This window comes from Nymphaea colorata, chromosome 11 (genome assembly GCF_008831285.2).
Source record: "Nymphaea colorata isolate Beijing-Zhang1983 chromosome 11, ASM883128v2, whole genome shotgun sequence".
Taxonomy (NCBI): domain Eukaryota; kingdom Viridiplantae; phylum Streptophyta; class Magnoliopsida; order Nymphaeales; family Nymphaeaceae; genus Nymphaea; species Nymphaea colorata.
In genome coordinates, this window is record NC_045148.1 from 22,366,349 (window position 1) to 22,510,527 (window position 144,179).

General features: G+C 38.4%; 6 protein-coding genes and 1 pseudogene across 12 annotated transcripts; all 7 read left to right on the plus strand.

Moving 5' to 3' along the window:
• Positions 1-9,626: 9,626 nt before the first annotated feature.
• LOC116263686 (cysteine-rich receptor-like protein kinase 10) lies at positions 9,627-17,519 on the plus strand. Its single transcript, XM_031643421.1, has 4 exons — positions 9,627-9,906; positions 16,494-16,731; positions 17,108-17,258; positions 17,343-17,519. The coding sequence occupies exons 1-4, from the start codon at positions 9,627-9,629 to the stop codon at positions 17,517-17,519; spliced, it is 846 nt and encodes a 281-aa protein (XP_031499281.1).
• Positions 17,520-38,978: 21,459 nt separating this feature from the next.
• Positions 38,979-42,034, plus strand: LOC116264218 (cysteine-rich repeat secretory protein 38-like). Of its 3 annotated transcripts, XM_031644316.2 has the most exons (5): positions 38,979-39,099; positions 39,183-39,334; positions 39,482-39,540; positions 40,352-41,410; positions 41,560-42,034. In XM_031644316.2, exons 4-5 carry the CDS (start codon positions 40,495-40,497, stop codon positions 41,676-41,678), a joined length of 1,035 nt encoding a protein of 344 aa, XP_031500176.1. In that variant the 5' UTR covers positions 38,979-39,099; positions 39,183-39,334; positions 39,482-39,540; positions 40,352-40,494; the 3' UTR covers positions 41,679-42,034. The 3 variants fall into 3 exon arrangements, with proteins under 3 accessions (XP_031500176.1, XP_049936398.1, XP_031500175.1); XM_050080441.1 differs by lacking the exons at positions 39,183-39,334; positions 39,482-39,540 and having other exon boundaries at positions 39,005-39,099; XM_031644315.2 differs by lacking the exons at positions 38,979-39,099; positions 39,183-39,334; positions 39,482-39,540 and having other exon boundaries at positions 40,239-41,410.
• Positions 42,035-43,213: 1,179 nt separating this feature from the next.
• Positions 43,214-113,728, plus strand: LOC116264215 (cysteine-rich receptor-like protein kinase 10). 3 transcript variants are annotated; one of them, XR_007574623.1, is made up of 6 exons: positions 43,214-44,521; positions 45,461-45,582; positions 45,724-45,934; positions 52,580-52,820; positions 53,674-53,844; positions 113,675-113,728. XR_007574623.1 is itself a non-coding variant. In XM_031644308.2 (6 exons), exons 1-6 carry the CDS (start codon positions 43,453-43,455, stop codon positions 54,468-54,470), a joined length of 2,208 nt encoding a protein of 735 aa, XP_031500168.1. In that variant the 5' UTR covers positions 43,216-43,452; the 3' UTR covers positions 54,471-54,550. The 3 variants fall into 3 exon arrangements, 1 of the variants encoding a protein (XP_031500168.1); XR_004174810.2 differs by lacking the exon at positions 113,675-113,728 and adding an exon at positions 54,057-54,196 and having other exon boundaries at positions 43,215-44,521; XM_031644308.2 differs by lacking the exon at positions 113,675-113,728 and adding an exon at positions 54,057-54,550 and having other exon boundaries at positions 43,216-44,521; positions 53,694-53,844.
• LOC116264217 (cysteine-rich receptor-like protein kinase 14) lies at positions 58,430-64,866 on the plus strand. Of its 3 annotated transcripts, XM_050080440.1 has the most exons (8): positions 58,430-58,645; positions 58,735-59,558; positions 59,626-59,823; positions 61,061-61,216; positions 62,813-63,053; positions 63,639-63,686; positions 63,870-64,040; positions 64,250-64,866. In XM_050080440.1, the coding sequence occupies exons 2-7, from the start codon at positions 58,778-58,780 to the stop codon at positions 63,934-63,936; spliced, it is 1,491 nt and encodes a 496-aa protein (XP_049936397.1). In that variant the 5' UTR covers positions 58,430-58,645; positions 58,735-58,777; the 3' UTR covers positions 63,937-64,040; positions 64,250-64,866. The 3 variants fall into 3 exon arrangements, with proteins under 3 accessions (XP_049936397.1, XP_031500169.1, XP_031500172.1); XM_031644309.2 differs by having other exon boundaries at positions 58,430-59,558; XM_031644312.2 differs by lacking the exon at positions 61,061-61,216 and having other exon boundaries at positions 58,430-59,558.
• On the plus strand, positions 68,590-69,093 carry LOC116263687 (cysteine-rich repeat secretory protein 38-like). Its single transcript, XM_031643422.1, has one exon. The coding sequence runs from the start codon at positions 68,590-68,592 to the stop codon at positions 69,091-69,093; it is 504 nt and encodes a 167-aa protein (XP_031499282.1).
• LOC116264455 (cysteine-rich repeat secretory protein 38-like) lies at positions 91,860-92,481 on the plus strand. Its single transcript, XM_031644692.1, has one exon. It carries the CDS (start codon positions 91,912-91,914, stop codon positions 92,476-92,478), a length of 567 nt encoding a protein of 188 aa, XP_031500552.1. The 5' UTR covers positions 91,860-91,911; the 3' UTR covers positions 92,479-92,481.
• On the plus strand, positions 92,479-105,871 carry LOC116263688 (cysteine-rich receptor-like protein kinase 10; annotated as a pseudogene).
• Positions 113,729-144,179: the final 30,451 nt, after the last annotated feature.

Below are 144,179 nucleotides of genomic sequence, written 5' to 3' on the forward strand. Positions count from 1 at the left end.
TGAATCCGATCCGAATTCGTTTTTTAGTTATACTTGAATCTGAATCCGATCCGAATTTCAAGTTATATCCTAATCCGATCCGAATTTTAAGTTATATTCGAATCTGATTCGAATTTTAAGTTATATCCAAATCTGATCCGAATCCGAACTTAAAGCATGAGTTAGTGTCTCACGTTTTGAAGTTGTGACCTATGAATGGTTGGCAAAAGGCCTAGCCAAATGCATCAACTTAAAATTATGATATAAGAATAATATAAATTGTATATAAAAGGGTATAATCTGATTAAGAAGTAATGACTTTTTTGAAGTTGTATATAATAATAGTTAAATAATTATCATATTACCATTTAACTTAAAGAATTTAAAATCATATCACATAAAACTAATTAATAATTCATATTGTATTTTAATTAAATGTTTTTGTGTAAACAAGGAAACTATTATAGTTAAGACATCAACTAAACATTATATCTTAAATAATGTATTTATTTAATTAACATTAATGAAAAAAACTTGTATCAAGAAATTTCAATAAAATGAGTATTTTTAAAATATGAAAATTAATCACAAAAAAATATATTTAATGTGAAATAGCTGTTGGTAAGTTTATCGTATATAAAAAAAAAATTAAAAATTATGTTTTGGCTTCACTTAAAATTTTAAAACTATAGTTTGGATCTTGCAACAAAACAACTCCTAAGTTTATCGTATATAAAAAAAAATGAAAAACTATGTTTTGGCTTCACTTAAAATTTTAAAGAAATGGAATTAAGTGTGTCATCTAAACAACTCGTAATTCTTTTTTTTTACTAGTACATTTGACTTTCATACTTTCTTTGTAATAATTGTTAAATCAGGTGACCCATATTATTTTTCATTAAAAAGACATTATTTAATGATTTTTTTTATTTCATTGAGTTAAATGAAATAATTTATGCCACATTCATAAAAAGAATGTTCAATGATCTATGTGATAATTTATTAGTCCTCTTACCTTTATTACAATAGTTTTTGTTACATAAAATTGTATAATTACTTCGATGATATAAAAAATAGTTTATTAAATCAAACAATTTGTTGTTTACCTATTAAGTTAAAGGCTTTTGTTTTCAAGTTCGTGAATTATGTGTTATATATAAAATATCTAAGACTTTTGAATGAATTATATGATTATATAAAATGATTTATTAGATTGATTAAATAAGTAAAATAATAATTTGATAGATTTTTTTTTTTATGTGTTTAGCAGCTTTTTTGTATTATACATATTTACTTGAAACAGTGAAGATGCTTTCAACTTAAAACGAATATCATAATGCATTTGAGATTTCTATTTATTATAAAACATATTTTTTATATGATTTCTATATATTTTCCACAAGTTGTTCATATGATTTGTTTTTCATAAGTTATTCATATGGCATTTCATACTTTTTTCATATCAATTGTGCATATTGAACATTGATTTGATTATTTTTAAATATTAACATATTTTGATGGAGTAAACTATTATTTGATGATATCACTTATTTATAAATTATTAAAACAAGTGACTTACATTATTTTTCATTTAAGAAAGACATTATTTAATGTTTTTTTCTAATTCCATTGAGTTAATTAAAAGACTTTTGCTTTATGTATGTAAAAATAGTTTTTCAATGATGTCAAACTTTCATTCTTCAACATCCTCACTAACTTTTTGGGTTAGCCCTCTTAGCTTTATTGCAATAAGTGTTCTTTTTCATAAATTTGTATTATATTTAAAAAAATCATATAATTTATTAAATCAAACAATTTATTGTTTTTCTATTAGTTAAACGTTTTTGTTTTTAAATTTGTGAATTATGTATTGTATATCAAATCCTAAGACTTGTAGACATATTATATGATTATATAAAATAATTTACTTAATTAATTAAATAAATAATTGATAATTTGATAAATAAAACTTTTAAATACTTTAAGTTAAATTGTGTATATGGTAATTGTTTGGCTATTATTATATGCAACTTCATGGAAGTCATTACCTCTTAATCAGATTATACATTCATATAAAATTCATATTCTTATTCAATCAGATGTTAAGTTGGGGGGTTTGGTTAGTCCTTTTGCCCAACCATTCATAGGTCTGGGACACCAACTCAATGTTCGGATTCGGATTTCAGCGTTTCATATATCAACTCACGGTTAGGATTTGGATTTTGGATCCGGATATCAACTCACGGTTCGGATTCGGATATCAACTCATGGTTTGGATTCAGATATCAAACTGTAATTCAGATTCAGATATCAACTCACGATTCAGATATACGGTTAAGTATCCGATCAGATATTTACTTAACACCGAATCTGAATCCGTATCCGATCGGATTAGATGGTTGAGTATCCGATCGGATATTTACTTAAAACTGAATCTGAATCCGATCGGACGTTATTTCTTAAATCTGAATCCGATCCGATTTTTTTATTCGGATGTTAAATTGCTTACCATATCCGATTTTTTAAAGGCATTTTGAACGGATATCCAATCCGTTGACATCCCTAATTGGGTTCAATTAAGTTAACAAGCTTCACTGAAGCTTATTGAAACGAGCTTCAAATGAACTCGACAAATCAAACCAAAGTTAACATAAAAAAATAGATTACCTAATTTTAGTGGCTGGTGCCAAGATCGTGTTGGCCCAGTTCAAGCTCTACTCGACTCATGTCTAGGCATAGGTTCAGCCCACTTACTTGATGGTTATAAGTGAAACGAAATAATGCTTTAGTAATTTTATTAATACAAAATGAGATCAGTGTATATAACATTAGCAAACGATAAGTTGGCAAATTAGAGCAACTGGATGACTGAAAAGACAGGTGCAATTCACATGATAGGTCTAGCCACTATGTCAAATATGTCAATCTCATATTCTATGGCTCAGTGAGTTGACGGACAAATCGGAAGGGCGTCATGCTGCAATATTATATTCCATAAATAGTGTTAGAGGGCATCAGCGCCGACAACTGGTAGAAGCGTTTCCTAGGAAGCAAATGGGATATAAAAAGCAAACAAAGAAGACCTGTCGAGGCTTTAAATTAAATTTTTCAGATTCTGAATTGTCACGTGCTTGTGGCTGTGGACAGAAACAGCTCCAAGGAGTTATTAAAATATTTTGTTAAGACATAATAATAATCATGTAGGGCTCTGCTCATTTATTATGTCGTTTGACGTTAGGTACCCTTTTACGTTAAAATGCACCACGGGAACTTGACATTGGGATGAAGAACAATCAATTTGGAACGAGCCTTGAAACACTTAAATAAAATCATTTCTTTCACCGATGCATTTCAGAGATACAAAAATGCGTGCAGTAAATTGGCTCGATTAATTTGAACATGCTCAACTCTTCTTACGTGCTGCATAACTTGTTAAGTTGGTTGTTTTAAAACTGGCAAATTTGGTGGTTAATTTAATATTCATTGCCCAGCTAGTTTGCGTCTGCGTTCATTCTTTTATTATTTATATTATCCTAATTATTATATTCTTGACTCGATTATTCAGGTCATGGTTTATGCTTTAAAGCTTTAGCTTCAGGAAAAAAATCAAGATGAAGCAATGTCCTAAAAATCAGTCGTGAATATCATGTACACCAAATCAAATCCCTAACAAAGGAACCAGATTTGGAACGTGATCCTTATTAGTCAATGGATATTAACTTCTCTTTTCCTTTCGGATAGTTCCCACACATAGGCCAGTTCACCCATCATATGATTTCCATCTAACTTCTTCCTTAAACCTCCAGTTATATTTGATAAGCAAATACATATCCTTAATATTCTTATTTACTGACCTCAATATGTGAACATAAAAAGATATCCTATTCAAATCCTATCACTTGACTGTAAGGTATATGATTAGGACCTTAGATCGAGTTTTGTACGTCGCCCCTATGTGTATAACGAGTGTACATTGGATGTAAGCCATGTTACCAATATGCATATTTACTTTTGTACTCAAATATTGCATATGCTTGTATGTGAGATAACAAAATATGTATATGATGTAATGAGATAACGGGTGGATATATGAGACAATACTAAACATAAGTATGAGATAATGTTTATGAGATAATAAGATAACATTATAAGCAAGGCAACAAAAATGAAGACGTTTTTTTCACCATCTAGAAGGCTATATTGGTTGTAACGATATGCATCTACAGACTGATAAGTTTTACTTTTATCGAATCTCCAAATCTTTTTTTTGAGGTTTTCTTTTTTTTCTTCCGAAAAGTTTTTTTTTTGTAATCATCATGAGTATTTTTTGTCATTATTAAAATGACACATGAAAATTCATACACAAGAGGAGCTTATATAACTGACCTCTAGATTAAGTTGCATGCATATATCCATATACATCAATGAATATGACGTCCACGGTAGGTGATTTTGGTAGGGGCCTCCTCAAGATGCTTTTAGAGCTTTTTCTTAAACACGCCAAGCTCCCCAAGACATTTCCTTCCACTAGCCAAGGAAGTGAGCGATTCTGTAATGGGGCTCATTAGGTTGAAGATTGGCTTCTCCCTTTTCCTTCTCCTCCTTTCCCTCCATGTCAACCATGCGATCAGCAGCACCAATGACTACATCGACCACCGCTGCTCCACAACTGGTAATTACACAGCTGGGAGCGTGTAAGAGATGAACATGGAGGCCGTCTTCTCCACCTTCAACAAAGATGCTCTTCTCATTGGTTTTTCCAACGTCACAGCGGGCCAAGGATCGGAGACAGTCTATGGCCTGGTTCAAAGCAGGGGCGATGTTGATCAACAGGATTGCAAGGTGTGCATCTACAATTCCACCGTACAACTCGTTAAATACTGCCCCAACACAATGTTTGCCATCATATGGTATCAAAAATGCCAGCTGCGCTACTCCTGTTGATGTATGGAAGTTGATCCATACTGGACACTCATTTTGTACAAATGCGGGTTTGCCCTAATCCTTATGTTTTGCGGATGGCCGCCGCTTGAGAGTGTCTATTCTGTGTGTTCATAGAAGAGAGAGAATACAAGAGATCTGTGCGATCGTGGATGTAGGAGATTATTGCTCTGAACCACGTAAATCGTTGTCTTCTTCCTTGTTGCTTCTAACCCCCTCTTGAGAGTGCGAAAGGAGAGTTTATTGTGTGTTGTTCCTAACAACTGGTATCAGAGCTCGGTTCGTTCGAGGTAGGAACAATGACGCTGGAAGAAGGAAAGGTCAGAATCGAGAAGTTCAACGGTAAAGACTTCGGATTCTGGAAGATGCAGATCGAGGACTACTTGTATCAGAAGAAACTGCATGAACCGCTCATGGGAGCGAAACCCGCAACAATGGCCGATGCAGATTGGCAGTTGCTGGATAGACAAGCCCTTGGAGTCGTCCGGTTGACGCTGGCCAGAAACGTCGCCTTCAACATTGTTAACGAGAAGACAACAAGTCTGATGAAGACGCTAACAGATATGTACGAAAAACCCTCTGCTTCGAATAAGGTATATCTGATGCGTCGATTATTTAATTTGAAAATGGCTGAAGGTGCCTCTGTTACGGATCACATAAATGAGTTCAATGTTATTACTTCTCAATTATGTTCTATGGATATTAAGTTTGATGATGAGGTTCAAGCTTTAATTTTACTGTCATCTCTATCGGAGAGTTGGAGTGCTACTGTGACCGCCGTGAGTAGTTCATCGGGGTCAAGCAAATTGAAGTTCAGTGGTGTTTGAGATTTAATACTTAGTGAGGACATTCGCAGAAGAGAGGCAGGAGAACCCCTCGGTTCTGCCCTAAATTTTCAAAATAGGGGCAGAACTAATCAACGCTACCAAGAGCGTGGAAGGTCCAAATCTAAGGGAAGGAGTCAATCCAAACCTCGAAGTGATGGCTGTTGGAACTGTGGTAAGCCAAGACACCGGAAAAGAGATTGCAGGTTGTTGAAGAAGAAGAACCCAAATCGTGAAGATGATTAAGCAAATGCAGCAATAGAAGATATAGCTGATGCACTTGCATTGAGTGTACACAGCTCTATAGAGTCTTGGATTTTAGACTCTGGTGCATCTTTCCATTCAACGTATTCTAATGAAAGTATGCATAACTATGTTGCAGGAAAATTTGGCAGAGTATACCTTGCAGATGATGAACCTCTGGATATTGTAGGGAAATGTGAGATTCACATTAAAATGCAGAATGGACATGTATGGAAGTTAAAAGATGTCAGACGTGTCCCAGGGTTGAAGAGGAATCTCATCTCGGTCGGACAGTTAGATAACGAAGGTTATGTTACTACCTTTGTTGGCGGATCTTGGAAGATAACCAAAGGTGCTATGTTTATAGCACGGGGTCACAAACTTGGCACTTTGTACATGACTGCAGATGTGAAAGACACAGTGGATGTGGTGAAATGTAAGAATAAATCATTGTTGTGGCATTACCGGCTTGGGCATATGAGTGAGAAGGGAATGAAGATCATGACAACAAATAACAAGTTGCATGACTTGAAATCTGTAGACATTGGGCTATGTGAAGACTGTGTTTTCGGGAAACAGAAAATGGTCACTTTCTCCAAAGTTGGACGGCCTCCAAAGAAGGAAAAGCTAGAGTTGGTGCACACTGATGTTTGGGGACCAGCTCCAGTTCGTTCTCTTGGAGGATCCCTATACTATGTCACATTCATTGATGATTGTACAAGGAAGGTATGAGTTTACTTTCTCAAACATAAATCTGACGTGTTTATTGTTTTCAAAAGGTGGAAAGCAGAAGTAGAAAATCAGACCGGAAAGAAGATTAAATGCCTGCGGTCTGATAATGGAGGTGAGTATGACAGCAAAGAGTTTAAAAAATTTTGTGCAGATCATGGGATTCGAACACAAAGAACGGTCCCTAAAAAGCCACGACAAAATGGGGTTGCTGAAAGAATGAACAGAACCCTTTGTGAAAGAGCAAGAAGCATGAGACTGCATTCAGGCTTACCAAAGATGTTTTGGGCGGATGCAATCAGTACAGCTGCATATTTGATAAATCGTGGGCCTTCTGTTCCTTTGGACTATGGAACACCTGAAGAAGCCTGGACCGGCAAGGAGGTAAATCTTGCACACTTAAGAGTCTTCGGTTGTGTTTCTTACATACATATAGACTCGGATAAAAGGGATAAATTAGATCATAAGTCCAGGAAATGTTATTTCATTGGTTATGGAAATGATGAGTTTGGGTATCGCTTTTGGGATGATAAAGCGAAGAAAATTATTAGACATAATGATGGAGTGTTTAATGAGATGGCTCTTTACGAAGATAAGGATAGTCTTATGTCTGAGAAGAATGGACATCATGATACAAGTGAAGACATTGTAGAACTTCAAGATGTCTCTAAAGATGATGTTGCAATTAAGAGTCAAGATGGAAACAGTCACATGGAACAAGAAGCAAGCACATCCCAACCTCCATTGAGGAGATCAAGTAGAAGGCCAAAACCAAATCGAATGTATTCTCCTTACTTACATTACTTGTTGTTAACTGATGCTGGAGAACCCGAGTGTTTTGATGAAGCAATGCAGGTTACAGATTCTGTTAAGTGGGAGTTAGATATGAAAGAGGAGATGGACTCTCTACGTGCTAACAGAACGTGAACATTAACTGAGCTTCCTTGTGGGAAGAAGGCATTGCAAAACAAATGGGTATACAGGATTAAAGAAGAAGCAGATGGAAGAAAAAGGTATAAAGCAAGGTTAGTAGTGAAAGGTTTTCAACAGAAAGAAGGTATAGATTATACAGAAATTTTCTCTCCTGTTGTAAAACTAACTACTATAAGATTGGTATTGAGTTTAGTTGCAGCTGAAAATTTATATTTAGAGCAACTAGATGTAAAGACTGCATTCCTTCATGGGGATTTGGAGGAAGATATTTATATGGTGCAACCTGAAGGCTTTCAAGTATTAGGAAAAGAAAGTCTTGTATGCAAGTTAGAGAAGAGTCTCTATGGTTTAAAGCAGGCACCGAGACAGTGGTACAAAAAGTTTGATAACTTCATGGGGAGAAATGCTTTTAAGAAGTGTGATATGGATCACTGTTGCTATTTTAAGAACCTTGATAGTTGTTATATCATTTTACTATTATATGTGGATGATATGCTTATTGCAGGCTCAAATTTGCAAGAGATTAATTCTCTGAAAGAACAACTATCAAAGGAGTTTGAAATGAAAGATCTAGGCGCTGCGAAACAAATCATTGGGATGAGAATTAGTAGGGACAGTAAGACAGGTACGTTAAATTTGTCTCAACAAAATTATATTGAGAAGATCTTGTGCAGATTTAAGATGCAATATGCTAAACCTGTTAGTACGCCTCTTGCTAGTCATTTCAAACTGTCCAAGGATTTGTCACCCAAGACACATGAAGAACATGAAGAAATGTCAAAGATTCCATATGCTTCAACAGTGGGTAGCTTGATGTATGCTATGGTATGCACTAGACCAGACATAGCACAAGCAGTGGGAGCAGTGAGCAGATACATGGCTGAGCCTGGAAAGAAACATTGGGAGGCTGTGAAGTAGATATTACGTTATTTGAAAGGAACTTCAGGTATGAGTCTTTGTTTTAAGAAAAACAAATTACTTTTGCATGGCTTTGTGGATGCAGATTTGGGTGGTGATCTTGACAGTAGGAGAAGTACTACCGGGTACATTTATACCCTAGGAGGAACCTGTGTCAGTTGGGTTTCACAGCTTCAAAAGGTTGTTACGCTATCTACCACAGAAGCTGAATATATTGCAGTTATAGAAACCAGCAAAGAGATGATTTGGCTAAAGACTATTCTAAAAGAATTGCATGTAAAGGAAGATAAGAGTGTTCTTTCTTGTGACAGTCAAAGTGCAATTCATTTAGCCAAGAATCCAGTGTTCCATGCTAGAACAAAGCATATTGAATTGAAGTATCATTTCATTAGAGATTTGTTGGAAGAGAAGATATTATCTCTTGAAAAGATTCGTGGAACAGAGAATCATGCAAACATGTTGACAATTCCAGTGACTGCTGAGAAGTTGAGGTTATGTTTAAACTCAGTTGGTCTCCAAGGTTGATTGATGAGGAGACGTTGCACAGGTTGAGTATGTGATGTACAAGCACTTGGATGGATCAAATTCCAAGTGGGAGATTGTTGATGTATGGAAGTTGATCCATACTGGACACTCATTTGCAATACCATGGATCCAACTGTATGCCACAAATTTTTCTTTATGTAAGGGCATATATGTCATTTTGTACAAATGCGGGTTTGCCTTAATCCTTATGTTTTGAGGATGGCCGCCGCTTGAGAGTGTCTGTTCTGTGTTTTCATAGAAGAGAGAGGATACAAGAGTTCTGTGCGACCGTGGACGTAGGAGATTATTGCTCCGAACCACGTAAATCGTTATCTTCTTCCTTGTTGCTTCTAACCCCCTCTTGAGAGTGCGAGAGGAGAGTTTATTGTGTGTTGTTCCTAACAACTCCAACACCGATTTCTTTAAACATGGATGATTCTGGTAGATGGTATTGGAACATAAATAAAGTGACGAACATTAAAGGGTTCAATGAGAAGTTGGGCCAACTGCTAAACAGAGCCAGCTGCAAAGTTAATGCTTGCCACGGGCAACATCCCATACACCGATCTGCAGACGATATATGGGCTGGTGCAGTGCACCGGAGATATCATCCTTGCTGATTGTAAGCAGTGTTTGGATACCATCAGGTCCCAGATCCCAACGACCTGCGACACTGCACACGGCTGTGAAATTGCCACGGGAAGTTGTCAGGTGGTCTACGATACAGAGCTCTTTTACGACACCACAACAGCACCATGCCTACCTCCTCAATCCAGCTCACCACCTCCACCAAATTCAAGCCCTCCATCAAATGGTGAATCCGACACTATGCCATGCTAGTCTCTCTCTCTCTGGCATAACAAGAGCTGTTTATACTTGCAAGAGGGCAGCGGAACAAGGAAAGAAAGCTTATGTTTGTCATAATCGTCATCTCTGTTTTGATTGCGGTTCTTATTACTTGCGTGCTTTTTGTCTTTTACTGGGGGAGGAGAGAGTTTTGTTGCATTGGGAGAAAGAAGTTGAAGCCTAACGGATTGCAGAGGAAGGAAGAAGAGGACCTATTAAAGCTACCAAGCCTAACTATTTTTAAAAGACAGATGGCAGCCAGATACCACATGTTGGATGAACATTAAAATGGAAAGTATTTTTAACTAGTGACCAAATACAGTATTGAAATAGGAGACATCATAGAGAGACAAAGCACCATTAGCTATCAGACTTCATTCTTTGAACATTTGAACTTTGAGAGCTTGCTACTGAAAGGCTGTAAAAAAAGGAATCTATGTGATCCAAGAGTTCACTTGTACAATCGGCTTGCCCGCCAAGCCAAATTATTATATTATGTCCTCCTAGTAGATGTAGTAGGTGATTTTTTATGAAAAATGCCCAAATTTATGCCTATACATTATTCCGTACTGAGGAATTACCTGATCCAAGAGTTCACTTGTACAATAGGCTTGCCTGCCAAGCCAAATTATTATATTATGTCCTCCTAGTAGATGTAGCAGGTGATTTTTTATGAAAAATGCCCGAATTTATGCCTATACATTATTCCGTACTGGGGAATTCGCGGTTCACATCGCCATGGCTTTAGTTGTCTTGATTAATTATGAAGGAAAATATTAATAAGTCACAATAGGTTCCAATATGCTTTTTGGTTTACAAGGAAATAAGCAACAACTGACTGATTTAGTCAACCCTGTTGAATCAACCCTGTTGCCTTGATTCAGTTCGGATGCAACCCTGTTGGAGGTCGCGCATCGTACGTTTATCAACAAATAATGAGATTGTACAGTCAAATCATCTGATGTTTTTTAAGCTCAAGGCAACACGCAATAGGTGCCAAGAAACAGAGCATCTTCCAGTTGCAAGATTTGATTTCACTGTTTGGTCTCACAGGGAAAGTGAACGAAACAATCAGCTTACACATGCCCTCGCTCTTGATTGATTCAGCTTGACTGCGAGTTTTCACCAAAAAGATATCCACCTCATGCTGTTGACCGATCCCAGCCATATGGTTTTGTTATAAATGCAACTAAATTCTGCTCTCCAAAACTTATTAATTTGTTCAGCTTTTGTAGTGCCTTGGTTGGATTTGTGACGTTTGAATCGTGTTTTTAGAAGTAACGGCATAGGATAGCTGGTAAAGGAAATGCTTCCATCATGGCCTAATATTTGCACACCAATCTGGTTACAATCAGAACCGATAGACAAAAGCGCATTGAACATTTTTTCGTTCTGTTAATGAGTACATCAAGGACAAATGCTGCTATTGACTACAGATAGAAGACATCAATGAAAATTTTCTGTTACAAGCTTTCAAGATTTTCTTGAGATGACATCTGTGCATAGCAGGTGTCGATGTTATTAAGCATGTAGGCAAGCAAATGTCATGTTAGTATTGGCTTCTCGAGTGTATCATATCTAGCATCGCAGCAAGCTGTTCTAACTGTAACTTTATATATGGTAAATCTTAGCAAGTGATCTTCAGTAGCTGTGTATTCATACTACTTTTAGACACTCTTATTGCATCTGTCATACTGAAGAAAACGTTATCTTTTTCATAGGTATCCACCTCATCATCGGCTTCATGAATAAACCCCAACTCTGCCCCATGAAATCAGTCTTTGAACCATAGAGCACCTAAGACTCATTTTACTTCAAAAAGTGCATATAAGATGTCTCTGCTGCTCGGGCTTTCACCATGGATCAATTTACCTAGTCGCCATAACTTCTCAAAGATGTGTCCATTCCCAATCTAATAGGTTTATCTATTTCTCTTTCTTGATCTCACCACATATACTTGGATTACCAACACAGGTACTAGCCACTACGCGTCGTATCTTCATGATCAATTAGTTGACCCAATTAATCGTCCGTCTTTAATTTCAATCAAGCTACATAAAGGCCACAATTCATGCTTCGTATTAATTTTTTATAATTCGTGTGTTTTTAGAACCTGTTGATCAAGAAGTCAATTTATTTGTGATTAATGATGCTACTTGTCACTTGAAAAAAGCAAATATTTAAGGTTTGGTACTCAACAACTCCAGCTGATTGCTCCTGTTTCAAAAAGTTTGTACTCAACAAACCCCAAAATATTGCAGTAAAGCAGAGAAGGAAGTAAGGGCGTCAGTTTACCTTGGAGGCTTGATGGCAGAGCAAGATCTCCATGAGAGGATTGGTTATGCCTTTCTGGGTTCTCAACAAGATCTCCATGGGAGATAGCGTCAGTGCCTTATTGGAGAAAGCATCTGCACAGTTGGTATTTGCCCTATTGGCTGCGGCAATTATAGTACAAATTGAGATCGATGTTTCAAATCTTGCAAATTAACATCTTCATGGGATGTTGTCTATTTTTTTGATATTGTAGAGTACTTGCATTGTAAGGGCAAGGTTTCCACTCTTTAGTCCAGGGAAATGCTGCGATGGATATAGGGCCTAAAGGCTGGAGGAAGAAGGAGATTCCTAGTTACAGATTTGAGACACCAAATCAGACAGAAAAACCCAAGATCATGATGATGATACTCTTTTTCTTTTGCGTAATGCATTGAATGGACCGTCCAAATTTCGCCCCTGCTCAGAAGAAGAAAGAGGGGTGGGCGCCCAACTCTCGGTTCTTTCCTCAACTCTTCTTCTTCTTCTTCTTCTTATCTGTCTGCTCCCCTACTCTGTCTCTTCTCTCTGCGTCATCTTGACCATCTCTATCTCTACCTCTTCCTCTCTCTGACTGCGTCTGCAGCAGCTAGCAGAGTTGGGTACTGCCTCGGCAACTAACACAATGCCTATCGATGGTCCATTCCTGCATCGATGTGTCATCCCCATGCTACAGACCATTTTTGGTCCCAAATCTGGCCTAAATCAACTGCAGTCTTCAAAAATCATTGGCTTACTTTGCCATAGCCAATACAAATTGTCTGTGGAAGACATGATGTAGCAGATGAAAACCTGTGTTCTCCATGAGAGAAATACATTCAAACCAAAAAAAGAAAAAATTGTGCCGTCTATGCCCGACGGACAGCAGCCATGTTGAAACATGGAGGCACTGCAACTCTGCTAGAAGCAACTTCTCCCACCGAGAGAGAGGGGGGAGAACTAAGAGAGAGAACGAATTAGATATTCTTCCTTTATTGGGGAAAAGTGACCTTGATGTTATTTTGAGTCTGAACCCGGTTCAACAGAATTAGTCATGTAAGAGTTTTGGATCGTTGAGTAGGATCTCGAGCCCAAAGAAGATTATGAGAAAACCAGTTGACCTCGAGAAGTTGAAGCAAGCTATATGCATGATGTATAAAGAAACGCTCTTCGCCATCTCTAGCCCATGAAGAAAAATGCTTTATGAAATCCGTCTTCGAATTGCACTTAATGAAGTTAGATATCCAAAACTTCATCAAATTAGATACTCTTCATTTATTGGGGAAAGAAGAGAGACTATGCAAATTGTATTGTGTCGCAAGGCCATCGCACAAATTGAATTGGAGTCTTCGATGAATGCCCACCACTTTAAAATAAGAGAAATATTTTTCTTCCCGACATCTGGGATTCCTAAACCTCCACCAGCAAAAGGCTGAGTAACATATTCCCAAGCCACAAGTTGTTTTTTTCTCTCCAAGTTTGTACCACACCACAAAAATTACTTGAGAATACGATTGATCTCTTTCTACCTTGACAGGTAGGGTGAGCATCGATATAAAATAAGAAGGCAGAGAGGAGATGACATGGTTGATCATGGTTATCCGGCCAGATAAGGACAAATATCTCGACTTCCAAGAGGCCAGTCTATTATTAATATTATATATGATTGGAAGTTGAAAGGGAAGGCCCAAGTACTCGATAAGAAGATCCACAATTCGGCATTGAAAAATGTGAGAAGCCACAAACTAAGTGTATGCATCAACATGGAAAAGGTAATAGACGTTTTACCTTCACTAATGTTAAGACCAGATGTCATAGTTGCTTCTCCAAAAAGGATCAAGTCATCCGCATACTGAATAATATTAGATGAGAAGTCATCCACAATATTACAGAGAGGGCAGAACGAAGGACTGTGCATCCACCCCTCTTTAGTCTTCCCGTGTTTTAGCAAGGGCAAAACAGATAAATGAAAAACAATAATTATACCATTTGTTTGGATGGTTCAATCAATGCAAATCTGACGGTTTAAATGGTCTCATTATAATCTGAAAACTAGCACTTCTACTTTTTGTCCCTGACCTAGTGGTTTGGGGCCAACCTAAGAATTGATACTGCAACCATGCCTTTCCAATTGTTAGACTCGACCTGCCAACGGGTTTACTGGTCGAATTTACCATCCAAGTTTGACAATTTTACCAAATTATTGTTTTAGGACAACTCGATACCTACGGAAAATTTTGGTCGTATATATATATATATATACAACAAATGGAAATCTGTCATATGGCCAACAATTTAAAAACGATGCATAAAAAAGACACTACGGTGCATTAAAAAGACAAACTGCCGTTAACTATTATAAACTGTCATTATATTTATAAATTATTAAGGGTGAAGCTAGATATTTTTTATGGTAGGGATCAATTAAAGTTTTTAAATTTTAACTTAGGTCAAAATATAATTTAAAATTTTTATATAAGATAAATATAATTTTTCAAAAATTATATATAAATTTTAAAAAAAAAATTGATCCCACAAATCTGCAGCTTGCACCCAAAAACTACATGATGGTCAACATTAACATACAATATATTTTTTAATTGATGACATAGTACACAACAGTATTCAAGCATTGGACATCTTGCGTAGCATAATACATTGTTCCGTATAGGACTTCACTCTCAGAACACATGCATTTTGAGATCTCGAACGAAGGTGAAAACAATAATTGATCCTGGCTTTTTTTGTCAAGCCAAATTACTACATTCTGTCTTCCTTATAGTTGATATTTTATGAAAGTGCCCGACTTTATGCCTATATATGATTTCTTGTTGTGGAATTCAAGGTTCAGATCATCATGGATTTAGTTATTCAATTTGCTAAGCAAATCTGTTAATAAGTCCTAAGATATCCCAATTTTGTGTCTGGTTTATAGGTAAAGTAGGCAACTGCTCATTGCTATATTTGACATTCAGTTTCGACGCAAACCTGCTGGAGGGTGGGGCTTCCTTCCTATATCAAGAAATGATGAGACTGTGCAGTTGAATGAGCTGCTGTTTCCAAGGTTAAAGGTCGCACGCAATCGGTGCCAAGAACAGAGCATGTTCCCATTGCACAATTTGATTTCGGAGTTTGGTCTCACGAGAAGACAGAAAGAAACCATCAGCTCAGAGATGCCCTCAATCTTGACTGGTTTAGCTGCACCAGGAGCTATCGCAAGAAAGAGATGCAATGCATGCAGATCCTTAACTACGTCGATTTTGTTTCGAATGCAATTTAATTCTGCTCTGTCCAAACTTAGTCCTGTTCGGCTGAGTGCTTGGTTGGATTTGTGAAGTTTGTTTGAATCGTGCTTTCAGAAATAAAGGAATAGTGTAACATACAAAGGCAATTATTCCATCTTGGCCTAATATTTGCACACTAATCAGAACCAAGCAGAACCGATAGAAGAAAATTGCTTTTGTTTTTTCTCATTTAATTTATGAGCCGAAGCTCCATCAAGGTTACACGCGCTATGGACATCAGCCTAACATTTCTTTTTAACTTTTTGTGGGTTGATCAGTACCCTAGCAGAGTCCTAGCGTACGATCCTGTCAACGCTTTTTGATCTTGAGAAGGCTTTGTATTGGATGGGCAATTCATGCGGTTTTTATCGTAGCTAAGGGATCTCGCGACAACTAGAACCCAAGGGCAAGAGGAAAGAGGAGATCCCAAGTCATATATTTTGTTGCATGCAACTTTAGTAGAACAGTCAAGATTCTTAGGGATGATATATAAACTCCTTTGTTTCTGACCTTTCCTTCTGGGTATTTTCAAAATCTTGGCTTTTTTAGCGCCTTGCATTGAATTAGCACTTCTATGCATAGGTTTTCAAGATAGAGGTTTGTAGATATTATTTGATGATTTGGAGAGCAAAAATGTCCAACATTGAGATGACAGTCAAGGAAAGGTTTCTCCCCATTGAGCCAGTTTTAAACTTTTAAGAATAAAACTTGCAATAGACTAAAATATCACATTAGATTTTCGTACATTAATTGAATCACGGGTTCAAACAAATACCATCAAATTTTATAATCGAAACTTTTGATCAGAATATTGGACTTGGATGCTTTTTCCATAAATATCCAAACCAAATGCTTTCTTTCTCTCTGTGAAACTAACAAAAGCAATTCCATTGGTCAACAACTTAAATGTGTTTAAAAGCTAGTCGAAACATTGAAGTTTATTACATTGAACATGGTTTTATTTATGGTTGATTCTATGCAGATCCAGTTAGAAAAATGCATTTGGACTGGCAGATCCGGAGCAAAATAATATCTGGTGTAGCCAGAGGACTTCTCTATCTTCATGAAGATTCTCAACTTAAAATCATCCACAGGGACCTCAAGGCCAGTAACATACTTCTAGATCAGAACATGACCGCTAAGATCTCAGACTTTGGCATGGCAAAGCTTGTTGGAGTGGAAGAAACACAAGGCAAGACGAGTAAAGTTGCTGGCACATAGTAAGTTCTGCATCCTAACCTCCATGTCCAACACTGAACCTGTACATTGAAAAACAGTGATCAGTAGAACAGTGTGAGTATCTTATCGTCGCATTCAAGGACCTTCGCATATACTATCTTTTATTTTAATAGCAACACGAAAGCTTTTAATACTACGTAAGCTTCTGCCAATTCAATGTTTTCTCGTTGTAGAAAGCTCCCTGACTGACCTCCGCTGCTTAAAATGCCACTAAATTACAAACAACAAGATCCCTTTAACACCATAAGGACTTCAGCCGATTCATTCTTTTCCCCATATAGAAACCTCTCTGACTGACCTGTAGTGTTTGGAATGCCACAAATTACAAAAATTGAGCTCACTTTGTTGTCTTGTCAGTGGCTACATGGCACCAGAATATGTTATGCAAGGCCAATTTTCTGTCAAGTCAGACGTGTTCAGGTTTGGAGTCTTGATTCTAGGGACTATTAGTGGACTGAAGAACTCTTCATTCCCTCGTTCACAATATGGTCCAAGCCTGCTTGACTATGTAAGCATTTTGTTGTAACAACAGATTAATTTCGTATGCGCATATGCTACTTCAGATTTCTAAGTTTATGTGGAAATGACACAGGCGTGGAGGCTGTGGAGGGAAAACAGGGCAACTGAACTATTAGACGAATCACTCACTCATTCAAGCGACGGAAGTGAAGTGGCAAGGTGCATCCATATTGGGTTGCTATGCGTTCTGGAGGATGCAACACGAAGGCCAACAATGTCATCTATTGTTCTCATGCTCAATAGCAGGTGACCCTTCGTGCGCCTTCGGCTCCTGCTTTCATTTTGGGGAGAAGTAGAGTGTACTCAGACACCTCAATCACTGGCTCATCTGCGGCAAGAACGGAGTCAGACACGTCACGGAGTGGTTTAGTCCCAAAATCTGAAAATGATATTACCATTTCCGAGGTTGAAGGTAATAACAAATGCTACTTAAAGTCGTTTTTTTATTTGGAATTCTTGTGGAAAACGGATTGGCCTAGGGTGATAACCCAGTCCTTGTATTTTGATTGGCACAAATTTTATGATCTGACATTTACAATTTCTTCTGGGGTTTTGCACGTTAGTATAGAGAATTAAGGGAATTATATGAAGTTTGAATTTTAAACACTCTGGGATAACTAGAAAATGGGTGCACGGTGTCGTTATGGTAGAAGAGACAACGAAGTAGTGCTAGTATTACTATTTATATATATATGTGTGTGTGTGTGTGTTATATTATTGTGAAATATTTTCTCTAATCAATTCTTCATTTTTCTAAACAATTATCATAAACTTTCTTTGTTGATTAAATAATTAAAACTTTTGCATAGCATTATCTGATTACACAATAGATTTGTTCAATTAATTCCACAATAGTTTCTATAATAAATAATTATTTTATAGTTTTTGTTCTTTTTTATATGCAATCGGCATCTTCAATGCTAATTTTTATATTTTCTGAACAATAACAAATTTAGCTTAGTGAATACATTTTTTATGATCAACTATATTATTTCGTATTGAGATTTCTTATTAAGTTGATGCATATTATTTCATATTAAACAAGTAGATTATTGAAGGGAAACTTGCTCATATGATTAAGTTAATTAAAATAATTTGCTTTATTACTTAAACTATTCATTCAGTCAAGTCAAATATCAGAACTGATTAGACAAAGCAACTTTCCATAAATTAAAGCTTTTGTTCTCAAATCAGCAAATTGTGTATTAATGAAAATTTTAAGTCCCCTATTTAAGTCATGCCAATATTTTTACTGTTTGATTGTACAAAAGTAACTTACTTTACATTTTTCATATTTTAAATTTTAACAAGGAAAATATATCTTCAATGATTTTAAGTCTGAAATAGTTTTTGGCTACTATGAGGCCATATATTACTGTTATTGAAATTATTTCTGTGATAATAAGTCATATTAGGTTAGTAAATATTAGCTCGCACTAAGCTAGTACCTTTAATTCTTTGATCAATTGATTAATTTTGGTGATTTATGTTTTTTTTTATATTAAACTTACATGTTATTGTTAATTTTATATTTCTAAAAATTAGTAAAGCTTAAAGAGATTTTTACTGATTAAAGCATCATATATTTCCTATTAGATGAGTACGTTATAGAAGATGACTTGCTTAGTTCATCGAGTTAATTAATTGTATGATTACATAAACTTGTTTAATTATTCACAATATCTAATAAATGATTTGAAAAAAATAATTTTATATTAATTAAAAATATTTGTTGTTGTCTAAGAAAATTTAAGACTAATAAATGGTATTGATGATGTCAACATTGTTTATTAATTGATTAAACAGAATATCTTGCTTTATACTTGAATCCGGCAAGGCAAAAACCCGAGTTATAATGATTTTGAATCTAAAATAGTATTTGTGGTAATTACGCTGCTTTTGAGTATTATTAAAATTGTTTATATGATACAACCTTTGCAATATGCTCATGAAAATTGACCGGTTTTCATATTTTGATATGAATATCAAGCTTTATATTTTTAATTCTTAGTCTCTAGCATGACAATTGTTTCCAAACTTAATTTAACCCATTGAACGTTACTAAATATTATTAACTAATGGTAAGTGTTAATGATTTCAAAGCTTAATTTGGATTAACAAAAAAGGGCGTGAAGTTTAATGACACCTGAAGCTCTACAATATTGAACAAAATCCTGTTGTTTTTTTTGACAAAGCCAAGCTCACTAAATCCCTGGAACGCGAAGACCCTCTAATATTCCGCATCTCTACACACCCATAGGTTTCGAAGCTAAATTCACCCACACCGGTTGGCTGTCCTCTTGCAATGCATCTGGTCTAGGGACATTATAAAAGTATTACATTAATCTACCTCACAATTAGATGTAAATTAATGGGACATTTGTTTTAAAATGTAGTACAATTTTGAGACAAATTCATGAAACTCTAAGCCTCCACACCTATTCTTAGGGATGTGCAGATCTATACCTATAGCCATCTTCTGTTCACAAGACATCATCTGACTTGTACAACTCTTGGCGGTCCACATAACCCCTTTTCCTCGTGCCCGCTAGACCTTATCTTTTCTTATCATTAAAGGTCACCCCTGCCTTTAAAGCCACTCTCAATAGTTGATTATGGAATTATGGACTCCTTCTTGAATCAAAATTCTTAAATTGTGATTCTATCTTACGAAGTGGAATTGTGATTTTAGAATTAATTTTTTTTTTCTTTTGGGGTACATGTGTCATGATAGTTTTAATTAATCAATTGTGTAATTCTATTTCTTGTTTTCCATAACACATCATTTTCAATTCTAGAATCAAAATTCTATAGAAATTGAAAATATACATTCAATTCAACAGAAATTCTTGTTGACAGTACACTTTGTTCATAGCAACAGGATTTGAGAAGATGGATGGTTGATTGGCTGCTATAATATTTTCCCCAGATAAATTGGTTGTACTAGTTTATTTTTGTGATATTGCGTGTCTAATAGCGTGAAACTCTTCTAAGGTAGTGAGAAACTCTTTGATCACGTGCTAATTATTCTTTGCAGTACTTAACAGAGGCGGCATTAACCTAAATTAAATTTCAATCACAGGGGTAGAGGTAACAAATGCTCATCAATGTAGCCTTCGATAAAACACGTCTCCAGTTACCAACACAACATTGATTTATACGTTGATATATCTTTGTGTGTGTATATATATATATATATATACTTTACACAAATCTGCTGGCTGCCAAATATTGTCCGATGGATTTTGTTTGTGGTTTTTTGTAGCTCAAAAAAATCCCAATAAGTGCATTTGTGACGGTTTTTGTTTGATCAAGGTTTTTCAGGTGCATTAACAGAGTTTTTGGGATTTTTTGTGGTGTAAGATAGAAAAACCATCAGGCAATACTTAGTAACCCTTGGTCTTATTTGCTGCAAGTGTTGAATTATATGAATCTTAGTAGACGATATATCTCTTGGATCAAAGACAAATCAGAGGCATCTCTGGTTATCAATAGACGTCGAGGGCCCTCCTTCATATCGCAATGCTGAGTTTGGCAAGGCTGCCCTTTATTTTACTTTAACTCAAAAAAAAAAAATTCAAAAACTTTGATTCTGCATTCGTGTAACAAAAATTATTAACTCCACCCCAAATAGACATGTTAGAGTTGCACCAGCTAAGCCAAGTCAAACTGGACCAAGGTAACGAGCCCAGTGTATACAATCTCACAGTCAAGTGAGACAAAAACAGAGGACTGGCGCCAATTTCTTTGAGTTACCAGGTCTGTGGAGAACATGATCGCGTCGGCGTCATAAAAAAAAGTGAATGGTGCTTAAGTCTAACCATTGGCAGGCAGGATTACCCACATGCCTCTCCAATGAACAGTCCCACTCTAAAAGCGGTGATCAACTTCAGAAAACTAATCTTAGTTATTTTCAAAGCCAAAAGTGATCATTGTCCTTTATCACATTAAATCCGAGATTGCAGCCAACTAGGACCCAATTGCCAGGTTATCAGATCCACAAAATGGAGATTTGGTGGGACCGGTTTAGGATTTGATATGACTCGGGTTGGGTTCAAATCGATCCACATGGGTTTGGTCCGTTCATCCTACAAACTTAATTGCCCCATACGGTTTAACTGATAGGGGTGTAAATGGGTCGGTTCTAAAATGGGTTTCCCACTATATTTAGATTATTTGCTTACCTACAACTTCTAAAAAGTTTGATGGCTTTGACACAGGACCACAGCTCAAGAATGATTGGTTCTTTTCAGATTGGCACAGGGCTATGGTGTCCCTTTTGGGCGGTACAAAAATAACCACTCATCCTGATGGCACGTTAAAAGATTAATATCCATCCAAAACCATTTTGAAAGTTCGTCGGCCAGAAGTATCAGCAGGACCCAGCTGGACTTGGATTATAAATTAGAATGAGATTAACCCCAAATCCAACATAAGGTTCAAATCCAAAAGGTTTGGGTCTGTATCCGACCCAAATAAAAAGCCCATAAGGTCCTTAGAATTTGAGATCCATGAAAGTAGGGTTGGGATCATATTATTGAATGGGAAATGTAAAATGAGACTTTCATGTGCGAATCTTAAATCAGTCATAAACTTCTTAAAGTGATGAAGTTTTGCTTAATATTTTTATCCCCTCGATGAAGACGTAAAACATGAATTTAAAGTTTTAAAAACAATCAAACACCTTAAGAAAGTGACTAAATCAGGGTCAGTGGATTATAAAAAGAGGCACATACAAGACGGATAATTTTGTCATTTTAGAATAAGGGAGTACGGAACGTCCCCAGTGGTCATTCTTCTCGCGCCAACTATTTACATGTGAAGTGATGATTATGCCCTTCTGCGCGCTTTATAATTTATACTTCACTGCTACGAGGGTCCTTTCGTAACCAAAAACTGACGCTTCTTTGGTAATACTATTCAATGAATCTATATACAAAGTAAGTGCTGTCTTCTTTTATTTTTTTTAGGAGAGTCATACAACATGATAACATAATGCCAAAGAGCACCTTAGGTTAATTTTTTTTTTTTTTGTAAAAAAAAGGAAGTGCCAAGCAGCCCTTATTTAGGCCTAGGTGTCGAGTCGGGCCCCCGGCATCCGGCTGGCCATGCCTAGCCCGATGGGGCCCGGGCTTGGGCCGGGAAAAACTTGGCCTTGATCCAGTCAGCTCGGCCTGGTCCGTTTAGATTAAAAAATAAGTTTTTTTAATTTTTTTTAATAATATATATTTATTATTAATAAATATATTTTATATTTAAAAATTTATTTTATAATTAAAAAATTATTTCTTAATTTTAAATGGGTCCACCCTTACCCTTATCCCTTTTGAGGATGGGAGGCAACGTCTCGACAGGTTGTATTAGTCTGACTTGTGGTATTACCACAATAAAAACCTCTTGTCAAAAGTGTTGATTGTTTTTCAATTAATAGATGCAGCGTTAACGCTAAATTTCAATATTGGGGAAATAGAACTTGAAAATATGGTGAAAACCCTTATCTTCCAGCCCTTGAGGAAAGGTATATCGGTTGCATTCTGGGCCACTGGATATCTATAAAATAGAGATGAGCAAGTCAGCTACTAAAAAGAAAATTTACAATAAAATATGCATGAAGAAGAAATCTCAAGCGAGTCCCAACTTCCCTACTGAAATGGGGAGAATAAGTCCCCAGAGAGGCTTTCACTGAAGTCCCAACTTCCATATTAAATAACCATGCTCAAGGTAGTTCAAAGAATTTGAATGCCCTTCATAAGTCTGCCAGTAAGCCCGCCAAGATAACAACAGCCATCTTTTAGGCGAGGGTCTTTTGAGATGCATGGTTTCAAATTTTTCCCCTTTTGTAAATGAAGAGGCCAGAACTCCCAAGTGTCCTCCCCCAGTACCTGGCTAGCAAGGAGACGAAGGTAGAGATGGTTTACTCTGTAATGGGGCTAATCAGGTTGAAGATTGGCTTCCTTCTCCTTCTCCACCATTCCCTCCATATCCACCGTGCAATGAGCAGCAATAACCATATCAGTAGCCTCCGCTTAGGAGCCAATTACACCACCCAAGACGAGTTCGAATCAAACGTGCAGCGTCTTTAATGACTTAATAAATGGTGCTCATCCCCCTGGTTTTGCCAAGGCTACCGCAGGTGAAAGATCGGAAATGGTTTACGGCCTGGTTCAGTGCAGAGGCGACGTTGATCAGGATACCTGCAGCGCGTGCATCTCTGCTTCCACCGACCAAATCGTCCATCCATACTGCGGCACCTCATTGGATGCGATCATATGGTATGAAAAGTGCCAGCTCCGCTACTCCAACACCGATTCTTTGGTCGCCTAAACGTCGAATTCTGGTAATTCATCTACCGGTCCCAAAGCGGATGATCCTAAAGCCTTGTATGACAAGTTGGCAAGCCTGCTGAAGAGTAACCTCACTTCTGAAGCGACAAGAAAGCCTTCAGGGCTGATGTTTGCTACGGGAGAGATGCCGTATACAAACCTAAAGATGCCATAGGGGCTGGTGCAGTGCACCAGGGACACCAGCCTCAATGTTTGAATAGCATCATCTCCCAGATTGAATCGACTTGCAACGGTGCGGAATGATGAAATATTGGAAGCCTGTGTACTCCATATATCTTAATAAAGAGGAAAAAGTACTTAATATATGATAGCAAAATACAAAGAACACTAGAATAGCCCACAATTCTGATCTGGGGTATGTAATTAATTCTAGCCTTATAAGTACTCCCCCAAATCAAATGATCGTATGAGCATGAATGGTTTTCCAATTTCCAGTAAAGAAAAACAGGAGGCTACAGGTTGATGTTAAAAGCATCCCGGGAACTGCTTTTGCAAGAAGCACTTCAAGCTCTAGAGTCGGGAGTAACACTCGGTGTGATCACAGCATCAAAGAGAACACAATACTATAATAGTAAACCGGAGAACTAAATTTTCCAAGCACAGAATGAGATTGTTGGGTGGTCAAATTGCAGGACTGCAGCCAGAAGGTCCTCGGTTTTAATCTCACAGGGATGCCTAACAGCTTCAATGAGAAAAATAAGGATAAAAGGCCACTATAATAAGGTGCTATTCACATTTAGTTATTCGCCTCCAACTCAAAGAGAACCTGGAGTAGGCTAGTATATAGATTGACAGCGTAAGGAAAGGAAAAGGTCAATTTTTTAATCCTAGCCAGAATAACCTTGCAAAAGACAATGCTTTTCTATGAAGTACACGGTGGCAAAATGATGCATCACAACCCCATAAGAAAAATAAACAGGACTGACAAAGAAGCACTGAAGCAGATGGCATCTCACGGAACACGCTGAAATTGTCACGGGAAGTGATTAACATTGTTTTTGTGCCTCTACTCTTTTGTAGGCACATTTTGTCTATTATTGGTATTCTTGTTTAAATTGCATGAACATACAGATGTAATTTTGGATTGGCTTTCTTTGTTGATCTTCTGCAACCAATGAAGCTCTCCGCCATATAGGTAAAACTGTTCTCTATTCCCAGTAAATAATCCAAACATTGTTGTTTTGGTCTAGGTATGGAGACTTTAGGGGGAAAACAAGGCTCTGCAAGTTGTTGATCAAATGTTGGAAGGAACATGTGACAACGATGAGATATTAAGATGCATCCATATTGGCCTACTATGTGTTCAAGAAGATACATCAAGTAGGCCCAAAATGTCCAAGGTTGTTGCGATGCTTGAACACAGCTCCTTCATCCTTCCATCCATTTTGCCTCCTGCCCCCCTTACCTGGAAAATCAGAAACCTTTCTTTGGGAGCACAAACGAGCTCAACTATATCAGGGACGGACTGGTTCGGAGTTTGGTTCATCTCCTTACTGAAGCTTTGAACTACTCATATGAGGTGGAAGTAGAGTTTGTAATTTGTTCCCTACCTTTCAATGTATCATTTGAATTGTTCCTTTGGTGTATAAGCTTTGAACTTCTTGGTTAGTTTGTCTCTGATGTGTTTTTTGTTTGTAATAGTTGTCAGGTTGTGGAGATGCCTCCGTATCTACATGAATTGTAATTTAATGTTGTGCAGTACAATTTCTAACCTCATATTCCTCTGATGAGGAGATCAATGTATACCTTCTCATTCTCATAGGGAGTTTTGATCTTCTCAAGGTAATCTAGTGTCACCCTATAGACTCCAGTATTCCAGAAAGACGTATATTTATGTTTCAGTTCAATGAAATGAGTACTTCCCTACCCAATCTTTTTTCAATATTTACCACTGAGATGGGAAGCGAGTTTCTCACTTGACGGGAATTGGGTTCCTATGCATTTGCCACAAGCTTGCATGTTTATGAATTCCATGTGAAAGTACATTGGGCCGATATGTCAAAGGAAGATGTCATTTGGGAACGACAACTCCATCCCAAGCAGGAAAGCTAAGCAACACTTAATTAGTCAAGCCATCCAAGTCCATTGTAAATAGTAGTTAATTAGTTTTACATATTTTGTTTGTTATGTGTCAGTATGACAAGAACATTGGAAATTTACTCTTATTGTGGTAAACGAGTGAAAAGGGGACCGTTATGTTTCATATTCCTACTTGATGATGTTACCGTTATACTCTGAAATGTATAAGCAAGTTACAAGTCTCTTCTCACTCCTTGGAGGAGGAGGGGGTGACAGTTTACCTGTATATTAATCCTTGTTCTGCTAGCCAGCTAACCATGGTAAAGTAAAGAAAACTATTGCTCTTAAATTTTGTATTGGAACTTGTTGTTTCTCAAGTGCAATAGCTGACTTCTTGTCATCTTGTAAAGAAATTCGCAGACATCGTTTTAAGTAGAGATTGGACGTTGAAATGGTGACGGGTTGGACCTTTTTTAATTACCATTTTGTTGGATTTTATGTTATGAATTTAGAATGCATTTTTTAAGGGCATGTTTTATTCATCATTTGAAATCAACAAAGATTAATTACTCGAGTTTGCCCTAATTTTCTTGTGAATTCTTGCTTTTTTTTCCTTCCTTTTATTTCTTTCCACTTGTTTTCTGTCTTGTTCAATCTTGTTCTTTTGTTTACATACTTTTATACTGTCGAATTTATATGAGCTTGTTTAGTTTTAGTTGGATCTTTTTAAGTATTTTTTTTTGTTTGGTCTATGAAATAAAATGTTGAATATCGTCTCCTATTTCACTCGCCGATTCAATTGAACCGTCAAATCGGCCAATACTCCTAAAAATTGATTTTTACAGTATTACTTTTCCAATAAAGGCGGGTACTTGTGGAGATGGGTGCTGCAAAGCAGTATGGTGGGGCACATTAGTTACCCGTACACTAACTTGACGTGCAGCCAAACCTGGGGCTTCAGCTTAGGATGCCAATAGGTCCAATTTATATACAACATAAGATCGAACCACATAAAGAAAATAGGATAACAAAAAATTTTAACATCAGATTGAATTGGAACATAAGAAATGACATCCCTTCGGATCGAGTTCAGATTTATGTAAATATTGATCAGATTTGGATTCAAATCAGACATCATTTTAAATAAATATTCTATACTCAAGGTTTATAATATGGTACGAATTCAGTTTAAAAATCAGATATGGATTCAGATGTTAGACCTGGATCCCGAGAACCGAGGAAAATTTCAGTAATTTCAGTACCCCAACGCATGAAAGGAAAAACCAATTTGACCTCACATGGACCTGCGGCAGCGTTACGCAATATGCCTATTTACCTTGTTTATTTATGGAATTCGTTTCAGCTTTGAGGAGATCAGTTGCGATAAATGGTGCAACACTCGATTTGGCTATCGTCAGAGCTGCCACCAATGATTTTGCACCAAAAATAAGCTTGGACAAGGAGGATTCAGTGCGGTTTACAGGGTATATATATATACAGTAGTCGTTTATACTCAATTTCTCGGCTCTGATTAAAAATTTATAACACCAGTTGGGAAAACGAGAGAAAACTGCTATTGAATATGAGTTACTACGCTTGTTAATTTCCTTCACTAACCATCGCTTTATCAGGGCCAACTACTCGATCGTCAAGAAATAGCAGTAAAGAGGCTGTTGCGCACTACAGGGCATGGTCCGAAGCAATTCGACAATGAGGTGAAGATACTCGCTAAACTTCAACACAGAAATCTGTTGGGTTGGGTCCAGCCTCAATGGGACCCGATCCAGCCCGTCACTTAAGTGACGGGCGGAGAAAACAAAAGGGGGCACGCGAGGTGCCCCCTCTCCCTCAATCCCTCTTACGTCTCTCTCTCTCTCTCTCTCTCTCTCTCTCTCTCTCTCTCTCTCTCTCTCTCTCTAGGGTTCCGTTTTGGGGAAAAAGAGAGGGGGAGCTCTCTTGGTGGCTGCACAGCAAGAGGAGAGAAGGAGAAGAAGATTGGAGAGAAGGAGAAGAGGAAAGGAGAGAAGGAGAAGAGGAAGAGAATGTTGCGAGCATTTGGTTAGAGCAAGTTTCGATTCCAACGAGGAGGCGGAAAGCATCTCCTCCCAATCCACGTTTTGGGCATTCAATCGGTGATATTTTCCTTGTATTTCTCATATAGTTTTGATGAGATATTATTGTTTGAGGGTTGGCTTTGTGTAGCCCCTCGTGGGTAAACTTATATCATTGATTATAGTGGATTGAGTTTTGGGTCGTAGTACCCCGTGGTTTTTACCCTTATTGTTTAGAGGGGTTTTCCACGTAAAAATCTTCTTGTGCATTTGTGATTTCTTGGTCGTTGATCCGTTGCTTATTGCTTGATCGGTTTGGGCTATACTTCGTTGTTGAATCCTTTTTAGTAGATTTGTGCATATCCGCATTTTATCCCAACAAAGTGATATCAGAGCCAATATGGTGGATAACAAAATTGATTTTGATACTAATCGTATGATTAGTCTAAATGGGACTAATTATAGTCTATGGAAAAATAAGATGAAAGATCTATTATATGTGAAGGCTATGCACCTCCCAGTTTTTGCCAAAGAAAAGCCCGATTCTAAGTCTGATGAAGAATGGGAATTTGAACACGAACAAGTTTGTGGTTTCATTCGACAATTTATTGATGAAAATGTTTATAACCATATCCAAGATGAAAATCATGCATGTAGTTTGTGGGCAAAATTAGAAAATCTTTATGCCTCCAAGACAGGAAGTAGTAAATTATTTCTTCTGAAAAGATTGATGAATTTAAGATTTAGGGAGGGCAGTTCAGTGTCAGATTTTCTGAATGATTTTCAGGGGGTCATTAGTCAGTTATCCAGTATGGGCGTTCAATTTGAAGATGAGATTTTAGGATTATTATTGCTTGCTACTTTGCCTGATTCGTGGGAGACATTTAGATTCTCGCTTACTAAGTCTGCAGCTAATGGGGTTGTTTCTTTAGAGACTGTTAAGTCAGGTATTCTCAATGAGGAGATGAGAAGAAAATCTCAGGCTTGCTCTTCTCAGACAGAGGTTCTTTTCACAGAGAACAGGGGGAGGAGTAAATTCAAGAGTGACAGAGGCAGAGATAAAAGCAGAAGCAAGTCCAAATCGAGATATAAGAATTTGGAATGTCACCACTGTGGAAAGAAATGACACATAAAGAAGTACTGCTTTCAGCTGAAGAAGGAGAATAAATTTGGGGAGAAACAGGAGAAGAAAAATGACCAAGATGACAATGTCGCAGCTGCTGCACAACATGAAATGTTTGTTGTTTGTGATGCTAACATGGTTAATGTTGCCAGAGACGATACTTGTTGGCTTGTTGATAGTGGTTCAGCTCTTCATGTTATTTCCCATAAGGATTTTTTCTCTTCATATATTTCTAATGATTTTGGTACTTTGAGAATGGGTAATGGTTCTTTGTCTCACGTTGTAGGCAAAGGCGACGTCATTCTGAAGAATGCGAATGGAGCTCTATTGAAGCTGACAGATGTAAGGCATGCACCTGACATACATCTGAACCTTATCTCTGCAGGAAGACTCGACGAAGAAGGGTATCACAACACGTTTGGTGACGGCCAGTGGAAGCTTACCAGAGGTTCCTTGATTATTGCTCGAGGCAAGAGATGCAACAATAATCTTTATACTATGCAGACATCGATTTCCAGAGACATGGTACATGTGACACAAGATGAGAAATCTATAGAGTTGTGGCACAGGAGGCTAGGACATATGAGTGATAAGGGACTGCAATTTTTGATCAAGAAGAATCTTCTACAAGATGTAAAGAAAGATAAACTTGACAAATGCAGTCATTATTTTGCAGGGAAGCAGACACGGGTCTCTTTCAAGAGTCATCCACCTTCCAGAAAGTCAGAAGCACTTGAGTTGGTTCATACAGATGTATGCGGTCCTATGAAAGTAAGTTCACATGGTGGTGCACTTTATTTTGTCACGTTTATTGATGATTTTTTCAGGAAATTTTGGGTCTATTCTTTGAAAAGGAAAAACCAAGTTCTTGGTGTTTTCAAGGACTTTCATGCACTGGTTGAAAGACAGTCTGAAAAGAAGCTGAAGTGTGTTCGCAGCGATAATGGGGGAGAGTATATTGGTCCATTTGATGAGTATTGTAGATCTCATGGCATCAGGCACCAGAAGACTCCACTTAAGACTCCTCCATTGAATGGCGTGGCAGAAAGGATGAACAGGACACTCATGGAGAGAGTTAGATGTCTCCTATCTGAAGCTAAGTTATCTGATTTTTTTTTGTGTGAAGCTCTACATACTGTTGTTTATGTGATTAACTTGTCTCCACATGTTCCTTTGGATGGTGATGTTCCTAACAGAGTTTGGTATGGGAAGGATGTATCCTATGAGCACTTACGTGGATTTGGATGCAGGGCATTTGTGCATATACCAAAGGATGAGAGATCGAAGTTGGAATCAAAAAGCAGGCAGTGCGTGTTTTTGGGTTATAGCCATGATGAATTTGGTTATAGATTGTATGATCCAGTTGAGAAGAAGCTTGTCAGAAGCAGGGATGTTGTATTTGTTGAAGATCAGAATATTGAGGATATTCAGAAAGCAGTAAAGGATTCTTCTCATAGCAGCTATTTGCCAGTTGATGTGGATCCTATTCCCTTGCAGAATACTTCAAGAGCAGTGCCAGATGATGTTGTTGGGCAGATACATGATAGAGAAGGACAAATAGACGTGCCATATATTCCTAATTCAGATGACGAATGTAACGATCATAATTTGGAGGGTTCTTCCTCAGATGTAGATCGGCAGCGAAGATCCACGAGGGAGCGGCGTCCCTCAACTAGATATCCCGCACATGACTATATTTTGTTGACTGACAGTGGTGAGCCTGAATGTTATGAAGAAGCTATGCATGATGTGCACAAGGAAAAGTGGATGGAAGCCATGAAAGATGAGATGCAGTCACTTTACGACAACCACACCTTCGAGCTTGTGGAGTTGCCCCAAGACAAGAGGGCATTGAGAAACAAATGAGTTTTTAGAGTGAAACATGATGAAAACTCTCTAAACCCAAGATACAAAGCTAGGTTGGTTGTGAAGGGGTTCAATCAGAGGAAAGGAGTTGACTTCGATGAGATATTCTCACCGGTGGTCAAGATGTCATCTATCAGAGTTGTTCTTAGTTTGGCAGCTAGTCTTGATTTGGAGATCGAGCAGATGGATGTGAAAACAGCTTTTCTTCATGGTGATCTTGATGAAGAAATTTACATGACGCATCCAGAAGGTTTTCTTGTGAAAGGTAAAGAAAACCATGTTTGCAGATTAAAGAAAAGCTTGTATGGTCTGAAGCAGACACCTAGGCAGTGGTACAAGAAGTTCGAGTCAATTATGGGGGAGTATGGCTACACCAAGACTACTTCAGATCACTGTGTTTTTGTGAAGAAATTCTCAGGTAATGATTTTGTCATTTTGTTGATTTATGTTGATGACATGCTTTTTGTTGGCAATAATATCTCGAGAATTTCAAGCTTGAAAAAAGAGTTGAGCAAGTCTTTTGCTATGAAAGACTTGAGACCTGCTAGTCAGATTTTGGGTATGAAGATCACGCGAGATAGGACGTCGAAGAAGCTATGGCTATCTCAAGAAAAGTACACTGAGAAGGTACTTCAAAGATTTCACATGGACAAGGCAAAGCCTGTTAGCACCCCTCTTGCAGCGCATTTCAAGTTGTACACCAAGCAGAGTCCAATGACAGATTCAGAAAAGGAAGATATGGAGAAGATTCCCTATGCCTCAGTCACATGTAGTCTGATGTATGCTATGGTATGTACTAGACCTGATATTGCTCATTCAGTTGGAGTTGTTAGTCGGTTTGTCTCAAATCCAGGAAATAAACACTGGGAAGCAGTTAAATGGATTTTGAGATACCTTCGTGGGATTAGCAGTTTTTCACTTTGTTTTGGGGCAGAAAAACCTATTCTTGTTGGCTATATAGATTCAGACATGGCAGGAGACATTGATGAGAGAAGATCTACATCTGGTTTTTTATAGACATATGCAGGTGGTGCAGTTTCTTGGCAATCCAGACTTCAGAAATGTGTAGCATTATCTACTACTGAAGCAGAGTTTATTGCAGCTACAGAGGCAAGCAAGGAGCTCCTATGGATGAAGAGGTTCATGCAGGAACTTCAGTTTAGTCAAGACGAGTACGTGCTTTACTGTGACAGTCAGAGCGCTATTCACCTTGGAAAGAATTCTACTTTTCATGCAAGGTCAAAGCATATAGACGTGAGGTATCATTGGATACGTGATGTTCTAGAGTCGAAGCAGCTTGTTCTTGATAAGATCCATACAGATGATAATCCTGCAGATATGATGACGAAGTCTCTATCTAAAGAGAAACATGATATTTGTAGAGACTTAGTTGGGATGACTGCCTTTAAGGCAGTATATTAATTTTGTTCATTTTTGCAGGAATGTTCCCTCACTTGAGGCTGGAGGGGGAGTTTGTTGGGTCGGGTCCAACCTCAATGGGACCCGATCCAGCCCGTCACTTAAGTGACGGGCGGAGAAAACAAAAGGGGGCACGCGATGTGCCCCCTCTCCCTCAATCCCTCTTACGTCTCTCTCTCTCTCTCTAGGGTTCCGTTTTCGGGAAAAAGAGAGGGGGAGCTCTCTTGGTGGCTGCACAGCAAGAGGAGAGAAGGAGAAGAAGAGAGGAGAGAAGGAGAAGAGGAAAGGAGAGAAGGAGAAGAGGAAGAGAAAGTTGCGAGCATTTGGCTAGAGCAAGATTCGATTCCAACGAGGAGGCGGAAAGCATCTCCTCCCAATCCACGTTTTGGGCATTCAATCGGTGATATTTTCCTTGTTTTTCTCATATAGTTTTGATGTGATATTATTGTTTGAGGGTTGGCTTTGTGTAGCCCCTCATGGGAAAACTTATATCATTGATTATAGTGGATTGAGTTTTGCGTCGTAGTACCCCGTGGTTTTTATCCTCATTGTTTAGAGGGGTTTTCCACGTAAAAATCTTCTTGTGCATTTGTGATTTCTTGGTCATTGATCCGTTGCTTATTGCTTGATCGGTTTGGGCTATACTTCGTTTTTGAATCCTTTTTAGTAGATTTGTGCATATCCGCATTTTATCCCAACAAAATCTTGTCTGACTTTTAGGAGGCGTTATGGAAGGTGAAGAGAAGATACTCGTTTATGAGTATGTGCGGAACACAAGTCTCGACAATTTTCTCTTTGGTAAGCTTGTTTTAGCCTTTGCTCGTTATGTTTTCTTTTGCCTTAAGGGGTCATCTTGTAGTATAGTGGTGGAACCAGAGATGTTGTGGGAGGTGGCGACTGGCAATGGCAAGCCATAAGTTTGTGGTTGAGGGCGAACTGTTATTAAATTTCAAATTTTAAGAAGTGCTTAAAAATTATTAGTATGCAAATAAGCAAATTTTAAACTTGTGAAACATGTGCGGCTCTGCTACTCATGCTAAGTGGGGAAATCGAGTGCTTCATGGCAAGAGTAGATTTCCGGTGAAGGTGCTTGGCAATCGGCGGCCAATGGAGTCAAAGTGTGTCCTTTTGCGCAGGAGAACATAACATGTGCATGTGTGGGCAGCTGTCCATACAGGTCCACAAATTTTGTTTATTTTCACATTGGTAGTCTTCCACTAATTTACTTATTCGTATAATTCACATTGGTAGTCTTCCACTAGTTTACTTATTCCTATAAGTTATGCCCTTTAATTATTTGACTAGTGCCCCGTCTGTAATGAGTTCATTATGTGCATGATTTTTCGAAATTATTCGTACACTGCTACTCATACTAAATTGAAGAGGGAGACCGTCTACTCATACCCATTATTACCAGTGGATTTTTTCTTTAAAAAAAGTATAAGCAGGATAAGAGATTGAACATGATTTTTTTTACTATGGAAGGCCACCATCGACCTTCTAATCCATGGTGTCGAATTCCTTTGTTTATAGAGCTATTGCAGAGACGCAATGCTTAAAACCAAGTGATATGAAGCCGGCCAGGTTTATGAATATGTCAACGTATGAGTTTGCACGACCTCCGTAACAAAAGACTGCGAAAATAATCTTAGCATTATTATCTCCCTAATGTCTTTCAATTTTCTTGAAAAAGACCCTTCTTTCTTTCGGTTTGTACAGGTTGTCTTTTCTTTTTTCCCTCTAGCACCTTCTTTCTTTCAGTTTTATTGATAAAGCAGGGGCAACCCCCATCAGGGGTTGCAGCAGAACGAATTGCCTTTATCTTACGGTAAGATCAAAATTTAATCTAGGAAGGATATGGTTCCGGAAACTTCCAGACATTGATGCAAATCTAACTATTGGTGCTCCCAGGTTTTATGCAGTCATACATAGCAGAGCTACATATAGGCCAACAATAACATTTTTATCTATTTTTACATATTTTACATAGATGTCTTACAATTATATACTTATTTACATATGTTGTGCACCTTCAAAAATGAAAATTTTTACAACAGTCCTCCATAACCAAAAATTTCTAGCTACACCACTGGTTATATGCAGTCATACATAGCTGCATGGTTTATAACAAAAAAGCTATGTAGCTTTGCAATTTAGTTGAGTAAAAGTGTCGCCTAGTGTATGTACGAGAGTGTATGGATGAATGGATGGACATGAAATGTTTTGTACTTCATCTTTTAACGTTACGTACTTGCGTAGCATTACCGGAAAACAAAAGGACAATTCATCTTTAATTTTATTTTCCTTTGAAAGGGGAGCCAACCAAGCGTATGCAATTGGGCGACAGTTTTACTGGAGATGGGCTTTTTCATGTGTGAGCAGATTATAAGTGTATGTCGTGTGGCTTTTTCATGTGTGATCTGTCAGTGTATTGCGTTGTTCTTTTTCGTTGTTGCCAACAGCACTTCGGCAGACTCCGGTTGTTAATTGGGTTCCTGTAAATTTGCCACAAGCTTGCATGTTTAGGAGTTCCATGTGAAAGTACATTGGAAGTCAACTAGTTTTACATCTTTTGTCTGTTATGTGCCAGTATGACAAGAATATTGGAAATTTCCACTTATTATGGTAAATGAGTGACAAGGGGACCGTTATCTATGAAAAAGACCCTTCTTTCTTTCGGTTTGTACAGGTTGTCTTTTCTTTTTTCCCTCTAGCACCTTCGTTCTTTCAGTTTTATTGATAAAGCAGGGGCAACCCCCATCAGGGGTTGCAGCAGAACAAATTGCCTTTATCTTACGGTAAGATCAAAATTTAATCTAGGAAGGATATGGTTCCGAAAACTTCCAGACATTGATGCAAATCTAACTATTGGTGCTCCCAGGTTTTATGCAGTCATACATAGCAGAGCTACATATAGGCCAACAATAACATTTTTATCTATTTTTACATATTTTACATAGATGTCTTACAATTATATACTTATTTACATATGTTGTGCACCTTCAAAAATGAAAATTTTTACAACAGTCCTCCATAACCAAAAATTTCTAGCTACACCACTGGTTATATGCAGTCATACATAGCTGCATGGTTTATAACAAAAAAAAGCTATGTAGCTTTGCAATTTAGTTGAGTAAAAGTGTCGCCTAGTGTAGGTACGAGACTGTATGGATGAATGGATGGACATGAAATGTTTTGTACTTCATCTTTTAATGTTACGTACTTGCGTAGCATTACCGGAAAACAAAAGGACAATTCATCTTTAATTTTATTTTCCTTTGAAAGGGGAGCCAACCAAGCGTATGCAATTGGGTTGGCCAGTACGTTTGAAGCTCATAAATGGAATAGCCAGAGGTCTCTTATATCTTCACGTAGATTCAAGGCTGAGAATTGTTCACAGTGATCTGAAAGCAAGCAACATCTTATTAGATGAAGACATGAACCCCAAGATCTCACATTTTGGCACAGCAAAGATCGTTGACACAGACCAAACACAAACCGAAACACTAGAGATTATGGGAACTCGGTAAGTTGGTTGTTGCTTGTTGCTGCAATTTCTGATACTGGATTTGCAAAATTCTGATCATCTACCGACATTAGTATTCGAGCGTCCACAACCCAAATTTAACTGGGAGCTTCCTCCATGACTACAGTTGCCAGAATTTGTCAGCCTGATTAGGCCATGGGTTGCTATTAACTTGTCCTGATCATGTAGGTTTGCTAGATAATCTTAAACCATGGGAATTTGCAATTTATCCCAACATTGTTCAATCAGATCCAACAAGAGACTGGGTTACCATGAGATGGCCCAAACTGTAACTGACCTCAGAGCAAGCACGCATATTAGATCCCAACCTGCTTGTTTGTTTGCTTCAGATAGGCACCTAAAAAGGCTATGATCTAGAATACAGGACACTAATAAGATTTTGAACTTTTTCGTTCAGAATTTGTATGAGAAAGTCGTTTTCTCATTAAAATTTTTGCTATACATTTACCTTCAAGGAACATGTCTTCTTAGCTTCTGACTAAGTTCCAGAGTTATCCATATTACCAGATGTGATGGCCCAGTCAAAAAATTGATTTTAACATTTATTCTCATGGATCCTAACTTACTGCTTGTATGCTTCAATTTAATTCCTATAGGAGTAACAAATGATGGACAACTAGCGTAGATGAGCATCAATCTTTTCGGCAATACTCATTACAAATGTTTTCACACTTGAATCATGTAATTAGGTCGTTTCAAAAAAATATCTTGTCTCTCCTCTTCCTTACTAAAGTTGCACTTAATGCATTTACCTGAAAGCGAACTTGCTCATAAACTTAAGAAGAAAGCAGATTCGCTTGTAGCTTTAATTGTTTTTTTTTTTTTTTTTTTTTTCAGATTTTCATCTTTTCTTCAGTGGATATATGGCACCTGAGTATCTTCTTGAAGGAAGGGTGTAAGTAAAGATAGATGTTTACAGCTTTGGTGTTTTGCTACTGGAGATGATAAGTGGAAAAAAGAATTTCTCCATAATCCAACAGGAGACAGATGAAAATCTATTAAATTATGTAAGTGATTAACATTGTTTTTGTGTCTCTACTGTTTTATAGGCACATTCTGTATATTACTGGTGTTATTGTTTAAATTGCATAAAAATACAAATGTAATTTTGGATTTGCCTTCTTTGTTGATCTTGTGCACCCAATAAAGCTCTCCGCCAAATAGGTAAAACTGTTGCATGTTCCCAGTAAATAATCCAAACGTTGTTGTTTTGGTCTAGGTATGGAGACTTTGGGGGGAAAACATGGCTCTGCAAGTTGTGGATCAAACATTGGAAGGAACGCGTCATAACGATGAGATACTAAGGTGCATCCATATTGGCCTGCTATGTGTCCAAGAAGATGCATCAAGCAGGCCTAGAATGTCCAAGGTTGTTGCGATGCTTGAAAATAGCTCCTTGATCCTTCCATCCATTTTGCCTCCTGCCCCCCCTACCTGGAAAATCAAAATCCTTTCGTTGGGAGCACAAACGAGCTCAACTATATCAGGGACTGGTTCGGAGCTTGGTTCATCTCCTTACTGAAACTTTGAACTGTTCATTTGAGGTGGAAATAGAGATTGTAATTTGTTCCCTACCTTTCAATATATCATTTGAATTGTTCCTTTGGTGTATGAGCTTTGAACTTTTTGGTTGGTTTGTCGCTGATGTGTTTTTTGTTTGTAATAGTTGTCAGGATGTGGAGATGCCTCTGTATATACATGAGTTGTGATTTAATGTTGTGAAAATACAATGTCTAACCTCATATTCTTTGATGAGGAGATCAATGTGTACCTTCTCATTCTCATAGGGAGTTTTGGATCACCTCAAGGTCATCTAGTGTCACCCTATAGTTTTCCAGAAAGACATATAATGAAATGAGTACTTCCCTACCCAATCTTTTTCCAATATTTATAACTGAGATGTGAAGTAAGTTTCTCACTTGACGGGACTTGGGTTGCTGTGCATTTGCCACAAGCTTTTATGTTTAGGAGTTCCATGTGAAAGTACATTGGACCGATATGTCAAAGGAAGATGTCATATGGGAATGACAACTCGATCCCCAACAGGAAAGCTAAGCAGCACCTAATTAGTCAACTAGCGAGGTCGACATGAATTGCCCTTTAACGACACTTTCCACTGATCTTCCTTGCCAGAGAATCCCCATCTCTCTCTTTCTCTCTCTCTCTCAATATATATATATATATATCTATATATATATATATATATATATATATATATATATATACTCGTTCAGCTACATGGATTTCAATCTAATCACATGACATTACCAGTGTGTTGTGAGAGACCAGACCAGAAGATTTCTTCTTTCAAATCTGAACAGAAAAATTAAGGAATCTTATATACATATAAAGCTCAAATTCTCTAGCCATCCGTCCACCCATTTGGATGTTTGTACATGCAGCTCAATTCAATACATATATGTATATATTCTCTCTCTCTTTCTTTGTAAATGTGTGTGTGTGTTTGTGGGTATGTGGGGCATAGTTTGAATTGGAAACTAAATATGGCAGCTGAAGATTATAGCGTTTTATGTAACTATGAAGATGTAATATATAAATCTACCTGATTGAATTTCTAAGAATCAGCATTTTATGAGAATTAATTGCTTAGTATATATTGTTTTAAAAATTGAAGATATGTTACCGTCATACATGCAGTTCACTTTTCACCCTCAATGCGAGTGATGGTGACGTGGACTATCTTTCTTTTGGGCAATGAAGATCTCCATACACCACAGCTTGCACACCACCAACCATGGAGCAACCCCTGCCGTACAACATTAAATCTTCCTTCTTTTCAGGTGATTTTGGGAGGCAGCCTCAACTTCAATACATTTTATCGTTAAATAAGCCAAAGCTCCTCAGCAGAGATTTTGTTCTCCTCCAATCAATAGCCAGGAGGATTGGAGTTGGTTTACCCTGTAATAGTGTCAAGCTTGTTGAAGGTTGGCTTCCACATTCACCTCCTTCTTCTTTCCTTCCATGTCCACCATGCAATGGGCACGAACGACTCTCTCTCTCTCTATATATATATATATATATGACCCACAAAATAAGGATGTCCTAAAGTAGATAAGGAAAAAAAAAATCAAATATGTACAAACAGGGATGCTCGAAAAGGTACCACGATGCTCGAAAAGGTACCACCTACCCAATTTAATTGAGAGGAGCTCAACGACAAAAGGGTGTTGGGAGACGAAATAGGATAGGGCCTGTTTGATGATGGCAAAGTATTTGACTGTAGAGGACAGACATTTGACTGTGTGTTTAAATTTTATCAGGAATCCATCACGCACGGTTGAAAAGTCCAGCTCAATCAACCTAAATTCTTTTCCGCGGCTAAAAGTCGGACCCGGAGCTGAAGCTGTGACCTTCACTATCGCTGCTCTCGTCCGTCCGTTTCAGAAAGCTTCTCGGCAGCAGCACAAGTCTACTTCCTCTAGAGCATCAGGGCTTCACAGGTATGTGCTACTGCTATCTAACCTCTCTCTCTATCTTTTCCTTACTCTTTCTCTCACCCTGCATGTGCCTCCTTTCATTGCAGTTCGCCAGCATTTTGTTCCCCCCTCCCCCTCCCCCCTGTGTTTTCTTCTTGTTTGGTTGCATTTTTTGATCGGATGATGCAACAGCCTGCTGATAGCTGCTTTCTATGTGCCTCCTTTCATGGCAGCTTGCCAGCAAGCCACACAACTTGATGTACACACTCTTCTTGTGCCTCACATTCCCCTTTCTGTCCGTGTGTTCAATCTGAGTTCTTTTTTTCCTTTTATTTTCTTCTTGTTTGGCTGCATTTTTTTATCAGATGACGCAACAACCTGCTGATAGCTGCTTTCTTATTGGTAGGGTGAGTTGATTTTGGTGATTTCTTCTCCATGGCAGATTTGAACATCTACTGAAAATGGGTAATTGTTAAAATCTGCAGCAGCTATCAACACGCCTTCTCCTTTCTTTGCGGTTGATTTCAACTGATTGGGCCCCACTTGATTTTATGATCCGTGGACATGACCAAATGAAAAAGTCAGGACATGCAAGCATGAGCAAGCACGCCATATTTCTCCCTTTTTTGTTCACTATTAATTTGACGAGTTAGTTTTCATTAATAATGATGGGTTAAACATAACAACAATAAAAGAGTACATTGTTAGCGTATTAATAAATATTTTAGTATTAATAAAGAGAACAATAAATGGAGTTAGTTTACACAAATGGGATTCTTTTAGTATTTCCTTCGCCTTTTTTATATTTTCAATTTTTTATAATTTTCCTGCTCTCTGACATTAAAAAATAAAAATAATAAATATAATATTGATCTTATTCAGGTATATACATTAACTCCAGCACCACTGGCATGCAGAGACTACTCAGTATGAGTATTAATATTCCTCCTACTTTTCCACGGGAAAGGAAAATCCCATTTATTTGCTCAGTTTATCCTTCTTACTGGTTGACTTTTTTTCTTGTAGCATGGCCTTTTCAATATCATCTTAGCTGTAACGAATGGCCTTTTCAATATCCCATGCTAAAAAGGTGGATACAAATTTCCATTTTAATGGTCAGTGGTTTAAAATCAACAAATAAGGATTCCGGATCATTATGCATTTTTCCCACCTTCGATGTGATTACGGCCATTTTTTTCCTTTACTGGCCAGCTGAAAATTGTCTCTCCACAGCTTGCGGACCACCATTAAAAATGTCTCTCAATAAATTTCACAGGCTACACTACAATTGCGTCCGATTAGTGATGGCCGAAGTCAGTTGAGGCGACTTTGGGAAGCGGAGCCTGAAGGTGCGGTCTTGGAACGTTCTTCCGTCAAAGCAGGCAGAGCACCCCGGCGGAGATTTCCTCCTAACTAGAGATGGTTTGTTCTGTAATGGGGGTAAGGTTGAACACTGGTTTCCCCCCACTCTTCCTCCTCCTCCTTTCCTTCCACGTCGACCATGCATTGGACACCAACTTCTACCTTGCAAGCACATGCAAAGGCACCAATTACACGACCGGAAGCAAGTTTGAAGCCAACATGGGCAGGGTCTTCTCCACCATGACAAACGATGCCCCTTCCGTTGGCTTCTCCCATGCCATCGCGGGCGAAGGATCGGAAAGGGTTTATGGCCTAGTTCAGTGCAGGGGCGATATGGGTCCGGATGAGTGTAGGGTGTGCATCTCTAATGCCACCAAATATATCATCGGATACTGTCCATACAGTATGGATGCCAGTGTATGGTATGAAAAGTGCCAGCTGCGCTACTCTAACACCAACTTCTTTGGTCTCCTAAATTTTGTTGATTATGGGAGTTGGATTTGGGTGTCTGATCAAGTGACGGACTCAGTCTTCCACGAGAAGTTGGAGAGTCTGCTGAAGAATCTGAGTTCTCTAGCGACAACAGAGCCTTCAAGGTTCATGTTTGCCACGGGCGACATCCCGTACACTGATCTACAGACGATCTACGGTCTGGTGCAGTGCACCAGGGACACCAGCTTCGCTGATTGCAATCAGTGTTTGAATCACACCATCTTGCAACTCCCATCCATTTGTGGCGATGCACACGGAGGTGAAATTGCCACGGGAAGCTGCCGTGTGAGGTACGATACGCTGCTGTTTTATGATGCTGCAACAACTCCAACCCCATCTGTTCCGGGACCTCCGTCAGATTCAAGCCCAAGCCCATCTCCTCCACCCAATTCAGCACCTCCATCAGATTCAATCCCAAGCACATCTCCTCCGCCCAATTCAGCACCTCCATCAAATACTGCATCCAACAGTACTATGTCAGGCTAGTTCTCTCTCTCTCTCTCCCTCTCTCTCTCTCTCTCTCTTTTTTACTGTTGTTTGGTGACTGTTTTTGTCTTCCCATTTTATTTTATGGGCTCTGTCTCTCTTTTCTTTTCAGCTCTCTCTCACTGCCAATATTTTTCCTTGCAGAGAAGGCGAACCACTCAAGCGACACATCTGTGGTTATAATCACCGTCCTCACTTTTTCCTTGACGACTACATATCTACTCACAACGCCGTCCTGGTTAAGTCATATTCCATTCGTTTGAGCAGATTATAAGTGTATGTCGTGTGGCTTTTTCATGTGTGATCTGTCAGTGTATTTCGTTGTTCTTTTTTGTTGTTGCCAACAGCACTTCCGCAGACTCCGGTTGTTAATGGTTGGTTCTCACCGGAATCGCCTCGTCTTCCTAAATGTCCAAGCATCGTTTACGTTAGCATCATTCGACTTTGTGTATTGTTTCTGGTTAATCTTTAGTTTAACAGATGTTATAGACTTTCGATCTCATAATGTATGGTCATTGGGTGTGTCCAATTCCAAAGGGGCCCAATTGGATTGTGCATCCTTCGAAAATTTCACTGGGTTCGTATTAATTTGGTGAATTGCGTATATCAATCTTTCTCATTTCTGTTGTGATATGGGCTTGGATGAAGAATGTGCAATTACTATATATTCGGAACAGACGTGAAGGATCCAATTCTTACCTTGTTGATCATGACATTTACATATGAGATCGACATCCAAGGTCCATCTTTTTATTAAGATCCACATGATTTTCGACAGAAACAAAAAAAGACAAAAACAATAAGTGCCGACTTGCCCTTATTCATGTAACTTTATTTATGTAACTTTACAAGAGAACCAGATATAGCAACAACGAGTCGCAATTTTGTAGGTAAGGGAAATCATATTTTACAATGTAATACGAAACTCAGCCACGCTTAAGGGGTTGTTTGTTTGGGCTGATTAGTCATATTACAAAGGGCATGCCTGCTGCCTGCTTGGGCTGCATGGACAAGTGTCTAAAATATATGGTTGCATGAGACACTTTCCTAGCTGCCACTACCTTCTGGTCCATTTTTTCTATCTATTTTAATGTTGTGAGATTTTCTCACCGATAATGCACATGAACATTTTGCCAGTAGTTCGTCTCATGGAGTCCGATCTTTCACCTATTTTTTTCATTTTTGTATGCTGCAATTGAAATTTGAGGTTAATATGCAACTTCTGTATCTAGTAGAGAGGCACACCACAAGTACCAACTAATACAGCTGGTTTACCCAAAAAGATTAATCATGGAAGCTGCTGCCACTTAATCATTTATCATCGTGCATCCTATTACTATATGTTCACAACTCTTGAGACCCCATGTATTTGTACACATATGAATTCTCGGTCACCGGACACCAACAAATTAGTTATTTTTTTATTGTTGGCCGACACAATTTAGGTACATACATTAACAGCATTACTGGCATGCAGAGACAACTCAGTATGTGTATTAATAGTCCTCCTACTCTTCCTCGAGGAAGGCGACTCCCATTTATTTCCTCTGCTCATTGCTTCTTACGTGTCATTGCCTTTTCATGATCGTCCTTATCTGTAGCCAGCACCGGCCGTGTCCATCCTCCCGGGGGCCGTATCACTCAGTAAGTATTTCATGAATGGGTAAAGTCATAGAGTCACTTGTTCGAATGTTTAATGAATTTACCTAATTTTAAAAGCCAAATTCATAAAATTTCCTATGCCAAATATCCCTTGCTTACTCTTGTTCCTAATAACAAACATCCCCTTGAAGGAACAGTGCCTTGAAAAAAAAAAAATGCAGCGTTCTTAGTTTGAAGACCACCAAACGTGTATCAACATATTATATGGAAGGCCCTCCACAAATTTCATGGGCTACACCACAAGTGCATGCGATTAGTGATGAGCGCGGTCATTTGAGGTGACTTTGGGAAGCGGAACCTGAAGGTGCGCGTTTTGGAAGGTTTTTCCGTTAAAGCAGCCACAGCTTCCTGGCGGAGATTTGCTCCAGAACAGACATGGTTTGTTCTCTATGTTGGAAGGTGCCCAATGTTGGAAGGTTGAACACTGCTTTCCTGCTCCTCCTCCTCCTTTCCTTCCACGTCGACCACTCATTGGGCACCGACTACAACATTGGAAGCCGCTGCATTTTCACGGCCAATTACACGGCCGGAGGTGTGTTTGAAGACAACATGCGCAAGGTCTTCTCCGCCCTGGTAAACGATACCCCTCCGGTTGGCTTCTCCAACGCCACGGCGGGCGAAGGATCGAAAAGGGTTTATGGCCTGGCTCAGTGCAGGGGCGATATTCTTCCGGACGACTGCAAGTTCTGCATCTCTGGTGCCACCCAAAATATCGTCGGATTCTGTCCATACAATATGGATGCCAGCGTATGGTATGAAAAGTGCCAGCTGCGCTACTCCAACACCAACTTCTTTGGTCTCCTAAATTATGATTCTTCTGCGTCTTGGTGTTCAACAACTGGTAGAGTGACGGATACTGAAACATTCAACGAGATGTTGGGGAGATTGCTGAAGAATCTGACTTCCCAAGCGACAACAGATCGTTCAAGGTCTATGTTTGCCGTAGGCAACATTCCATACATCGATCAAGAGAGGATCTACGGGCTGGTGCAGTGCACCAGGGACATCAGACTTGCTGATTGCAAGGTGTGTTTGGATAGCACCATCTCCCGAATCCCATCCACTTGCTCTGAGGAACACGGCGGTGAAATTACTGCGGGAAGCTGCCGTGTGAGGTACGATACGCAGCTTTTTTACGATGCCACAGCAACTCCAACCCCAACCCCATCTTCATCAAACAATACGTCAGGCCATCCTCTCTCTCCAACCCCACCTCCTCCATCAAATGGTTCTTCAAACACTATGTCAGGCCAGAAGAAAAGTGGAACAAGAAAACTTGTGTTTCTCATAATCGTCATCTCTGCCGTGATTGTGGTCCTTATTACTTGCTTAGTTTGCGGCTTTTACTGGTGGACGAGAGAATTTTGTTGCCTTTGGAGAAAGACATTGAAGCCTGGCGGATTGCAGAGGAAGAAGGAAGAAGATGACGGTTCAGAACAACGAGGTTAGTAAAAAAAAGGAACCTTATAAATCAGAGAGAGAGAGAGAGCGGATAATCTCTCTCTCAGAGAGAAAGGTTTTGGTTTAGACACCGGTTTAGCCGTTCAAGTTTCACACAACAGTGTTGCCGAAAACCCATTTTGTTTTTCAGTGTCTTCTTCAGATTTTTTCACATTTTTTAGTACTAACCAAATTTTTATTTTCATGGTTTTTACATTTTATTTTCAGTTTTTTAACTAGTAAAATTTTATCGAAATTTACTCGAAAAAACTAATGTTACCGTATTATGTAATACATTTACATGATCCTATACGAAGAGCGGATGTAATTCATTGCATTCAAGATTAAAAAATCGTCTCCGACAAAGCTTTCAATATTCCAACCAGAGTCCAGATTTGTGACAACCAAACCCACATTAATTGGCCAGACAAAAACATAAAGTCGTCGTTTGCGTAGTCCTTGGCATGAAGATGGATCCAAGAAAAGTTGCTTCGTTTGTGCAGATCATACAGAGACATTAAATTTTGGCAAATCAACCTGGGGCTTCTGCTTAGGATGCCAATAGGTCCAATTTATATACAACATAAGATCGAACCACATAAAAAAAATAGGATAAGAGAAAATTTTAACATCAGATAGAATTCAAACATAAGAAATGACATACCTTCGGATTCGAATTCAGGTTTATGTAAATATTGATCATATTTGGATTCAAATCAGACATCATTTTGAATAAATAATATATACTTAATGTTCATAATATGGTATGAATTCAGTTTAAAAATCAGATTTGAATTCAGATGTTAGACCTGGATCCAGAGCACCGAGAAAAATTTCAGTACCGCAAAGCATGAAAGGAACAACCAAGTTGACATCGCATGGACCTGCGGCACCATTACACAATATGCCTATTTACCTTGTTTATTTATGGAATTCGTTTCAGCTTTGAGGAGAGCATATGCGATAGATGGTGCACCACTCGATTTGGCTATCGTCAGAGCTGCCACCAATGATTTTGCACCAAGAAATAAGCTTGGACAGGGAGGATTCGGTGCAGTTTACAGGGTATATATGCACTAGTCTTTTATACTCCATTTGATGGATCTGCTTGAAAATTTATGACACATCAGTTGGAAAAATGGGAGAGCTGCTATCGAATCCTAGTGACTAAGCCTGTTAATTTCCTTCACTAAACCTTGCTTTCAGGGCCAACTACATGATGGTCAAGAAATAGCAGTAAAGAGGCTGTCGTGCAATACAGGGCATGGTCCGAAGCAATTCGACAATGAGGTGCAGACACTCACTAAACTTCAACACAGAAATCTTGTCCGACTTTTAGGAGGCTTTATGGAAGCTGAAGAGAAGATACTCGTCTATGAGTATGTGCCGAATACAAGTCTCGACAATTTTCTCTTTGGTAAGCTTGTTTCAGCTTCTGCTCGTTATGTTTTCTTTTGCCATCTTGTAGTGTAGTGGTGGAACCAGAGATGTTGTGGGTGGTGGCGACTGGCAAGGGCAAGCCATAAGTTTGTGGTTGAAGGTGAACTGTTATTTAAATTTCAAAATTTAAGGAGAAATTAAAAATTATTAATATGCAAATAAGCGAATTTGAAACTTGTGAAACATGAAATCGAGTGCTTCATGGCAAGAGTAGAGTTCCGGTGAAGGTGCTCGGCAGTCGGCGGCCAAAGGAGTCAAAGTGTGTCTTTTTGCGCATGAGAACATAACATGTGCATGTGTGGGCAGCTGTCCATACAGGTCCACAAATTTTGTATATTTTCACATTCGTAGTCTTCCACTAATTTGTTTATTCGTATAAGGTATGCCCTTTAATTATTTGCCTAGTGCCCCGGCTGTAATCATTTTACTGTGTATGATTTTTCAAATGTGTAACCCTTGGCCAAAACTGAAGAGGGAGACCGTTTGGAGGTGAGTTTCAGAAATGGAGAGGTTGGAATCATAGAACACTTGTAACTTGTAAGAAGCAATACAAGTGTAAGTAGGACTGTAGTGTGTATCCTGAGTCACATGAATACTTTAATAAGATTCACATATCAGTGTTGTTGTATACTTAGATACACTTAGGCACTTTGAAAATAAAAAATGATGCAAATTGCTCAATTTTACATTTTACATGGTTCAAATTTTTTTCAACTCTGTTTTATTCTATTTTTAGAGTTATTGTTAATTAACAGATAATGTTTTTATTTAAAATCACTTGTTTATTTAAATATTGCATTCATTTTTATTTTTTCATTACTTTTCATATATATAAATATACGTCTATCTATCTTGTCGTCCCTTCATATTCACATTTGGTAAAGTTGTCATGTCCGTACCTATATATCTGTGCCCATACCCATTACATAGGATGTATCAGTTAAGTATTGCCCGTGGATTTTTTTTAAATGCAAGCACGATAGAGATTAAAAATGATTTTTTACTATGAAAGGCCACCATCGACCTTGTAGTTGATGGGAATTCAATTCCTGTGTTTATGAGCCTATTACAGCGATGCAATGCTTAAAATCAAGCGATACGAACCCGGCCAGACTTATAATTATATCAACGTCATGAGCAGCTTTGCATGGCCTCCGTAACAAAACACTGCACAAATAATCTTAGCATTATTATCTCGCTAATTTCTTTCTTTCCATTTGTAAAGGTTTGGCCTTTTTTTCACCCCTCTAGCACCTTTGTTCTTTCAGTTTTATTGATAAAGCAGGGCCAACCCCCAGCAGGGGTTGCAGCACAAACGAATTACCTTTATCTTAAGCTAAGATCAAAATTTATTCTAGGAAGGACATGTTTCCGGAATATTCAAGACATTGATGCATATATAACTGTTGGTGCCCCCAGGTTTTATTATGTTACATGCAGTAGTGGAGCTACATATTCTTGGAAAGGAAAATCACCAAGGCTGATTTTCAGGAAAGATAGAATCAATAAAATCTTTCCTGAATATTAGAAGGGAAAATCAGCAAATTGAATTTCAGGAAAGAATCAATAATCTTTCCTTTTATTGTTATAAATCATAGCATTGTGATTTATCAATCCCAAGATTTTTGGGATCTATACATACCTGTAAACTTGTATAAATACTCCATCATATATGTAATGAATTGTATCTTTTGGCTCATTCATCTTCTTCATTTCTCTTCTTTACCTCATGGTTTCTTTCACATGGTATCAGAACGTTGAAAGAAAAAGCAAGGAAAAAGAGAGTCGCATATCCTGTCGACTTCTCCATTTCTTCATAAAAAGTGCGAGAAAGAGAGAAACAAAGTCGTTGAGATCAGGAGGTTGCACAGTTCATTGATTCATGTTTTGATCGACTCCACGACGGAATACCACCTTAGACTCCCATCTGTGGCTCTAAGGAGGTGATTGATCGTCGGAGGAGGTCTCGACTTCTTCCATTCGGTCCGGTGCTCTGTGACTGTTCGACTTCCCTGGTTCAACATACCAATCGGACATCGAGCTTCAATCGGTAGCCCATTTGTGATCCATTTTTGGGGTTTTGGTGTCATTGGATTCCTCTTGAGTTTTTCTTTCCATCGGACGTGGAATCGCGATGATCGGAGTTGTGTAGCTCGAGATTCGTGCTCTGAAAGTCGGAACAGGTTCTGCTTGGTTTTATAGCCGACCAATTCGTGTTTCCGACAAATTTCCTGGCGATCGGACAGTTGGATCGTGTCCATTCCAGTGCCATTCGCTCCATAACATCCTTGTGCATCTATCCACCAAATTTGGGGTTGATCGGACCACAGACAACGTTTTTGGAGGTGACGGCTAGAATCTGGCGACATCTGCGGCGCTCCAAGCTTGATCACTGCCATAGGCGACAGCGACTTAATCTTCTGTTAGAAAATTGGGAATACCACACCACCGGGTCATTTATCAATGTTTACTCCTTATAAATTTGATTATCTAACGTATGCAATCGATTTCATGCTTTGATTTGGTCGCATTGAGAAGGAATCACGATTTGAAGAGCCGTTTCTGTTCATCTGCGCGGTGGCGTTTTCCTGAAGCAAGCGACAGGCAAACAGCAACTTCAAGCGTCAACGACCTGGGTCTAGACAGCTCAGATTCAGCCCAAAATTGGAGCTCCTTGGCTTGTGATCTTGATGCTGTCCAAATTTCAGCATTTTTGGAGGTGTTTACGAGTTTCTACGAATTTTCGAATGGAGACATGTCTGTCACGCCTGAAGCTGTGCTGCGCTTGAAGAATTCCTGAACCCGGATTTCAATGCTCAACGAGTTGGCCTTCGACTTCCCGGATTTGCCTCAAATTTTGGGCGTCTACTCCTACATGTGTTGACTTCATCTGGAGCAATTTGGTGATTTTAACCACATCCTACGATTTTATAAAAATCGTCAAGTGCAAGCCTATCTGCACGACCTGAAACTGAATTGCACTCCCTCCCTTACATCAGATATAAAAACTCCGGCATATCTACTGATATTTCGCTGGTATTCTTATTTGCTGATATTTCACCATGGTGATAACTCTTGGTCCAACATGTGATTCTTCTAAAACTGAAAAGGTGCGACAGGGAGGAACATCGGCAAACAACGTAAAGGTCAGTACTGCTTTGTTGCAAATTGTCGAAGAACAAGTCAGTCAATTGGCATCTTGATTGAATGTTGATACTACCGGTTGCTGCAAATCTAACTGGTAAACAACCATTCACAACTTATTTTCCTTGGATTAGTGATATTGGAGCCTCAGACCACATGACATCTCATTTCCATTTACTGTCTAATATCAAAACTTTACCAAAAAATCGTGTGATCAACCTACCAAATGAACATCAAACACTACTCTCTATTACTGAAACCGTTTATCTTTCAGCTAATAGTTAGCAACTGATGTCCTATACGTTCATAATTTTAAATACAATTTACTATCAGTTCTGAAGCTTACCAAGACTATTAATTGTATTGTTGTCTTTTTGTCAACCTGTTGTGCTTTTCAGGACCCTTTGTCCAGGAAGCTAATTGGAGTAGGTAATTTAAGCGGTGGACTTTACCATCTTCTTCTTCTATCTACTTCACATTCTTTGCTTGCTTCCCATGGTAATAAGACTACTCATATATGGCATATGAGACTTGGACATCCTTCATTCGATAAGACTGTTTCATTGAATGAAAACATTTCTATTTCCAAACATGATTCTCCTTGTGATGCGTGTCTTAGAGCTAAGTTCACCCGTTCGCCATTTCCCACTAGTACTAGTAGAGCAAGTGATCCTTTCAAATTGATTCACTGTGATATTTAGGTAGGATATGCCACGCCATCACACACAGAAGCACATTATTTTCTCACCATAGTAGATGATTTTACACGATCTACTTGGGTTTTCATGATGAGGTTCAAATCAGAAACATTTTCTTGTTTAACTCGTTTTTGTGCCATGGTGTTTTCTTAATTCAATACCCATGTGAAATGTGTTCAGAGTGATAATGGTGCTAAATTTACAGCTCATAATATGCAAGCATATTTTCATGAGCATGGCATAGAACATCAAACCTCGTGTGTTGAAACTCCTCAACAAAATGGACGTGTTGAGAGGAAACATCGTCATCTACTAGAGGTGGCACGAGCACTTAGGTTTCAAGCAAATCTCCCGGTTACTTTTTGGGATGAATGTATTTTGACAACAACTTTTTTAATTAATAGAATGCCGTCAATTCTTTTAAATGACAAGTCTCCGTTTGAACTTCTTTTTCATAACCCAATTATGAAGATTTGCTTGTTTTTTGATGCTTGTGTTATGCCAAAATTTAAACCCATTTCATAAGTTTTCATCACGTGCACACAGATGTGTTTTTGTCGGTTACCCTCACAATAAAAAAGGGTATCATGTATATGATTTGGATACCAAACAAATTTTTACAAGCAGAGATATATCTTTTTTTTAAGATAATTTTCCATTTCTAACCGACAAATGCCTTACAAATGATTTGGACAATGTTGTTTTGCCACACCCTCAAGAAGATTACTTTGGAGAGAAATATATGTCATCGTGTGAGAATGGTGTTCCAGTAAATTCCTCCCCGCTATCGCCCATTCAACCTCATGATTCCATCAACAATGACCAAAACCTGCCAGTTTCTCATGTTTCAGATCATCGACCTATGTCAGATGATCCACCTCCTCTATACTCACTTGCTCTACGCAAATCTAGCCGTACTCGTCATTCACCATCATATCTTCAAGACTATGTGTGTTCCAATGTGATGGTTATAAGTTCATCGCCTAAGGAATCTACTTCAACTAAGCAATCCTTAGGTACATGTTATCCCATACACAATTATTTACCTGTTCACAAATTCTCTAAATCTCATTATGCTTTTTTAACCTCTATCATGAGTGATGTTGAACCTAGCACGTATGCAGAAGTGGTTAACATGGAAACAAGGAAAACAATTTATTGTTATCCTTGTCTATGTTGATGATCTTATCATTGCAAGAAATGATGAACCAGGAATTGCTAGAGTTAAGCAACATTTACATTCGAAGTTTCATATTAAGGACTTGGGAATACTTAAGTATTTTCTTGGCATAGAAATTGCAAGAGCGCCATCGAGAATATTTCTAAGTCAAAGAAAATATATCGTGGATATTTTGAATGATGCAGGTTTGATGGGATCCAAGCCTATGGTCTTTCCAATGGAGCAAAAATTGTGATTAACTCCAAATGATAGTATTCCACTGAAAGATCCAGCTAAATACAAGAGGTTAGTCAGATGTTTGATTTATTTAACCATTACCCATCCATGCCTAATGTATTCAGTCCAAGTTCTCAGTCAGTTCATGCAATTGCCATGAACTACACACTATGAAGCAACACTTAGAGTATTGAAGTATTTGAAGGCTTCACCAGCAAAAAGAATATTTTTATCATCATCAAACGAAAAACAATTGAGGGTTGACTGTGACTCAGATTGGGCAAGTTGTCCTACTACTGGTAAATCAGTTAGTGGATATATTGTGTTCTTGGGGAATAGCCCTATCCCTTGGAAGTTAAAGAAGCAGTCTACTATTGCCAGATCTTCAGCTGAAGCAGAATATCGAGCAATGGCTTTGACAACTTGTGAAGTTGTTTGGTTAAAAGCCTTATTGAATGACTTGGGGTGGAGTCATGATAAACCAGTTAATTTATATTGCGGCAATCAAGCAGCTTTGCATATTTCAGCAAATCCAGTTTTTCATGAAAGAACGAAACACATAGAGCAAGATTGTCACTTTGTAAGAGAAAACATTCAGCAAGGAATAATTCGGGCTCATCATGTATCATCATGTTTGCAACTACCTGATATTTTCACTAAACCATTGGGGAGAGATGTTTTTCAAACTTTAAGAACCAAGTTAGGTGTTTCAGATTTGCAGACACCAACTTGAGGGGGAGTATTGGAAAGGAAAATCAGCAAGGCTGATTTTCAAGAAAGATAGAATCAAGAAAATCTTTCCTGAATATTAGAAGGAAAAATCAACCAATTAAATTTCAGAAAAGAATTAATAATATTCCTTTTATTGTTATAAATCAAAGGATTGTAATTTATCAATCCCAAGATTTTTGGGATCTATACATACCTGTAAACTTGTATAAATACTCCATCATATATGTAATGAATTGTATCGTTTGGCTGATTCATCTTCTTCGCTTCTCTTCTTTACCTCATGCTTTCTTTCACACATATAGTCACTCAGCAACAAAATTTTTATTTATTTTTACGTAAATGTCTTACAATTTTACACTTTTATATATGTTGTGTCCTGAGAATTTTTACAACAATGCTCCATAGCGAAACATTTCTAGCTACACCACTGGTTATATGCAGTCATTCATAGCTGCATGGTTTATAACAAAAAAAGCTATGTAGCTTTGCAATTTAGTTGAGTAAAAGTGTTGCCTAGCGTACGTATGCGAGTGTATGGATGGATGGTTCGACATGAAATATTTTGTACTTTATCTTTTAACGTTATGTATTTCCCTAGCATTACCAAAAAAGAAAAGGACAATTCACCTTTAATTTTATTTTTCTTTGAAAGGGGAGCCAATGAAGCGTATGCAATTGGATTGGCCAGTACGTTTGAAGCTCATAAATGGAATAGCCAGAGGCCTCTTATATCTTCACGAAGATTCAAGGCTGAGAATTGTTCACAGGGATCTGAAAGCAAGCAACATTTTATTAGATGAAGACATGAACCCCAAGATCTCAGATTTTGGCACTGCAAAGATTGTTGACACAGACCAAACACAAACCGAAACACTTGAGATTATGGGAACTCGGTAAGTTGCTTGTTGCTTGTTGCTTGTTGCTGCAATCTCTGATACTGCATTTGCAAAATTAGATCATATACCGACATTCGTATTCGAGCGTCCACAACCCAAATTTAACTGCTAGCTTCCTCCAAGACTGCAGTTGCCAGAATTCTAAAACTGATTAGGCCATGGGTTGCCATTAACTTGTCCCTGTAATGTAGGTTCGCTAAATAATCTTAATCATGGAAATCTGCATTTTGTGCCCACTTTGTTCAAACAGTTACAACAAAAAACTGGGTTACCATGAGATGGCCCTAACTCTAACTGACCTTCAAGCAAACATACATATTAGATCCCAACCTGCTTGTTAGTTTGCTTCAGATGGGCACCTAAAAAGGCTATAATCTAGAACACAGGGCAGTAATAAGATTACTAACTTTTTCGTTCAGAATTTGTATGAGCAAGTTGTTTCCTCATTATAATTTTTGCTATACATTTCCCTTCAAGGAACATGTGTCTTTTTAGCTTCTGACGAAGTTACATAGTTATCCATACTACCAGCTGTGATGGCCCAGTCAAAAAATTGTTTCGAACATGTATTCTCATGGATCCTAACTTACTGCTTCTATGCTTCAATTAATTCCTATTGGAGCAACAAACGATCGACAATTAGCGTAGATGAGCATCAATCTTTTTGGCAATGCTCATTACAAATTTTTTCACACTTGAATCATGTAATTAGGTCGTTCCAAAAAAACATCTTGTCTCTCCTCTTCCCTACTAAAGTTGCACCTAATGCATTTACATGAAAGTGAACTTGTTCATGAACTTAAGAAGAAAGCATATTTGCTTGTAGCTTTAATAGTTTTTTTTTTTTCAGATTTTCACCTTTTTCTGCAGTGGATATATGGCACCTGAGTATCTTCTTCAAGGAAGGGTGTCAGTAAAGATAGATGTTTACAGCTTTGGTGTTTTGCTGCTGGAGATGATAAGTGGAAAGAAGAATTTCTCCTTAATCCAACAAGAGAATGATGAAAATCTATTAAATTACGTAAGTGATTAACATTGTTTTTGTGCCTCTACTGTTTTGTAGGCACATTTTGTCTATTACTTGTATTCTTGTTTAAATTGCATGAACATACAGATGTAATTTTGGATTGGCTTTCTTTGTTGATCATCTGCAACCCATGAAGCTCTCTGCCATATAGGTAAAACTGTTGGCCGTTCCCAGTAAATAATCCAAACATTGTTGTTTTGGTCTAGGTATGGAGACTTTGGGGGGAAAACAAGGCTATGCAAGTTGTGGATCAAATATTAGAAGGAACATGTGACAACGATGAGATATTAAGATGCATCCATATTGGCCTGCTATGTGTCCAAGAAGATGCATCAAGCAGGCCCAAAATGTCCAAGGTTGTTGCGATGCTTGAAAACTGCTCCTTGATCCTTCCATCCATTTTGCCTCCTGCCCCCTTACCTGGAAAATCAGAAAGCTTTCTTTGGGAGCACAAACGAGCTCAACTATATCAGGAGCTGGTTCGGAGTTTGGTTCATCTCCTTCCTGAAGCTTTGAGCTACTCACATGAGGTGGAAGTAGAGATTGTAATTTGTTTCCTACCTTTCAATATATCATTTGAATTGTTCCTTTGGGGTATGAGCTTGGAACTTCTTGGTTAGTTTGTTGCAGATGTGTTTGTTGTTTGTAATAGTTGTCAGGATGTGGAGATGCCTCCGTATATACATGAGTTGTGATTTAATGTTGTGAAAATACAATGTCTAACCTCATATTCCTCTGATGAGGAGATCAATGTATGCCTTCTCATTCTCATGGGGATATCTCAAGGTAATCTAGTGCCACCCTGTAGTTTTCCAGAAAGACGTATATTTATGTTTCCATTCAATGAAATGAGTACTCCCCTACCCAATCTTTTTCCAATATTTACCGCTATGATGGGAAGTAAGGTCCTCACTTGACGGGAATTGGGTTCCAGTAAATTTGCCACAAGCTTGCATGTTTAGGAGTTCCATGTGAAAGTACATTGGACTGATATGTCAAAGGAAGATGTCATTTGGGAACGACAACTCCATCCAAGTCCATTGTAAATAGTAGTCAACTAGTTTTACATCTTTTGTCTGTTATGTGCCAGTATGACAAGAATATTGGAAATTTCCACTTATTATGGTAAATGAGTGACAAGGGGACCGTTATGTCTGCTATTCCTACTTGATGATGTTACCGTTAGACTTTGAAATGGATAAGCAAGTTACATGTTTCTCCTCACTCCTTGGAGGAGGGGGTGACAGTTTACCTGTATATTAATCCTTGTTCTGCTAGCTAGCTAACAAGGTAAAGTACGGTGACCATGCTTATAACCTCCAATTTGTCTTATAATTACAAGAAGACTATTGCTCTTAAATTTTGCATTGGAACTTGTCGTTTCTCTCGTGCAATAGCTGACTTCTTGTCATCTTGCAAAGAAATTCGCAGACATCATTTTAAGTAGAGGTTGGATGTTGAAATGGTGATGGGTTGGACCTTTTTAATTATCATTTTGTTGAATTTTCTGTGGTGAATTTAGGATGCAATTTTTAAGGGCATGTTTTATTCATCATTTGAAATCAGCAAAAATTAATTACTCGAGTTTGCCGTAGTTTTCTTGTGAATTCTTGCTTTTTTTTCCTTCCTTTTATTTCTTTCCATTTGTTTTCTGTCTTGTTCAATTTTGTTGTTTTGTTTACATACTTTTATACTGTCTACTGTCGAATTTATATGAGCTTGGTTAGTTTTAGTTAGATCTTTTTACATATATTTTTTGTTTGGTTTGTGAAATAAAATGTTGAGTATCATCTGCTGTTCCACTTGCCGATTCAATTGAGTCATCAAATCGGCCAATGCTCCAAAATTGACGGTTCGGTCATATTCTAAAAATTGATTTTTACAGTGTCAACTTTTAAAATAGAGGCGGGTGAGTCACGGTAAGATACTTGTGCAGATGGGTGCTGCAAAGCAGTATGGTGGGGCTTATTAGCTACCTGTACACTAACTTGACGTGCAGGTGGGTTCAATTGAAACCCTTTTAACTCCAAGAGGACTGTGGTGTGGACCAACGATGCAGACCCTACGACTGGATGTGGACCTTTTCCAATTGCCAGGCATTGGAGTGAAGTACCCAGTGTGAGCCGTACTCAGCACTCACTGTCCAAGAAAGCGTAGGACAAGACAGTGGATAGAGGCTGGAGAACAGAGAACATAGACGCATCTGTGGTCAGTAGCGCACTAAGATTTTTAGAACCAGTGTATATTTTGCTCACAAAGAGTAAAAACCAGCCAAAATATAAAGGCCGCATGAAAAATGGGCATCTTTTGAGAAGCATACTCCCCCTCTAATTAGGTTGGTGCAAAGAATACCAAGTCAAAGTCAAGGCAGACCGAGTAGGCCGTTCTGACAAATCCTACACCGATGTTAAAAAAGGAAGGAACAGTTCAAAAGCTAGATACGAATGCTTGGGCCATTAACGAACACCATTCCTTTACAACAGCTAAGATAACTAATGCTCATATTGACCTGTTCAACCATTTCATGTACTGCGGCCACCAAGGTGTGACTTTTTTTTTTGTGGGTACCATTTTTTTCGTGGGTACCAAAGTGTATGTTATCTTAAGAAGACAAAAGATTAGGTGGGCTCTTCATCCTTTTACTGAACGGTGAGTCTGCCCCTGCTCAGTTGGAATGTATGAATCAAACACTTGTCTTCCTTTCTCCCTCGTCATCTTTTTCATATAAATTCAATTATACAGTCAAATTTATTTCCTTGGTAGATTGTCTTGTTCAATTAATCGCAGGTGTATCTAATTGTTGCTCATCAAGTAGAACTGAGTCAACTTTCTGTTCGATTATAGTTAGTCTTCCAGAAACGGGTGAACTTGTCACTTCTTTTTTTTTTTTTTCTTTAGAATGCAAAATCAATATAAGATGCATTAAAAGTATGACAAAGGAACTTAACGGCCTACGGCCGATTATCGTTAAACAAAGTAAACATGCACCATTCATGGAACCACAGCCTTTTGAAGTTTTGTGAAAAGTTGCTTTTTAGCGAATGACGTGCCTGCTTTCTGATAGAGTGACAACATAAGAAATGGTAAACCATTGATAGAGTGACATAAGAAATGGTAAACCATTGGGAGAAGAAAACATGCTCCATTCACAAAAAGAAAAAAAAAAAAATATTTTGGGCTCCGTGCTCAGAGAGCTAAACCATGTCCTCGAACATTAATATTAAATCTTCCTTGACGTCATTTTGAAAGGCATCACGATCGAGACGCGCGCGTTTGGCACTTTGTTTCCATTTTCTCGTAAAATTGGTCAAACCTCTCCAGCGGAGATTTTGTTGTCTTCCAATCCCTACCTAAAAGAATGGAGATTGTTTATGGCGATGAGCCTTATTCGTTCATCTTGTAACTGTGAGGGAGCTCAATCACAGTTACTAGATAGATTTCCTACTAATGTAACTTAAGGCATTGCTAACATAAGAGCGTCAAATTTTTTTGGAAAACTAAAAAGCCCTTGATCATATGTGAAGCTAAACTAGCATCGACCTTAAGTTTCATTACAGGTTCAGAAAACCTGAAAATGTAGTAGAAAAGCCAGAAAAGGAAAGAAAATGTGGACATTGTGACTCTAGAGAGCAAGTTCTTTACTGTGTATATAATGAACATATGTCAAATATGGATCATATTATCAACAAACATATCTATTTTTATGCCCAAACATTACATATGTGCATGAGATAACAAATAGATATGAAATAATGAATAAGTATGAGATAATGTGTATGAGATAACAAAATATTTATAAAATAATGAGATAACAGACAAATATATAAATAATGTTAAATATAAGTATGAGATAATGTTTATGAAGTAAAAAAAACTTATGAGAATGAGATGACTGATAGATTTATAAGATAATGCTAAACATAAGTATAAGATACTGTTTATGAAACAATAAAATATTTATCTGAGAATAAGATAATAGACGAATATATGTAAAATAAGTACGAGATAATGTTTATGAAATAATAAAATGTTTATAAAATAATGAATTAAGGCTACAAGCATGACAAAAAAATGAAATGTTTTTTTTATTGTTTAGATAAGTATGTTATGCATATACAAACTAACAAATTTTACCTTTATCAAATTCAAAATCTTTTTTTGCTTTTTTTTATTTTCATAATTTTTTATTAATCATGACTATTTTTTTGTTATTATTAAAGAAATATTTAATTTTGTACACAAAAACAAGATATATAACCATATATAAGTTATAACGAGCTGAGTTGTGTCGCATTTCCGTCTTGATGGTACCATTGGCTGGTCATCTTTGGCTGTCACAAGCAGTTAGCACTCGTACCTGTTCATCCGTCGTGCCTTCCCCAATCCAACTAGCAAGGTCGACACCGACTTGATCTTTAACGGTCAAAGGGTTCAGGAACACACCAGGATTCCAGTCATACACGCACTTCACTTTTCACCCTCTATGCGATTGATGGTGACGTGGACTATCTTTTTTCTTGGGCAGTGGAGATCTCTATACACCCTTATCTCTCCACAGCTTGCACACCACCTGGAGCAACATCTTACAATTAGGGCCATCGGCTTCCTGATCAGAGCCATAGATCATTAAATCTCCCTTCCTCCTTGAGGTGATTTTGGGAGGCAGCCCTTGGGCTTCAATTCATTTTATCGTTAAATAAGCCAAAGCTCCCCAGCGGAGATTTTGTTCTCTTCCATTCCATAGCTAAGAGGATTGGAGATGGTTTACCCTGTAATGGTGCCAAGCTTGTTGAAGGTAGACTTCTACATCCTCCTCCTCCTCCTGCTTTCCTTCAATGTCGACCATGCAATGAGCACGAACGACTATATTGACTGCCGCTGCAGCGTCACTGCGAATTACACGGATGGAAGCGCGTTTGAAGTAAATATGCACAGCCTCTTCTCCATCTTGACAAACGATGCTCTTCCTACTGGTTTTTCCAACGCCACAGTAGGCGTAGGATCGGATACAGTGCATAGCCTGGTCCAGTGCAGGGGTGACATTGACCAGGATAGCTGCAAGGAGTGCATCCGTAATTCCACCCAACAAGTCGTCGGATACTGTCCTTATAATATGGATGCCATCATATGGTATGAAAAGTGCCAGCTCCGCTATTCCATCACCAACTTCTTTGGTCAACTCAATGTGGAGGATTATGGTTATTGGTATTGGATCAATGATAAAATGGAAGACGCCAAAGCCTTTAACGAGAATTTGGGTAGTCTTCTGAAGATTTTCACTTATCAAGCGACAACAGAGCCTTCAAGGCTCATGTTTGCTACCAGCAACATCCCCTACGATGATCAACAGACGATATGCGGGCTGGTGCAGTGCACCAGGGACATAAGCCTCGCTGGTTGCAGTCTTTGTTTGAATAGCACCATCTTCAAAATCCGAGGGACTTGCGAAAATGGACATGGCTGTGAAGTTGCCGCGGGAAGTTGCCGTGTGAGGTTTGATACGGAGCTCTTTTATGGTACCCCAACAACTCCAACCTCGTCTCTTCCAGCGCCTCCATCCAATTCAAGCCCAACCCCATCTTTTAATTCACTAACTCCAAGGCCAAGCCCATCTTTTAATTCACTACCTCCAAGCCCAAACCCATCTCCTCCACCACCTTCATTGGATTCAAGCGCTACATCAAGCGGTGCATCCAACACTACATCAGGCAAGCCTCTCTCTCTCTCTCTCTCTCTCTCTCTGATTCATATGACAAGAATATTTTGTATATGCAGGCCAGCAGAAAAGTGCAGGCAGAAAACACATGTATATCATAATCGCAATCTCTGTCTTGACGATTGTGGTTCTTATTACTTGCTTAATTTGCGGATTTTACTGGTGGAAGACAGAATTCTGTTGCCTTTGGAGAAAGAAGTTGAAGCGTGGCGGATTGCAGAGCAAGGAGGAAGAAGACGATGGTTTTGAACAACAAGGTTGGTAGAAACCAGAACCTTATAAATGAGAGAGAGAGAGCGAGGAATTTGTTTAAACACCGGTTTAGCCGTTCAAATATCTCACAATAGTGTTACAGAAAATCGGTTTTGTCCCCGAAAAACAGGAAGAAACGTTTTTAGCCAAATTGAAAAAACACGTCTTTTGTTTTTCGGTGTCTTCTTCAGCTTTTTTTTTTACAATCTTTAGCACTTGCCAAATTTTTATTTTCATATTTTTTACATTTGATTTTCAGTTTTGTAACTTCTTTTAAAATTCACCGAATTTTTTTCGAGAAAGCTAACTTTACTGTGTTGTATAATACATTTACTTGATCCTACGAATAATGGATGTAATTCATTGCATGCATAGAAAATAGTCTCAGACAAAGCTTTCAATAGTCCAACCATAATCCAGATTTGTGACAACTAAAGTCGCTACCAACAACTTTTTTTTATCGGCACATAAGTTGGCCCCACGAGAACTTAAAGTCTTCGTTGATTTAGTCCTTGGCATGGAGAGTTGGAGACGGCCAATGAAAGAAAAGGTACCATGTTTATGCAGATAAAGAGAGAGAGTTTTGGCAAACCAACCTGGGGTTGACGGATGCCAATAAATTCAATTAAGAATCGAACCATACAAAAAAATTCAGATTTACACAAATATTGGTGAGATTTGAATTCAGATCAGAGATCATGTTAAGTAAATGTTATATACCCAATGTACCTATACTATGGTCCGAATTCAGTTTAAAAATCAAATTGGGATTCAGATGTCAGACCTCCATACAGAGCTTGACTGAAGAAAATTTCAGTACCCCAACGCATGAAAGGAAAAACCAATTTGACCTCGCATGGACCTACGGCACCATTACGCAATTAGCCTATTTACCTTGTTTTTTTGTGGAGTTCGTTTTAGTTTTGAGGAAAGCAGATGCGATAGATGGTGCAACACTCGATTTGGCTATCGTCATGGCTGCCACCAATGATTTTGCACCGAATAATAAGCTTGGAGAGGGAGGATTCGGTGCTGTTTACAGGGTAAATATACAGTAATCTTTTATGCTTTCCCGGCTCGATTTGAAAATTTATTACACATCAGTTGGGAAAACGAGAGAACTGCTATTGAATCGGTGTTACTACGCTTCGCATGTTAATTTGCTTCACCAACCATCGCTTTGTGAGGGCCATCTACCGGATGGTCAAGAAATAGCTGTAAAGAGGCTGTCACGGAATGCAGGGCATGGTCCGAAGCAATTTGACAATGAAGTGCAGACACTCGCTAAACTTCAACACAGAAATCTTGTCCGACTTTTAGGAGGCTTTATGGAAGGTGAAGAGAAGATACTCGTCTATGAGTATGTGCGGAATACTAGTCTCGACAATTTTCTCTTTGGTAAGCTTGTTTTAGCTTTTGCTCGTTATGTTTTCTTTTGCCTTAAGGGGTCGTCCTGTAGTGTAGTGGTGGAACCAGAGGTGTTGTGGGAGGTGGCCACTGGCAATGGCAATTAAGTTGAGGGCGAATTGTTATTCAAATTTCAAATTTTATGGGGCACTTAAAAATTATTAATATGCAAATAAGCAATCTTTAAATGCGCTACTCTGCTACTCATAGTAGGTAGGGAAAGTGGTTCATGACAAGAGGAGAGTTCCGGTGAAGGTGCTTGGCAATCAGCGGCCAAAGGAGTCAAAGTGTGTCCTTTTGAGCACGAGAACATAACATGTGTGCATGTGAGGGCAGTTGTCCATACAGGTACACAGATTTTGTTTATTTTCACATGGATAGTCCTCCACTAATTTGTTTATTCGTATAAGGTATGCCCTTTAATTATTTGCCTAGTGCCCCGGCTGTAATCATTTTACTATGTGTATGATTTTTCAAATGTGTATCCCTTGGCCAAAACTGAAGAGGGAGGCCTTCTGGAGGTGAGTTTCAGAAATGGAGAGGTTGGAATCATAGTACACTTGTAACTTGTAAGAAGCAATAGGAGTGTAACGGCATCGAGTTCTCTCTTTTCTTGTATAGAGATTTCATTTCTTTAGCATAGTTTAGTTTGTCCATAGAAATCTTATCTGTGCTAATGGAGCAATGTATCTAAGTCACATGAATACTTTAATAAGGTTCACATACTTTCTGTATCCATACATGGGTACTTGGATACATTTAAGTACTTTTTAAGTAAAACATGATCCAAACTCGTTAATTTTACATGATTCGATTTTTTTTCAACTCAGTTTTCATTCTATTTTTAAAGTTATTGTTCATTAACATGTAATGCCTTTATTTAAAAACACTTATTTAGTTAAATGTTATTTTCATTTTGATTTTTTTATTATATATATATAATAAGAAGGATAAGAGATTAAACATGATTTTTTTACTATGAAAGGCCACCATCGACCTTGTAGTCGATCGGTGTCCACTTCCTTTGTTTATAGAGCTATCACAGAGATGCAATGCTTAAATCAAGGGATCCAAACCCGGCCAGGTTTATAAATATCAACATCATGAGTTTTGCACGGCCTCCGTAACAAAAGACTGTGCAAATAATCTTAGCATTATTTTCTCGCTAATTTCTTTCAATTTTCTTGAAAAGGCCCCTTGTTTTTATGAAGCAGGGCTGCAGGGGTTGCAGCAGAAACGAATTACCTTTATGTTACGCTATGATCAAAATTTATTCTAGGAATGATATGGTTCAGGAAACTTCGAGTCATTGATGCATATATAACTATTGGGGCACCCAGGTTTTATTATGTTATATCTTATATGCAGTCAGCAGTAGCTGCATCAACTTGATGGTTTATAACAAAAAGCTATTTAGCTTTGCAATTTACTCGAGTAAAAACGTTGCCTAGTATATGTACAAGAGTGTATGGATGGATGGTTGGACGTGAAATGTTTTTGTACTTTATCATTTAACGCAGCGTATTTGCTTAGCATTACCAGAAAAGAAAAGGACAATTCACCTTTAATTTTATTTTTCTTTGAAAGGGGAACCAACGAAGCATATGCAATTGGATTGGCCAGTACGTTTCAAGCTCATAAATGGCATAGCAAGAGGAGTTCTGTATCTTCACGAAGATTCAAGGCTGAGAACTGTTCACAGGGATCTGAAAGCAAGCAACATTTTATTAGATGAAGACATGAACCCCAAGATTTCAGATTTTGGCAATGCAAAGATCGTTGACACAGACCAAACACAAACCGAAACACTTGAGATTATGGAAACTCGGTAAGTTGGTTGTTGTTTGTTGCTGCAATTTCTGATACTGCATTTGCAAAATTCAGATCTTATACCGACATTAGTATTTGAGCGTCCACAGCCCAAATTTAATTGGCAGCTTCCTCCATGACTACAGTCACCAGAATTTGTCAAACTGATTAGGCCATGGGTTGCTATTAACTTGTCCTGGTAATGTTGGTTTGCTAGATACTTAATCATGGAAAGCTGCATTTTATGCCCACTTTGTTCAATCAGTTCCAACAAAAAACTTGGTAACCATGAGATGGCCCGAACTGTACCTGACCTGAGAGCAAGCATACATATTAGATCTCAACCTCCTTGTTAGTATGCTTGAGATAGGCACCTAAAAAGGCTATAATCTAGAATACAGGACGCTAATAAGATTCAGAACTTTTTCGTTCAAAATTTGTATGAGCAAGTCTTTTCTCCTTGTTGTTTTTGCTATACATTGTGTCTTTTTAGCTTCTGACGAAGTTCCATACCAGCTGTGATGGCCCCATCAAAAAGTTGATTCGAACATTTATTCTCATGGATCCTAACTTACTACTTGTATGCTTCAATTTATTCCTATAGGAGCAACAAACGATCGACAACTAGCGTAGATGAGCATCAATCTTTTCGGTAATGTTCATTACAAATGTTTTCACACTTCAACCATGTAATTAGGTCATTTCAAAAAAATAGTCTCTCCTCTTCCCTACTAAAGTTGCACCTAATGTATATACATGAGAACGAACTTGCTCATGAACTTAAGAAGAAAACAGATTCGCTTGTAGCTTTAACATTTTTTGTTTTTTTTTTCAGATTTTCAACTTTTTCTGCAGTGGATATATGGCACCTGAGTATCTTCTTGAGGGAAGGGTGTCAGTAAAGATAGATGTTTACGGCTTTGGTGTTTTGCTGCTGGAGATGATAACTGGGAAAAAGAATTTCTCCTTAATCCAACAAGAGACTGATGAAAATCTATTAAATTATGTAAGTGATGAACATTGTTTTTGTGTCTACTGTTTTGTAGGCACATTATGTCTATTACAGGTGTTATTGTTTAAATTGCATAAAAATACAAATGTAATTTTGGATTTGCTTTCTTTGTTGATCTTGTGCACCAATAAAGCTCTCCGCCATATAGATAAAGCTGTTGTCCGTTCCCAGTAAATAATTCAAACATTGTTATTTTGGAGTAGGTATGGAGACCTTGGGGGGAGAACAAGGCTCTGCAAGTTGTGGATCAAATATTGGAAGGAACATGTGACAACGATGAGGTATTAAGATGCATCCATATTGGCCTGCTATGTGTTCAAGAAGATGCATCAAGCAGGCCCAAAATGTCCAATGTTGTTGCGATGCTTGAAAACAGCTCCTTGATCCTTCCATCCATTTTGCCTCCTGCCCTCTCTTCCTGGAAAATCAGAATCTTTTCTTTGGGAGCACAAGCGAGCACAACTATATCAGGTCCTGGTTCGGAGCTTGGTTGATCTCCTTACTGAAGCTTTGAACTACTCACGTGAGGAGGAAGTAGGGATTGTAATTTGTTCCCTACCTTTCAATGTATCATTTGTGCTTTTGGTGTATGAGCTTTGAACTTCTTGGTTCGTTTGTTGCAGTTCTTTGTAATAGTTATCAGGATGTGGTATATACAAGAGTTGTGATTTAATATTGTGCAGTACAATGTGTGACCTCATGTTCCTCTGATGATAAGGTCAATAAAAATATCTTCTCATTCTTGTAAGGACAAACCAATTGTTTCCCTATAGTTTTTCAGAAAAATGTATATTTATGTTTTAATTCAATGAAATGAATACTTCCCTCTCCAATCTTTCCAAGATTTACAACTGAGATGTGTAGTAGATTTCACACTGGATGAGAAATGGGTTCTTGTGCTTTTGCCAGAAGCTTTTGTGCTTAGGGATTCTATTTTCTGATGGTAGACGAATAGGGATCCTAAAGCAAATAGATTCCTTGGTTCATGGAAAAAGAAATTATGCTAATTGTAAAAGTACATTGGACCAATATATCGGAGGAAGATGTCATCTGCGAACGAGAACTCCCAAGCAGGGCCGCAAAGCGACAGGCAATTAGTCAAGCTGACATCCATGCCCATTGTTGTGTATCTTTTGTTTGTTATGTGCCAATATGACCAGTAGAAATAACTTTGGAAAAGTTCTAGTAAAGAGAATCTAGCTGTTCTGGTTGTTATGGCAAACGAGTCAAAAGGGGAACGTTATGTTTTAAGTTCCTACTTGATGTTACCGTTAGATGTTACCATGTTCTGCTAGCTATCTAACTAAGGTAAAGTACATTGACCATGCTTATGACATCCAATTTGTCTTATAATACTTGAAAACTATTGCCCTTAAATTTTTTATAGGATTGTTGTTTCTCTCATGTAATAGCTGATCTCTTCTTTATTGAAAAAAAACTTTTGTTCATTCACAAACACCGTTTTAAATGGAGATTGGACATTGAAATGGTGATGGAGTGGAAAAGACAACGTAAAATTTTAGCTTTGCCGGCCAGTTAAGAAGATTTAGTTGGTGATTTGAAAACCTTGAGCTGGTAAGGCTGGATTATTGGCGCAGAGCTAGTCCGGTCCACCTGGATTGGATCCATTTAATTGGATTCAAGTTATTCTCATTGAGTTGCTGAGTTAATTTTGACATTTTTTAATTGTCATTTTGTTGGATTTCTTTTATGAATTTAGGATGCATTTTTTAAGGGCATGTTTCATTCCGCTGAAATCAGCAAACATTAATTAACGCAGTTTGCCCTAGTATTCTTGTTAATTATAGTTTTTTTTTTCCTTTTCTTTCTTTCCATTCGTTTTCTGTCTTGTTCAATTTCGTTGTTTTGTTTACATACTTTTATACTGTCGAATTTATATGACCTTGTTTAGTTTTAGTTGGATCTTTTCACATATTTTTTTTGTTTGGTTTATGAAATAAAATTTTGAGTATCATCTGCTGTTTCACTTGCCGATTCAATTGAATCGTCAAGTCGGCCATTGCTCCAAAAGTGACGGTTCGGTCATATTGTAAAAATTGATTTTTACGGTGTTACTTTTAAAATCGATGCGGGTGAGAGATGGTAAGATGCTTGTGCAGATGGGTGCTGCCAAGCAGTATGGTGGGGCTAACTACTATCTGTACACTAATTTGACGAGCAGGTGGGTTCAAGTGAAACCCTTTAACCCTAAGTGGACTCGGTGTCCTGTAGGTGTGTGGACCAACGACGCCGACCCTACGTACTCGATTGATTGATAACGACGATGACATTTTCTGACAGCCAGGCACTGGAGTGAAGTTCACCAAATTATTGCAACCTGGTCCATGAAGTAGTCAGTACTCACTGTCCACGAAAGCGCTAGGACAAGGCAGTGGATAGAGGTTGGGGAACCGAGAACGTAGACGTGCATCTGTTGGTCAGTGGCGCACGAAGACTTTCAAAACCAGAGTGTATACTTTGCTCAGCAAAGACTAAAAACTAGTTAAAATATGAAGAGGCTCCCATGAAAAATGGGCCTCTTTTGAGAATCATCCTCCTTCTCCAATTAGGTTGGTGGAAAACATATGGAGTCAAGGCAGACCGAGTACTCCACCCCGACAAATCCTACAGCGATGTTAAAACGCAAGGAAACATAAGATTAATGCTCATAGTAACCTGTTCAACCACTCTGCGTACCGGGGTTACCAAGTTGTGACTTGTTTTGTGATTCACGGCGAATGTATTCATCTAAAGGACGTCACCAAATTGAAATGCAGCCGAAAGCAGTCCTGAAAGTTTAGGTGGAAGCTTCGGCTTTTTTATTGGATGGATGGTAGGGCTCCCTACTCACTCGAAAGCTTTGGCTTTTTTACCGGATGGTGGGGCTCCCTTTCTCACTCGAAATGTATGAATCAAACACTTGAGCAGTTCGTTGTCATCTTTTCCTTTTCCTTGGTAGATAGTATTGTTCATTTAATCGTGATTGCTTGTCATCAAGTAGACTGGGCCAACTTTCTATTTGATTATAATTAGTCTTCCTGAAATGCGTGAACATGACGTTTTCCTCCTTTTTTGGTTTTTTGATTCAAAATTGATACAAGATAAGTTAAAAGTATGAAAAAGAAAGTTAACGACCTAAGTTCGAATGATTGTTAAACAAAGTAAATATTTGAAGCAACTTTTCTCAAAAGTTAGGTTGAGCTTCCAAAATGACTAGTTCTAAGGTAGGAGCCGCTCATTTTGAGAAATGGAAAATCACAGCCTTTGAGGTTTTTTGAAATTTGATTTTTAGCGAATGACGTGCCTGTTTTCTAGAATGATAGAGAGTGACATAACAAATGGTAAACCATTGGGAGAAAAAGCACGCACCATTCAGAAAAAAAAATGTATATTTTAACATTTAGATGCATGCGTATGAACATCATGTGGGGCTATAGGAAAGGTGAAACTATAATGAGATTTTTCCTTTTTTTTATCCAATCGTTTCAAATTTAATGGTCAGAATTTTACTGTTATCTAGCTTTCTGGCATTGCGAAACTTAAACAAGGACTGGAAATAGTGACGTGAATTTTTGGACAACGGGATGCTTATCTTCTTCAAGCGTCTATACGATGCCCCTTTTGTTGCCTTAGTCAATTCCAACTAGAGGCAAGTAACAAATTTGCCTTGTCAAACACTTGAGTGACATCTATAACTTTGTCAAGTAACCCATTTTCTACTAATTTAACTTGTGGTCTTGCCACTCTAACTGCAATGTCAAATAATTATAAGGAGAAAAGATCACATGTGCTAACTAGACCATTCTTTACAATCGGTGGAGTTGGCACAGACCTTAAATTTCAATTACAGGTTCAGAAAACCTGAAAATGTGGTAGAAAAGTCGGAAAGGGAACAATCCATTGATTTCCTTTTTGGTTGACTGACTCAATCTAGGGATATTGGCGTATTTAATGTGCAGTGGTTCTACTTTTCCTCAAAGAAGAGGTGCATGGCATGTTGCGTCATTTGATTATGGCTTCACCTGCCTTGACTTTTTCTTCTTCTACCATTGCCTTGTCGTCCTTCGCTGTTAGAAGCACGGGTCCTTATTCATCAATTAGATTAGATCATCCAGACACGCAGTTCAATTTCACCCTCCGTGATATTGACGGTGATGAGAATTTTCTATTAACGGGGATGAGATATATCCCCTTTTTTTCCCTTCTCTTTTGGCAATGGAAATCACCCTACATGTACCCTTATATCCTGCACACCACCGATCATGCTGGAAAATCTTATTAAGACCCATGGGCTTCCTGATCAGAGAGCTAAACCATGCCCTCGAACATTGATATTAAATCTTCCTTGATGTCATTTTGAAAGGCATCCACTCGATTGAGACGCGCGTGTTTGGCACTTTGTTTCCATTTTCTCGTTAAATAGCCCAAACCTCCCCAACGGATATTTTGTTATCTTCCAATCCCTAGCTAGAAGAATGGAGATGGTTTGCTGAGGGTTGGCTTTCCACTTCTTCTCCTCCTTGCCTTCCATGTCGACCATGGAATGAGCAGCAACGACTATATTAATAGCCGCTGCAACGTCACTGCCAATTACACGGGTGGAAGCAAGTTTGAAAGGAATATGCACGGGGTCTTCAACATCTTAACAAAGGATGCCCCTCCCAGTGGTTTTGCCAACGTTACCAAGGGCAAAGGATCGGGAAGAGTGTATGGGCAGGCTCAGTGCAGAGGCGACATTGATCCAGAAGGCTGCAACTCTTGCATCCGTAATTCCACCCTCGACATCGTCCAAAAATACTGCCCCAACGCGAGCGATGCCATCATTTGGTATGAAAATTACCAGCTCCGCTACTCCAACACCGACTTCTTTGGTCACCTCAATGTCGAGGATTCTGGTAATTGGTTTTGGATCAATGACAAAGTGAAAGAACCTAATGCCTTCAACCAGAAGTTGGGGAGTCTGCTGAAGAATCTGGCTTCTCAGGCCACAACAGAGCCGAATTCAAAGTTCATGCTTGCGACGGGCAACATCACATCCACCGATTAAAAGACGATATACGGGCTGGTGCAGTGTACCAGGGACACTAGCCTCGCTGATTGCAGTCAGTGTTTGATCAGCACCATCTCCCAAATCCGATCGACTTGCGACAATGCACATGGCTGTGAAATTGCCACCGGAAGTTGCCGTGTGAGGTTTGATACACAGCTCTTTTATAATTGTACAACAACCCCATCTCTGTTAGACACAACACAAAACTTTTCTCTCACACTCTCAAGAAAGGGTTAGAAGCAACAAGCAAGAAGACAAAGACTTACGTGGTTCAGAGCAATAATCTCCTACGTCCACGGTCGCACAGATCTTTCACTATTCACTCACAGTTGAACGTAGACACTCTCGGAAAAGAAGACACACAAGAAACTGCGGCCCTCCTCTCAGCATAAAGATTAGGGCAAAACCCACATTTGTACCAGGTATTGCATATGAGTGTCTAGTGTGGATCAAGTTCTATACACCAACAATCTTCCACTTAAAATTTGATCCACCCAAGTGCTTGTACATCACATACTCAACCTATGCGATGCCTCCTCATCAATCAACCTTGGAGACCAACTGAGGTTAAACATAATCTCAGCTTCTCAGCAGTCGCTGGCTTTGTCAACATATCTGCTGGATTTTCTGTTCCACGAACCTTTTCAAGAGATAGTATCTTCTCTTCCAACAAATCTCTAATGAAATGATACTTCAATTCAATATGCTTTGTTCTAGCATGGAACACTGGATTCTTGGCTAAATGAATTGCACTTTTTCTGTCACACGAGAGAACACTCTTATCTTCCTTTACATGCAATTCTTTTAGAATAGTCTCTAGCCAAATCATCTCTTTACTGGCTTCTGTAATTGTAATATATTCAGCTTCAGTAGTAGACAACGCAACAACTTTTTGAAGTTGTGAAACCCAACTCACACAGGTTCCTCCTAGGGTGTAAATGTACTCGGTGGTACTCCTCCTACTATCAAGATCACCACCTAAATCTACATCTACAAAGCCATGCAAAAGTAATTCATTTTTCTTAAAACAAAGGCTCATACCTAAAGTTCCTTTCAAATATCATAATATCCACTTCACAGCCTCCCAATGTTTTTTTTCAGACTCAGCCACCTATCAGCTCACTGCTCCCACTGCTTGTGATATGTCTGGTCTAGTGCATACCATAGCATACATCAAGCTACCAACTGCTGAAGCATATGGAATCCTTGACATTTCTTCATGTTCTTCATCTGTCTTAGGTGACAAATCCTTGGACAATTTGAAATGACTAGCAAGAGGCGTACTAACAGGTTTAACAACTTGCATCTTAAACCTGCACAAGATCTTCTCAATATAATTTTGTTGAGATAAATTTAAGGTACCTGTCTTACTGTCTCTACTAATTCTCATCCTGAGGATTTGTTTCACAGCGCCTAGATCTTTCATTTCAAACTCCTTTGATCGTTGTTCTTTCAAGGAATTGATCTCTTGCAAATTTGAGCCTGGAATAAGCATATCATCCACATATAATAGTAAAATGATATAACAACTTTCAAAGTTCTTGAAATTGCAATAGTGATCCATATCACACTTCTTAAAAGCATTTCTCCCCACGAAGTTATCACACTTTTTGTACCACTGTCTTGGTGTCTGCTTCAAACCATAGAGACTCTTTTCTAACTTGCATACAAGACTTTCCTTTCCTAGTACATGGAAAACCTTCAGGTAGCACCATATAAATATCTTCCTCCAAATCCCTATGAAGGAATGCCGTTTTTACATCTAGTTGCTCTATATATATATTTTCAGCTGCAACTAAACTTAATACCAATCTTATAGTAGTTAGTTTTACAACAGGAGAGAAAATTTCTGCATAATCTATACCTTCTTTCTGTTGAAAACCTTTCACTAATAACCTTGCTTTATACCTTTTTCTTTCATCTGCTTCTTCTTTAATCCTATATACCAATTTGTTTTGCAATGCCTTCTTCCTACAAGGAAGCTCAGTTAATTTCCATATTCTGTTATTATGTAGAGAGTCCATCTCTTCTTTCATAGCTAACTCCCACTTAACTGAATCGGTAACCTACATTGGTTCATCAAAACATTTGGGTTCTCTAGCATCAGTTAACAACAAGTAATGTAAGTAAGGAGAATACCTTCGATTTTGTTTTGGCCTTCTACATGATCTCCTCAATGGAGGTTGGGATGTGCTTGGCTATTGTTCCATTTGACTGTTTTCAACTTGAGTCTTAATTGCAACATCATCTTCAGAGACATCTTCAAGTTTTACAATGTCTTTATTTGTGTCATGATGTTCATTCTTCTCAAACATAAGACTATCATTGTCTTTGTACAGAGCCATCTCATTGAACACTACATCATTCTATCTAATACTTATCTTCACTTTATCATCCCAAAAACGATACCAAAACTCATCATTTCCATAACCAATGAAATAACATTTCCTGGACTTAGGATCTAATTTATCTCTTTTATCCGAGTCTTTTCGGTTTGATTTTCTACTTCTGCTTTCCACCTTTTAAAAACATTAAACACGTCAGATTTATGCTTGAGAAAATAGAATCATACCTTTCTGGTACAATCCTCAATAAATGTGACATAGTATAGAGATCCTCCAAGAGAACGAACTGGAGCTGGTCCCCAAACATCAGTATGCACCAACTCTAACTTTTCCTTCTTTGGAGGCCGTCCAACTTTGGAGAAGGTGACCATTTTCTGTTTTCCAAAGACACAGTCATCACATAACCCAATGTCTACAGATTTCAAGTCATGCAACTTGTTATTTGTTGCCATGATCTTCATTCCATTCTCACATATATGCCTAAGCCTGCAATGCCATAACAAGGATTTATTTTCACATTTCGCCACAGCCACTATGTCTTTCATTTCTACGGCCATGTACAATGTGCCAAGTTTGTGACCTCCTGCTATAACCATAGCACCTTTGGTTATCTTCCAATCTCCTCCAACAAAGGTAGTAATATAGCCTTCATCATCTAACTGTCCGACTGAAATGAGATTTCTCTTCAACCCTAGGACATGTCTGACATCTTTTAACTTCCATACAAGTCCATTCTGCATTTTAATGTGAACCTCACCTTTCTATACAATATCCAGAGGTTCATCATTCACAAGGTATACTTCTCCAAATTTTTTTGCAACATAGTTGTGCATACTTTCATTAGAATACGTCGAATGAAAAGATGCACCAGAGTCTAAAATCCAAGACTCTATGGAACTATGTGCACTCAAAGCAAGTGCATCAGCTATATCTTCTGTTGCTGCATTTGCTGAATCATCCTCACGATTTGGGTTCTTCTTTTTCAACAACCTCCAATATCTTTTTTGGTGTCCTGGCTTACCACAGTTCCAACAGCCATCACTTCGAGGTTTGGATTGACTCCTTGCCTTAGATTTGGACCTTCCATGCTCTTAGTAGCATTGATTAGTTCTGTCGCTATTTTGAACATTTAGGGCAGAACCAAGAGGTTCTTCTACGTCCCTTCTGCGAATGTCCTCACTAAGTATTAAATCTCAAATGCCACGAAACTTCAACTTACTTGACCTTGAAGAACTACTCACGGCAGTCACAGTGGCACTCCAACTCTCTGGTAGAGATGACAGTAAAATTAGGGTTTGAACCTCATCATCAAATTTAATATCCACAGAACATAATTGAGAAGTAATAACATTGAACTCATTTATGTGATCCGTAATAGAAGCACCTTCAGCCATTTTCAAATTAAATAATCGACGCATCAGATAGACATTAACTCATTTAGCGTCTTCATCAAACTTGTTGTCATTTTCTCGTTAACAATGTTGAAGACGACGTTTATGGCCAGCGTCAACCGGATGACTCCAAGGGCTTGTCTATCCAACAACTGCCAATCTGCATTAGCCATTGATGCAGGCTTCGCTCCCATAAGCTGTTCATGCAGTTTCTTCTGATACAAGTAGTCCTCAATCTGCTTCTTCCAAAATCCGAAGTCTTTACCGTCAAACTTCTCGATTCTGACTTTTCCTTCTTCCAATGCCATTGTTCCTATCGCAAACGAACGTGGCTCTGATACCAGTTGTTAGGAACAACACAAAACTCTTCTCTCACACTCTCAAGAAGGGGTTCGAAGCGATAATATCTTATGTCTACGGTCGAACAGATCTTTCACTATTTACTCATAGTTGAACACAAACACTCTCGGTGAAGAAGACACACAAGAAACTGCGGCCCTGCTCTCAACATAAGGATTAGGGCAATACACCGCATTTGTACAAAATGACATAAATGCCCTTACAAAAAAACCCACGGTATTGCATATGAGTGTCCAGTATGGATCAAGTTCCACACACCAACAATCTCCTCCAACACCTCCATCAAATTCAAGCCCAAGACCATCCCCACTGCCCAATTCACCACCTCCATCAAGTTCAAGCCTAAGACCATCTCCTCCGCGCAATTCATCCCCTCCATCAAATCCAAACCCTCCTTCAAGCAGTGTATCCAACACTACCTCAGGCTATCTCTCTCTCTCTCTCTCTCTCTCTCTCTCTCTCTCTCGCTAACGGCAAGAATCTGATATCCATGCAGACAAGGCGAACCTCTCAAACGCAACATCTGTGACTATGATCACCGTCTCCACTTTTGCCTTGACGCTACATATCTGCTTATGATGCCAACGTGGTTATAAATTAATGGGGCTGATCATATTTGGTTTCTTTGTGCCGACTATACAATATATATGTACACGGTGTGGTTTTTACATGTGTGATCTGTCAGTCTGTTTTCTAGTACTTGCCATCATCCTCTTGGGAAATGCTGTTAAGCTAGCTCGTTGCATTATATCTATAGTTCTTTGCACTGCCTATAAGAGTGACATCCATGGGAATTGAATCATGACTACCAAGATGAAATGCAAGATCCAGCTTTTATAGTATCTTGGTTGGATTTTACCTTTTGAATCGTGTTTTTAGAAACAACGGCATGGTGTACCATATAAAGCAAATGCATCGATTGAGCCCTAATATTTGCATACCAATTTGGTAACTGAACAGAACAGATAGAGTAAAGCACTTTTAACATTTTTCTTTGATTCTGTTGTACGGAACTGCTGTTAAGTTAGTAAAGTAGCCGAATTGTTCAAGAGCACTCTGAAATCGGGTAGTTATGGTCTCAAGATCAAAGAATATCATAAGCTTGTGCTAATGTGAAGTGGACTATATGGAGGATGGTTTCAATTTATCTACAGATGTGTTCAGCGACAAAGAAATAAAACCACAATATTATATTATTTCATAAAATACAAATAATATTTCTTCTTGATTTCTGATTCTGTCTTCCTTTTTTGCTCCTTGTCGCTTCGTTGCTCCGTTTTTAACGTGTTCTATCAACAACAGGCAGAGGGATTCAATGAAATTTTTTGGCACAAGCTTCCATGATTTTCTTGAGATGATATCTGTGGTTGGCTGCTGTCGATGTTCTTTTCACTGCAAGTGGGGCAGGGTTACCCCTTCCATTAATTGATTACTAAAAAGAATACCGAATGAAAGACTGTCCCTTCAGAAGGCTTTGACAAGATCAACCATAGGTTTTAAGTCGTTCATGGATAGATGAAGTATATTCCTGTGTTGTTCAATCTCAATATCCTTTCAGAAGAACAGTGGACTAATTATGTACCCCAATTAAATACCAAAATATGCATTTGATGCACAAAAGTGATACTTTAATTTGATACATTAAAAGAGGAAAACATTGTTCTTTCATTAAGTACATAAGGCCGTTGAAAGATTGGTGCTCTCCATATCCTGCATATGGTGTGGTCTCAATTTATGCTTCTTAATTGTCCTATGCATCCATGGGAAATAGTGCTAATGATTTTAACTTAATAGAAAATGAGCCAATGCATTACTTGTGACACAAAAGGCAGTAAAATGAGGCAGGTAAGTCATCCTAAAATTCCAAAATTGATTTTAATAGTATTACTTTCAGTTGTAAACATTGATTTTAGTAGTACTACTTTTAAAATGAGGCGGGTAAGTCATCCTAAAATGACCCTCCAGACCCCCTTTGATTTTGGAAAAAAATTTACATGCAATATTTATAAAAATTTTTATTGGGTCTCTTAGAGTTTTGAAAAATATGTTTTGGCTCCGTCAATTTAAGAAAGTATAGTTGCACCCCTGTAAGAAGAAATTTCTAGGTCAGCCTCTGATCATGAGGCTCGCTCGCTACCTATACACTAGTCTGACATACAGGTGGGTTCGAGTGAAACTCTTTCAACTATAAATGGACTTCGTCTCACTTTGGGCGTGGTTAAAGGAGACCGGCCCTGCTCGATTGATTGAAAACATTGTATTTGTGGACCCTTTTTAATAGCAAAGCACGGGAGTGAAGTTCACGGAATGTAACCTAATCTGCGCCGTAGTCGGTACTCACTTTCTAGGAAAACGCTAGGACAAAACGATGGATAGAAGCAGGGAAACGTAGATGTGTTTGTGGTCATTAGTGCATAAGGACTTTTAAGAACCACATTTTCTCCAACTGCTAACCACCAAGAGCAAAACTAGTCAAAAAATATGAACAGGCCCACAAGAAAGATGGGTTTCTTTTGAGGAGCACTCTCCTCCTTTAAGTAGGTTGGTGTCAATGAATATGAAGTCAAATTAAATCAAGTCAGACCCAACTCGGTCGTCCTGATAAATCCTCCAGCGATGTTAAAAAATATTCTGATGTTATCTGAAAGTTATACAGTCAAATTTATTTCCTTGGTAGATAGTCCTGTTTGATTAATCGTATCGCTGATATATCTGATTGCTGCTCATCAAGTGGGATTGAATCAACTTTTTGTTCAATAACAATGCAATGTTTCATCTGATGCTATTTTTGTTACTCTATACATCACGTAGCGAAGTTAATTCCAGCTAGAGGCTCCACAAGGTGGACAAATCTTTGTTCTGTAATTCTAATGAAGGTCAGTTTGGGTTGCTTCATTTATTAACATTTCTGTCAACACCTTCTGCCATTTACCATGATGGCTTGTTCCAAATACAGGCTGTTGCTAGAAGTTGTTTATGGTCATATCCTACAGGATATCGCCATTTGATAGCTTGATTTCTAATATTTATTTTATTGCTATGTGTTGAGGAAACGTGCTACTTTGGTCATTAAAAGTGTTATGTATTTTGGAGTTTTATATGAGGTAGTTTTCAGAATTTTTAAATTTTGTTGGACTCTTTATGTAAAGGGTTAAACTTAACCCTAATCATTATTTGGTCTAATGAAAAGGAGCAGCCGTATGATGGGGTGCTGCTACCAATTCTCTCTCTCTCCTCTCGTTCCTCTCTTCTCCCTCTTCTCTACCTCTCTACGCAACATGGTATCAGAGCGGAAGACCTAGGATCGTGCCATCTAGGGTTTCACGCGGCTCGCATCTTCTTTTTTTTCTCTTCCCCTCATTCACGACAAGGTTGGACATCTAAGGAGGTTGCTGCTGTCTTCAAAGGATACGGTGGAATGTTTGGTGGAAAGGGTTAATTTCATTTAACATGTAAAACGTGATTAACACCCTTATGTTGCTGTCAAAGTCGTAAGGTTGCTGAAAACTAAATCTGATGTCGTCGTTCAAGTCTAGTTGTGGTGTATCAGATCTGATTCAGATTGCTAAAAAAAATTCAAATATGATGTTGTCATTCAGATCTACATGTTGTCGTGAATCCCATATTATTCAATTGTTGTGATAAAGAGGTTCAGATCTGAGAAACTCTGATCTGCCTAGTCGTGTGCTGCCCCTTGAAGAAGTTTAGACCAGGTGAACTGATTTGCTTGGTCGTGTGATGTCTGGTGGATCTTCTTAGTTTAAACAACGTTGAAGTTGTGCGAAGCAGACAGGTTAGTATTGAATCTTGCTATCAAACCTGTGCACGTTGGCTGCTAGCAATCTGTATCTGGCAATTTGTGTAGTATTTCTATAGCCGTTGGTCTATCATGGAGCTGCAGAGTTTGCAATTGCAGAGGCTTTCTTCTTCGTTGGTGATTGGATTGATTTCTTTTTGTCAATACTTAGTCTAACGAGAACTTGTGAGATTTTATCAAGGCTGCCAACAGATCTGAATCTGGAAATCAACACACAGAGGCAGGAGTTGAATACAAAGCTTTCTCTAATCCATTCACGTTTGGATCTACTATCAAACTTGATGGAACCAACTATGATGTATGGGCTACAACCTTCATGTTGTCAGTCGTTGGACATGGAAAGAAATATATACTTGAAAAAGATGAAGCAATTGAAAAGACTGGTAAATACGCATGGTGGGAGGAAGAAAACAACATTATTAGTGCTTGGCTTATGAATAGCACTCAACCTCACATTGCAGCAGGGCTTTGTTATTACAATACAACCAAAGATATGTTGAATTCTCTTCAACAAACGTACTCTCAAGATAAAAACATTAGCAAAATCTTACTGGTTCAGCAAGAATTATTACAAATGCAGCAAGGAGACATGGATTTGACAGAATACTTTACAAAGTTGAAGTTTAATTATGAAAAGATGAATTCCTTAAAACCACCCTGTAAGCATTGTCTCAAATCTCACATGGAGCAAATGATTGTGGTTAAATTTCTTGCTGGACTATCTTCTGATTACTCTGCTTCCAAGGCACAAATGCTTACAGGTTCAGATTTTCCTGATCTTGATGAGGCTTTCAATAGACTAAACAGATTGGCGGTTACTCTTCCTCCATCCTCAAACAACTCACAGCCTTCTGCCCTTGCTTCATTTGGAGGAGGAAGAAGTGGACTATACTCTTCCCATGGTAGAGGAAGAGGTCGAGGTTCAGGAGGACGTGGGAGACTTCAGTGCACATATTGTCGTCGTCTCGGTCACTTAGAGGATAGGTGCTAGAACAAAGTGGGTAAACCTAATTGATCCACTTCTTCGACTATGACATCTTCATCTGCCTCTACTCCAAACACAAAGTCTATCAGTACAGCTTCTAAGCCGAATCCCACTGCTGCTTCAGTAGATGATACATCTCTTAATTTAAGTCCAGCTGAAATTGATCTAGAGCATAGATCTCATGCTACTTCTTCTACATCATCTGCATCTACAACTATCACAAGTTCAACATACTCTGCAGGTAAAACTATTTCTAAAAGTTGTTGGATAATTGACTCTAGAGCCTCTAAACACTTTTGTGGAGATACTAGTGTTTCAAACCTACAGAAATTTGATTTACCACAACATGTTCGGTTGGCGGATCGAAGACTGTCGCCAGTAAAAGAACATGGAAATGTTTATCTTTCTCCATCTTTACATGTTCATGATGTGTTATATACTCCTTAATTTCTAAAGAATTTGTTATCTATAAGCAAACTAACTAAAGAGATGAATTGCAGAGTTATTTTTTACTCAGGTACTTGTGTATTTCAGGACCTATCGACTGGGAGGAAGATTGGTGGAGGCCATGAGATAGATGGAATATACATCTTGGATACATCCAATAAGAAGGCGTCATTCTTAGTAGATTCTTCTTCAAGTGTCTTCCAGTGGCATCTCAGATTGGGTCATCCATCATTTGCTAAACTTCGTCTGCTATGTCCTCATATTTCTTCCACAACGTCCATTGAATGTGAAGCTTGTCAATTGGGCAAGCATTGTCGCACTTCTTTTCCATCGAGTCAAAGTCAGTCTGGTCAACGTTTGTTTGATTTAGTTCATGTTGATGTTTGGGGGCCGAGTCGGGTTCCAAGTCGGTTGTCGTCTCGTTATTATCTTTCCATTGTTGATGATTTCTCTCGTGTCACTTGGGTGTTGTTGATGAAAGACAGAACTGAAGCTCCTTGTATCTTGAAATCTTTCATATTGGAAATAAAAACTCAATTTAATTCTTGTGTCAAGGTTGTTCGCACTGACAATGGTCTCGAGTTTAAATCCTCTCACTTACTTGAATTCTATAAATCTCATGGTATTGTGCGACATTTTACCTGCCCTCGCACATCTCAACAAAATGGTGTAGTTGAAAGAAAACATCGTCATTTGTTGGATGTAGCCCGCACAATCATGATTCATTCTCATATACCTTCCAAATTTTGGGGAGATGCAATTTTGACTGCATGTTACCTAATAAATAGAATGCCATAATCTTCCATAGATGACAAAATCCCAATACAAATTCTCCATCCAAATAGAGCTTCTTTACCCCCACAAAAATTTGGGTGCACATGCTTTGTACATAAACTTGGTCCCAATCGAGATACGCTAGCAGCTCAAGCAACTAAATGTGTGTTTCTGGGATACTCTAAAAATCAAAAGGGGTATCGATGCCTAGATCCTATATCTAATCGAGAGTTTGTCACTGCCGATGTAACCTTTCTCGAGTCATCTCCGTTCTTTCCTGTAAGTTCTTCATATACAAAATCTGAAATGCCCTCTTCTGTTCCTCTCCCAATTCCTCCAATTCCACTTGAGTTTTTTCCTCTTTCATCATCACCCACCTGTTCCATTCCACGGTTTAAAGATCCTCCTCTCACATATTCAAGAAGGAATCCATCATCTAATGACCCTGCACCATCTTCCTCTCGGGAGGTAAGTAGATCTGAATTACATGACATGCCTGAGTGTTCCCTTGATGCTCCTGTTTCTAATGACTTACCTATTGCACTGCGTAAAGGGACTAGACAATGCACAATTCATCCTCTTTCTAAGTTTGTTAGTACAGCTCATGTGGGAGATCATATGTGTAAATTTATTGATGCCTTGTCAGCGACATCCATTCCTATTTCACATGCACAAGCTATGTTGGACTCTAAGTGGTACACGGCTATGAAGGAGGAGATGGTTTCTCTAATATCACGTCACACTTGAGATCTCGTTGAACCTCCCTCTGGGGCAGACATTGTTGGCTCGAAATGGGTTTTTACCATCAAGTACAACTCAGATGGTACTGTTGAACGCTACAAGGCATGCTTGGTAGCAAAAGGGTACACACATACTAATGGTGTTGACTTCTTTGAAACTTTCTCTCCTGTTGCACGTTTGGGCACTATAAGACTCATTATATTTGTTGCAGTTCATTATGGTTGGAACATGTACCAACTTGATGTTAAAAATGTCTTTCTGTATGGGGATTTAACTGAAGTGATTTATATGCAGCAGCCACCCGGCTTTGAACAACAGGGGGAGTGTACCAAGGTATGTTTGTTAAAGAAGGCTATATATGGTTTGAAACAGAGTCCTAGAGCATGGTTTCAGAAGTTGTGTGACGTTGTGTCTAAGTTTGAGTTTCAGAGATCACCTTTGGATCATTCATTGTTCATAAAAAGGACTTCAAGAGGTATGGTTGTTATGGTGACATATGTGGATGATATTAATTTAACCGGTGACAATGGAAATACAAGACACAAAGAAGTATTTACAACAGCATTTTGTTACTGAAGATCTTGGCTCTCTACGTTATTTCTTGGGGATAGAAGTGGCAAGAAGTAAAGAAGGTCTAGTTCTTTCTCAAAGGAAATAAGTTCTTGATTTCCTACACAAAACGGGTATGACAGGAACTAAATCAGCTTCTATTCCTATGAATTCTCGCACTCATTTATATGATGATGAATCTGAACCTGTTGATAGCAAATCATATCGGTCTCTCATTGAAAAGTTATTATATGTAACGATTACTAGACCAGATACATCCTTTGCTATGGGAAAGCTAAGTCAATTTATGGATAAGCCAAGGAAAGCACGTTGGGATGCAGCTATGTTATTGCTCAAATTTCTAAAAGGATCCCCTGGAAAGGGTCTAATATTTAGAAGAAGCACCTCACTTCAGATAGAAGCTTATTCTGATGCTGATTATGCAGGTTCAATTGATAATAGAAAGTCCACTATAGGATTCTGTATCTTTGTTGGTGGTAACTTAGTCTCTTGAAAAAGTAAAAAGCAAGCTATTGTAGCTCGATCGAGTGCAAAGTCAGAATATCGAGCCATGGCCCAAACAGCCACTAAAATCACGTGGGTAAGAGGCATGTTAGAAGGTCTTGGAATTCAGGTAGAATTGCCTATAAAAATGCAGTGTGATAATAAAGCATCTACCTATATAGCAAATAATGCAGTCTTCCACGAACGTACCAAACATATTGAGGTTGCTTGTCATTACATTTTGGACTTGGTTCAAGCAGGAATTATTTCTACGGAGTGTGTTGCTTCAGAAGACCAACCTGTAGATATATTCACCAAAGTTCTTTCGATATCCAGTTTTATGAAGTGTTGTAGCAACCTGAGCATGATCGACATCTATGCTCCAGCTTGAGGGGGAGTGTTGAGGAAACGTGCTACTTTGGTCATTAAAAATGTTATGTAATTTGGAGTTTTATATGAGGTAGTTTTCAGAATTTTTAAATTTTGTTGGACTCTTTATGTAAAGGGTTAAACTTAACCCTAATAATTATTTAGTCTAATGAAAAGGAGCAGCCGTATGATGGGGTGCTGCTACCAATTCTCTCTCTCTCCTCTCATTCCTCTCTTCTCCCTCTTCTCCACCTCTCTACGCAACGCTATGTTTAACTTGTTTCTTCCTGTTGTTGATATATCTAGGTAGTTCAGCAAGTAATGAATTTGCTTTGTGAGGCACGATCGATTTGTGATAAGAATGTCTATGTTTCGCTCAGAATAGGATGGCGGAAGATGAAAACTTGAGTGGCATCTATAACCTTTCCAGGAAAAGCTATTTCCTACTAATTTAACTTTGAGGTATTGCCACAGTAACACGTAACATTTTAAGGAGAATGTAAAAGCCCTTGATCACATGTGCAAGCTAAACTATTCTTTACAATGGATGGAGTTAGCATTGACCTTAAATTTCAATTACAGGTTCAAAGGACCTGAACATTGGTAGAAATGTTGGCAAGGGAAAGATCATGCACGCATTAATTTATTTACGTCCCACTTTTCCACAAGAATGGAATGCTTCACCATTCCAGACTTAACTTCTTCTACCGTTGCCCAATCATCCTCATCTGTCACAATCAGTCAGCATTGGTCCCTGTCCATCCTTTGAACTGGCCAATCCAATTAGCAAGGTCGACACTGAATTGACTTTTAATGGTCAAGTGTTCAGCACACCAGGATTCCCTTCATACACGCAGTTCACTTTTCACCCTCCACGCTACTGATGGTGATGCAAAGTGGAAATCTCCTTAAACCCTTGTCTCTCCACAGCTTGCACACCACCAACCATGGATAATTGGGGCCATGGGCTTCCTGATCAGAGCAACCCCTGCTGTAGAACAGTAAATCTTTCTTCCTGTTCGAGGTGATTTTGGGAGGCAGACTCTCAAGACGTACGCATTTGGAACTAGTTTTTATTTTATCGTTAAATAAGCCAAAGCTCCCAGCGGAGATTTTCTTCTCCTCCAACCCATAGCTAGGAGGAGGATTGGAGATGGTTTACCCTGTAATGGCGCCAAGCTTGTTGAAGGTTGGATTCCTCATCCTCCCCCCTTCATCTTCTTTTCCTTCCATGTCGACCATGCAATGAGCACAAACAACTATATCACAGCCGCTGCAGTGTCACTACGAATGACACGAATGGAAGCACGTTTGAAGTAAATATGCGCAGACTCTGCTCCACCACCTTGCCAAACGATGCTCTTCCTACTGGTTTTTCCAAAGCCACCACGAGACACGGATTGGATAGAGTTTATGGCCTGGTTCAGTGCAGGGGTGACGTTGATGAGGATACCTGCAAGGGGTGCATCTCTAATTCCACTCAACAAGTCGTCAAATACTGCCCCAGCACAATGGATGCCATCCTATGGTATGAAAAGCGCCAGTTGCGCTAGTCCAACACCAACTTCTTTGGTCACCTCAATGTCGAGGATTCTGGTTCTTGGTATTGGACCAATGATAAATTTGAAAACTCCAAAGCCTTTAACAAAAAGTTGGGTAGTCTGCCGAAGAATCTCACTTATCAAGCGACAACAGAGCCTTCAAGGTTCATGTTTGCTACGGGCAACATCCCCAACGATGATCTATAGACGATATACGGGCTGGTGCAGTGCACCAGGGACACAAGCCTCGCTGATTGCAGTCTCTGTTTGAATAGCACCATCTCCCAAATCCCACCGACTTGCGACAACGGACATGGCTGTGAAATTGCCACGGGAAGTTGCCGTGTGAGGTACAATACGGAGCTGTTTTATGTTACCACAACAAGCCCAAGCCCATCTCCTCGAGCGCCTCCGTCCAATTCAAGCCCAAGCCCATCTCCTAATTCAGCACCATCATCAAACTCAAGCCCCATACCATCTCCTAATTTAGTGCCTCCATCCAGTTCAAGCCCAAGCCCATCTTCTAATTCACTACTTCCAAGCCCAAGCCCATCTCCTCCACCACCTCCAGCGGATTCAAGCCCTCTGTCAAGCGGTGCATCCAACACTATGTCAGGCAAGTCTCTCTCTCTCTCTCTGTCTCCCCTTCAATAACTACAAGAATTTGATCTCCATGCAGACAAGCCGAACCACTCCACCGCAACATTAGTGGCTATCATCACCGTCATCACTTTTGCCTTGACGTCTACAATGATGCCATCGTGGTTATGAATAGAGCTGATCATATTCGGTTTCTTTTTTCAGACTATATATGTACACGGTCTGCTTTTTTTCATGTGTGATTTGTGAGTCTTTTTGGCTGTATATGCCGTAACCCACTTGCAGGGTGCGGTTATGCTCGCTAGCTACGTTGTATCTTAGTTCTTAATTTGCTCTCCCTATAAACAGTGATTTTCACGGGAATTGAATCTTGCCAACCAGGATGAGAGCCAAGATCCACCTATTAGTTATGGCTAGCTATATAAGTTGTCGAATACACCTTATGGCCTTTATATGGAATGACACTGTTTAACCCTTAAGAAGCACGGTTGGAAAGAGCATAAAAGGATGACAATCTGAACGATATCATGAAATTACTTTTTTCCCTTTTTCCAGTGGCACGTAGGCTTATGTGCATTATAAGGGTCGAATAATGTCGATAATCAATTATCTAACGAAGAAGGGCTTACAAGTGGGCAGGGTTACCCCATCCATTCATTTATTAGAAGAAAGAATATGGAATACAAGGATACAACAAAAACAGAAACTCAACAAAGCAAGCGAACAGAACAGAAACACAGAGCCATACTACACTTGTTCTATCAGCAGCATAGCAATCTCAACAGACAAAATCTCATTGGAGATTATCAAAATCCCATGTCTACGTCCAAGACAAGCATAGCAACATCCAAATCGGCAAAAACCCCTCGATCATCAACACAACCCTGAAGTGCCCTGAATTGTTGGATAACGTAATGCGGGCCCTAAATATAACTCAGCTACAAACTCAAATTTATACGAAGAAAATCCAGCAGAGTCTCGACGTCCAAACTGATACTCAATAATAACTTGGCAAAGTATACTTGAACAAACAAACTATTTATTCATCAAACTGGATATTACAAAAGAGGACTTAAGAAAACTCACCTCGACTCACGCAGTGAGCTGACACACCCAACGCCCTTGAAGCTTCAACACTCAAGTTCACGAAGTGAACACACCAGCACTCATCAGCTCACAAAGTGAGCACACACTAAGACTCAACCCAACTCACAATGCTCAACCCAACTCACAATTTTTCACACGTAACAAAAAGCCCCAACGTCCCTATTTATAGGGAGAGGGAGTCGGTGGTGGATGCTTCCACCGACTCCTATTTTTTCTTTTTTGTAATTATTTTTTTTCTTTCACCGTCTTTACAAGCACCGACTTAAAGGAGAGGCTCAAAGCCTCTTGCGCCTTCTCGATTCTTCCCAAGAGAGTTGGTGGGAGAGTCGGTGATGACTCTACAATCTCCCCCTCATTACCGACTCTCTACTTATGACTCCTAACATTCTTCGAAACTTGGTGAACGTTTACACTGGCAGGCCTTTGGTAAAGATGTCAGCAATTTGATCTTCTGAAGCGATTGGCTGCAATTGAATTTCTCCTCTGAGTACCTTTTCTCTGATAAAATGATGTTCCACCTCTATGTGTTTTGTTCGAGCATGGAAGACAGGATTTTCTGCAAGTCTGACTGCACTTTGATTATCGCAGTAGAGTATCACTGCATAATCCACGTCTTGTTTAATGTCTTTCAGCAGTCGCATCAACCACACACATTCTTGTGCTGCTTGAGATGCTGCTCTATATTCAGCTTCTGTTGTAGATAGTGAAACTGTCGACTTTCTCTTGCTGCACCATGAAATTGCACCACTTCCAAGACTGAATGTATATCCAGTGGTCGATCTTCGAGTTGATAAGTCTCCAGCATAATCCGCATCACAATGACCAACAACTTGACAAGTTGTCCCTCTTTCATAAAGTATACCAAAGTCAAGAGTTCCTTTGATATACCTTAATATTCTTTTTAGTGCTTCTAAATGTGGCTTCCTTGGAGTTTGCATAAACCTGCTCACGACACCAACTGCATAGGCAATGTCTGGTCTTGTCAATGTTAAGTAGATTAGGCTTCCAACCAGTTGCCGATACATAGTAACGTCTTCTAGCTTGTTTCCTTCGTCAGTTCTAAGCTTTGCATTTATCTCAATTGGTGTTGAGATAGGTTTACATCCAAGCATACCATACTTACGTAGTAAGTCATGAGCATACTTCTTTTGACTTAAAAATAATCCTTGAGTTTCGTAATCAATTTCCAATCCAAGGAAGTGTCGCAACTCCCCTAGCTCTTTCATTTCGAATCTCACCGTGAGATGTTCACGAATGAGATTAATTTCTTCATTGTCATCTCCAGTAATAATTAAATCATCAACATAAATTAACAAAATAGTAAGTTTCGTACCTCTTGCCTTGACGAAGAGACTTGAATCTGCTGAGGAGACTTGAAATCCACTAAACACCAAAAATTCAGCTATTTTCCCGTACCATGCTCTTGGTGCTTGTTTCAGTCCATAGATTGCTTTTCTTAACTTGCAGACGTAGTCTGGTTTGTTTGGAGATTTGAATCCTTGAGGCTGCTCCATATAGATTTCATGGTCAAGATCTCCATATAAGAAAGCATTTTTTACATCCATTTACCATAGTTTCCAGGATTTACTTGCAGCAATGGCTATCAGAATACGTACGGATGTAATCTTCGCAACAGGACTAAAAGTTTATTCAAAGTCAATATTATACTGCTGAGAAAATCCTCTCGCGACTAGTCGAGCCTTGTATCTATCAACTGAGCCATCTGTCTTTCTTTTTATTTTGTAAACCCACTTACAAGTAATGGGCTTTACCCCTGCAGGCTTTGGAACGAGCTCCCAGGTTTCGTTATGTTCTAATGCTTTTATTTCATCTTTCATTGCTGATTGCTACTTTTCAACATCTTTTGCTTCTTCAAAAGAAGCTGGCTTGATCTCCTCCATGATGGCACAGTCTGCATCTGCATACTTGGGATTTGGTTTTGGTATTCTTGTTGATCTTCTTAGAGATGTCGTTGCTCCTTCTGGCTCTTCAAATTGTGATGGTCTTTCTTCTTCTGCAGTTCTTTGTTGGATTGGACTGACTCCTGTTCTCCATGGATCTGTACGTTCTTCTTGTCTTGGGCAATGAACTTCTTTATCTGGCTGTCTTGCTTCTGTGTCTTCAAGCTCAGGCTCTCCTTGATTCATCTCAAATTGTATTTTATTTTGAACATCTCTCTCAAGAACTGGAGAGTCTGGAAGTGTCTTCTTCTCTTCTGACCACCACGACGATGCTTCATCGAAAATGACGTCGCGAGAGACATAAACTTGTCCAGTGCTAGGATTAGCACATCTCCATCCTTTCCGATATGGATCATATCCAACAAAGACACACGTCTGCGCCTTTTTGTCAAACTTAGTCCTTTGCTGCTGAGATATAAAAACATAACAAACACAACCAAATACTCGAAAATAACTCACAGATGGCTTCTTTTTATGGAGCATTTCATATGGAGACTTAAAATTAAATCTCGTCATTGGTAGTCGATTAATTACGTGTACAGCGGTGCGGACACACTCGGCCCAAAATCTTGGTGGCATGTTCTTTGCATGCTTCATGCTTCGACATGTTTCTGCTATGTGGCGATTTTTTCTTTCTGCCACTCCATTTTCCTGTGGCGTATAGGCACATGTGAATTGTCTTTGAATACCATGTTGCCTCGTGTATACCATAAACATATTGGATGTATATTCGCCACCATTATCGGTTCGTAGACACCGAATTTTATGCCCAAGTTCATTTTTCACCATCTGGTGAAACTCCTTAAATTTTTCAAGTGCTTCAGATTTTTCTTTCATAAAATAGACCCAAGTATATCTCGAAAAATCATCAATAAAAGTGATAAAATACCACTTACCTCCAACTGATGGGTCTGGTACTTTGCCGAATACGTCTGAATGCACAAGTTCGAATGGCGCTTTAGCTCTATATTTTGATTCTTTGTATGGCCTCCTGTGCGCCTTTCCATACTGACATCCTGGGCATACTTTGCCTGTTCGTACCTCAAGCTTGGGCAGACCAATCAACTGCCCCTTATTAGACATCTCCCGAAGTTTGTTGTATCCAACATGAGCGAGTCTCTCATGCCAGATATCTGCAGTGTCACGCTTTTTTGCTTTGTCAATATATGTTGTTTCTGCTGACAAGACATATATTGACTCAACTTTCCTTCCTTCAAATATGGGAGTTCCTTGAACATCTGCATCCTTATAAACTTTTACATCATTTGGGCCGAACACAACATAGTGCCCTAAAGCTGTAAGTTGTGGCACAGACAGCAGATTATTAGTCATTCCTGGAACATGGTAAACGTTCCGTAAAATCCAGTTTTTACCGAAGTTGGCTACAATCTCTGCTTCTCCAATATGTGCCACTAGGAGCTTTGTGTTGTTAGCAGTAACAACAACTCGATTTTTATCATATTCTTTCATACTTACAAACTTGCTCTCATCAACAGTCATATGATTTGAGCATCCAGAATCAATTATCCAATCAGTTTGATAATTGATCTTCCCTTCTTTTTCTTTTGGAGGTTTTATATGAGCGGAATTGCATCTTTCTTGTTTAACATTCTCTTTAACCTCCATTGAGTACAGAAACGAACTTTTCTGTACAGTCTCATTAGCTCCCCCATCTTGCTTACTTATCATGACTGCATTTCCTTCATTTATTTTCACTCTGCAGTCACGAGCAATATGACCCAATTTCCCACATCTAAAACATTTTACCTTTGGTCTCCACTGCTGTGTAGTTTCTCGTGTTTTCTTTTGTACATTTTTCTCTTTCTTGTCATCAATGTTCCTACTTGGAGACCTAATGACTGGCTTAGCTGGCCATCGTGATCTCTGACCCTTACTAAACAAAGCTTCCTCATTATTTCCCTTGAGAGAAAGCCCAGCCATTTGCTTCGCTAATGTTTCTTGATTGATCAAGAGATTTTCTAACTCCAACAAAGTTGGTTGAACTGGCCAGCCTTGAACACCAATTATGAAACTGCCAAATTCTGGACGAAGTCCACGAATAAGTATTCTCCGCATACGGGCCTCACGAATCTTAGACTCAGGGTCAATTTGAGATATCTCTCTACAGATATTTTTAACCTTCATAAAATATTCTGCTATCGACATGCTTCCCTGAGTTAATGTAGCTAGATCATTTTCTAACAATTGTAGGCGGGCATCATTAGCTCGAGAAAATAGGGTTGCAAAAGCATCCCATGGTTCTTTAGGAGTCGTAGCATCTCGTATATGCTCTAATAAATCTTTTTCGATTGATACCTTAATTGCAAATAAAGCTTTTCCTGCTTTGATCATCCATTTCTTCTTCGCTTCCTCGTCGACAGGAACATTAGTGTCTGATCCCAATACTATCTCCCATAATTCCTGTCCTAGAAAATACGACTCCATACAGGATTTCTAGTAGCCATAATTAGTATTGTTAAGTTTCTGAATATTGTTTAATGCAACCGCTAATGCCGCCATAATTTCAGGATATAACTATTCCAATAAATCGGTCCTCGGACAGAACCTCGCTCTGATACCACTTGTTGGATAACGTAATGCGGGCCCTAAATATAACTCAGCTACAAACTCGAATTTATAAGAAGAAAATCCAGCAGAGTCTCGACGTCCAAACTGATACTCAATAATAACTTGGCAAAGTATACTTGAACAAACAAACTATTTATTCATCAAACTGGATATTACAAAAGAGGACTTAAGAAAACTCACCTCGGCTCACGCAGTGAGCTAACACACCCAACGCCCTTGAAGCTTCAACACTCAAGTTCACGAAGTGAACACACCAGCACTCATCAGCTCACAAAGTGAGCACACACTAAGACTCAACCCAACTCACAATGCTCAACCCAACTCACAATTTTTCACACGTAACAAAAAGCCCCAACGTCCCTATTTATAGGGAGAGGGAGTCGGTGGTGGATGCTTCCACCGACTTCTATTTTTTCTTTTTTTTAATTATTTTTTTTCTTTCACCGTCTTTACAAGCACCGACTTAAAGGAGAGGCTCAAAGCCTCTTGCGCCTTCTCGATTCTTCCCAAGAGAGTCGGTAATGACTCTACATGAATAAGTCTGTCTAAGTAAGTACAGAATCACAAAAGAAAAAGTCCACTGGTTTCTAATCCCTAAACAGACGGAACCAGTCTCTCTGCTGTGCTACATCCAAAGCCCTTATGTTCAAACTTCCATCCTTCAAGGATCATTCTGGGGGGCAGGGAGGAATATGAGTCCTTAGCTCTGGAACTAGCAAAGTCCCCTAGGCCACCACACATATCCGTAGCCATCTCAGGTTCACTAACAAAGTTTCCTTATTATTGTCATATCTTGGCATAGAACAAAGTTTCCTTAATATTAAATCATTGACCGTGGTCAAGGGTAAAACCAAGTGGAAAATCAGCGGTCGAGAAACACAAAGTTGATTGCTCCGATATCAGCAGTATGACCGATTCTATTCCAAAACTGATTGCTCCGATAGCAATAAACACAAAGTCGCTTAAGCCATCGTCACATTTGTGCAGGTCGTCAGCCTTGCAGATCAGGCCCACGACTATTTGAGCCATTCAACTTCCAGCCTTAATTTAATGCCCTTCATTTACATTTACAAATAGACTGCTACTCAAGTTCTCGTCGGACTATTTGTATGATCCAATTTGTAAATGTAAATGAACTAAACGATTAGGGATGTTAGCAGATCTGATTTATTAAAAATATTTTATAGCAATATAATTTAGAAACAAATTATTAGGGATGTTAGCAAATCCTATTTGGATCTGGTATCTGATTGAAGCACTTCAAAAGATTTTGGATGTAAAAAAAAAAAATTAACAGCTGATTAAAAGATTACATAGGAATAAGAATTAGAAAAAAAGTCTGACTATATTCAAATTTTGATTTACTGATTAGAAAATATCTAATATGATACAATTTAAAAGTAGGATTCAAATTCAAATATGAACTTAAAATTAGATTCAAATATGATATAGATTTATTCGATTGCAAATGTGTGAATATTAAAAAAATATCCTATTCAAATCCCATCACTTGATAAGTTACAAGATTACGACGATCGACGGTAAGTCTACTTGATTTAATGTTGATGGGGGCCTCCGCAAGATCTGCCAGCCTCATCAACCTTGATGTTGTCCATAATCGAGTGTACCACAGGATACAGTGACCTGTGAGAGAGAAAGGGGCGGGTGGTGGGTGGGGTGACTTGGCTTAGCCGTTCGAATGTACCTCACTGACCTGTTCCTGCCGTGCCCGGACCAGATTGATAGCCTTAGCTAGAAAGCGGTTGCAATGTTACACTTATATAGATAACGTTACAGAAAGTCAGTGACAAGTTGTAATTAATTATTTTGGTTAAATATGTGTGTTTTTACACACACACACACAAAGTTTATAAGGTCAAAATTTAAAGCACCAATCAAATTCTGTCAGGGCATTAAAATGCTTTTAAATTAATTGTAATTTTAGAGGGACGTAAAATTCTGCAGGTGCATCTTATATAGTTAAAATTTGTGGCTAAAAGGATTATAGATCATTGTTAAAGCCACCACAAACCATCGCCAGTGTCAATACAGTGATTATTTTTTAGTTAACAAAAAAAAATCAAAATCTTAACCATCCAATAACATCAGTCAGAATTGAATCATCCTATATATACATAGCTGCCGATGGATGTATGAGATAACGTGACACATTGGTATAATATAATGTTTTCGAAATAATAAAATATTTATGAAATAACAAGGTAACAAGTATGACAAAAAAAATAAAATGCATTTTTTACTGTTGACAAATTTTACTTTTATCGAATTTAAAATTTTCTTTTTACGTTTTTTTATTCCCATAAAAAAGTTATATTAATCATGACCCTTTTTTATCATTATTAAAATAATATATAATATTTTAACATATATAACCAGCTTAACTTTTTCCTCGACAGTCGTATCTCACTTCCGTGATGGTACTATTGGTCGGTCATCCTTCGCCGTCATACGCACTCGTACCTGTTCATCCATCATACTATTATATTAGTAGGTGCCTTCCCCAATCCAACTAATCAGAAACACACCAGGATCCCGTCATACATAAAGTTACTTTTTTACACAGCTTGCACACCACCAACCATGGAGCAACATCTTATAAATAATTGGGGCCATGAGCTTTTTTATCCTGTCTAGTTTTTATTTTATCGTTAAATAAGCCAAAGCTCCCAGTGGAGGTTTTGTTCTCCTCCAATCCATAGCTAGGAGGATTCGAGATGGTTTACCCTATAATGGCGCCAAGCTTGTTGAAGGTTGGATTGCACATTCTCCTCCCCTTCATCCTCTTTTCCTTCCATGTCGACCATGCAATGAGGACCAACTACTATATTAACAGCCGCTGCAGCGCCACTGCGAATTACACCGATAGAAGCGCGTTTGAAGTAAATATGAGCAGCATCTTCTCCACGTTGACAAACGATGCTCTTCCTACTGGTTTTTCCAATGCCACAGTGGGCGAAGGATCAGATACAGTCTATGGCCTGGTTCAGTGCAGGGGCGATGTCGATGAGCAGGACTGCAAAGTGTGCATCTACAATTCCACCGTACAAGTCGTTAAATACTGCCCCAACACAATGGATGCCATCATATGGTATGCAAACTGCCAGCTGCGCTACTCCAACACCAATTTCTTTGGTCGGCTAAACATGGCTGATTCTGGCGACTGGTATTGGATCAATGATAAAGTGACGGACATTAAAGGGTTCAATGAGAAGTTGGGCCAACTGCTGAAGAATCTAACTTCTCTAGCAACAACAACAACAACAGAGCCAGCTTCAAAGTAAATGTTTGCGACGGGCAACATCCCGTACACGGGTTTGCAGACGATATACGGGCTGGTGCAGTGTACCAAGGATACCAGCTTTGCTGATTGCAAGCAGTGTTTGGATACGACCAGGTCCCGGATCCCATCGACCTGCGCCACTGCACACGGCTGTGAAATTGCCACGGGAAGTTGCCGTGTGAGGTTTGATACGGAGCTCTTTTATGGTGCCTCAGTAACTGCGCTGTCACCAAATTCAAGCCCAAGCCCATCTCCTGTGCCCAGTTCACCACCTCCATCAAGCGGTGCATCCACACTACGACAGGCTAGACTCTCTCTCTCTCTCTCTCTCTCTCTCCAAACTAACTGTAAGAATTTAATTTCCATGCAAACAAGCTGAACCACTCAAGCGCAACATCTGTGGCTATGAACACCGTCATCACTTTTGCCTTGACGTCTATAATGATGCCTTCGTGGTTATAACTACTAGGGCTGATCATATTTGGTTTCTTAATTTGTGCAGACTATATATGTACACGGTGTGATTTTTCATGTGCGATCTGTCAGCTTATTTTCTTGTACCGTAACCCTCTTGGGAATGTTAAGCTAGCTCGTTACGTAATATCTATAGTTCTTTGCTCTGCCTATAAGAGTGACTTCCACGGGAATTGAGTCACGACTACCAAGATGAAATGCTAGATCCAGCTTTTATAGTATTCTTGGTTGGATTTGGCCTTTTCATCGTGTTTTCAGAAACAACAGCATAGTGTAGCATACAAAGCAAATGCTTCGATTGAGCCGAGCCCTAATATTAGCATACCAATCTGGTAACTGAACAGAACAGATAGAGGAAAGCGCTTTTAACATTTGTCTTTCATTCTGTTCTCGAACCGCTGTTAAGCTAGTAAGGTTGCCAAAGTGTTCCAGAGCACTCTGAAATCAGGCAGTTATGGTTTCAAGATCAAAGCATATCATAATCACGTGCTAGTGTGCAGTGGAGCATATGATGGGTGGTTTCAAAATCATTATCTGCAGAAGTGTTCAGCAACAAAGAAATATAAACACATGATTATATTATTTCGTAAAGCACAAATAAGTACTCCTTGTTTTCTGATTCTTCTCGATCGTTGTTTCTGTAACTCGCTATAAAATCTGTAATCCCTATGTAAATAAAGTTAAATTGCATCTTCTGTCTTCTTTTTCTGCTCCCCAACGCTGCGTTACTCTGTTTTTGATGTGTTCTATCAACAACAGGCAGATGGAATCAGAGAAATTTTCTGTCACAAGCTTCCACGATTTTCTTGAGGCCGCTGTCGATATTCTTTTCGCTGCAAGGGGGCAGGGTTACCCCAGCCGTTAATTGATTACAAAAAAGAATACCGAATAAAAGACTGTCCCTTCAGAAGGTCTTGACAAGATAAACCATAGGTTTTAAGTCGTTCATGGATAGATGCAGTATATTGCTGATTGTTGAATCACAATGTCCTTTCAGAAGACCACTGGACCAATTATGTACCCGAATTAAATACCAAAATATGCATTTGATGGACAAAAAAGATACTTTAATTTGATACATTAAAATAGGAAAACAATGTTCTTTCGTTAATTAAATAAGGCCGTTGAAAGATTGGGGCTCTCCATATCCTACATATGGTGTGCTCTCGGTTTATGCTTCTTAATAAATTGACCTATGCATCCATGGGGAATAATAATAGTGATTTTAACTTAAGAAAAAATGAGCCAAAGCATTGTTTGTGACACAAAAGGCAGTCTGCCCCATTTGATTGAGTAAAGGTCTTGCTTTCTAGAACAGGCACATTGTTCACTTTTCCACGTACACGTATATATCAGATCTGTTTGTAGTAAAACTGCCTTATACTTTATTTTTCTAAGTATTACATATTCAGGTTACCTTTCCTTTTCTGTTTGGCTTTGAAAGGACAGCCAACAAAGCATGGATTGGGGATGTACATTCGAAGCTCATCAATGGCATAGCCAAAGTGATTTTATATATTGATGAAGATTCTCGGCTTAGAATTCTTCTCGAGGATATGAAAGAAAGCAACATTTTATTAGACGAAAACATGAACCCCAACTTCTCTGACTTTGCATTGCAAAGATTTCTGACAGAGACCAAACACAAACTCAAACGCCTGGGGTTATGGGAACTCAGTAAGTTGGTTGTTGCTCGGTCATTAGTTTGCTTCAGATAGACAGCCAAAAGGGCTATAAACTAGAATACAATATAACAGTAAGATTCAACTATATATAACCATAACTTTTTTGTTCAGAACTTATATGAGCTTCTCTAGGAGTTTTGAGATCTTATCATAAATCCTTGTTTGGTGTTGAATAGTATCTGCTGGTTATATTGCACACTCAATTGAATCCTTCAATCGGCCAATTAGGTCCATTCAATCCCAAAATTAATTTTTATAGTATTACTTTCGGTCCTTTCAGTTTTAAAAGTTGATTTTAGTAGTACTACTTTTAAAATGAGGCGGGTAAGTAATCGTAAGATATTTGTGCTGCAAGAGTTAGTGTCGTGGACAGGGGAGTCCGAGGCCCTCCCTCCCCCCTTGTAAGGTAGAGATTTCTAGGTCAGCCTCTGATCACGAGGCTCGCTCGCTACCTGGACACTAATCTGACGTACAGGTGGGTTAGAGTGAAACTCTTTTAATTCTAAATGGACTTCGTCTCACTATGGGCGTGGACAAAGGAGACCTTTTCCCGGTCTGCGTCGTAGTCGGTACTCACTGTCCAGGAAAGCACTACGACAAGACAGTGGATAGAAGAAGCGTCGTAGTCGGTAATCACCGTCCAGGAAAGCACTACGACAAGACAGTGGATAGAAGAAGGGGAACGTAAACGCGCTTGAGGTCATTAGGAAATGAGGACTTTTTAGAACCACATTTTTTCCGACTCCTAATCACCAACCAAATAATAGTAAAAAATATGAAGAGGTCCACAAGAAAAATGGTCTTCTTTTGAGAAGCACCGTCCTTTTAAGTAGGTTGCTGTCGATGAATACGAAGTCAAATTAAATCAAGGCCGTCCCGATAATCCTCCAGCGATGTTGAAAATATTCTTACTTTTATCTGAAAGTTATATGGTCAAATTTATTTCCCTGGTACATAATCCTGTTTGATTAATCGTATGGCGGGAATATCTGGTTGCTGCTCATCAAAATTAAAAAAAATGGACATTTTTTCTAAAAATTTAAAAATATCCCAACCTTCTTCTTTCCGATATATATGTTTCCTTCCTAATAGGATGACGGAAGATGAAAACTTTGAACGGCATCTATAACCTTTTAAGATAAGTGATTTCCTACTAATTTAACTTCAGGCATTGCCACTTTAAGAACGTCAAATTTTAAGCGGAATTAAAAAAAACCTTGACCATATGTGCTAGCTAAACTATTCTTTACAGTTGATGGGGTTATCATTGACCTTAGGTTTCAATAATCACATGTTCAAAAAAACCTAAAAAAATAGTAGGAAAGCCAGAAAAATGAAGAAAATGCAAGCATTACCTCTTGAGAGAGCAAGTTTTGTACGCCGTGTCATGTAACGAACATATGTCAAATATAGATTATACTATCAATATGCATATTTACTTTTATACACAAGCATTGCATATGTATATGGAGATAACAAATAGACATAAAATAATACATATGAGATATATGAGATAAGAAAATATTTATATAATAATAAGATAACAGACAAATATATAAGATAATGTTAAACATAAGTATGAGATAATTTTTATGAAATAACAAAAAAATTTATGACAATCAGATAACAGATAGATGTATGAGATAATGTCAAAAATAAGTATAAGATAATGTTTATGAGATAATAAAATATTTATAAGATAATAAAATAACAAACGGATGTATGAGATAACGATAATTATAATATAATGTTTTTGAATTAATAAAATATTTATGAAATAATAAAGTAACATACAAGCATGACAAAAAAAAATGAAATGCATTTTTTACTCTTGACAAATTTTACTTTTATCGAATTGAAAATCTTTCTTTTATGTTTTTTATTTTCATAAAAAAATTATATTAATCATGACCATTGTTTATCATTATTAAAATAATATATAATTTCGTAACATATATAACCAGCTTAATCTTTCCGCGAGAGTTGTGTCTCACTTCCGTGATGGTACTATTGGCTGGTCATCCTTCACTGTCACAGCAAACGTACCTGTTCCCCAATCCAACTAACGAGCTGGACACTGAATTGCCCTTTGAACGGTAAAGGGGTCAGAAACACACCAGGATTCCCGTCATGCATAAAGTTGACTTCTCACCTTCCATGCGATACACCCTTATCTCTTCACAGTTTGCACACCACTAACCATGGAGCAACATCTTATAATTGGGGCCATGGGCTTCCTGATCAGAGCAACCCCTGCCGTAGAATAGTAAATCTCCCTTCCCCTTTGAGGTGATTTTGGGAGGCAGTCCCTCTAGACGTATGTGTTTCTAACAAGTTTTTATTTTATCGTTAAATAAGCCAAAGCTCCCGGTGGAGGTTTTGTTCTCCTCCAATCCATAGCTAGGAGGATTGGAGATAGTTTACCCTGTAATGGTGCCAAGCTTGTTGAAGGTTGGCTTCCACATCCTCCTCCCCTTCGTCCTCTTTTCCTTCCATGTCGACCATGCAATGAGCACGAACTACTATATTAACAGCCGCTGCAGCGCCACTACGAATTAGACCGATGGAAGTGCGTTTGAAGTAAATATGAGCAGCCTCTTCTCCACCTTGACAAACGATGCTCTTCCTACTGGTTTTTCCAATGCCACAGTGGGCGAAGGATCGGATACAGTCTATGGCCTGGTTCAGTGCAGGGGCGATGTTGATGAGCAGGACTGCAAGGTGTCCATCTACAATTCCACCGTACAAGTCGTTAAATACTGCCCCAACACAATGGATGCCATCGTATGGTATGAAAACTGCCAGCTGCGCTACTCCAACACCAATTTCTTTGGTCGGCTAAACACGGCTGATTCTGGCAACTGGTATTTGATCAATGATAAAGTGACAGACATTAAAGGGTTCAATGAGAAGTTGGGCCAACTGCTGAAGAATCTATTGGAAAGGAAAATCAGTTTTCAGGAAAAATAGAATCAAGAAAATATTTCGTTAATATCAGAAGGAAAAATCAACAAATTAAATTTCAGGAAAGAATTAATAATCTTTCCTTCTATTGTTATAAATCACAGGATTGTGATTTATCAATCCCAAGATTTTTTGGGATCTATACATACTTGTAAACTTGTATAAATACCCCATCATATGTGAAATGATATGTATCTTTGTTGGCTCACTCATCTTCTTCTCTTCTCTCGTTTAATCACGTTTTTTTTGACATGGTATCAGAGAGAGTAGAAAGAAAAGTTAGAAGAGGTGGCATTCGTTGATCTATCTAGCCGCTTGCACCAGAGAGTTGGGCGGAAGTTGTGTTCCAATCCTTTCTCTGGTTCTCTGTGCCGATCTGCTGCGTCCCCTATTCCTCTGTTTTCTTCATTTCGTAATAAGGAGTGTAAGAAAAAGAGAAAGAGTCACTGAGATTGGGAGGTTGCCCATTTGTTCTCTATATCTCTGATTTTTCCTACCTGCAGTGACACGAGAAGCATCGACCGCTCAATTCATCACCGAAATTGGGCGAGCTCCTGCACTAGGGCGCCGAGTGTGCTGTGGATCTGCATTCGCTGGTCGAGGTCGTCCTCCTCGACTCCATCTTGCTCCTCACTGGCTTTCTTCAAGACGAGACCCTGCTTCAGCAGCCTCTGCCATCAACGCTGTCGGGAAGGTTTCCGCTCACCGTCGCTGGTCGGGAGGGAGACCATTTTTCGTGGGGACCTCTGCCGTCCCTCAAAGAACCAGGTCCCGGATGTCTCCAAGGTTGCCCGTGCGCTCGAGACACTTGCCAGCGCGCTGTTCCAGTGCCCTATTCAAGTGATAGCTTCGAATCCAACGCCTCTGTTTTCTCAAGCGTCTCTGCTGCAGCAGCCTCTGCCTCCTTCACACCATCAGGAGGAGGTGGTCCATCGTAGGAGGGTCTTGACCCGCCATTCTTCACACCTTCAGGAGGAGGTCGCCCATCGAAGGAGGGTTTTTCACCCACCGTTGCTTAGGGAGGGTCATCGCCCACGACCGTCTCTCAGACCGGGAGGTCAGGAGGTGTATGCCTCTCTCCTTCTCTCTCTTCTCAAAGATCATAGGGGCAGAGGTCCTTTGGCAAGGCAGACTCAGCGTGTGTGCTGGTCATCTTCATCGTCTCGCTCAGACCTCTGTTTCTAAGCTTTTCCTGAAGTGTCGCTCGATTCTACAAACGGTGCTCTTCGTAAGGCCATGTAGGGTTCTTGCGTCCCCAAGCCCTCGTCTCCTCGCTCCTCCCTCCCTTGCATCGGATATATAAAAAAAAAAACCTCCAGAATATCTGCTGATATTTCACCATGGTGATAACTCTTGGTTCAACTTGTGATCCTTCTAAAATTGAAAAGGTGCGACAGGGAGGAACATTGGCAAACAACGTAAAGGTCAGTACTGCTTTGTTGCAACTTGCCGAAGAACAGGTCAGTCAATTGGCATCTTGGTTGAATGTTAATACTTTACCGGTTGCTGCAAATCTAGCTGGTAAACAACCATTCACAACTCATTTTCCTTGGGTTATTGATACTAGAGCCTCAAACTACATGACACCTCATTTCCATTTACTGTCTAATGTCAAAACTTTACCAAAAAATTGCGTGATCAACCTACCAAATGGACATCAAACACTAGTCTCTATTACTGGAACAGTTTATCTTTCAGCTAATATTCAGCTTACCGATGTCCTATATATTCCTGATTTTAAATACAATTTACTATCAGTTCCGAAGCTTACCAAGACTATTAATTGTATTACTGTCTTTTTCTCAACCTGTTGTGCTTTCCAAGACCCTTTGTCGAGGAAGCTGATTGGAGTAGGTAATTTAAGCGATGGACTTTATCATCTTCTTCTTCCATCTACGTCACATTCTTTGCTTGCTTTCCATGGTAATAAGACAACTCATATATGGCATATGAGACTTAGACATCCTTCATTCGATAAGACTATTTCATTGAATGAAAACATTTCTATTTCCAAACATGATTCTTCTTGTGATGCGTGTCTTAGAGCTAAGTTCACCCGTTCGCCATTTCCCACTAGTACTAGTAGAGCAAGTGATCCTTTGAACTTGATTCATTGTGATATTTGGGGAGGATATGCCACACCATCACACATGGGAGCACATTATTTCCTCACCATAGTAGATGATTTTACACGATCTACTTGGGTTTTCTTGATGACGTTCAAATCAGAAATATTTTCTTGTTTAACTCGTTTTTGTGCCATGGTGTTTACTCAATTCAATACCCATGTGAGATGTGTTCGAAGTGATAATGGTGCTGAATTTACAGCTCATAATATGCAAGCATATTTTCATGAACATGGCATAGAACATCAAACCTCATGTGTTGGAACTCCTGAACAAAATGGACTTGTTGAGAGGAAGCATCGTCAACTACTAGAGGTGGCATGAGCACTTAGGTTTCAAGCAAATCTCCTGGTTACTTTTTGGGGTGAATGTATTTTGACAGCAACTTTTTTAATTAATAGAATGCCGTCAACTCTTTTAAATGACAAGTATCTGTTTGAACTTCTTTTTCATAAGAAGCCTAATTATGAAGATTTGCGTGTTTTTGGATGTTTGTGTTATGCCAAAAATTTAAACCCAATGCATAAGTTTTCATCACGTGCACATAAATGTGTTTTTGTCGGTTACCCTCACAATAAAAAAGGGTATCGTGTATATGATTTGGATACCAAACAAATTTTTACATGCAGAGATATATCTTTTTTTGAGGATAATTTTTCATTTCTAACCGAAACATGCCATACAAATGATTTGAACAATGTTGTTTTGCCTCACCCTCAAGAAGATTACCTTGGAGAGAAATATATGTCATCGTGTGAGAATGGTGTTCCAGCAAATTCCTCCTCACTATCGCCCATTCAACCTCACGATTCCATCAACAATGACCAAAATATGCCAGTCTCTCGTGTTTCAGATCATCGACCTATGTCAGATGATCCTCCTCCTCCAGACTCACTTGCTCTACACAAATCTAGCCGTCCTCGTCATTCACCATCCTATCTTCAAGACTATGTGTGTTCCAATGTGATGGTTATAAGTCCACCGCCTAAAGAATCTACTTCAACTAAGCAATCCTTAGGTACACATTATCCCATACACAATTATTTACCTGTTCACAAATTCTCTAAATCTCAGTATGCTTTTTTAACTTCTATCATGAGTGATGTTGAACCTAGCTCGTATTCAAAAGCGGTTAAGCATCAACATTGGCGAAATGCTATGGCTGGTGAAATTCAGGCTCTTGAACAAAACAATACATGGTCTATTACTACTTTGCCTCCAAACAAACATCTAATTGGCTGTCGTTGGGTTTATAAGATAAAACAGCGATTAGATGGAAGTATTGAATGTTACAAAGCCAGACTTGTTGCTAAAGGGTACACTCAACAAGAGGGCCTTGAATATCATGAGACATTTGCTCCGGTTACAAAATTAACAACCATGCGCACACTTCTTGCTCTTGCTTCTATTCAAGGATGGTACTTATGCCAAATGGATGTGAGTAATGCATTTATATATGGAGAATTACATGAGGAAATATACATGACCATTCCACTAGGCCTTCTGCATGAGAGGGAGTATTCAAGTAATAAAGTGTGTCGCCTTCATAAGTCTCTGTATGGACTCAAACAAGTACCACGTAGCTGGTTTCACAAGCTGCTATCTGCATTTGAAGGTGCTAGTTTCATTCAATCATCAGTTGACAATACTCTCTTTACTCAAAAACATGAAAAACAATTTATTGTTATTCTGGTCTATGTTGATGATCTTATCATTGCAGGAAATGATGAACCAGGAATTGCTTCAGTTAAGCAATATTTACATTCGAAATTTCATATTAAGGACTTGGGAATACTTAAGTATTTTCTTGGCATAGAAGTTGCAAGAGCGCCATCGGGAATATTTCTAAGACAAAGAAAATATATCATAGATATTTTGAATGATACAGGTTTGATGAGACCCAAGCCTATAGACTTTCTAATGGAGCAAAAATTATGATTAACTCCAAATGATGGTATTCCACTGAAAGATCCAGCTAAATACAAGAGGTTAGTAAGACCTTTGATTTATTTAACCATTACTCGTCTAGACATAATGTATTTAGTCCAAGTTCTCAGTCAGTTCATGCAATTGCCACAAACTACACACTATAAAGCAACACTTAGAGTATTGAAGTATTTGAAGGCTTCACCAGCAAAAGGAATATTTTTATCATCAGCAAGTGAAAATCAATTGAGGGCTTACTGTGACTCAGATTGGGCAAGCAGTCCTACCACTCGTAAATCAGTTAGTGGATATATTGTGTTCTTGGGGAATAGCCTTATCTCTTGGAAGTCAAAGAAGCAGTCTACTATTGCCAGATCTTCAGCTGAAGCAGAATATCGAGCAGTGGCTTTGACAACTTGTGAAGTTGTTTGGTAAAAAGCCTTATTGAATGACTTTGGGTCAAGTCATGATAAACCAGTAAATTTATATTGCGACAATAAAGCAGCTTTGCATATTTTAGCAAATCTAGTTTTTCATGAAAGAACGAAACACATAGAGCTAGATTATCACTTTGTAAGAGAAAAAATTAAGCAAGGAATAATTCGGGCTCATCATGTATCATCATGTTTGCAACTTGCTGATATTTTCACTAAACCATTGGGGAGAGACCTTTTTCAAACTTTAAGAACCAAGTTGGGTGTTTCAGATTTGCACACACCATCTTGAGGGGGAGTATTGGAAAGGAAAATCAGCAAGGCTGATTTTCAGAAAAGATAGAATCAAGAAAATCTTTCCTTAGTATCGGAAGGGAAAATCAACAAATTAAATTTCAGGAAAGAATTAATAATCTTTCCTTCTATTGTTATAAATCACAGGATTGTGATTTATCAATCCCAAGATTTTTGGGATCTATACACATCTGTAAACTTGTATAAATACCCCATCATATGTGAAATGAAATGTATCTTTCTTGGCTCACTCATCTTCTTCTCTTCTCTCGTTTAATCATGTTTTTTTTCACAGAATCTAACTTCTCTAGCAACAACAAGAACAACAGCGCCAGCTTCCAAGTTAATGTTTCCGACGGGCAACATCCCGTACACGGGTTTGCAGATAATATACGGGCTGGTGCATTGCACCAGGGATAGCAGCCTTGCTTATTGCAAGCAGTGTTTGGATACCACTAGGTCCCGGATCCCAAAGACCTGCGACACTGCACACGGCTGTGAAATTGCCATGGGAAGTTGCCGTGTGAGGTACGACACGGAGCTGTTTTACGATCCACCTCCACCAAATTCAAGCCCTCCATCAAATGGTGAATCCGACAATATGCCATTCTACTCTCTCTCTCTCTCTCTCTCTCTCTCTTTGGCATAACAAGAGCACTTTATACTTGCAGGGCAGCCGAACAGGGAAAGAAAGCTTATGTTTGTCATAGTCCTCGTCTGTGTTTTGATTGTGTTTCTTATTACTTGCCTACTTTGTGTCTTTTACTGGTAGAAAAGAAAGAAGTTGAAGCCTAACGGATTGCAGGGGAACGAAGAAGAGGAGGCGGCCTTACAACAACAAGGTTGGTAGAAAAGAAACAAAACTGAGATATATATATATAAGGTCGAAAGGGGTACTTGACAAACGCACTGATTGACGGTGCTGCGTTCATCAACCAAAAGAAAACACGAATCAAATTCTGGGATTTAAAATGGCTTTAAATTAATTGAAATTTTAGAGGGTTAAGATTCTACAGGTGCATCTTACTTTGTGCATCCTATTCAGGTTATGGTGGTGAAGAAATTGATAGCAAGATCTCATTGGTTTTTGACTTGGACATCATCAGAGCTGCCACAAACAACTTTTCCGATGCCAACAAACTTGGAGAGGGAGGGTATGGTCCTGTTTACAAGGTAAAGGTCCTCTATCTACTTGAGATTGCATATCAATATAAGTTTTATAGATTTCAGTAAAATTTCATGAAAAGTATAAAAAAAAAACTGAATGGGATTTCTGCAGGGTCAACTGTAGGACGGACAGCAAATAGCAGTAAAACGGTTGTCGAGGAACTCAGGGCGAGGCACAACTGAGTTCAAGAATGAGTTGAAGTTGGTGGCAAAGCTTCAGCACAAGAACTTGGTTCGCCTTCTTGGTTGCTGCTTTGAAGGGGAGGAAAAGATACTCATCTAGGAATACGTACCCAATAGAAGCCTTGACAAATTATTTGGTTAGTCATCTCCATTCATTTTGGGACCAAACGGCTTCACAGCGTCCAGTCTTCTGCAGATATCAGCATCCGAGTTACCAATAGTAATTAGATGTGCTGTTGTTAGTAACCTTAGTTTCCTTCTTAAGATGCGTAACCGGTACATTATAATTAAGAAAATTACTTCACGTTCTTGAACGACCATTTGTTCTCCTTATCTGAGCGACTAAAACAACAGTACCCACTGTCTTAACAGCGTCGCGTCCATGTTTTACTCGTGAAGGCTCTCAATTGGCATTCCCAAAATCATATGGTGGAATCTCACAAAAAAATCTTTTTCTGCTTTTGGTTTCTTACTGTTTATTGTGCTCTGATGTCCTTCCAGATCGCATCTTTCACTGGATTAACATTGAATTAGATAGACGCTATGCCTCAACCTGGTTGAACATCTGTATTATGATCCAAAGGTTGAAATAAATTGATGAGATTGGAGCCCATCGTATCTAGACAATCTTGTTTTTTTGAACATGGTTGCCCAATGATCAAATAGTTCATCTTCATCCTCCAAAAACTGACCTAGATTCCTGAAAGTGCCATCTGTGAATATTTTCCGTGGTCTTTGGTGCATTGGGTCGTTCACTCATTTACCTTTGCATCAACGTGAATACCGTATTATTTTTGCTCAATCATAGCATGGTTTTATTTATGGTTCATTCTGAGCAGATCCAGTTAGAAAAACGCATTTGGACTGGCAGATCCGAAGTAAAATAATATCTGGCGTAGCCAGAGGGCTTCTCTATCTTCATGAAGATTCTCGACTTAAAATCATCCACAGGGACCTCAAGGCCAGTAACATACTTCTAGATCAGGACATGACTCCTAAGATCTCAGACTTTGGCATGGCAAAGCTTGTTGGAATGGAAGAAACACAAGGCAAGACGAGTAAAGTTGCTGGCACATAGTAAGTTCTGCATCCTAACCTCCATTGTCAAACACTGAACCTGTACATTCAAAAACAGTGATCAGTAGATCAGTATGCCCATCCTATCCTCCCATTCAAGGACCTTCACATATCCTATTTTTATTCTAAAGAAACAGAAAAATTTTTAATACTACGTAGGCTTCTGCCAGTTCATTTTTTTCTCGTCATAGAAAGCTCCCTAACTAACCTCCGGTGGTTAGAATGCCACTAAGTAACAAACTACAAGATCCCTTTAACACCATAAGGGCTTTTGGCAATTCATTCTTTTCCCTTTATAGAAACCTCTCTGATGACCTATGATGTTTGGAATGCCACAAATTAGAAAAGTTGCGCTCACTTTGTTGTCTTGTCAGTGGCTACATGGCACCGGAATATGTTATGCAAGGCCAATTTTCTGTCAAGTCAGACATGTTCAGCTTTGGAGTCTTGATGCTAGAGACTATTAACGGCCTGAAGAACTCTTCATTTCCTCATTCACAATATGGTCCAAGCCTGCTTGACTATGTAAGCATTTTGTTGTAACAATGGATTAATTTTGTATGCGCATATTCTACTTCAGATTTCTAAGTTTATGTGGAAATGACACAGGCGTGGAGGCTGTGGAGGGAAAGCAGGGCAACTGAACTATTAGACGCATCACTGACTCATTCAACCGACGAAAGTGAAGTAGTAAGGTGCATCCATATTGGGTTGCTATGCGTTCAGGAGGATGCAACACGAAGGCCAACAATGTCCTCCATTGTCCTCATGCTCAATAGCAGGTCTTTGACCCTTCCTGCGCCTTCGGCTCCTGCTTTCCTTTTTGGGAAAAGCAGACTGTACTCAGAGATCTCAATCACTGGCTCATCTGCAGCAAGCACGGAGTCAGACACGTCACGGAGTAGTTCAGTCCCGAAATCTATAACTGAAATGACCATGTCCGGGATTGGAGCTAGATAACAAATGCTACTTAAAGACCTTTTTCAATTTGGAATTCTTGTGGAAAACGGATTGGCCACAGGTTGATAACCCAATACTTGTATTTTGATTGGCACAAATTTTATGATCTGAAATTTACAATTTCTTTCTGGGTTTTGCATGTTAATCTGGGGAAATATATAAAGTTTGAATTTTTATCGCTCTGGGTTGATGAAATAGAAAATAGGTGCACAGTGTTATTACGGTAGAAGAGACAACGAAGTAGTGCAAGTATTACAATTTGTCTGGTTCGCCAACAAATCCACCATGCGAGGAAATAAGTGCTTTTGGTACTCTGTAGCAGAACTAAAAAGGCACAAGTATCTCGCATAGATGTCCCAATGATAAAATGTACATGGTGCAATATATGGTGAGTCAGTATGTTGTTTAATTACACCTGAAGCCCTACAATATTGAACAGAATCCTGTTGTTTTTTGACAAAGGGAAGCTCACTAAATCCCAGGAAGGCAAAGACCTTCTAATAAGAAGTCCTCCCTTTGGAAGCTAAATTCACCCACACCGGTTGGCGGGCCTCCTGCAATGCATCCGGTCGACACTTTTGAACCGATATGAAGTTGGGCAGCAAAATTTTCTGCTACATGCCATGGTAGCAAACAGTTCACATGTTTGAACAGTCTTGTCCCCGAAATATGTCGGATAATTTTTTGTAGCCCCTAAGGGTCTCTTGGTAATAAAGATATTATGAAAGTATTACATGAATCAACCTCAACATTTGGTGTAAATTAATGGGACACTTGTTTTAAAATTTACTGAGATTTTGAGACAGGTTTAAGAAACACTTGTATATTGTTCTTAATGCCAAATGACCTCTCAGCCTCCACACCTATCCTTGCGGATATGCAGATCCATATCCATAGCCATCTTAGGTTCACAAGACATCATCTAATTGATTGACTTGTACAACTCTTTTTGGCGTTCCACGTAACCCCTTTTCCTCGTGGCCGCTAGACCCTTCCTTCTTAACCGACTAACTTCTGTACACTTTTAAGATCTCTTCTTATCATTAAAGGCCACCCCTGCCTTTAAAGCCTCAATAGTTGATTCGGGAATTATGAGCTCATTCTTGAAACACAATTTTTAAATTGTGATTTTATCTTAGGAAGTGGAAGTTTACTTTGAGAATTTTAGATTTTTTTTTTCTCTCTTTAGGGTACATGTGTCATGATAGGTTTAATTCATCGATCGTATAATTTTAATTATTGTTTTCCATAACACATCATTTTCAATTCTAGAATCAAAATTCTATAGAAATTGAAATATACATTCAATTCAACAGAAATTCTTTTTGGCAGTGTACGTTGTTCATAGAAACAGGATTTAAGAAGATGGATGGTTGATTGGCTGCTATAATATTTTCCCCAGATAAATTGGTTGTACTATTTTATTTTTGTGATATTTCCTCTCTAATCGCGTGAAACTCTTCTAAGGTAGTGAAAAACTCTTTGATCACGAGCTATTTATTATTTGCAGTACTTAACAGAGGCGGCATTAAGCTAAATTAAGTTTCAATCACAGGGGGAGAGAGAACGAAAATGGGTTAAAAAAGTTGGACCTCTTGAGACGGGTGCATTCTTGGTTGCAATAAAAGTCCTACACATCTCATTTAAATTGCCGAAACTCAAGCTAGTTGATATTTCAACCAATTTGAGTTCCAATTGGCAGAAAGAATAGAATTTAGGGTATGTCACTACAAGTTTTTTTTATTCAATCAATAAAAGAAATGGCCCACCAGGTAGGTGGCAGCAAAGAAAACTGGCAGGCTGCATACCAAAGTCATGTCCAATTAATAGAAGAAATGGCCCACTAGGTAGTTGGCAACACGGACCTAAGTCACATGGGTACGGTTTTGGGTTTGGTTATAAATATGGTATGGCAATTATAAAGAATATAAATATAGGGTACAACACCATTTATTACTTGCCCTCGCCCTTTTGATGATAGACATCTACAGCACTGGCCGAGCCAGAAATTTAAAAGAGTACTTCTATGTAAACTTTTTCACTAAGGGGGATGCGAAAAGGATAATCTTAACTGATTATATGCCTTAAATCGAAAATTTTGCCAACTATCTACGATAAGAAGACCATTAGATAAAATATTTTTGATGTCAATAATGCTTTACAAAAGGTCAAAGCTGATGGCTTGAAATTGCATATAAAGTTAGGCGAATAGAAATTCCCAGGGATGTTTCATTGGCAGCCATAAACCAAGTTTTGTTGCCTCCAAAATGCCATTTTAGGTGTGATTTGATGACATCAAAACTACCAAACTCCAATTTTGACAATAAACCTAGTTTCTCATAAAGGGCCTACAAAACTTGATTTTCACAAAATCATGGTTTTCAATGAATTTTACTGTTTTAGATCGAAACACCTCGTCAACATTTTTCCACGTGATCAAGTCCATCATAGAAACTAGTGTTTGATGAATTTTACTGTTTCAAGTTCAATAAAAAAGAGCATTTCCCTACCCAACCGTAGAAAGGGTGATAGAATACTTTATATATCATGAGGTCATGAGAAGCGATCGAGTTTATCATTTGATGGGAAATGGGTTTCTATATTGGTTTTCTCACATGCTCGCCTCATGTTTAAGATTTTCAGATGGTGGTAAACCTTCAGCAAAGAAATACCCAGATGTGTTGAGAGAGAGAGAAAAAGAGTATGCTAAAAATAGCCCTTTCATGCAGTCAATTCCTTTACACATCCGGTATGTCAACTCTGTCCCCTCTGCAAATTGACCATTTGCTTAGATATTCTTATTATATTTATAAAAAATGAATTTTTAAATATAAATGCAAAAAATTCATTTTTTATAAATATAATACACATATTTATAAATGAATTTTAAATACAAATGCAAGATAACTCGATCCGTACTAAGCAATAAAAGCTGGTGTGTATCAATTGATGTACAGTATATCAATACGGCTGCTCATTTGACTTAAACTCAAATGATGCCAAGCTCTTTTGAATCTGTATTGTGCTCAGCAGCACTTTCAATTAACCACAGTTATCAGAATTAGTTTCCAGAATTGGCTTGTTTGAATTGAATGGGTAGCGGATTCAAGAATGTCACCCGAAATTTTGAAATTATTTTAAGAGTAGTTTCCTATATTTATTAAATTTTATATTTTTTCGTTCTTTTTTTTTAAAAATTTTAATCTTTTGTCAATTCATGGCCAATTCAATCGAATCGTTGGATAGGCTAATTCACTAAATCAGCAATATGGCCCATTCAATTCAAAAATTTGTTTATATGACATATACTACTTCTGACATAAAGTTGGTTAAGCTAATGCTGTTACAGTGTGTTTTCCTAACGGCGTGGTGTAGCATAACGGCTAATGCCTAATATTTGCACACCAATCTGGTAACCAAGAAGAACAGAGAGATGAAAGCTCTTATAACATAATTTCCATTCAGTCTGTGGGCAGCTGTTAAGTGTTAAGCTATTAAGGCAGCCGAAGTGTTCACCCAGCATTCTGAAATCGGGCAGTTTTGATCTCAATATCAATACATATATCATAAGGGCGTGTAATTTAGTGGGCAGTGGAGCATATCAACGGTGCTTTCAAAATCATTATCTGCAGATGCATTCAGACAGAAAGAAAGATAAACGCTGCATTATATTACTTTTGCAAAAAGCAAATAAGTATTTCTTCTTGATTTCAGATGCTTCAAGTCGTTTCTTAACTCGCTCTTAAATCTGTAATCCCTTTATAAATAACTGAGAAGAGAGAATTCTTTCTTCAGTAGTTAAACTGCCTCTTCCTTCTCCCTTTTCTGCTATCTACTGTTGGGTTGCTCTGTTATTATCCTGTGCACCCAACTTGATCTCTCATATTAGTGTTTGCTTATTTGGTTTGTCATATCCAGCATTGCAGCAAGATATTCTAACTGTAAATATATCTAAACCTTATCATGTAATCTTCAGTACTTCTTGTGGGTACTGTCATTGGATGTTTCGTACTAAGAAAAGGTTGCATTTGCTTATTACTCTTTGCAATTGATGGAGGTGGAGTCGACCTTAAATTTCAATGAAAGTGGAAGAGGACCTGAAAATGGGTTAAAAAAATTATTGGAGTCATTTGGATAATAGAAGAGTTATATACCATTTCATAAATCTGCCCCAAGAATTAAAGTGAACTCATGGTTTAAGGCATGCAGGTTCATCAAATAGTATGTAATTGTTCAATTAGTATAACAACTCCCTTAGGTCGAAGGGTGTGTATATATATAGATACACATCACACACACTTAAAACATAGATAATCACATCTTCAAGTGAAAAAAAGTTTTCTAAGCACATTCTCAAACAGGAAAGCTCAATCAAATCTCAGCTAGGCCGTTTTAACGTTTGAATTAACAGTAAAGAAAATAGAATTTAGGGTATGTCACAGCCACTATCCTGTCTAATCAATAAATGAGATGGCCCAGTCGCGAGTGGCGGCTAGGAAAGCTAAAGTCCACAAACTATTCCTTGAAAAATTTTCCAGATTGGGTAGAAGCAACAATTTCATCATTAAAATTCGTGCTTCACCAACAAAAGCTCATTATTGTAGCCTTCGATAAAACGCATGTCCCCAGTTACCAATACAACATTGATTTATACGTTATATCTTTACACGAATCTGCTGGCTGCCAAATATTGTCCAATGGATTTTGTTTGTGGTTTTTTGTAGCTCAAAATAATCCCAATAAGTGCATTTGTGACGGTTTTTGTTTTATCAAGGTTTTTCAGGGGCATTAATGGAGTTTTTGCGATTTTTTGTGGTGTAAGATAGAAACACCATCCAACAATACTTAGTAGTCCACATATCCTGGTCTTATTTGCTGCAAGTGTTGGAGTGTATGAATTTTAGTAGATGATATATCAACTGGATCAAAGAGTTTCTTACCAAATCAGAGGCATCTCTCGTTGTCAATGGACATCGAGGGCCCTCCTTCATATTGCAATGCGAAGTTTGGCAAAGCTGCCCTTTATTCCATGCCTTGTTCAACATAGCAGAAGAAGGTTTAGCAGTCTTAATTAAAAGGGTGGTCGCAAGTGGGTTGCTTAACCTGATCAATGTGGATGACCTCTCATGTAATATTATTCAATATGCAGATGACTTGGTCCTTTTTGGTGAAGCAACTCCTCAACTGATGATGGTGGAAAAGGAGATCAACCGTATTCTCAAGAGATTTTTTTGGTGTGCGATAAACTTGTAGAATAAAAAACATATTGTGGCTTAAAAATATCTTACTCTACCTTCTACTCGTGGAGGTTTAGGAATTCTAGATATCAGGAAAAAAAAAATGCTTCTCTTACTTTAAAGTGGTGTGCTTTTATCCAAGACTCCAATTCAATTTATAGGATGGTCTTATAACACAAGTACAATTTGCAAAGTCTCTCTTTTTCTCTCAAATAGATGGAGTTTCCCATGTGATGAGATTGTTGATATCTACCTTCATTAAGTGTAGTTCGAAGATAGTTTTCACGAAGCATTTTTCTTCATGGGCGCGAGATGGTGAAATGAGTTTCTTTGTACCTCGTGCTTACAACTTGCTTCAACATCTAGGTGTTGATTGGTGCCCTCATAATCTCCTTTAGGCTGGGGGTCTTACTCGATGATCCAAAACTCTTGCATGACTTATTCTATTGGACTGCATTCAGGCTCAAAATAACCTCAAAAGGTTTGGTTTTCACCTTGCGAGCATGTGCCTATCATGCTGTCGTATCGAAGAAACTACCACTCAGCTGTTGTGGTTTTGTCGAGTGTCTCAAAATCTTTATGCGCTTACCTGGTCTATGCCTCCTATTGGAATCACAAACATATCTATGATTCAGTACCTAATTCATGGACTACTTAGAGTGAGAAACAAAAAAAAAATAGCGTACCGTTTGGAGCATTTGATTGTTTACGTTTTGGTGTGTCATTTGGAACTCCATGAATGATATTATTTCAAATAAAGAGGTTGTCTCAGTTCAACACATGACATCCTCCATTTTGTATGATGTCCATTTAACTTCTCTTATGGTATTGTCTTCAACTTTTTATAAGAATTAAAAACCGAGTCTTAGATGTAATCTCTTTACAAGGTTCAACATTTTGTTGGACTCGTGTTAATGTTCTTCTCCTTTTTTTCCTCTCTCTCTCTCTCTTTATATATACATATATTGCATATTTATAGCCCAAGCTGACCACTGTTCAGCAACTTTGGATCATCCACTTGGACAGCTTAAGGCTTGTTTGGTAATAGTAATATATTTTTACTATCCAATGAATCTATCCACAAAGTAAATGCTATAATAAGTGTTCCATAAATATATTTTTTTTAGGAGAGTCATACAACATGAGTAACATAATGCCAAAGAGCACATTAGGTTAATTTTTTTTTTTTCTAAAAGGATGTGTCAAGCACCCCTTATTCCCTTTGAGGATGAGAGGCAACGTCTTGACAGGTTGTACTAGTCTTACTTGTGGTATTACCACCCGAACATAGTAAAACTTTTTTGTAGAAACTTCTTGCCAGAAGTGTTGATCGTTTTTCAATTAATAGATATAGCGTTGATGCTAAATTTCAATACTGGGGAAATGGAACTTGAAAATATGGTGAAAACCATTAACTTGCAGCCCTTGAGGAAAGGCATATCGGTTGCATTCTTGGCCACTGGATATCCATAAAATAGAGATGAGCAAGTCAGCAAGTAAAAAGAAAAATTTACAATAAAATATGCATGAAGAAGAAATCTCAAGCGAGTCCCAACTTCCCTACAGAATTGGGGAGAATAAGTCCCCACAGAGGCTTTCATTGAAGTCCCAACTTCCTTATTAAATAACCATGCTCAAGGTAGTTCAAAGAATTTGAATGCCCCTTCATAAGTCTGTCAATAAATCTGCCAAGATAACAACATGACAGTCATCTTTTATGTGAGGGCCTTTCGAGATGCGTGGATTGGAATTTTTGCCCTTTTGTAAATGAAGAGGCCAGAACTCCTGAGTGTCCTCCCCCCAGTCCCTGGCTAGCAAGGAGATGTAGCTAGAGATGGTTTACTATGTAATGGGGCTAATCAGGTTGAAGATTGGCTTCCTTCTCCTTCTCCACCATTCCCTCCATATCGACCGTGCAATGAGCAGCAATAACTATATCAGTAGCCTCTGCTTAGCAGCCAATTACACCACCCAAGGCTAGTTCGAATCGAACATGCACACAGCGTCTTTAATAACTTGATAAACGGTGCTCATCCCCTTGGTTTTGCCAAGGCCACTGCAGGTGAAGGATCGGAAAGGGTTTACGTTCTGGTTCAGTGCAGGGGCGACATTGATCAGGAGACCTGCAATGCATGCATCTCTACTTCCACAGACCAAATCATCCATACATACTGCGGCACCTTATTGGATGCGATCGTATGGTATGAAAAATGCCAGCTCTGCTACTCCAACACGGATTTCTTTGGTCGCCTAAACGTAAAAAATTCTGGTAATTCATCTACTGGTCCCAAAGTAGATGATCCTAAAGCCTTGTATGACAAGTTGGCAAGCCTGCTGAAGAGTAAGCTCACTTCCGAAGCGGCAAGAGAGCCTTCAATGATTGCAAGGAATGTTTAATAGCATCATCTCCCAGATTGAATCGACTTGCTATGGTGCGGAAGGATGTGAAATTGTCACGGGAAGTGATTAACATTGTTTTTGTGCCCCTACTGTTTTGTAGGCACATTTTGTCTATTACTGGTATTCTTGTTTAAATTGCATGAACATACAGATGTAATTTTGGATTGGCTTTCTTTGTTGATCTTCTGCAACCAATGAAGCTCTCCGCCATATAGGTAAAACTGTTGTCTATTCCCAGTAAATAATCCAAACAATGTTGTATTGGTCTAGGTATGGAGACTTTGGGGGGAAAACAAGGCTCTGCAAGTTGTGGATCAAATATTGGAAGGAACTTGTGACAACGATGAGATATTAAGATGCATCCATATTGGCCTGCTATGTGTTCAAGAAGATGCATCAAGCAGGCCCAAAATGTCCAAGGTAGTTGTGATGCTGGAAACCAGCTCCTTGATCCTTCCATCCATTTTGCCTCCTGCCCCCCTTACCTGGAAAATCAGAAACCTTTCTTTGGGAGCACAAACGAGCTCCACTATATCAGGGACTGGTTCGGAGTTTGGTTCATCTCCTTCATGAAGCTTTGAACTACTCACATGAGGTGGAAGTAGAGATTGTAATTTGTTCCCCACCTCTCAATGTATCATTTGAATTGTTCCTTTGGTGTATGAGCTTTGAACTTTTTGGTTAGTTTGTCGCAGATGTGTTTTTGTTTGTAATAGTTGTCAGGATGTGGATATGCCTCTATATGTACATGAATTGTGTTTTAATGTTGTGCAGTACAATTTATAACTTCACAGTCCTCTGATGAAGAGATCAATGTATACCTTCTCATTCTCATAGGGAGTTTTGATCATGTCAAGGTAATCTAGTGTCACCCTATAGTGTTCCAGAAAGACACATATTTATGTTTCAGTTCAATGAAATGAATACTTCCCTACCCAATCTTTTTTGAATATTGACCACTAAGATGGGAAGCAAGTTTTTCACTTGACAGGAATTGGGTTCCTGTGCATTTGCCACAAGCTTGCATGTTTATGAATTCCATGTGAAAGTACATTGGACCTATATGTCAAAGGAAGCAGGAAAGCTAAGCAACACTTAATGAGTCAAGCCATCCAAGTCCATTGCAAAATAGTGATTAATTAGTTTTACATCTTTTGTTTGTTATGTGCCAGTATGACAAGAACATTGGTTTCCTCTTATTATGGTAAATGAGTGAAAGGGGGACCGTTATGTTTTATATTCGTACTTGATGATTTTACAGTTAAACTTTGAAATGTATAAGCAAGTTACATGTCTCTTCTCACTCCTTGGAGGAGGGGGTGGAAGTTTACCTGTATATTAATCCTTGTTTTGCTAGCTAGCTAACAAGGTAAAGTACAGTGACTATTGCTCTTAAATTTTGTTTTGGAACTTGTTGTTTCTCTCGTGCAATAGCTGACTTCTTGTCATCTTGTAAAGAAACTCGCAGACATCGTTTTAAGTGGTGATTGGACGTTGAAATGGTGATGGGTTGGACCTTTTTTATTTATCATTTTGTTGGATTTTCTGTTTTGAATTTAGGATGCATTTTTTAAGGGCATGTTTTATTCATCATTTGAAATCAGCAAAGATTAATTACTAGAATTTGCTCTAGCGAATTCTTGCTTTTCTTTCCTTCCTTTTACTTCTTTCCATTCGTTTTCAGTCTGGTTCAATTTTGTTGTTTTGTTTACAAACTTTCGTACCGTCTAATTTCTATGAGATTGTTAGTTTTGGTTAGATCTTTTCACAGATTTTCTTTTGTTTGGTTTATGAAATAAAATATTTAATATCATCTGCTGTTTCACTTGCTGATTCAATTGAATCAAAGAAGAGACACAATGCAGCTCAAAGGTTGATGATTTTAATTGTTAATATGTTCATCAATTAGTTTCTCATTTTGCATTCCTCTGGCACATGCAAATTTAGTGCTCCTATTACAAATATATGCACATGAATAAGCATTTTATGCTTAAGTTGGTCACAAAGAACTGTTTTTTCTTCTGGTGTTATGTTAATTTCTTTTTTTCCCAAACTAATTACTTATTTACTCTCTAGTCTCTGCTTTCAATTGAAATCATTCTGGGTGTATCTTGCAAGCAGGACATGTTCAGTGATTCATGTAAATTTGAAGTTCATTTCCTTCTTGTCAGCATTCTCCATTATGTTATTGTGTATTTCCCACATTAACTTATGACAGTCTTGTTCTTACTTTGTTTTTCTCTTTTGCAACTAGGCTTTAAGTACATGATGTGCATCCAACATTCTAGCCATATATTGGTGCTGTTTGTAATGTTAAATTAATCGGTGGTGATCACAATGCCTCTCTGACATGATAATACTGTGATTTGTTAGTGAGCTAAGAAAAAGTTGGCTTTGTTTGATTTAAGTGGTTTTTTATTAATAGCTACCGCTACTATTATTGCCGTTATCACCTTTATTCAGCAATCTGACATGATTTTGAGCCGTTCAAGAATGACCCTGGCTGGAATTATACTTTATTTCATGGTACTGAAATCCTTGGATCCGAATCAACCCTCTTTGAATCAATATGGATCCAATCCAGTAAGGGCACATGTCCTTTTTATTTTTAATTATTTTCAATATTCTGAACTTTTTATTTTTTCTCTTTTACCTTTTATCATAAACAATACAATTTTTAACTTTCTTTGATTCCAAATGATTCCTGTTTGTTTCAGCTAATCATTTGAATCTTTTGCTGACTGATTAGATTTAGGAATAAATTTTAGCATCACTTCTTTTATTGACAACAGTTTTTGTTCCTCGTTGACTGTTTCTTAATTCTTCTGTCTTCTTTTATGCTATTTTATTCAACTCTTTTCTTATGTCCTGCTTCAAAATCTTTTCGAAGCCTTTCTTAAGGTGAGGTCATTGATGTTTCTTCTGAACCAGTGTGACTTTTATTGTTCAAATATCTCAAGAGCATTTGACATATGTTTATTGTTGCTATTCCTTTTTCTCTTTTTATCATTAGACAAAATCATGTTCTGAAAGACTTTGCGATGGAAAGTAAAGTGTAGTGCAAGCAGATCTAGGTCTTGTGCCAAAAGATGCAAAGATTGATAAGTATGGTATCAGCTGTATATTTATGTTTCTTCTTGTTTATCTAGTCACCTCTAGAAAGTCATTTTTCAGCTATCATCTCTGTTATCAAATTTCGGGAATCAGTTGCATCAGAGCAGCAGGTTTGTATTCTTTCTACATGTGCCACTGGGGAGAACTGACACACGCTCAAAGTATGAAGGTGCCAGGACAAAGGAGGAGAACTAGACTCACAACTGGCAGGACACTGCCCTGACTTTCAAGCGGGAATGGGAAAAGAGAACCTAGGTTGCTCTCTTCAAGCAAAAAATTCAGTTGATGTTGCCCATGCTAGCCAGGGCCAGCAACTACATACCAACCGAGGAGGGTATTCCGGCACCAGTGGACCCAAGGAATGCCCTCAACCAGTCATTACAACACTTGTCTCCTAAGGAAAGGTGAGTATGTTTCAAGCACGGCCAGTGCTTCACGTGCGGAGCCAAATGGGGGCGGCTACATGAGTGTAAGCAGCCAACGACCTGCTAGAAGAATCCAAACCAGTGGCTCTTCCGGAGTTGCCAAAGAAGAAGGGCAGAGGTGTGATTGTTACATCTTCCATCGCACAACCAGCCCTGTTAGACGCAAACTGCAGTGAGGACAACGCCTGCCAAGGAGACCCCAGCAATTGCAGTGAATGTAAAAGGATATGTCGGCACTGCTGGAGCAGTTTGGCTCGTTGAGGGTGGGTTTGCTCAAGCCATCTTGAGTCAGTAGGGGGCTCAAATGGGGGTAAACACAGGAGGGCCCTTTTGCGCTGCCTACAGACATTGGGAAAACAGGGTGCAGGGTCGACAGCTCCATGCAAGCCTGTTTATTCTCGTTTGATGGGGACCATGCGTTGAACTTGACACTTGACAGCCCTCAGCTAAGGCAACTCAGCAAGGATTCCTCCGACCTCCTTGAAAGAATCAGTAGGATCCTAGAGGAGGGTGGTGAAAGTGTGACCGTATATGACTTGGGAACCAACGGTCCCATCATGAATGCCTTGAGTTTTGAGAGAACCACCTTAGACCAAGGCAAGGGGGCAAAGTGTGAGGCGAACAGATGGGCCAAGACTGCTGAGCTGGCCAAAGAGGACGACTACCCACAGCTTAACAAACCATATCAATTAGGTTCAAGTAAGGGGAAGAGAAACAATTTAGATTTCAGCATATGCAGCCACCAAATTCTACCGGATCCACTGGAGTGCATCATGGGCTATGAAGGTGTTCAGGGTGGGATCAACCTCCTACACGCAGTCCCTATAATGCTGCCCTCCCTTAGAAGCATGAAGCAGCAGCCTAAGGGGGGTGGCTGGTATGTTCCCAGCCACAATCTATGGTGGATGAACCTTTGGCAAGACTGCCAAAAGAACATCTGCAGGGTGTCACCCAAGCCACAGGATGCTGTAAAGAAAATCACAATGCCAAACACTTTCCCTCCATGTGGCGATCTGCCACTAGAAGGCATCACAGTGAAGGGCATGCTCGAATAGGTTCGATTTCGATGGGCCAAACCTAGACTGATCTACTCTTGTCCACAGCAGTGTAGAGAAGATCAACACCTCCATTCCCAAGGTGAAACAGCAAAGGGCCAGAACAGGCATGTGAGTCGCAAAGGGGACATCGGGAGCCTAACGACTGGGACCAGCAAGGACAACTGCGACCACGGGGGGACTACGTGAGCTGTGACAAAAATTTGGCTGAACTAGTTTCCCTGCCCTCCACATGAGCAGCAAGGTACTGTTTCAATTTCTCAGACCAGCACACTAAGGAAAATGGCTGCACCATCCTTGGGTGTTGTATCAGGTGGTCCAATCCCACCCAAGACAATCGATTGAAGATGGCTAGCATGGGGCAAGAGCTGGAAAAAGATGGAGGCATGCCAATGTTCAGTCCTCCCACCAAAATTCCGTCAAAAGAGGACACAACCGGAGGGAGCAGGTTTCATGAAGAACAAATGAAGCTGCCCCAAACAGAATCCAACAATATTCATTTTTGGCATCATCCGGAGGAACAACGCAGCCGCAGCAAGGGCAAGATTGTAGGAAACCAAAACACAATGGCTGCGAAACTGCTCCTTCTTCCTTGGGATGCTGGTGGAAGGCAGCACCACTTGAGGAAGTGCTCGCCGTCAGGGTAACAGGTGAGACTCAAGGAGCCTAAGAGTAGGCTCCATTTTAAGAGGGGTGCATCTGATGTGACCCAACCCTTGGCCAGCCAGGATGGCGGGGCAGCGACGATAATGCCGGTGCACAGAGGCATGGCTGCGAGGCTCATCACTATTGGCCCAGGAAAGGGCAGCCTCTTGCTTCATTTGCAAAGGGCCTCTCGGTTGCTAAGGAGGTTAACATTGGGCCAACATCAGGCCGGGCATCAGTTTGATGCAAGCATCCAACCATGGGCAAGATACAGGCCTTGGGAGTTCAAGAACTTCAACCAGGACGGCCGACGTCGGCCCAGGTGCATCCAAGAAGAACTCAGCCTTGTTTGGTTGAGTGAAACTCGTTCAACACCAGTCCTGGGTGGGAAACCTTCCTATTGTGATGCAGGACACAGACAAACCATATTGACATAGCCAAAATCTCTCCATGCGGGACACATCCTTGTGCATGGCGGGGCGTGACAGTGGGACACTACGTGAGACAAGCCTCCTAGACACGGGTCTGAAACAAGTACCACGGGGCGGGTTTTGGTAGTTTATAAATCTAAAGCCTGAACCAACACTTCCTTTTTGGGTTAGATCATTTGTAATGGGTCGGGCTTACTCCTGCCGGTTTTTGGTAAGACTTGGGACGAGACGACCAAATCAGCTGCACTAATGTTCTACCAAACCGGTTCGACTAGAAGGGCGCTCGCAGGAAGGCATCAGCCTCCTGTCCCCCGACGCTTCAACTTCTGGTGGACTGCAGGAGTTTTCAGGCAATTGGATGGCAGCTGTGATGATTTCTACCAAAGAAGGTACGCCTCGGCACCAACGGTCTACCATCGCTAATCAGGTGAAGTGTTCAACTGTACCAACAACACACAGCGGCTGGAAAACATTGACTACAGGGCGTCGGGCAAGCCGCGAAGGTCAGCAACAACCGGCGATCACGGAACAATGGCAGGGATCTCCGACGAATGGCACAGAAGGCCAGCAAGCTGCTGTCCTACCCTGCCCAACAGCATAAACCAACCGTCACTGAACCGGCAGAGCTCTAATGCAGCAGAACCTACATTTGCCTCTCCTTAGGAGTCAATGCCATAATGACTGGCTGAGGGCATTCCTTGGGTCCACTGGTGGTGAAATGCCCTCCTCGGTTGGCATGCAGTCGCTGGCCGTGGCTAGCGTGGGCAACATCGACTGCATTTTCTGCTTGAAAAGACCAACATGGGTTCTCTATCCCTGTTCCAGCTCGAAACCTGGGCAGTGTCTTGCCGGGCATGAGTCTAGTTCTCCTCCTTTGTCCTGACAACTTCATGCTTTGAGTGTGTCAGAGAAGCCACTGCATCACCACCCTCAAGTTATGCCCAAGGTTCAGTTCTCTCCAATGCTGGCCACATGGGAATTTCAGCCTCCTGGTCCGGGTACTCTCCCGGGGCATTGCACGGGCTTGAACCCCCACTGCACGTTGGCCACCGTGGTCTGGTTCAACAAGGCCCGTAGTTGCTCCTCAAGGTGACACATAGTGATATTACACTCCTTTGCCCAAGATATATATCTGGTTATCGAGGTCGAATTGGAGCTGTCCTCCTCGGCGTGTGGCCAGAGTTTCCCCTTGGTCTCATTGTCCATCGACAGAGCACGTGTAGGGGAGCTCCCTGTTTGCAGCTGATCAGCCAAGAAAGGTCCGCAGACAAGGGATTGTCTAGATTGCCAAACCTCACCATGCTGCTCCCTGTCATGGCTTTCCACCGCAACAGAGCAAGATCAAGTGGCAACAGAGCAAGATCAAATGGCACTAGCCAGGCTAGGTTAGTTCAGAATTGAGGCATGTTGTGGCCATGATTGAGAGCTCGCTCAGGCCTAACAGATCAAAATAGGAACTGGGTAAGTTTCTAAATCATCAAGAGACTCAACATTCAGAACCCTGAATGATGCTTGGAGATTTACTGCTTTCCCGATAGTCAGGCTGAGGTCAGGCATATCCTTAGTATTTTGTACCTAGAGACACATCTTGAGTAATAAACTCTGACCCGCTTTAATTTGAAGGTCTTAAGTATGATCCAGCCAGGTCCGCAAGGCTCCTGTTGAAGCAACATGTGCTATTTGACCCAAGTCCATAGCTGGCCAGACTACTAGGCTAGGTAAAAATGATCAGTCCAAGTTCCGACTGGTCCGAAAAAGACAAGTTTGACATGTTAAAGAAAAAAAATTGGATAAACATGTTTATTGACAATAGATGTTCCAACAAAGGCTGCATGAGATTAGATAACAGGGGCAGTATCAGGCCAATTACAAGAAGGTTGGCAAATGGATAGAGACACGAAGAAATATTGGATTCTTCCAATGTGCCGGCAATCGAAGTTGGATCTCACAAGAAAAGAATGAAAAAAAAAGAGTAAAACAAAACCAAACAATGCCAATGAAGGAATGCAATAAAGATTTGTATCTGAAGGTGTAAGCTTTATAAATTACCAAATAATAAATGTAAAATAATATATATTTTCTCATAGCAGAGCTTGCTCTTGACGTACGAATGCTTTACAAACTTAGTCTACCTTTTGAATACTAAATGCAAACAACTGTCTGCTTGCACAAGATGAACGAAATTTTTTGAAAAACACACCAAAGAATGGCAGCATTTAACAAAACATGTTGTTTTGACCATCTAAAATAGACACACCAAAGAACATAATAAATTTGTTTTAAAAAAAAATTATCTTTTTTTGGCAAAAAAAATTAGCATTGTTTTACTCTCAAAATGGGTTTCAGCCTGCCACCCTTTTCCATTGATTGAAGGTGCAGCTAGAAGTGCCGCAATATGGTAGTACTATGACCAAACCATGGATTGCTGCCGACAAATGGCTCATGGGAGGCCCATCCTTGAAGATATACAATACAACCTGATGCACGGGCTAACAGGTAGAAGAAAGTTAGTTGAGCTTCCCCTCCCTTAGTCAAGCAAGCTAATAATTGAGATCAAAATATCTCTCAAATCATTACACCCCATCCCTAATGCCATTAAGAGTTTTTTTTTGTGAACCAGAATACAAGGGGTATGGGTACTTAAGAGAGAGAGAGAGTGTATATATATATATATATATATATATATATAATATATATATATATATATATATATATATATATATATATATATATAGATAGATAGACACAATATTTCTTGGCCTTCTCTCTCTCTCTCTCTCTCTTTGTACATAGTTGCAGCAGGTCTCCCCCTTTCTTTAATTTCTAGTTGCTGATTCTATAAGGATAGTTCCATCAATGGCAATCAGAAGTTTAACGTACCCACTGCTTAACTTAGAGTTCATTGAGCGCATGTGCTCTGGGGTGGCAAAATCCATTGTTTTGCAGACAGAACTAGTATTTAAATCTGCAATCTCACCTCCAAAAACCATTACAGCACAGAAACAGTTCCTTCAGCATCACAGGTCTGTGCACCTTGAGCATCACTTCGCATCAACACACTCATTAATAAACTTGCAAAAGGATCACATCAACTTTTAGAGATGCGATCTCTGATAAAGTGAACATCCAATTCTACATGTTTGCTTCAATTGTGAAATATAGGATGTGCACATATAAGTATAGGAATTGATGGGTTGTAGAAGTAATCCATATTGGATTGTTCCTTTCCAATAGAGTGAAGAATTCTTTTTACTACTATCCATTGGTCATGTATTGGCTTGTGCATATATTAGCAAACCTTATTGATTGCATACATGAAGTCTGGTCTAGTCAATGTCAAATATTGAAGGGCACCAATGGTATTCAATGGTATTATGTATGGGGCAGCATCACCTTGACCCAAAATGCGACTTGATGTCATTGGTATAAATTAAGGATGATTTGGCCCCCACCATCTTAGTCCTGTAAAAGAGATTACTGCAAGAGAATTCCATATTGTTTGGGAAGCAATAATGCTCTTCCATATTGGTATTATTCTCTTCTTCTTGCTCTTTCTTTCAGAATCTGGGTCTCCTAAGAAAATAATTTTGTTGGGAAAGAAAGAGTTGTCTTAATAAGTAAGTAGCATGAGTACCTAAAAAAATAGTTTAAGTTGCTGAGATCTTTCAGAGCAAAATGCTTGCTGGATTTGTAAATCAAGGTTACATGATAAGAACTATTATGAGAATGTCATCCACATATAGTAGAATATATATGTGTGTGTTTCCTTTCTTGAAAACAAATCATGAAGTGCCAACTTTTGAGACAACAAATCCACATGTAATGAGAGACTAACTCAGCTTTTGTTCCCAAGCCTTCCGGGCTTGTTTGAGATAGTAAATGTTTTTTTGTAGCCTGCAGATGAGTTTGGTGCCTTGTCCAAATCCTTGTGGTTTCTCCATTTAGGTATCTTTATATACCTCTAAATTGAGAAACACATTATGGACATTGAGCTGATGAACATTCCAGTTAAATGAGATAACCAGGTGAAGAACAGTTTTGATGATTTTGGGCTTCTCTACCGGACTAAATGTCTCAAAGTAGCACTCCTTCTATCCTTTCGCTATAAGACGAGCCTTGTAGTGCTCAAGAAATCTGTCCGCTTTGTGCTTTATCTTGAAAATCCATTTGCAGCTGACCACATTTTGCTTTGATGAATGCAACACAAGAGTTCATGTTTGGTCATAAGCAAGGAGCTTTAGGGCATGCATCTACCCGATGAGGATCGGTTTTGGCATGCTTGATGGTCCTAGGTTATGTAGTGATCAGGCTTTGGTGATTAAGCCTCAGCAACGGGCCCGGGTCCTAACGGGTACCCTGTACTCGGCCAGATTGGGGCCGGGCCTGCCAGATTATTTTTAAATTTTAATTTTTATTTAATAATAATATATATTTTATTATTAAAAATATATTTTATATTCAAAATTTTTTATTTTATATTTAATTTTTTTTTACATCAATAGGTAACAGATCCAAGGTAGTGGTAGGGACCAAATAGGAACAGGTTCACTATCTTGAGGTCACAAGTTGATCTTAGAGAAGGCCATTTGAGAAGGGAACTTGGTTTCGTTAAACACTACATTCGTTACACAAGAATTTTGTTGGTTTTATGGTTGAGACGTAGAAACCCTTTGTGTTTGGATTTGTAGCTTAGAAAAGTATACTCTTCTCACTTGAAATCTATTTTTTTTTATGAGAAGATTTTAAACACGAGTATCAGGTACAACTGAACCAAAGACTTTGAGAGCTTAAAATTGCTGCTTCTTTCCCATCAGTGGTGGTGCGACATACTTTTCTCTTCCATATGGTGAACATGTTTATAATACTCAATCATTCATTTTTTTATTAAGTCGTGCTAAACAAGAATTAAAATTTATTAATTTACTTGCTGCTAAATAAATCAGGTGGAAAGATCCCCCAATCAAAGGCTACATCTCTTAGAGTTCCCCTTTTCAGGTTCGTCAGATTTCTTGTGAATCCTTTGTTCATATTATTTCATTATGCAAACGTAATTTACCTGTATGATATTGAATCAAATTTTCCTTCGATATTGGGTATCAACAAAAAGTAGTTACAAATAATTTGCTGGACTTTAGAGTCGAATTTGGACTCAATTGTGAAAGTACATATTGAATCCATTAACCAGATCCAACCATCGCATAATGTTAAGATAGGCAGTGAGGTGTGCGCACACACACACACACACACACACACACACACATATATATATATATATGTATAGAGAGAGAGAGAGAGAGAGAGAGAGAAGCATAACATTACAAATGACACTTGGCAAAGGATGGTTGAACCAATCGAACAATTACTTGTGTTAAATGCAATGTTCAAAACAATATTTTAAACAATATAACCATTTAGATATTGCCTTAAAGTAATTTGGCACGTGAACCAAGCTAATAATTGAGATCAAAATAAGTTTGCAACCATTATACCCCACCCCTAATATCATTATAATGTTTGTTGCAACAAAATTGTTCTTTCATGGCCTTCCCTCTCTCTCTCTCTCCCATATATATATATATATATAACATATATGTATGCACACTCTATGTCTGTCTCTCTCTCTCTCTCCATGGACGAAATTAAAAGGGTGGGTCTAGAATCAATTTTTGGACATGGATTGAATTTCATGACCCTATCATATTTTGATAAATTTTGAACAATTAAATTTGCTAATTTGCTATTCTCATGTACCCAGTCTCTCGTTTTTTTTTTCATATCTATAAATTTGTATCTTTCGAGGTTGAATGTGGAAAACAAATTTCAAAATTAAATCCATCTGGAATCTGGGTGATTCAATTGGGCAGTGATGAACAAGCATAAAATACTAGACTGCTCCTTGGATTTGGTTCTCTAAGAAGTGGTTGTACCATTGCAATTTCATGACTGCACTGATTACGTAAGAGCAGTACATTAAGGCTGCAGAACGGTTGATTTAATTAAAATTCTGAAGTACGTTTTACATTTTAGAACATAGATTAATTTACATGTTTTTCTTTTTGTCACAACGTACTAGTATACTGCCTTTGAATTCAATAAAAAACAACTTAAATTATGAGATTTAACATATAAAATATGCTAAAGGCAGTCATAGAAATTCAAAGTTATCATTTGCCTACCAAGTTGTAGAAGATCGCTTCATTTCTCAAGATGCTTTTCAACACATAGAACTGGAGCCCATTTGCGATTTGCTTACCAACACATAAAAAGAGTAAATTGTGTGGACAACTTGGTGCATGGAAAACATATACACAAAAAAAAAAGGGAAGGAGTTAAGGTATTTTGGAAATTTAAAAAAAAATGTTCTTTTTGGTGTTTTAACTTTTTTCAATTTCCATCTTCATACCTACAAAAAGTTCACTTTTTTAATTAACAATGGGCATTTTAATCATGAGCATGCTGGCACAAAAAAAAAATTGTGCTCCAGCATGCACATATAACCAGCTCCGACACCAGTAGTTGTAGAAATTAGAGCAAAAAATAGAAGGGAAAGCTTCCACTTTGAATGCTTTCTGATAAGTGTCTCAAGGATCAGCATTAGTTGGGTCAGGTGATGCTGCTTTTCCCTCCCAGAAATTTATCATTATCAAATTTAGTTTTTTTTTTTTGACAAAAAAATTTACAAACAATCGGAAGGACGAATCCCACCCAACCCTTTATCCTCATGGTGCTTTAACTTGCATGTTGGTGGTCCCCTTATATAGTACAGAAGGTTGATGCTATTGGACTTTGAAACAAGAACTCGCCTACCCGCCCCTGCCCCAACCGTTGCACCAACTAACAATATAATAAAATGAAACTAAAAAAAATTCCTAAATCAAGTCCTGAACGTGGTGCCAGATATATGCTTGGCCCATGGTCACTCTAGCAAATAATATTTTATTTGAAGTACTTTTCCATTAAGAAAGACAAAGAAAGCGAATTTCATGCAATGCACTGCTTTGTTTGTCAATTATATATCGTGGCGCACACCGATATCTAGAAAGCCGATTTTTCTCCTTTCATTTTCGTCATAACTAACAGTTAAGGTGTCCACTTTTGTGTGGTTCCACCTACCTTCTTCTTCTTCTTCACATGCCTCGTATCTTCTTCTTCGTCTTAAAATCCCAACTAAGGAATCAAGAAGAAATCAGTAGTGGCCTCCCTTATGTTTTTTTCCAGACTGATTTTTTTTTAAGAAAAATATTTGTTTTAGTTGTATCTCAGCATTACCCTTTTTTTTGCTTTAAAACACTAAAAAAATCCAAATACCAATAACTTTAAAAATATGTTACGGTTATAAGCAGCATGACATAGTTGACTGAGCTGATAAGACTGTGTAAGTCCAATTGACATGTAATACTGCTCCCACCCAGGTTACGAGACCCTAGGGGTAGGGGTGGGAATAGGGGCGGGCCAGGTCAGCCCGGCCCGTTAATACCCAGCCAGGGTCGGCCTGTTGGGCCCAAAACCCGGGCCCGGCCCGATGCCACTGGAGCGCCCCGATTCCAGGCGGACCATGGGAGAGGCGGGGGGGGGGGGGGAGGGGGAAGAAGGAGAGGCGGAGGAGGAGGATGAGGAAGGAGGAGAGGCAGAGGGGGGGGGGAAGGAGGAAGATGGAGAGGTGGAGGAAGAAGGAGAGGTGGAGAAAGAAGGAGAGGCGGAGGGGGGGAAGGGGGAAGAAGGAGAGGCGGAGGAGGTGGAGGAAGAAGGAGAGGCGGAGGGGGCGGAAGGGGGAAGAAGGAGAGGCAGAGGAGGTGGAGGTGTGGGGGGGGGGAAGAAGGAGAGGCAGAGGGGGGAAGGGGGAAGAAGAAGAGGTGGAGGAGGGTGGAGGATGAAAAGGATGAGGAGGATGGGGGACAGGAGGAGGATGAAAACGGGCCGGGCAGGGCAGACCCGGGCCCGACCGGGTGGGGTACCGGGTACCTGGTGGCGGCCCGACCGGGTGCCCAGGCCTACCTAGGGGTAAGAGAAACGGATAAGGGCTTTGGCCTCTCTGAGGTGTTTGTACAAAATAAAGCAGAAAAGACAGTTATGAAATGAATTTAATCCAAAGCATCCACCAATAAAAAAAAAATGACAAGACCACCAATTTCATCGCATCAAACATTATTAGTTGGACATTTTTAGGTTTACTTTTCTTTTAAGAGTTATTCTCATTTTCTAGGTGTTATCACCTCAATTTTTTCAAAAGACTGCATTCCATTTTATTCAAACAAGATTGTCAGTTATTTCAACCAATTTTACAATGATTTGGATCGAATTTGGATCCTTAGCCTAAGCTCAACCCAAAAGAGACTTCTTGGTCCATATCCAAATTCAAATCTCGACCCTAGACCAAAGAAAAACTTCTTTATTCATATTCAAATCCAGTTCTCGACCCTGGATCCAAAACAGACCTCTAGATCCATATCTGAACCAAATGCAAGTTTAAATCCAAAATCTAAATTTAGATAGAGATTTATATCCAAATCAAAGTCCTAGATCCAAAATTCACACCTTAATCCGAAATAAGAAGCCAAAGTCCACAATTAAGCTCAATGAATGAAATTAAGTCCAAACGAGGAAAGCTGGCCGATAAAGCTACTCTCAGATCCAAAGTATATCCAAATCCAAATCGAGAATTTCAACTCAAAATCTAAAGTTGATGCTATAATAACAAATTTTGATATTATGTTTTGAGCCTAAACCACTCATCTAATTATTGATTTGAGCCTCGTACGTCAAATTGAAAGCATTGCAACCAAGCGAACCCTTTCGGATCTAAAACGAGCCCGAAACCACCTAAAGTGAAATCGGGCCTGTTTGTAACATAAGGCAATTTTGCCCTTTAAATTATGAGTTTTCAAAAATGACTTATATATTTTTTATGTGTGGAACCCCTTTGGAAGGGAGGGAGGCCAAAGCCATCCCTTATTGGTCTAAAGCAAGCCAATAAGGAGGCATTTAGCCCTCTCTCCCGCATGCCCTGCATGCTGCCAGACGTTCTGAACGAGCAGCGCAGCCAGATCGTGCACTCAAGCTAGAGCACACGGCCACCCCCGGCACTCTCACTTGGCCACATGTGAGCAGCCAATCACGGCTGCATGGGCCTGGGCCATAATGAGGCCGGGACTACACCCTCTGGAGGCCCTGTTTTTACTAAAAGAAGGTGGTTTTTAGTTTGTTGTGTGGGCACTAGTCCTGCCCACACCCCCAAAGGGATCTTTTCAGGGCTAAGGGCCAACCTCACTTGGTCAAAACCTATCTTAAAAAAATAATAATAGTAATTCAAAAATACTTAGAATTTGCATGAAAATGTTGAAATTACAAAAATTAAAATTTTTAGCTTTGGATTCAAAACTCTCTATAAATACCTTTAAAATCTTCTCTCTTGGCATGAGCTAACCCTTATGAAACCTCTAGTATTTCTCAATTGAAGACTTAAAGTTATTTTCTTAGCTCTCCCTCCCAATTTCTCTCATCTTACCTTCTTATTCTTCTCCAACCTTGGGAGCAAACTTCTCCAACTTTCACTCTTCAAGAGAGTACAATGAGAGCTTTCGAAGAGAAATGCTCAACACCTTGGAACTTCACTCGATGAAGCTTTAGGATCAACTGGAGAAGAAGACTCATTTCCTAAAACCATTTTCATTAGAGGTATGTAGTCGTCCTATCATTTTCATTTCTTTTCATTTTCCTTCGCCATCTTCCTATAGTCATGCAAGAGAGCTATAAGGGTCTCCCATCAACAGTCAAGAGCTACTCTTGAGTGCACCGGGAGTATAAGCAAAGCAAAATAAATTACATTTCTCCATTTATTTTTGAAATATGATTCTTCATTTCTTTGCTCATTGAATGTGTGCATCGTTCATGTTTGAGATCATGTTCATGCATGGTAGACTGATTTTTTTTTTTAAATATCCGAATGAATGGTAAGAATGAGAGCTTGAATTGGGATTTCTTTGTTATTATCTTGATTTTTGAGCTTGGGATTTGTCCACCTCGGAAAAACCCCTTACGAATATGTACATGTTAAAAAATATCTTCCTGATATTTTTACATTTAACATTTCTCTTGGTTTTAATTTTCATATATATATGCATATATACATGTTATATACGTATACATGTACACAAATATCTCTCTTTATCCTTCTTTCTCTTTGATGTACTATATTCCTTTATAAATTTTCATATACATATACATATAAATAAATATACATGTGTAATCCACTTTCTCTCTCTCTCTTTTCGAGCTAATACCTTCTTTTTACTAACTTTCATATATATATATATATATATATATATATATATTTATTTATTTATTTCTCTATCTCTCTCTCTCTAAAATCTTCTTCTTCTATCTCTCTTTCTCTTAAATTTAAAGTCTTTCTTTTATAAATTTTCATACATGCATGTGTGCACACGCGCACACACACACACACACACACATATATATATACACACACGCACACATCCATCTCTCTCTTTTTAAAAATTTTCTTTCTTTTTAAAATCTCTTTTTCTTTTTCTTTCTCTTTCTCCCTCTCCCTCTTGGCTTAAAATCTTTTTGTTTTTTTCTTTCATTCACTTGAATAACTCTTTCTTAATATCTAAGATTTTAATTTTCATTTATCGACTTCACTATAACCAAAACTCAAGTAAGGACCCAATATTAGAATCGTGCTTCATGGTCTACAACTCCATTTTACTTTCAATCTTTTTTTCTCTTTATAAGAATACTTAAAATAAATATGTTAATAAATCAACATGTATGTGATGGTAGAGATGTCCTTAGATGAATGATATGGCAGGAATTAATAATTTATTTTTAATAATATAGGATCAATTCATTCATGCATTCACATTCACTAGTGAAATTCACGAATGAGCACAAGTATTTCTCTTAGAGAACTTAAACAAGATGAGATGGATTTAGAGATAAATCTTAAACCTACTTAAGTTCTTAAAAGAACACTAAATCGATTTCGACAAGAAATCTTTAAAATACCCATATTATCTTTGAAAGATTTTTAAATGATATTTGCAAATATTTCTTTATTCAAAAATATTTCAAATCAAAATGCTTTATTTTCTCAAATGATGCTTTAAATTTTTTTATCTAAAGTATTTGAAATATCAATTCTTCAACCTTTTTTCCGAGCACCACATTGCATTTAAAATGTAAAATATCATTAAGTAAAAATAAAATACATCGAAAATAAGCATAGCCCTTAGATTAGTTACCCCAGCAAAGGCACCGGGAATGGTTAATCCTTGTACCAATGGGCGAGTTCCTTTTTTTAACTACAATAAATTTTAGAATACAAACAAACGACGACCATGATGGGACCCGTCATTGTTTGACTATGATTATCATTGATGCATTTCCACTAATTTGAACATCATCTATATTGCCTATGTTAAAGCATTTCTCTTTCTTTGAACTTGACTCCATTGACATTACATTACATTGTTTGATGATTGTATTTGCTCTTTTGCATATAAGACTAATTAAGGAGGATCAATCATGTTCACTTAGATCTAGGATCAAATATAACCCTCTTCAATTTAAGTGTTGATTGAAAACAGTGTTTGTTCTTCTACCTTATTTTAATCACTGTTTTAGGCAACATTGCATTAGAGACAACAAATCTTGCATGTTTGCTCATATTTTGAAACTTCATATATTTATTTGTCTTGGTCATCATGTTACTGATCTTGGTCTTAGTAGCACAAGACTAAGTCTTATAATTAGACCACACCTTGGGCAGAAAAACCTTATCTTTAGTACTATGAGTTGTAATTTGTGGTATATTGATGGATGAACAAAGAAAAGTAGAAAAACTTTACCGTTAGTTGGCCTAAGGAAGAATCTATGCTAATACTAAGTCATTTAGATAAAGTACATAAACATAACTTGATCTTGCATTATCATGATGCAAAGTTATCTCAATATACCTCTTTTTTCTTAAGTGTTGGATGTGCACAAAGCCTTATTTGGTGATTTATGACTTCATTATATGCCTTTATCTCATATTGTCCTTATTAACTTTGTCAATCTTTTCCACTAATTTGATCTCTATCCTTTAGAATCTATACTCAAGATGTATTATTTTTAACATGGTGTTGAACGGTGTACTTATGTTTTTCTTAAGTTTGGACCCTTGGCTCCCAAATGGTATCGGTTCATCTCACCTTCTCTCGGATGTTTCCTTCTTATTTTGATGAATGTGGGCTAGAGACAGTGGCAGCTAGAGGAATGCAATCAGTGGATGAGAATTTATTTTTTGTTGTTGCCGAGTGATGGAACCCAAGGACCTCCTCTTTTTGATTTCCTTAAGGAGAAATGACAGTATTATTGAATAAATTTACTGAAATACTTGACCTGCTTACCCCGACTTGTAATACAAATAACCTATTGGAGAAACAATTTCTTATGAACCCAAGTAAAGTTAATGTAAATGACCTTATAGCTCACTTTACGGGACAAAAAAGTTGTCCCCTAGTAGAAAACAATGAAAACTGAAGCATCAACCTAAAAACCCTACATGAAGAATTTGGAGCCTATGTTGAGCATTCCACCTTATCTTGGAAAGCCATAAAAATAATCAAGCACTGCATGATGCTTTGCATAGTAGGAGTGACCCTCTTAACTAATGGAACTAACCTCCTAGATGTTTGTATCACCCAACTTTTTTGGATATCAAAGCATAATAGGCTCGACACTTGTTAGCAGCAATCACAACCTTAGCTTTCCTTTACCAAGGATGCACCCGCTTCACCATTGGAGACGCAAACTACGTGGAAGGATGTACATATGCTTTAAAATCATGATTTCTCAAGCAAGTGGAATCCCGAGCCAGTCTATTTAGAAACACTGATGGAGCATTAACAGTCTTAGAACAATACCATCATTTGATCGAGCAGCTAGATGAAGAACATAACCTTTTTCATTATTATAATTGTCACCATAGTCAACCTAGATACACTCACCATTACCATGGTCGTTCCACACTCTCAAACCCCTATTTCATAGTTAATCATTGTGTCAATAGAAACATACGACAATTCTCTCAAAGATAGAAGATGGTTTCCATGCATTCCCTGATTAGAGCTATTCTTGAATTCAACCTCAACTCTCCTCAATGGGTATCATTATTCACAGTAGCTCGACAAAAATGGAAGACACAGATATCTTATACTTGGTTCACATGCCTAGTAGAAAAGAAGGAATACGCCAAGTGGTGGGATGCCAACCAACCACCATCCATCCTTCCATGAAAGTTTCTCTTGTCAACATTGTACTTTTTATTTATAGTGTCTTCAATCATTGTCATCTATAATCAGTTAATGAATTTTCTGCTTGTAATCTTTAAACTCTTAATGCAATATCAACCTTCATTTTGTTATCATTTTCCTTCAATAACTTTTCAATTTCCTATCTTATAAGGTGAATATTTGATGTTAACATAATGGTTGAAACAAAAGCACAAGCTAAGCATGCCCCTTAGAATGAAGCTTCATCTTCCGTCCTATACCAGAGACACTTGACTTCCCAGTAATTGAACCAGAAGGCTACCATATATTCCAGTTGTTTATGGAGCGCTTCATTGATTCTAGCTCCAAAACCATGAAAAACTTATCAAACAAAAAAGAAACCAGAAAAACAACAGGCCTTCTCCTTCAGATCCGAATAAAGACCATTTAATTCAGACTCAACAACTAGTAAGGATGAAAAGCTTGAATTGCTTCTACCAGAGAAGAAGAAGATGACGAAAAAAAGCAACAAAGAAATGGAAATCATAGGGGATAGCAGCTCACCAGCCCTATCTCTAGTGAAAGTTCGGAAGATAAACGAAAAAGAAAAGAAAGCCTGAGAAAGACAAAAGGTCAAAGAGGTATATCCCAAGTAGCAGCTAGAATAGCAAGAGTTCTTAAGAGAAAGTAAAAGAAGTCAATTGCAAAAAGAAAAAAGTAAGATCAAAGTCAGGCAAATAAAGTGATGACGAAGTCCAATTAATTACAAGTTTTACGAAATGGAGAAAAGAATGAACAACCTTGAACTGAAGGGGAAGGAAAAACATTCATACTCATGCGAAGATTATTACCTATGCATTGAAGGATATAAAGACATAAAGAGTTTTCTTAAGGAGTTTGTCAAGTATGATGGAACCACTTCTCCGTATGTTCACCTCTCAACATTCATCAATTATTGTTACAAGATCCGAAAAAATAACAACGCATTGTTTCGGTACTTCTCAAGGAGTCTCAAAGGCATTGTTGTGCAATTGTACAAAGAAAACATTAACCCAGTTGAACTAAAAAAAATTGATAAATTGTTAACATGTTCATTGAGAGATTTGAGCAAAATATCTCAATGGCTCTGACTCTCAATATCGTTTGTAGTCTCCATCAAAAGCAAAGAAAAAAGGCTTGAGAATTCATTCAAAAATGGAGAATTCAATGGAACAAGATGAAGAAGCCTATCTCTGAAACACATGCTCTATCACTTGTTAGGAAAAATCTTGCCCATTCTTTAAAGAGTCTCATCTGCAATGCTCCAATCAAGACCTTTGCTGATTTGATCAAACACACATATTCAATAAAGGAAGGAACTGAATTAAGTAATTTTGATGGAATTATTGCATCCAAATACAAAGAAGTGGGTAAGAAAAGAAGTAAAACCAAGTTACCCGCTCACTTCATAGCAAATTCTGATACTTTAAAAGACAATAGCAACAAATTATAGGCATGACAAGAGACAACCCATAAGAAAAGCACACAGCTGCCCAAGGGAAACGAAGAATGAATAAACAAACACTCAGGCTAGAGTTATGACCAGAAGTTAATTCCCATCAGCCAACCTCACGAGAAGATCATAGAATACCTCATTGCCAAAAAAGTGTTATGTTGCCAAAAATTTCAGAACCTCCAGAAATGTTAGGAATTGATAAAGAAAAATTATGTAAGTTTCATTGTGCCCTCGTCATGAAACTAAGGATTGTTTTGTCCTCAAGAATATCATCCAAGATTTCATCAACAAAGATCTCAAAGTTGATGATGGTAGCATTCCTGAGATATTGAGGAATCCATTCCTTGATTATGAAAAGGCAGCATTCGCCACAATTGCAGTGGCCACTTTGCTCCCGTATCAGTAGGAGTACATCCGACCTTGTGATGGAAACAAGTCACACCAAGTTATGGTGACTAATTGGGGTAAGCAACCTTTAGACTTCATTAGTATGATGAACAACAAGATAGAATGTTCATCCAAAAACTTTACCATAATTTCAAAAACTTTTTTCTTACGAGTTGGTGATGATGAGTTGTCAGATGACTCCCCAAACAAGGATCTATGTTTTTCAGATGATAGTTGAGCAGTCAGTCATTTATACAGAAAAACATCTTTTAAAATGAGGATAATACTATAAAGAGGCTCTCATATTGCCATCCAAGTTAATGATATGACTGTGCCACATGGATTGATCATTGGAGGAAGTGACTTAAATATTTATCTTGTTATCATAGCCAAGGCTTTCGGCTTCTGTGAAGACAAATATCACCCTGATCAAACCAAAATCTATGGATATGATGGTTGAAGAATGAATAGCAAAGGAACCCTCATGATGGACGTGATCATCGAATGCACTAGTCACTGTATTTTATTTCATGTGGTGAATGTACCCCATCACACAACTTGCTCCTGGGGCGTTGTTGTATCCATGAAGTATGAGGTATCTGATACACTCTTTACCAATGACTTAAATAGAATTTTAGCCCATCTGTCATCACCGTATGTGTAGAGGACCTGATCGAGAGGTTGATACAGCCAATACTCCCTAGACCAATTAACTCGATGGACACTCAACATAAGGACAACGAAAGAAGCACCTTAGAAAAAAGGATGCAAAGCATGGAGGTAGGTAAATCATCCAGAAGTACCTATATTGTCTCAAACAGTCATCTAAACTATCAAGAACATCCCTTATATAATCATTTCGTAAAAAACCCCAAGGGAATCCAGATGCTTTGAAAGGTGGCTATCGTCCATTCACTGGCCTTTAGAAGATGACTTTGAGCGTCTGCTGGAAGAATCCAGCTTCTCCTGGAGCACCTCGAGATCATCTTTGCCATTCAAGATGAGGTCCACCTTTTCTTTCAACAAGCTTGTTAAGGAAATAGGTGTTTGCACAAGGTTGTCAATTACTGTTGTCATCTCTATTTTTTCTTGGTAAAAGAAAGAGCTAGCAGAGGAAGAGAACTAGGAATCAGAAAATGGAAGGACAGGAGGACGAAGGAAGGCCAAACAAATTTAGGTCCACCACTGCAATTGGAATTAGTGGAGAGTAAATTAGCTGCCCACTACTTAAATTGGAGAGTGGTTGCCCATTTGCTCTGTACAGGCTATCAAGGTCCATGATTGGTGCTAAATAAATCTGAAAAAAGTTTCGACACATGATTTTGCAAAGAAAAAAGGACCCAAAATTTTATTTAGCTCATCCAAGTTTCGTGATCTCACCATTGACTAGAAGTACAATTTGTTCGTGCCATGAGGGAAGCCATCGACCTTGCCAAACTCAAGGCTGGTCATCCCAATTGTGAAGAGTGTTTCTTATTTAGACTTAGGTTCAGGATGTCTGCGACTCATACTAAACCAGTTCAGCTGCTGTCTTTCAACAAACTCTGTTTGACAGAACTATGAGCTCAGAATGGGATGTGAAAGGTCTCTATAACTAAAGCAACAGAGCAGAGCATGATCAAGTGGCACTAGCCACACAAGGTTGGCTCAGACCAATTGTGGAGCAAGAGCTAGGTTTTGTTTATAGTCTTTTGGCCTATTTCCTTAACTTAATATATGTTTCCCATTAAATTACTCTTTGGATCATATCTATGAGGTTATATTGTCCAAAAAATATTTTAATACTTAATTTTAATAGGTCTAGTTTTTGTCTCTTACTCAAGTGGTCTGCTTTTCACCAACTTTTGTTTCCTTATATATATATATATATATATATATTATATATATATATATATATATAGAAAGAGAGAGAGTGACAGCAGCAGTGCACTCAGATCTGTTCATAGAATGGATCAAGAATGCAGGTTCACACGGGTATCAGATTTTAGATGGATCCAAGATCCAATTAGTTAGGTTCAAATGAACAGATAGTTTATTTGGAGCGGCTGAAGATGATAATTAATTGAAAACCCTAAATTCATTTTTCTTTCATTTGTACATGTTTCCTTCTTTTAAGTTCAATTTTTGTTGTTGTTCTTCACTAGATTTGTAGTTTCCTCAAGGAATAGAGCTTATACTTTAATTACTACTTGGAAGAGAGAGAGAGAGAAAGTGGCCTTTTATTTTATCAACAAATCTTTCTGTTTGTTTATGGTTCCAAAGTTCAGTCGCTGAAGATTTGATATTTTATGCTTATTTTTGGTTCTGAAATGTCTAAGGTGGCGGCTTAGTGGTTCAGTTTTTTTATTTAACTTGTTTTATATTCAATGGGAAACCTGATGAACACTACCAAAAAAAACAATAGTTTTACCATGGGAGGAATGCATCAGTAAAAATTCCAAAGCCGTCAGTATATGTTGTAGCCACAATTTAATGAGCACCAGAATCCAAAGGTTAAACTTTCCGTTGTTTTTAGGGCCTCTACACTTCAGTAAGTTAAAAAGATACAGAAGGTTCATGTGACAAGATACAACAAACTATTATAACAATTGATATATACTTACAGTTTACCTTTTATACGCTTCACCTTATAAAAACAATTGACAATGCCTCATCATTGATGGTACCAAATACATCATTTTTGAAGTAGAAAATCAATTTGTCTATGTTCCAAGAACCTTTTTTAAGCTTTGAGAGGCAGACAATCTGTTCTTGTACATTGCTGGAAATGCAAAAAAGAACATCGTATCCTGGTGTCTTTTATTGAGCAGGAAAGTATTAACCAATATCAAATTGGAGGCAGACTCATGAATGTTTTGTTGCAAGGACAAGCTATAGTTTCAAAATTTTAATAAGCGCCAAAATAGAATTTTTAAAATTTTCACTAGTTAAGCTATTTTTTTAAGGATACATATAAATTTTTGCATTTTTTGAACCAAGGAGTTGGAGGGGGGGGGGGGGTGAGGGTCCTCCCCAGCACCAAGCCCATTTTCCTTTATCAAACACAGGAACACCCACACCCTAGAATCTTCATTCCATTCCATCCACACAGGGGCGGAGGGAAGGGGGGGCCGGCATGAACCTTGGCCACCCCCCCCCTTAGATTTTAAAAACTTTAAAAATTGTATGTAAATCTAAAAAAAATTAGTTAAATATATATAAAAAATTAAAATTCTATTTTGGCTCCTGTTAAAATTTTGGAACTATAGTTAACCCATGCAATAAAAAATTTCTGCTCTGCTCTGATCACACATGCCTCATAATTAGAATGGTGACAAGGGTCCCCATTCCAGTGATTCCTTGACACAATTTTCTGGAAGCAAGTTACCAGTTAAAGGTTCCCATAAGATCAAACTATAATAGGTCAAATTATTGATGGTACAGACTTTTAATCAACACCATCCTTTTATGTACCCACTGCGCGTGGTCTCCCCTTTGCACCTTTTCGCTTCTCATCCTCTCTCTTCATGACTTTATCGACAGCATTTTTCCTCTCTCATTTGTCTTCTCCTGATTTCTTTGTTGCCATCATCGAAGTTACCAGTAAGAGGGAGTCGGAATTTTTCATGAGGGTCGAATTATGGTTTCAAACTAACAACAACAAAAATATAATTTTTCAAACTTTTTACATAACATATATGAATTTCTGTAAAATTTTATATGTAAAATTTTACTTGTATTTATTTTTTTAGGTCTAGATACCATTGGTTGGAGATCAGAAAATCAGGGAGGATGAGTTCAGCTTGGACTCGTTAAAAAATCAGCAATCCTCTACCTCGAGTTCCAACCAAGTGAATGGGACGGAAGAATCCAAAGGAAATTTGAAGACATTCCTTGTGTCGAGTTCCAGACATGGATGAGAGTTCTAGATCTTTTCATTTTTTTTTGGCTTCCCTCCTTTATTTCCTTCTCCAATAAGGGGCAGAGCCAGAATTTTTTCATGAGGTGGGTGGAATTAAGGTTTCTAAAGTTTAACTAGGGCCAAAATATTATTTTCAAATTTTTTATACAGAACAAGTGAAATTTCTAAAATTTACATATAATTTTTTTTTTTTTTAAAGTGGGGCCAGGGCCCATGTGGCCTTACCTTGGCAACATCCCTATCTCTAATCATCTAAAGGCTCTTCATTTCTTTGCCATCTTCTTCATTGATTTGATTCTCATGTGGAATTTTTTGGAATAACTTTTTGTGTTTCTTTCATAAATTTTTATTTCTGTATTTCTTTACTCCTATCAATGGCTTTTGTGATTGCAATCGGATTTGATGTTCCTTTTCCAGGTTGAAAAATTGATTTTTACTTCGACCTCCTGAGTTTATGTTGATTGATTATTACAATAGGAAGAAAACAGATCAGATAGAGAAAGAGCCAATGGATGCAAGCAACTATGTTCTTCCTCTGTTCTTATCTATCTCAATGTATAAAAAGAAAATTAAAATTAGCATACAAATTCAAGAGATCGCAATGGATAAAAGCTTGATGAGTTAAAAGACCATGATTTTACTTCTTAAAAACATGTTAAAAAATGAGACCCTTTTTAACAACAAAATTGGGTTAAACATACCTATGAGCTTATTGTTCACACCCCACTTTCACGGTGTGGACTGTGAAGTTTGTGCACAATCAGCAAAAAATCAAGTTTTGCTTGAAAATAGATTTTAAGGAAAGTGACCCGTCCCTTCCACCATTAACAGCTGTAATTAATCCAAGGTCTGAGTTTTCTCAAGCTTGACAAGTTATTTTTTTGTTACACAATGTGTGAGGATTGGAATTCAGATTTTTAAAGTTTATTTAAACAAAGACTTGGATTTGATTGAAAATATTTCTGTATTACAAAATTTTGAAGATTGGGAGTTCATCCTTGGAAAGGATTTTTTGAATTAATCATGGATTTTAGCAATTGGACCTTGAGTTGATCCCAAAAATTGTAATTTAGAATAGGAAATTGAGAATCAGAATATTGGTTTTTGAATCAAATTGGGGATTGGGTAATTGAAGCTTTGTTTTTGAAACAAGGATCTTGGAATTGAAAATTGAAAGTTTGGGCAGACTTTAGAACTTGAAAGATAGTTTGGATTTTGGGATTTGAAATTTGACTTGAAAATTCTTGGAATCCTTGGAACTGGAATTCAGTTTTGAAGCCAAAATTGAATTTGGAAAAATTGGATTGGATAGTTGAATTCTAGTTGAAATTTTCGAGAATCAATCTTTGAGATTGAAATTTTGGGTTTGGAATGGTTGGAACTCGATCAATTCAGAAATTTTTAAAGCATTTTTGGGTTTAACATTTTGATATTTGAATCTAGTTTTGGTATTTTGAGAGATTTGATTTTATTTGGTTGGTTTTGATCATGAAATGAGATTAAAAAATTGGAAATTGGCAGTCCAAGTCCAGTTTTGGGAGAATTTTCTTTATTGAAAAATTTGGAATTTGATTTTTTTTTTGGAATTTTAGTCAAGCTTATGAAATTTGCTTGAGATTTTTGGATTTGAAAATTAGTTTGATTTTGAGATAAATCCATGGAATCGTTTTGAAATTGATTATGAAAGTTTGGGTTTTATAACCATGTTGAAAATTTGGTGCTTCTGCGTCAAAATAAGTGAGGTGCTCAAGTTTGTGTGGCAATATGACATAATCATGAAAGCTACTCCAACTTGATTCACTTAGATTTTGGTGAATTTGAGTAGGTGCATTCATTTGTGAGTGCATGTATACATGAAATGTGTATATTCATGCTTCGCTCTATTTCTCTCCATGCATAATTAAATTTAATCCCACATAGGCACAAGTCCATCTTGGAGGTGAAAAACATAAGACTGTTCCCCAAGCACATCCTTGATGTCCAGATACTTTAAAGTGCAAGATCTCCAACGGAATTTGGAATCTCATGTATCCCACAGCCCTTCAATGACTACACCCTCAGCCACTTTAAATTGATAATGCATGCAATATTAACCAAATGCCAATCAGCCAATAATGTCCGCAACTTATTTTCTGCTCCTGAGGCACCATGCATGAGCAGTTCTGGATAGTCTATGCTGAGCAGATATAGATGTCGAGTGTGCCAGTAGCAGAAGCATGACTATATTCCTCTCGACCTATATGTAAGGCAAGATCATGCAAAATATCATGTAGTTTCAGTTGCTTTTTTTTTCAGTTTCTTCAATAAACATCGCTTTGTCAAATCATTAATACATTGATTTGCAGTCAGTTTGGCATCAATCCCTTCGTTTTCCTCAATTAATCCATGAGCCAACCATTGCATGACCAGTTCATCCCTTCCTATCACATAATCCTTTGGATAAATGCTGCAATATACAAAACAATTCCTCAAATAATGTGGCAAGTTATCGTAGCTCAATATGAGACCAGGAAGAATGTCACAACATCCAAAGGATGATGATGAGGCAGCATGTTCCATTCCAAAATCCCACTATCTGCAATGACCTCCCAATCCTCTTTTTCCATACTTCTTGACTATCTTCTTTTCAATAACTTTTTGCAGGAGTTGTCTTGCCAATCCCGCCTTGACCTGTCATGGAGATAATAGAAATACCTACATGTCTATCCAGCGCACTACTCAGCGTAGCTCCGTCAAACAAGAGCTTTTCGGTTATGGCATTCTATCACCTCCCTGCCTATGTGTGGTTGTACACCACTAACAGGACCTTCACCACTCACTTTGGTGTTGTTTTGAGCGTACCTTAATCCACCATTTCCCTATCATTATTTATTTCATCAAGCCTTTGGTTGATCTTCTTGATTTCATTACCAAGATGGTAGGGAAAAGAATCATGTTCTTAAAGCACGAGTATAGAGTATTCCAAGGCTTTTGTACCTTTCTATTTAATGCCGAATCCTTCTCCCTTTTGCTAAGCCCAATGTCCTGGGCAACGTAAAAGGCATCTTTGAGCTCACTCTCGATCTTTGTCGTGGTCATTGCTGAAAAGGGGCTTGCTGTCTACCTCCTTGATCACCTTCTGAAAGGTTCCAGCTTCCTGAGATCGTCTTTTGCATCAAAATGACCTTCACCTTCTCTTCAACAAAATGGTTACAGCCCCCAACAAATGAGAAGTAGCTGTTTCTGCAAGTGCATTGATTACTTTAGCCATCTCATCCGTTTCTTAGCAGATGGAAGAGCAGAGAAAGAGAAGCAATTCTTACCCAATGGAAGGGAAGGACGCCAAATAAAGATCAAACTGAAAATGAGGAACCATTCAATTTCTGATCTCTGAAATAGGCATAGGAAAATGGAGATGCCGACAACTCGAGCAACCCTCCTTGTGTGACCCTTGCTTTGGAATTCGGGTTCTGGCTAATATTATTTGAGAATTAACGTAAAAAGCATGACTTATAAAAATTATATAAACATATATAGTTACTGAATTTATAACTGGGTGTGGTTGTGCACCTTGAATCCAATGGAAAGTCCATATGGTTAATCACAACGAACATAATTTAAAAAAAAAAAACGTGTTAAAAGCATGACAAATATATCAGTGTCTTATGGCTGGGCCGAGTACTCGACGGAACTCCGTACTGAATCTGATTGGCTTCCAATTTGGTCCCAAAAAAACCAGTTTATCTGATAACCTAAAGGTCGGTCTGAGTCGATTTTATGGGGTTCGGCTCGGTTTGGTATGTTACTTAATAAAAATTTTATTTAATAATAATAAATAATTTATTATTAAGAATATATTTTATATTTAAAAATTTATTTACATTAAATTTTTTTTATTTTAATTGAACAAATACGAATTTGAGTTCTGATATGAATTTGGGTTTTGGTCTCGATCAGCCTGACATAAAATGGCAAAAAGATCATTTCTTTGAGAAAACATTAAGCAAGAAAAAGCAAATGGCGTTTTGCATGTTTTAAAGTGTTTTTTGACTTTTATTAATAACAAACTGATCGTTTCCATTTTTTATTTTTATTTCTAGTTGTTTTTATTATTTTTATGTTGTCTTATTAGTTTCTTACTTATTCGGCTTTTTCATAAATTCTAAAGATCTTATTTTTTTTAACTGTTACGATATTTTCAAGCTCCCTGTAAAAAACCATAGCTTAAAATGCAGAAACAGTATGTGACTATGGTCTAAACACTATAGCATACACACATATGATTTAACTAGTGATTTGGCACATTTTTTTTTGGTAGTCAGATCTGAATCTGGATTCAATTAAAGTAAACCAACTTGAAGTTAGAAATCCAACTCATTTGAATCCCTAGACTCCTTATGTATGAGTTCATATATCATGATCAGGGTATTGCTATACCTCAAATATCTTGTGAAATTTAGATTCTAAAATCAAACCGAACCTAAACAAACTACCACCTGACAGTGCAAGAGGAAGCCCTTTAAATCCATAGAACTATCAAAGAAATTAAGGGTGTGAAGTTCTTAGCTAGAATGTTTCTTCGACTTCTTTTAGCAATACCTGATTAATTAAATTTCTATTTTTGATCGCTTGGCTAAGTTGGTACGTGCTAATACATTGCTTTTCATCCGGGCATGTCACCCATGCCACTCAAACCAGCAACCAACCATTGGCCCATTTCCTCTGGCACACTCGAAGCAGCAACCAGCCATTAGCCCAAAAAGAGTGAAACCCGATTAACCAAATCTGAATCTGATTGCCAATCCGCAATCATCTGGAAGCTGTAGAAAATCAAGGCAAGAAGACTAGTTGCTGACACATTGCTTTTCTTCAACAATTTATGATTTATGGTGAACCTCTTAGTAGCATTTCAAACCAGATGAAGTTCCAATGTACCTTGTAGATGAAATCCTGGGAACAAAATTTCTCAAAAGCGGTTAATAAGAATGTACAAAAAGCAAGCCGAGCTCGAGCTGGGCCAGCTCAAACTTGACTCAACTCATATATGTTGACTTCAGCTCGACTCACTTAAATGAGTCCAAGCTTGAGCTTCGCATGTTTAAGCTCATGTTTCGTAATATATATTTTGTGCTTAAACGTTCTATATTTTTATTTAAGCCATTTTATGTTTTTGAAATTATAAAAGTAAGTATTAGTGTTGAATGATTTTAATTGAGTTGGGTTCTTCCAACTCGAACTCGATCATTTACTAATTTGAGTTATCATTTAGGCTCCAACTTGACTCGTTTAACTTACAAGTCGAGTTCAAGTCAAGCTTAACTGAGCAACTTCGAGTCGAGCCCGAATTGGCTCGACTCGAGGAACATTCCTAGCCGTTAATTCACATTAATTGAGGATATATTGACATATTTACTTACCAGGAGGATCTATATAGATATATACAGTAGTCTGATTATTGGTCTGTTTGTGTTAAAAAAAGAAAAAAAAAAGGAAATGAGAAAAAGTGAAATTATTGTCATGATATTTTGGAAAGATCAAAATCATTGCATTTTTTCATTTTTTTGCAATACTTTCTAAAAAATATAATCATATTTTAGTTTTTCTTGGTTTATTTTATCTTTTTAATAACTTTTTGAATTTTATTAATGTCGGTAAGACATTAAAAAGTGAAAAATGAAAACAAATTCACATATTTTACCTCATACCCTTAATTATATCCATTTTTTGGATATTCACATGTTCATATTCGAATTTGAATATGAGTAAAGAAAAAACAGATCTGAACTTGAATTCAAAATCTGATTTCACATTCCCAATCTGATTCTTATATTGAGACCCAAATCTGAATTTGAACCGAATTTTTCCAATTTTCAAAATGTAAAAGAATTAGATATAGGAAATTTGTATAAAAAAAAATCTGACCCGAATCCAATCAGGTATTTATGCATATCCGAATCTGAATCTGGTTGGATGTCATTTTTAAAATATGATTTGATTTCTTAATCAGATATTAAAATTTTTTTCACATCCAATTTTTGGATCGGTTGATTAGATATTCAATTCAAA

What these genes read in the sequence shown, in the direction of transcription:
- LOC116263686 (XM_031643421.1), top strand. Translation starts at nt 9,627, where the DNA reads ATGCTTGCCACGGGCAACATCCCATACACCGATCTGCAGACGATATAT. An exon ending in TTCAAGCCCTCCATCAAATG is followed by an intron (nt 9,907 to 16,493) that starts GTGAATCCGACA and finishes GATTCTATGCAG; the next exon opens with ATCCAGTTAGAAAAATGCAT. An exon ending in AGTAAAGTTGCTGGCACATA is followed by an intron (nt 16,732 to 17,107) that starts GTAAGTTCTGCA and finishes TTGTCTTGTCAG; the next exon opens with TGGCTACATGGCACCAGAAT.
- LOC116264218 (XM_031644316.2), top strand. Translation starts at nt 40,495, where the DNA reads ATGGTTTGTTCTGTAATGGGGGTAAGGTTGAACACTGGTTTCCCCCCA. An exon ending in ATCCAACAGTACTATGTCAG is followed by an intron (nt 41,411 to 41,559) that starts GCTAGTTCTCTC and finishes TTTTCCTTGCAG; the next exon opens with AGAAGGCGAACCACTCAAGC.
- LOC116264215 (XM_031644308.2), top strand. Translation starts at nt 43,453, where the DNA reads ATGGTTTGTTCTCTATGTTGGAAGGTGCCCAATGTTGGAAGGTTGAAC. An exon ending in GATTCGGTGCAGTTTACAGG is followed by an intron (nt 45,583 to 45,723) that starts GTATATATGCAC and finishes CCTTGCTTTCAG; the next exon opens with GGCCAACTACATGATGGTCA. An exon ending in CTTGAGATTATGGGAACTCG is followed by an intron (nt 52,821 to 53,693) that starts GTAAGTTGCTTG and finishes CTTTTTCTGCAG; the next exon opens with TGGATATATGGCACCTGAGT.
- LOC116264217 (XM_031644309.2), top strand. Translation starts at nt 58,610, where the DNA reads ATGGTTTACCCTGTAATGGTGCCAAGCTTGTTGAAGGTAGACTTCTAC. An exon ending in CGATGGTTTTGAACAACAAG is followed by an intron (nt 59,824 to 61,060) that starts GTTGGTAGAAAC and finishes CACGGAATGCAG; the next exon opens with GGCATGGTCCGAAGCAATTT. An exon ending in GATGAGCATCAATCTTTTCG is followed by an intron (nt 63,687 to 63,869) that starts GTAATGTTCATT and finishes TTTTTTTTTCAG; the next exon opens with ATTTTCAACTTTTTCTGCAG.
- LOC116263687 (XM_031643422.1), top strand. Translation starts at nt 68,590, where the DNA reads ATGAGCAGCAACGACTATATTAATAGCCGCTGCAACGTCACTGCCAAT.
- LOC116264455 (XM_031644692.1), top strand. Translation starts at nt 91,912, where the DNA reads ATGGTTTACCCTATAATGGCGCCAAGCTTGTTGAAGGTTGGATTGCAC.